The sequence below is a fragment of the Salmo salar genome, chromosome 10, assembly GCF_965601325.2.
Source record: "Salmo salar chromosome 10, fSalSal1, whole genome shotgun sequence".
Taxonomy (NCBI): Eukaryota; Metazoa; Chordata; class Actinopteri; order Salmoniformes; family Salmonidae; genus Salmo; species Salmo salar.
Window position 1 is genome coordinate 90,198,420 of NC_138300.1, and position 102,003 is coordinate 90,300,422.

A 102,003-nucleotide genomic window follows, 5' to 3' on the forward strand; every position below is an offset into this window, starting at 1 on the left:
TTCATCTACTCTGCTTCTCACAAAGACATGGTGGTTGCAACCAAAAATCTCAAATTTGGACTCATCAGACCAAAGAACAGACTTCCACCGGTCTAATGTCCATTGCTCGTGTTTGTTGGCCCAAGCAAGTCTCTTCTTCTTATTGGTGTAGTGGTTTCTTTGCAGCAATTCAATTATAAAGGCCGGATTCACGCAGTCTCCTCTGAACAGTTGTTGATGTGTCTGGTACTTGAACTCTGTGAAGCATTTATTTGGGCTGCAATCTGAGGTGGAGTTAACTCTAATAAACTTATCATCTGCAGCAGAGGTAACTCTGGGTCTTCCTTTGCTGTGGCGGTCCTCATGAGAGCCAGTTTCATCATAGTGCTTGATGGTTTTTGCGACTGCACTTGAAGAAACTCGCAAAGTAATTGAAATGTTCTTGATTGACTGACCATAATTATACTGTGTGTGTGTGTGTGATATATATATATATATATATATATATATATATATATATATATATATAGTACCAATCAAAAGTTTGTACATCTACTCATTACAGGGTGTTTCTTTATTTGTACTTTTTTCTATATTATAGAATAATAGTGAAGACATCAAAACTATAAAATATCACATATGGAATCATGTAGTAACCAAAAAAGTGTTAAACAAATCAAAATATTTTATATTTGAGATTCTTCAAATTAGCCAACCTTTGCCTTAATGACAACTTTGCACACACTTGGCATTCTCTCAACCAGCTTCATGAGGTAGTCACCTGGAATGTTAAAAGTTCATTTGTGGAATTTCTTTCCTTAATGAGTTTGAGCCAATCAGTTGTGTTGTGACAAGGTAGGGGTGGTATACAGAAGACAGCCCTATTTGGTAAAAGTCCAATTTATGGGAAGAACAGCTCAAATAAGCAAAGAGAAACAACAGACCATCATTACTTTTAGACAACAGATGACCTGGCTTCCCCAATCACTCAACCTCAACCCAATTGAGACGGTTTGGGGTGAGTTGGACCGCAAAGTGAAGGAAAAGCAGCCCCACACCATCACACGTCCTCCTCCATGCTTCACGGTGGGAATCACACATGTGAAGATAATCCGTTCACCTACGCTGTCTCTCTCTGTATCTCAGAATATGTGGGAACACCTTCAAGACTGTTTAAAAAGCAATCCAGGTGAAGTTGGTTGAGAGAATGCAAAGATTGTAAAAAGCTGTCATCAAGGTGAAGTGTGGCTACTTTGAAGAATCTCAAATGTAAAATGTATTTTGATTTGTTTACTACATGATTCCATGTGTTATTTCATAGTTTTGATATCTTCACTATTATTCTACAATGTAGAAAATAGTTTAAAAAAATTAAGAAAATCCCTTGAATGAGTTGGTGTGTCCAAACTTTTGACTGGTCCTGTGTGTGTATATATGAACTCAAACACAAAAAAAGAAACATCCCTTTTTCCGGACCATGTCTTTCAAAGATAATTCATAAAAATCCAAGTAATTTCACAGATCTTCATTGTAAAGGGTTTAAACACTGTTTCCCGTGCTTGTTCAATGAACCATAAACAATTCATGTACATGCACCTGTGGAACGGTCATTAAGACACTAACAGCTTTCAGATGGTAGGCTGTTAAGGTCACAGTTATGAAAACTTAGGACACTAAAGAGACCTTTCTACTGACTCTGGAAAAACACCAAAAGAAAGATGCCCAGGGTCCCTGCTCATCTGCGTGAACATGCCTTAGGCATGCTGCAAGGAGGCATGAGGACTGCAGATGTGGCCAGGGCAATAAATTGCAATGTCCGTACTGTGAGACGCCTAAGACAGTGCTACAGGGAGACAAGACGGACAGCTGACCGTCCTCGCAGTGGCAGACCACATGTAACAACACCTACACAGGATCGGTACATCCGAACATCACACCTGCGGGACAGGTACAGGATGGCAACAAGAACTGCCCGAGTTACACCAGGAACCCACAATCCCTCCGTCAGTGCTCAGACTGTCCGCAATAGGCTGAGAGAAGCTGGACTGAGGGCTTGTAGGCCTGTTGTAAGGCAGGTCCTCACCAGACATCAACGGCAACAACGTTGCCTATGGGTACAAACCCACCATCGCTGGACCAGACAGGACTGGCAAAAAGTGCTTTTCACGAGTCGCGGTTTTGTCTCACCAGGGGTGATGGTCGGATTCGCGTTTATCGTCGAAGGAATGAGCATTACACCGAGGCCTGTACTCTGGAGCGGTATCGATTTGGATGTGGAGGGTCCGTCATGGTCTGGGGCGGTGTGTCACATCATCATCGGACTGAGCTTGTTGTCATTGCAGGCAATCTCAACGCTGTGCGTTACAGGGAAGACATCCTCCTCCCTCATGTGGTACCCTTCCTGCCTGCTCATCCTGACATGACCCTCCAGCATGACAATGCCACCAGCCATACTGCTCATTCTGTGCGTGATTTCCTGCAAGACAGGAATGTCAGTGTCCTACCATGGCCAGCGAAGAGCCTGGATCTCAATCCCATTGAGCATGTCTGGGACCTGTTGGATCGGAGGGTGAGGGCTAGGGCCATACCCCCCAGAAATGTCCGGGAACTTGCAGGTGCCTTGGTGGAAGAGTGAGGTAACATCTCACAGCAAGAACTGGCAAATCTGGTGCTGTCCATGAAGAGGTGATGCACTGCAGTACTTAATGCAGCTGGTGGCCACACCAGATACTGACTTACTTTTGATTTTGACCCCCCCTTTGTTCAGGGACACATTATTCAATTTCTGTTAATCACATGTCTGTGGAACATGTTCAGTTTATGTCTCAGTTGTTGAATCTTGTTATGTTCATACAAACATTTACAAATGTTAAGTTTGCTGAAAATAAATACAGTTGACCGTGAGAGGACGTTTCTTTTTTTGCGGTGGTGTGTGTGTGTGTGTGTGTGGTGTGATATATATATATTTATATATATATTATATATATAGGCTCTATATTCCAGCATTTTAGATTTGAAATAGAATGTTTCATATTAGGCGACAGTACAGAATGTCAGCTTTTATTTGAAGATATTGTCATACATGCTGTATCTGTTTTACCATTTAGAAATTAAAACATTATGTGTATATAGTCCCCACATTTGAAGAAGTCAAGTATTTGGACAAATTAACTTATATTAAAGTAGTCAAAAGATTAGTATTTTGTCCCATATTCCTTGCACGCAATCACTAAATCAAGAGTGTGACTACAGACTTGTTGGATGCATTTTGAATGGTGAATAATGTCTTGTGCCATTTTGGAGTCCCTTTTATAGTAAGTAAGAATGGAAGATGTTTCTGAACACTTCTACATTCATGTAGATGCTACCATGATTATGGGTAATCATCAATGAATCATGAATAATGAGTGATAAGGTTACAGAGGCACAAAAGTCATACCCCCAAAAAAATGCTTACTCCCTTGTTATTGGTAATGGTGAGGGTTTAGCATGTTTTGATGTAGCCTCTGAACGGCATCTCGCTCATCATTGTCCCACGATTCACTCATGTTTTTTCTTAAACATGGTATTATCAGGATTAATTTAAAGTTTTCAGAAACATCTTATTTACCCACTTAGAAAGAAAATTACTCCAGTTATCATTCACCATTCAGTTGGGCAAAACATAACACAACCAAAACAAACTGTAAATGCATCCAAAGAGTTCGTAGAGTCATAAGCTTGATGTAGTCATTGAGTGCAAGAAATATGGGACCAAATACTAAACTTTTGACTATTTTAATACTGTATAAGTGAATTTGTCAAAATACTTTACATGTGGGTGACTAGATACATAAAGTCCTTTAATTTAAAACTGTAAAACAGATATGAATGAAAATGCCCTCAAATAAAAGGTGACATTCTGTACTGTCTCCTCATATGAAACATTTGATCTCAAATCCTAGATGGAGTATAGAGCCACTTTTTGTTATTTTAGCTTCAAATACACCAACTACTTTGCAGACAGAGTTCAGTGTGTCAAATCGGAGAGCATGTTGTCCGGACCTCTGGCAGTCTCTATGGGGGTACCACAGGGTTCAATTCTCGGTCCGACTCTTTTCTCTGTATATATCAATGATGTCGCTCTTGCTGCGGGCGATTCCCTGATCCACCTCTACGCAGACGACACCATTCTGTATACTTCTGGCCCTTCCTTGGACACTGTGCTAACTAACCTCCAAACGAGCTTCAATGCCATACAACACTCCTTCCGTGGCCTCCAACTGCTCTTAAACACTAGTAAAACCAAATGCATGCTTTTCAACCGTTCTCTGCCCGCACCCGCCCGCCCGACTAGCATCACCACCCTGGACGGTTCCGACCTAGAATATGTGGACCACTACAAATACCTAGGTGTCTGGTTAGACTGTAAACTCTCCTTCCAGACTCATATTAAACATCTCCAATCCAAAATCAAATCTAGAATCGGCTTTCTATTTCGCAACAAAGCCTCCTTCACTCACGCCGCCAAACTTACCCTAGTAAAACTGACTATCCTACCGATCCTCGACTTCGGCGATGTCGTCTACAAAATAGCTTCCAATACTCTACTCAGCAAACTGGATGCAGTCTATCACAGTGCCATCCGTTTTGTTACCAAATCACCTTATACCACCCACCACTGCGACCTGTATGCTCTAGTCAGCTGGCCCTCACTACATATTCGTCGCCAGACCCACTGGCTCCAGGTCATCTATAAGACTATGCTTGGTAAAGCTCCACCTTATCTCAGTTCACTGGTCACGATAACAACACTCACCCGTAGCACACGTTCCAGCAGGTATATCTCACTCATCATCCCCAAAGCCAACACCTCATTTGGCCGCCTTTCATTCCAGTTCTCTGCTGCCAGTGACTGGAACGAATTGCAAAAATCTCTGAAGTTGGAGACTTTTATTTCCCTCTCTAACTTTAAACATCAGCTATCTGAGCAGCTAACCGATCGCTGCAGCTGTACATAGTCCATCTGTACATTGGGTGGGCAATCTACCTACCTCATCCACTTACTGCTTTTATTTTATTTACTTTTCTGCTCTTTTTGCACACCAGTATCTCTACATGCACATCTTCATATGCTAATTTATCACTCCAGTGTTAATCTGCTAAATTGTAATTATTTGCTCCTACCAGCCTGTCTGTTGGGGTTACTGGTTAAGACATTTTCCTGGTGTCACTGGTTCAATAAAGAAGATTAAAGGCATCTGTCTCTAAGTTCTGCTATTATTCACAGACTTACAAGATATTCTATTCCGGTGGCAGACAGAAATAAAGGACATGAAAAGTATGACCTTTATTGCGTTTATTGGCAACCTTTATTGGCCTTGAGCAAGGTTAAAGAAGGGGTGCATTATGTTTGAGATGGACATGTTATTTGTTTTCTTAGTTGGTCTGACCAATTGGGATCTATGCTTCAAGATTGTTTTGATCACACGGTTTGGGATATGTTCTTGGCTGCCTCTGAGAATAACATTGGCGTATATACTGACTGTTACTGAGTTCATCAGGAAGTGCATAGAGGATGTTGTTCCCACTGCGACAATTAGAACTTATCTAAACCAAAAACCGTGGATAGTTGGCATCATTAGCACAAAACTGAAAGCGCGAACCACCGCATTTCACTGCGGCAAGGTGAATGGGAACATGTACGAGTACAAACAATCCAACCATACCCTCCGTAAGGCAATAAAACAGGCAAAACGTCAGTACAGAGTCAAAGTGGGGTCGCAATTCAATGGCTCAGACATGAGTATGTTGCAGGGACAACAGACAATCACGGATTATAAAGGGAAAACCAGCCATGTCATGGACACCGATGCCAGCTGGCCTGAGTGTTTACAAACATTCAATCTCTCCCTATCCCAGTGTTGTCCCCACTTGCTTCAAGATGTCCACCATTGTTCCTGTATCCAAGAAAGCGAAGGTAGCTAAATGACTATCGCCCCGTAGAACTCACTTCTGTCATGAAGTGCTTTCAGAGGCTTGTTAAGGATCATATCATTCCACCTTACCCACCTCGTCACGCATGTCTCCAACTCAATCATCAAGTTTGCAGACGACAACAGTGGTAGGCCTGATAACCAACAATGACGAGACAGCCTACAGCGAGGAGGTGAGTGCCCTGGTGGAGTGGTGCCAGGAAAATAACCTCAATGTCAACAAAACAAAGGATTGTGGACTTCAGGAGACAGCAGAGGGAGTACGCCCCCATCCACATCGACAGGGCCGCAGTGGAAAGGGTGAAAAGCTTCAAGTTCCTCGGCATGTACATCACTGAGAACCTGAAATGGCCCATCTACACAAATAGTGTGGTGAAGAAGGCGCAACAGCGCCTCTTCAACCTCAGGAGGCTGAAGAAATTCAGCCTGGCCCCTCAGACCCTCACAAATTTCTACAGTTTCACCATTGAGAGCATCCTGTCGGGCTGTATCATCACCTGGTATAGCAACTGCACCGTCCCGCAAACACAGGGCTCTCCAGAGGGTGGTGCGGTAAGCCCAACGCATCACCGGGGGTACACTGCCTGCCCTCCAGGACATCTGCAGCACCCGGTGTCATAGGAAGGCCAGGAGGATCATCAAGGACCTCAGCCACCCGAACCACGGCCTGTTCACCCCGCTACCATCTAGAAGGCGGAGACAGTACAGGTGCATCAAAGCTGGGTCTAAGAGACTGAAAAACAGCCTACATCTCCAGGCCATCAGACTCCACCCAGTACCGTGCCCTGAATTTTGTCACTAGATACCTAACACCCAATACTCAACCCTGCACCTTAGAGACTGCTGCCCTATGCACATAGTCATTGAACACTGGCCAATTTAATAATGTTTACATACTGTTTTACCCACTTCATATGTATATACTGTATTGTAATCAAGACTCATCCTATATAACTACTGCTGTACAAACATTTTCTATTCATATACTGTCCATAATGTCTATACACGCCATCGTATACAGTGCGTTCGAAAAGTATTCTGACCCCTTGACTTTTTCAACATTTTGTTACATTACAGCCTTATTCTAAAATTAATTCAATTGTTTTTTTCCCCCCTCATCAATCTACACACAATACCCCATAATGGCATAAACAGGTTTTGAGAATTTTGACTAATTATTACAAATAAAAAATGTATATCGCATAAGTTTACGTCAGTAGTCAGACCCTTTACTCAGTACTTTGTTGAAGCACCTTAGGCAGCAATTACAGCCTCGAGTCTTCTTGTGTATGACGCTACAAGCTTGGCACACCTGTATTTGGGGAGTTTCTCACATTCTTCTCTGCAGATCCTCTCAAGCTCTGTCAGGTTGGATGGGGAGCGTCGCTGCACAACTATTTTCAGGTCTCTCCAGAGATGTTCAATCAGGTTCAAGTCCGGACTCTGGCTGGGCCACTCAAGGACATTGTAGCTTGTTCCGAAGCCACTCCTGCGTGGTCTTGGCTGTGTGCTTAGGGTCATATCCTGTTCGAAGGTAAACCTTCACCCCAGTCTGAGGTCCTGAGCCCTCTGGAGCAGGTTTTTATCAAGGATCTCTTACTCCATTCATCTTTCCCTCAATCCTGACTAGTCTCGCAGTCCCTGCCACTGAAAAACATATCCACAGCATGATGCTGCCGCCACCATGTTTCACCGTAGGGATGGTGCCAGGTTTCATTCAGAAGTGATGATTGGCATTCAGGCTAAAAAGTTCATTCTTGGTTTCATCAGACCAGTGAATTTTGTTTCTCATGGTCTGAGAGTCCTTTAGGTGCCTTTTGGCAAACTCCAAGCGTGCTGTCATGTGCCTTTTTCTGAGGAGTGGCTTCCATCTGGACACTCTACCATAAAGGCCTGATTGGTGGAGTGCTGCAGAGATGGTTGTCCTTCTGCAATATTCTCCCATCTCCACAGAGGAACTCTAGAGCTCTCTGAGTGACCGTCAGGTTTTTGACACCTCGCTGACCAAGGCCCTTCTCCGCCGATTGCTCAGTTTGGCCGGGCGGCCAACTCTAGGAAGAGTCTTGGTGTTTCCAAACTTCATCTATTTTAGAATGATGGAGGCCGGGGTTCCCTAGTGGCACAGCAGTCTAAGGCACTGCATCGTAGTGCTTGAGGCGTCATTACCGCCCCGGCTTCGATCCCAGGGTGTGTCACAGCTGGCCGTGACGGGGAGACCCATGAGGCGGTGCACTGGCCAGGATTTTATTGTGCCATCGCATTCTAGCGTCTCATTGTGGCGAGCCGGGGGCCAGCAAGCTGACTTCAGTCACCAGTTGGATGGTGTTTCCTCCGACACATAGCTGCGGCTGGCTCCCTGGGTTAAGCAAGCAGTGTGTCAAGAAGCAGTGCAGCTTCGCAGGGTCGTGTTTCGTAGGACGCATGGCTCTCAACCTTTGCTTCTCCTGAGTCCGTAGGGGAGTTGCAGTGACAGGACAAGACTAACTACCAATTGGATATCACAAAATTGGGGAGAAAAAGGCCACTGTGTTCTTGGGGACCTTCCCCAGATCTGTGCCTCGACACAATCCTGTCTCGGAGCTCTACGGACAATGCCTTTGACCACATGGCTTGGTTTTTTCTGTGATGTCACCTGTGGGACCGTATTTTGACAGGTCTGTTCCTTTCCAAATCATGTCCAATCAATTGAATTTATCACAAGTGGACTCCAATCAAGTAGAAACATCATGATCAATGGAAACAGGTTGCACCTGATCTCAATTTCGAGTCTCATAGCAAAGGGTCTGAATACTTATGTAATGAAGTATTTTTATTTGTTATAAATTAGCAAACATTTTGAAAAACCTGTTTTTGTTTTGTCGTTACGGGGTATTGTGTGTAGATTGATGAAGAAATAGTTAATTTAATCTATTTTAGAATAAGGCTGTAACGTAACAAAATGTGGAAAAGGGGAAGGGGTCTGAATACTTTCCTAATGCATTGGAGTCCAGTTGTGGTACATTTTTTACAGTACCAGTCAAAAGTCTGGACACATACTCATTCAAGGGTTTTTCTTTAGTTTTTACTATTTTCTACATTGTAGAATAATAGCGAAGACATCAAAACTATTAAAAATATATATATTTATTTTTATTTCACCTTTATGTAACCAGGTAGGCCAGTTGAGAACAAGTTCTCATTTAAAACTGCAACCTGGCCAAGATAAAGCAAAGCAGTGCGACAAAAACAACAACACAGAGTTACACATAAATAAACGTACAATCAATAACACAATATATATATTTTTTGGAAAAATCAATGTACTGTGTGTGCAAATGTAGAAGAGTAGGGAGGCCATAGAGGCAAAATAATTACAATTTAGCATTAATACTGGAGTGATAGATGTGCAGATGATGATGTGCAAGTAGAGATACTGGGGTGCAAGAGGGTAAGTAATAATATGGGGATGAGGTAGTTGGGTGTGCTATTTACAGATTGGCTGTGTACAGGTACAGGGATCAGTAAGCTGCTCTGACAGCTGATGCTTAAAGTTAGAGAGGACGATATAAGATTCCGGCTTCAGTGATTTTTGCAATTTGTTCCAATCATTGGCAACAGAGAATTGGAAGGAAAGGCAGCCAAAGAAAGTGTTGGCTTTGGGGATGACCAGTGAAATATACCTGCTGGAGAGCGTGCTATGGGTAGGTGTTGCTATGGTGACCAGTGAGCTGAGATAAGGCAGGGTTTTACCTAGCAAAGACTTATAGATGACCTGGAGCCAGTGGGTTTGGCGACGAATATGTAGTGAGGGCCAGCCAACGAGAGCATACAGGTCGCAGTGGTGGGTAGTATATGGGGCTTTGGTGACAAAACAGATGGCACTGTGATAGACTACATCCAGTTTGCTGAGTAGAGTGTTGGGGGCTATTTTGTAAATGACATTGCCGAAGTCAAGGATCGGTAGATAGGATAGTCAGTTTTACGAGGGAATGTTTGGCAGCATGAGTGAAGGAGGCTTTGTTGCGAAGTAGGAAGCCGATTCTAGATATAATTTTGGATTGGAGATGCTTATTGTGAGTCTGGAAGGAGAGTTTAAAGTCTAACCAGACACCTAGGTATTTGTAGTTGTCCACATATTCTAGGTCAGAACCGTCCAGAGTAGTGATGCTAGTCAGGCGGGAGGGTGCGGGCAGAAATCGGTTGAAGAGCATGCATTTAGTTTTACTAGCATTTAAAAGCAGTTGGAGGCCACGGAAGGAGAGTTGTATGGCATTGAAGCTCGTTTGGAGGTTTGTTAGCACAGTGTCCAAAGAAGGGCCAGATCTATATAGAATGGTGTCGTCTGCGTAGAGGTGGATCAGAGAATCACCAGCAGCAAGAGCGGCATCATTGATATATACAGAGAAAAGAGTCGGCCCGAGAATTGAACCCTGTGGCACCCCCATAGAGACTGCCAGAGGTCCGGACAACAGGCCCTCCGATTTGACACACTGAACTCTATCTGAGAAGTAGTTGGTGAACCAAGCGAGGCAGTCATTTGAGAAGCCAAGGCTATTGAGTCTGCCGATAAGAATACGGTGATTGACAGAGTCGAAAGCCTTGGCCAGGTCGATGAAGATGGCTGCACAGTACTGTCTTTTATCGATGGCGGTTATGATATCGTTTAGGATCTTGAGCGTGGCTGAGGTGCACCCATGACCAGCTTGGAAACCAGATTGCATAGTGGAGAAGGTACGGTGGGATTCGAAATGGTCGGTGACCTGTTTGTTAATCTGGCTTTCGAAGATTTTAGAAAGGCAGGGCAGGATGGATATAGGTCTATAATAGTTTGGGTCTAGAGTGTCTCCCCCTTTTGAAGAGGGGGATGACCACGGCAGCGTTCCAATCTTTGGGGATCTCAGACGATACGAAAGAGAGGTTGAATAGGCTAGTAATAGGGGTTGCAACAATTTTGGCTCATCATTTTAGAGAGGGTCCTGATTGTCTAGCCCAGCTGATTTGTAGGGATCCAGATTTTGTAGCTCTTTCGGAACATCAGCTGTCTGTATTTGGGTGAAGGAGAAGCAGGGGGGCTTGGGCAAGTTGCTGCAGGGGGGGCTGAGATGTTGGCCGGGGTAGGGGTAGCTTGGTGGAAAGCATGACCAGCCGTAGAAAAATGCTTATTGAAATGATCAATTATCGTAGATTTATCGGTGGTGACAGTGTTTCCTATCCTCAGTGCAGTGGGCAGCTGGGAGGTGCTCTTATTCTCCATGGACTTTACAGTGTCCCAAAACTTTTTGGAATTAGTGCTACAGGAAGCAAATTTCTGTTTGCAAAAGCTAGCCTTAGCTTTCCTAACTGACTGAGTATATTGGTTCCTGAATTCCCTGAAAAGTTGCATATCGCGAGGACTATTCGATGCTAATGCAGAACGCCACAGGATGTTTTTGTGCTGGTCAAGGGCAGTCAAGTCTGGGGTGAACCAAGGACAATATATGTTCTTAGTTCTACATAGTTCTAAATAACACATATGGAATCATGTAGTAAACAAAAAAGTGTTAAACAAATCAAAAATATGTTATATTTGAGATTCTTCAAAGTAGCCACCCTTTGCCTTGACGACAGCTTTGCACACTCTTGGCAGTCATTTCTATATTCATTTCTATACTTATTCATTCCTTTCTTAATTTTTTTTAGATTTGCATGTATTGTTTTGTATTGTTAGGCACTACTGCACTGTTGGAGCGAGAAACATAAGCATATCGTTACACCCGTGATAACATCTGCAAAATACTGTATGTGTAAGCTACCAATAACATTTCATGCGGTTTTCTGTGTATGGAATGTCATTCCATATGAAATGGAAATATTTTATTAGTGTCATTTAGACACATTTCAGTTGAATGCATTCAGTTAAACTGACTTGGTATCTCCCTTTCCCTTTAATTACACATTGGTTAATTCAGTGTTTGGGCTGATGGAAACATGAAATGCCGGTACAATTTTATAAATGCCGAATGACATTTTGTTCGTTAGACATTATGGGATATTTTTGTGTAGGTAAAATTAATTATGCGAGAAATTGCGTTGGAAAGGCCTTTATCCGCAAAAATTTATATAATATAATAACCATAATTTTGAAGTAAACATGACAATATGTTGTGTGGACCACCAACTATGACTCGGGAAAGCGAGGCTACGGATTAAATACAAGTTATGATGGGGTGGTGAATGTGCAAGGTGATGCTCCATTCGAATAAATATCGATGGTCTTATTCTGGTGACATGATGATCGATGCTTGGCTACCCTTTGACAAATACAAACAATATCGCTCTTATCCATAATAATCTCATAATGTAGGTCAGCGAGCTGTTGGATATAGCGCATGTGCCAAAACCATAACGCAACAGTTGTTGTGACAAAACCATCGGTAGAGTTGAAAATGCAATGGGAACCATTTAACTTGTATTTTTCATTCGGTATATGAGAATTTAACGGCAAAAGTAATTTTTATGTGCACTACGTCATCACGAACAGACTTTTATTCGCATAAAGTCCGTTTGATAGAAACATCTCTTATGGGAAAATGCGCATATTGTTTTATGCAGATTTTTTAATATTCGCATGAAAATCTGTCGCAAATTGGATGGAAACCAAGCTACGGTTGGATAAATATTGTAGATGCCATGCCACAAGTCTTGGTTCCTGACTGTTCAGCTATCATTCCACTCCTGTCATGCTATTTTCTAAACTATCTTTGGCATATGACACGAAGTACTACGAGTGGAACGTTTTCGCTAAACAGACAGACAGGCTGCAAAGCCACCTATGCTGCCACAATTTGGGGTGGAATGTGGAGCAGACAGTATCCTCGGAACTATACAGCGCACTAGCTTTTGCTGGGGAGAGAAATGCATGAACACCCAGCGGAAGTTTAGACGGTTAGTGGCGTTGGGTCAAACGAATTGAACACTGACAGCAAAGAACGAAAATATAAATAATTTTGCTCCCCTCTGACGACCCAGTTTCCCCCCATCCCTTACATATGGCTTCAAATTCAAACATAGATATAGAGGGTGCAACCCAGCATCTTCGTGATATATTAAAGCTGGACCGACCCGGGAATAGCGTTGGTAAGTTTTAACTGGAAGGAAAAGCGCTTTTAGGCCGCATTGCAAGCTAATTCTACTAACTTAGCTACCTAGCTTTGGACAAAGTTCTAGTTAGCTAACGTTAGCTTGCTATCAAAAGTTATGGACGGACGCTGCAAAATGCGAGCTAGCTCAGTATGTTCACATTCGTACCTAGCTAGTTAGCTAATGACTTGTGAACAAGTTTAAGTTAACGTTAGCTAACTAATTTACATTTACGAACATATTAGCTAGCTAAGTTAGTTGACTGCTAGTTAGGCTAGTTAAGCTAACGTTAACTGAATAAGGTTGCTAGCCTATTAGTTAATTTAGCTTACTTGCTACGTTAGTTATCTTAACGACGTTACCCTTGCCAAATGTACGATTACGTTAGCAAGTTGAACCACGGCTAGCTAACGCCTTGATCACACCACTGTATGCAAGCCGAGTCCCCTCTGTACCACAACACGCAGAGTATTGGTGGGACCAATTCTCTAGCGTGACATTGTTTCCTCTAGTACCACCTTTCCAGCTGGAAAAAATCTACGGCCAACAAATGGGTGTTACACACTCTAACACAAGGCTACGCTCTACAATTGTGTTAGCGACTCCCACGCTTAAGGGGTGTCTTGAAAACAACAGCTTGCAAATGCTGATCAGAAATCCCCTTGCTCCTGGAAAAGCAGGGATGTAGGGACAGGGATGGTGAGCGGTCTTGAACCAGTCAGGGTTCCTTGGTGTAATGTCAGCGCCATGGAAATCAGCTCACGTCAACCTACTGGAGCTAAAGGCCTTTAACCTTGCATTCCGGCACTTCCTCCCAGTACTGAGAGGACAACTACTGAAACGGACAGATGACACAAGCGTGGTTGCGTGCCAACTGCCGGGGTGGACTGAGGTCAGTGTCACTACACAAGGAAGCTATTGCTTTGTGCAAACAGACACTGTACATCCTTCAGAGCAATACACCTGCCGGGGGTGGAGAATCAGGCAGCAGACCTCCCCAGAGGAGGCCCTCTTCTTTCAGACTGGAGGATACATCCCACTGTAGTGGAGATGATCTGGTATCGATTTGGAAGGGCCATCGCCAAACTGTTCGCTTTGCATTGTCCTATGTGTTTTTTTTTGTTGTAAAGGGTACAGCAGGCCCACTCAGGGTCAATGCTCTATCGCATGCTGTATGCTTTTCCAGCAATTCACTTGCTCCCTCAGGTCTTGAGGAAGATCAGCCTGGAGTGCGCATTGGTTACCACAAAATTCTAATTAGCATAATAAACAAATACCCATCAAAATCCGTCTGTTTAAGCTGGATGTTTTTTGCTTTGGCTGCGTCTCAATCACTGCATCCGCCGACGTTGCCCTTCCGCATCTGGGGTGGCAGGGCTACAGCGGTGTTTGTCAGACAATGAGAATTTTTTTCCTCACAAACGTCTGTAGCACCCAAACGGTTTGGCCTTCAAAATATTATGAGACTCTCACGAACACCATGGTATTCTCAGTTTTGCTCTACGACCCCCACAAGCGTCACGGGACTCGTCTGAAGTCGGTACTACAGATCTGCCAACTTCCCTCTGTAGAGTCAGAACAGTTTGGGCTACACACAAATATGACCCATCTATGGAAAGGTGAGTCTCCCGAGCGCGTACGTACATGTTGGTTGTTTTGCTCTAGGACGAACAAGCCTTTCAGACTCGTTTGAAGGTACCCCGGTAGAAGTAAAAAACGAATTAATGGAAGTAGTTTAGTGCCTAAAGTAAGGAGTTTTCCCTCAAATATATAGGACAGACACTTCACAACAAATATCTTTGTGATTTCTTTGAGATATTAGCCCATGTTTCTATGGGCAAATAGCAGCAGGGGTGTCACTCATTCCATGGAGGGCATAGTGTCTGCAGGATTGTTTTATAATATTAATATTTACTAAATACAGTTACAAAATAAAAAGTAACAATAGCGAGGCTATAAACAGGGGTACCTTTTTCCTTATAATTAAGTCCTAGACATCCATGTGTGGGGAGTTTCTTACTAATTAGTGGCCTTCGTTCATCAATCAAGTACAAGGGAATAGCGAAAACCTGCAGACACTCTGCCCTCCGTGGAATGAGTTTGACATGTGCTCTAGAGGGTTAATCATTTTACCTGCCTCCCCACTGCTCACAGGAGAGTCATGAGTTGCATACACTTTGCCTGCATGCACACAGTGCCTATCTTGCTGCAACAAGAACTGTTCGTCAAACAGAACAGCTTTTTGTGTGTTATGGGGAGGAGCAGAGACTGGCACATTGGATTATCAATGCCGTGTCAAAATCATACGCTGTAGCAGGTAGACCAACTCCAGATAGCGTGGTAGCACAGTTGTTCACGGGTATGGCCACTTCATGGGTCTTGTTCAGTGGGGCCTCCCTGGACTCTCTGTGCTGCTGCAAGTTGGGCAACGCACATGACTTTCTTGAGGTACTGCAGACTCAATGTTAGGTCCACACCATCACTGGGGTCTGTGGTTCTGGACATGGCATGCTCTCTCAACCCAGATAAGTGAGCGTACTGTCAACCTTGTACGTATATACCTTTCAACCGTCCATGAGATGGCTGTTCTATACAGAGGCCTTCCACTCTTGGTGCTGTTGCACCCAAATGAAGAATCATGTAAGTTATAGCTTTCAGCTTGCTTGTGTGTACAGTTGTATACCACAGTTGAAATTCTATGTTACCTTGTTGGCTAATTATATTCTGTTGCATCCTGTGGTGGATACAGTGATGTCCCAGGGACTCATCTGGACTAAGTTAAATGGTGTTGTCCCAGGGACTCATCTGGACTAAGTTAAATGGTGTTATCCCACTCTTTTGTCTGAACGACCTCTAGGTCGTTTGGCAACCCGTGACGAAAACGGAAGAGAACATGGGGTTATGGATGTAACCTGAGCCGTTACTCTGCTCAGAAGAATAAGATTACATGAATTACCCAACGTTCTGTGTGCTGCATACGTTGGATAAATCCAACATATGCATCATTGTATGCGTAGACTTGACAAATAGTAGCAAAAAGGAATGCACACATATCCAGTACAAATGTTGGATTACATGATGAATGAAGTGTCACTTTAGAATTTATTATGCAGCATTGATGCAATGACTGTCGGTCTGATTGAAGCATAAATTTAGCAGAATGCGCCATCCCTATCATGCAAGTTAACTTCAGCTAAATATTGTTAACTTTTTACTAGCTAGCTAATTGATGTTGTCTAGCTAACTAACATTACTAGACTAGCTACAGGTTAGATGTTTGATAACCTTGCAAACTACCAAGAAAGCAAGCAAACTAGCAGTACATTTACATAGCAAGTTGGGTATAGACGGCGCTAGTTAGGTAAATTGGCTAACGTTACAACTTTAAAGTGCGCAACGGCTACCTAACACATTGGTTTTATTTGATACAAATGAGTAGCTAGCTAGCTAAATAACTAGGCAGCAGGTTGCCAAAAAACTGATTGAAGGTAGGCAGGTGAAACCCTTTTAGGTGATTTGTTGTATATCATAAAAATAAATAAATCGTAGCACGTTTTGGGATAATTTGGCTGTTTTTTTTCCTTCATGGTTAAGCACAATTCCATTGGAAAAATGTTAAGTTCCATTTATATTGCTGAAATATAAGTTTTAAATGATGCTATTGCTTCCTGTACACAAGAAATGTTGATGAATAGCCCAATGTCAACAGTTTTGTCCAACTCAATAACCAATTTACAGAAACAGTACATTTTAGGTTTTCAATATATCAAACTAGCTACACCAGGGGTGTCAAACTCATTCCACGGAGGGCCGAGTGTCTGCGCGTTGTTTTTTCTTTCAATTAAGACCTGGCTTTCCTTACCAGTTAGTGACCTTAATTAATCAAATCACATTTTATTTGTCATATGCGCCGAATACAACAAGTGTTGACTTTACTGTGAAATGCTTACTTACAACTAGAGGTTGACCGATTATGATTTTTCAATACCGATACCGATTATTGGATGACCCCAAAAAAAAAGGCCGCTACCGATTAATCAGCCGATTTATTTATTTTTTACTTTTTTATTTATTTATTTGTAATAATGACAATTACAACAATACTGAATGAACACTTTAACTTAATATGATACTTCAATAAAATACATTTGGCCTCAAATAAATAATGAAACATGTTCAATTTGGTTTAAATATTGCAAAATAAAGTGTTGGAGAAGAAAGTAAAAGTGCAATATGTGCCATGTAAAAAAAGCTAAGGTTTATATTCCTTGCTCAGAACATATGAAAGCTGGTGGTTCCTTTTAACGAGTCTTCAGTATTCCCAGGTACATTTTAGGTTGTAGTTATTATAGGACTATTTCTCTCTATACGATTTGTATTTCATATACCTTTGACTATTGGATGTTCTTATAGGCACTTTAGTATTGCCAGTGTAACAGTATAGCTTCCGTCCCTCTCCTCGCTCCTACCTGGGCTCGAACCAGCAACACATCGACAACAGCCACCCTCAAAGCAGCGTTACCCATGCAGAGCAAGGGGAACAACTACTCCAAGTCTCAGAGCGAGTGACATTTGAAATGCTATTAGCACGCACCCCCGCTAACCATTTCAAATCGGTTACACCAGCCTAATCTTGGGAGTTGATAGGCTTGGGGGGGGGGGGGGGGGGTATAATTTGTGGAACGTTCCAACAGGAATCTGTTCCAAAAAACGTAAAGTAAAAGGTTGCCAACCAACAACGCATACAAAGTAGCAACGCATACAAACCTAGCTAACTAGCTGCCGAATAGGCATCAACTCACCACGTAGCTTATTCTTAATGTTTGTCCATAGGCAACCAGAGTGAGGACAGACATTTTTCGGAATAAACGTGATGAGTGAAAAACGCAGTGAAATAGACCACTCCCTACCCGGTATCTTATTCTGCCGCTATACAACTTTGCATGCGTTGTTTTTTGGAAACCTTGTTATTTACGAAGTTTTTGGAACAGATTCCTGTTGGAATGTTCCACAAATTATACCCACCCGGCTTGAAGTCATAAACAGCTTGAAACACAGCAAAGAGCTGCTGGCAAAACGCACGAAAGTGCTGTCTGAATGAATGCTTACGAGCCTGCTGGTGCCTATCACCGCTTAGAGTGCTCTATCAAATCATAGACTTAATTATAATATAATAAACACACAGAAATGAGCCTTAGGTCAATAATATGGTCGAATCCGGAAACTATAATCTCAAACAAAATGTTTTTTTCTTTCAGTGAAATACGGAACCGTTCCGTATTTTATCTAACGGGTGGCATCCCTAAGTCTAAATATTCCTGTTACATCGCGCAACCTTCAATAATTACGTAAAATTCTGGCAAATTAGTTCGCAACGAGCCAGGCGGCCCAAACTGTTGCATATACCCTGACTCTGCGTGCAATAAACGCTAGAGATGTGACACAATTTCATGTTAGCAGGCAATATTAACTAAATATGCAGGTTTAAAAATATATACTTGTTTATTGATTTTAAAGAAAGGCATTGATGTTTATGGTTAGGTACATTGGTGCAACGACAGTGCTTTTTCCGCAAATGCGCTTGTTAAATCAACACCCGTTTGGTGAAATAAGCTATGATTCAATGATAAATTAACAGGCACCGTATCGATTATATGCAAAGCAGGACACGTTAGATAAACTAGTAATATCATCAACCATGTCTAGTTAACTAGTGATTATGTTAAGATTTGATTTTTTTTTTTATAAGATAAGTTTAATGCTAGCTAGCAACTTGCTGCCCTCGCGTAACAGGTAGTCAGCCTGCCATGCAGGCTCCTCGAGCATTGGATTAGTAACCGGAAGGTTGCAAAAACGAATCCCCTCTGAACAAGGCCCGTTCCTAGGTCGTCATTGAAAATAAGAATGTGTTCTTAATCTGACTTTCCTAGTTTAAAAAAATAATAATAATTTTTAAAAATCGGCAAATCGGTGGCCAAAAATACCGATAACCGATTGTTATGAAAACTTGAAATCGGCCGTAATTAATCGGCCATTCCGATTAATCGGTCGACCTGTATTAGGTACACGTCGCAGCAAAGACAGTCCTTTTTCGCGAATGCGCACCACATCGATTATGTGCAGGTGTGCCAAACTTGTAGCATCATACTCAAGGCTGTGATCACTGCCAAAGGTTCTTCGACGGGGCGCTGAGTGGAGGGTCTGAATACTTATTTAAATGTGATATTTCAGGGTTTTATTTTTACATTTCTAAAAAACAGTTTTTGCTTTGTAATTGTGGGGTATTGTGTGTAGATTGAGGAAAAAACAATTGAATCAATTTTAGAATATAGCTGTAATGTCCGAATGCTCTGTGTATGTATGTGTGTACATACAGTTGCAGTCAAACGTTTGGACACACCAACTCATTCTAGGGTTTCTTTATTTTTCCTATTTTCTGCGTTGTAGAATAATAGTGAAGACATCAACACTGAGGTGGCTCGTATGGAATCATGTAGTAACCAAAAAAGTGTTAAAGCAAATCAAGGTGTAATGTGTTTGGGATTCTTTGAGGTGGCCACCTTTTGCCTTGATGACGGCTTTGCACACTCTTGGCATTCTATCAAGCAGGAATGCATTTCACTTAACAGGCGTGCCTTAAGTTCATTTGAGGAATTTCTTTCCTTAATGCGTTTGAGACAATCAGTTATGACAAGGTAGGTGTGGTATACAGACGATAGCCCTATTTGGTAGAAGACCAAGTCCATCTTATGACAAGAACAGCTCGAATAAGCAAAATAAATGACAGTCCATTGTTCAATCTGGAAAATTTCAAGAACTTTTAAAGTTTCTACAAGTGCAGTCGCAAAAACCATCAAGCGCTATGATGAAACTGGCTCTCATGAGGACCGCCACAGGAAAGGAAGACCCAGAGTTACCTTTGCTGCAGAGGATAAGTTCGTTAGAGTTAGCTGCATCTCAGATTGCAGTCCAAATAAATGCTTAAAAAAGTTCAAGTAACAGACACATCTCAACATCAATTGTTCAGAGGAGACTACGTCTTCATGGTCAAATTGCTTCAAAGAAACCACTACGAAAGACACCAGTAAGAGTGGAGAAATTGAGAAAGAGATGTGTGAAATGTGTGCATTCACTGCTGTGGGTCGCTCTGGATAGGAGCGTCTGCTAAATGACTAAAATGTAAAAAATAAAAAGTAAACATTTTTTCATTTGCATTTTGTTTTTTTGGTGGACGCTCTTGTCTAGAGCGACTTGCGGTGGTGAATACAAACATTTCATACATTTATTTTTCTTCCATACTGGTCAAAAAATGTATGAAATGTATGCATTCACTACTGTAAGTCGCTCTGGATAAGAGCGTCTGCTAAATTACTAAAATGTAAATATGCAACGCAAGACTGGCTAGATATACTAGTAATATCATCAACCATGTGTAGTTAACTAGTGATTTATGATTGATTGTTTTTTATAAGATAAGTTTAATGCTAGCTAACAACTTACCTTGGCTTCTTACTGCATTCGCGTAACAGGCAGGCTCCTCGTGGAGTGCAATGTAAGGCAGGTGGTTAGAGCGTTGGACTAGTTAACCGTAAGGTTGCAAGATTGAATCCCCGAGCTGACAAGGTAAAAATCTGTCGTTCTGCCCCTGAACAAGGCAGTTAACACACCGTTCCTAGGCCGTCATTGAAAATAAGAATGTGTTCTTAACTGACTTGCCTAGTTAAATAAAGGTCTAAAAAAAAAAATGCAGATTGTTATGAAAACTTGAGATCGGCCCTAATTAACTAACTAACCTTTGATCTTCATCAGATGACACTCCTAGGACATTGTTATACAATACATGCATGTTTTGTTCAATCAAGTTCATATTTATATCAAAAAACAGCTTTTTACATTAGCATGTGATGTTCAGAACTAGCATACCCACCACAAACTTCTGGTGAATTTACTAAATTACTCATGATTAACGTTCACAAAATGCATAACAATTATTTTAAGAATTATAGATACAGAACTCCTTTATGCAATCGCAGTGTCAGATTTTAAAATAGCTTTTCGGCAAAAGCACATTTTGCAATATTCTGAGTACATAGCCCGGCCGTCACGGCTAGCTAATTTGACACCCACCAAGTTTGGCCCTCACCAAACTCAGATTTACTATAAGAAAAATTGGATTACCTTTGCGGTTCTTCGTCAGAATGCACTCCCAGGACTTCTACTTCAATAACAAATGTTGTTTTGGTTCCAAATAATCCATAGTTGTATCCAAATAGCTCTGTTTTGTTTGTGCGTTCAAGTCACTATCCGAAGTGTGACGCGCGAGCGCATTTCGTGACAAAAAAAATTCAAAATATTCCATTACCGTACTTCGAAGCATGTCAAACGCTGTTTAAAATCTATTTTTATGCTATTTTTCTCGTAAAATAGCGATAATATTCCAACCAGGCAACATTGTATTCATTCAAAGGCTGAAAGATTTTTTTTTTTTAATTCTCATGAACACGCATCTCCAGTGTCACTGTTCCCAGCCTGACCAGTCACAAATTATTCTGCTGTTCTTCGCCCAGAGACAGGAGAAGCGTCATTCCACTTTCTGGCGCCTTCTGAGAGCCAATGGAAGCCTTAGAAAATGTCACGTTACAGCACAGATGCTGTATTTTCGATAGAGAGGCTACCAAAGGACAATAAATGGTCAGACAGGGCACTTCCTGTATGGAATCTTCTCAGATTTTGGCCTGCCATATGAGTTCTGTTATACTCACAGACAACATTCAAACAGAAACTTTAGTGTTTTCTATCCAAATCTACTAATTATATTCATATTCTCGTTTCTGGGCAAGAGTAGTAACCAGTTTAAATCGGGTACGTTTAAGTAACAGACATCTCAACATCAATTGTTCAGAGGAGACTACGTCTTCATGGTCAAATTGCTTCAAAGAAACCACTACTAAAAGACACCAGTAAGAGTGGAGAAATGGAGAAAGAGATGTGTGAAATGTGTGCATTCACTGCTGTGGGTCGCTCTGGATAGGAGCGTCTGCTAAATGACTAAAATGTAAAAAATAAAAAGTACATTTATTTTGGCTACAGAAGGACAATAAATTGTCAGACAGGGCACTTCCTGTATGGAATCTTCTCAGGTTTTGGCCTGCCATATGAGTTCTGTTATACTCACAGACAACATTCAAACAGTTTTAGAAACTTTAGAGTGTTTTCTATCCAAATCTACTAATTATATGCATATTCTCGTTTCTGGGCAAGAGTAGTAACCAGTTTAAATCGGGTACGTTTTTTTTATCAGGCCCTGCAAATACTGCCCCCTAGCCCCAGCAGGTTAATCGGCCATTCTGATTAATCGGTCGACCTCTACTTACAAGCCCTTAACCGACAATGCAGTTCAAGAAAAAGTAAAGAAAATATTTACTAAATAAACTACAGTTATAAAAAAAAAAAAATAACAATAACGAGGCTATAAACAGGGGTACCTTCTTTTTCCTTATTAAGTCATTGACAACCAGGTGTGGGGAGTTAATTACTAATCAGTGGCCTTCATTCATCACTCAGGTACAAGGTTGGAGTGAAAACCCACCACACTCGGTCGTCTGTGGAATGATTTTGACATGTGATCAACACATACAGTACCAGTCAAAAGTTTGGACAACTACTCATTCAAGAGTTTTAATTTATTTTAACGATTTTCTACATTGTAGAATAATTCTTTTCCAACAGTCTTTGAAGGGGTTTCCACATATACACTACCGTTCAAAAGTTTAGGGTCACTTAGAATTGTCCTTGTTTTTGAAAGACAAGCACATTTTTTTTGTCCATTAAAATAACTTCGCAATGATCAGATGCTACAATGACTATTGTAGCTGGAAACAGCTGAATTTGTATCTACATAGGCGTACAGAGGCCCATTATCAGCAACCATCACTCCGGGGTTCCAATGGCGCGTTGTGTTAGCTAATCCAAGTTTATCATTTTAAAAGGCTAATTGATCTTTAGAAAACCCTTCTGCAATTATATTAGCACAGCTGAAAACTGTTGTTCTGATTAAAGAAGCAATAACTGTCCTCCTTTAGACTAGTTGAGTATCTGGAGCATCAGCATTTGTGGGTTCGATTACAGGCTCAAAATGGCCAGAAACAAAGACCTTTCTTCTGAAACTCGTCAGTCTATTCTTGTTCTGAGAAATGAAGGCTATTCCATGCGAGAAATTGTCAGGAAACTGAAGAACTCGTGCAACGCTGTGTACTACTCCCTTCGCAGAACAGCACAAACTGTCTCTAACCAGAATAGAAAGAGGAGTGGGAGGCCCCGGTGCACAACTGAGCAAGAGGACAAGTACATTAGTGTCTAGTTTGAGAAACAGAAGCCTCACAAGTCCTCAACTGGCAGCTTCATTAAATCGTACCTGCAAAACACCAGTCTCAACATCAACAGTGGAGAGACTACTCTGGGATGCTGGCCTTTTAGGCAGAATTGCAAAGAAAAAGCCATATCTCAGACTGGCCAATTAAAAAAGATTAAGATGGGCAAAAAAGACACTAGACAGAGGGAGATTGGAAAAAAGTGTTATGGACATCTAAGTTTGAGGTGTTCTGATCACAAAGAATAACACTCGTGAAACGCAGAAAAGATGCTGGAGGAGTGCTTGACGCCATCTGTCAAACATGGGAGGCAATGTGATGGTCTGGGGGTGCTTTGGTGGCGGTAAAGTGGGAGATTTGTACAGGGTAAAAGGGATCTTGAAAAAGGAAGGCAATCACTCCATTTTGCAACGCCATGCCGTACCCTGTGGACGTCGCTTAATTGGAGCCAATTTCCTCCTACAACAGGACAATGACCGAAAGCACAGCTCCAAACTATGCAAAAACTATTTAGGGGAGAAGCAGTCAGCTGGTATTCTGTCTATAATGGAGTGGCCAGCACAGTCACCAGATCTCAACCCGATTTGAGCTGTTGTGGGGGCAGCTTGACCGTAATGTAAGTTAGAAGTGCCTATCAAGCCAATCCAACTTGTGGGAGGTGCTTCTGGATGCATGGGGTGAAATCTCTTCAGATTACCTCAACAAATTGACAAGTAGAATGCCAAAGGTCTGCAAGGCTGTAATTGCTGCAAATGGAGGAGGATTTGACGAAAGCAAAGTTTGAACGACACATTTCAATTATAAATCATTATTTATAACCTTGTCAACATCTTGACTATATTTCCTATTCATTTTGCAACTAATTTCATGTCCTTGTTTTCCATGAAAACATACATTTTTAAGTCACTTCACTCTCCGGTCCGACTCATCCCAAACCATCTCAATTTGGTTGAGCTTGGGGGATTGTGGAGGCCAGGTCATCTGATGCAGAACTCCATCACTCTCCTTCTTGGTAAAATAGCCCTTACACAGCCTGGAGGTGTGTTGGGTCATTGTCCTGTTGGAAAACAAATGATAGTCCGACTATGCCCAAACCAGATGTGATGGCGGATCACTGCAGAATGCTGTGGTGGCCATACTGGTGAAGTGTGCCTTGAATTCTAAATAAATCACAGACAGTGTCACCAGCAAAGCACCATCACACCTCTTTCTCCATGCTTCACGGTGGGAACCACACATGCAGAGATCATCCGTTCACCTACTCTGCGTCTCACAAAGACACGGCGGTTGGAACCAAAAATCTCAAATTTGGACTCATCAGACCAAAGGACAGATTTCCACCTGTCTAATGTCCATTGCTTGTGTTTCTTGGTCCAAGCAAGTCTCTTATTCTTATTGGTGCCCTTTAGTAGTGGTTTCTTTGCAGCAATCCGACCATGAAGGCCTGATTTCACGCAGTCTTCTCTGAACAGTTGATGTTTTGATTTCTGTTACTTGAACTTTGAAGCATTTATTTGGGCCTCAATTTCTGAGGCTGGTAACTCCAATGAAATGATCCTCTGCAGCAGAGGTTACTCTGGGTCTTCCTTTCCTGTGGCGGTCCTCATGAGAGCCAGTTTCATCATAGTGCTTGGTTTTGCAACTGCACTTGAAGAAACTTTCAAAGTTCTTAATGTTCTGGATTGACTGACCATCAGGTCTTAAAGTAATGATGGACTGTTGTTACTCTTTGCTTATTTGAGCTGGTCTTGCCCTGACATGGACTTGGTCTTTTACCAAATAGGGCTGTCTTCTGTATACCACCCCTACCTTGTCACAACCCAACTGATTGGCTGAAACGCATTAAGAAGGAAAGAAATTCCACAAATTAACTTTTAACAAGGCACACCTGTTAATTGAAATGCATTCCAGGTGACTACCTCATGAAGCAGGTTGAAAGAATGCGAAGTGTGCCAAGCAGTCATCAAGGCAAAGGGTGGATACTTTGAAGAATCTAAAATATAAATTATATTGTTTTTAACACTTTTTTGCTTATACCTTTTTATTTCATATTCTGCAATGTAGAAAATATTAAAAATAAAAACCCTTGAATGAGTAGTTGTAAAGTTGACTGGCACTATATATCTACATAAATAAGACAGATCCTGCTTCTGTTGCCTGTTTGAGTGTTTGTTTAATAGCTTACCGATTCCGTGAGCACCAAGCCTCACGCAACTGCATAATGTTGGATAAATCAATTTCACAAATTCAGCTGTTTTTAGACTTTGCTATGCTGTAGTAAATGTGTTACAATTTTTTATTTCCTTAGAACAGACTCTGGTATGTATTTAGTGTTTACACTGTTCTAAACGGGTAGAGAAATAATATTGTAATCAACGGCACCTGTTTGTCACATAGTATGCATGCAGCTCTCGCTCTTATACCCTGCTTTTTCTTGACCACCTTATTGTTATATTATTATATTTAGTAATGTCATTATCATTGGTAGGCTTCGTATAGTAGTAGCCTTGTTTAAGCACCATTGAGCTGTAGTCCTAAGAGCGTGTCCTGTTTAGTCTTAATGCTATAACCTACTTAGGCCTATATATCAATTCATAAACTGGGTGGTTCGGGCCCTGAATGCTGATTGGCTGACAGCCGTGGCATATCAGACCCTATACCACAGGTATGACAAAACATGTATTTTTACTGTTCTAATTATGTTGGTAACCACTTTATAATAGCAATATGGCACCTCGGGTTTGTTGTATATGACGAATATACCACGGCTAAGGGCTGATTCCAGGTGCTCCGCTTTGCGTTGTGCTAAAGAACAGCCCTTAGCCGTGATATATTGGCCATATACCACACCCCCTCGGGCCTTGTTACTTATATATATATATAGTCTACTGTATCAATCATTCGTTCATGTCATGACACAGCATATGAGTCATTCGTGCTTGAAATACAATCAAGCATTTGTTTTAAATGAAATAAAGGGAGCTTTGAATAATTAAACAATAAATGAACCACAATTCACGAATGCATGCAACTGTTTTTAGTCTTTATATACAGTATATATATTTCGTTAGAACAGACTCTGGTAGACTTAGTTTACATTTTTTTCTGACCATTTGGAAATGTAAACTCTATCTTCAGCACCTGTTTGTCACACACAGGCCTAATATTCACGCAGCGCTTGCTCCTATACTCTCCTTTTTCTTGATCTCCAGTAGTTTCGACCACCAAGTCAAGTCTTCCACACATCTATCAATTTCCCTTCTGCTTAATCAGTAAACATTCCCCGTTTCGAGTTTATAATTCACGTCCTCTGCACCTATTTTGCTGTCACGAGTTCGGATTTTTTTTTATAATCAATTTATTGTTATAATTATGATAGGCTTTCGGACTGGCCCTATTGGTCAAGTGCATGTGATACATACATGTGTCACGTAAAAGAGCAAGGGTTGAGGGAGTAGGGAAGGTTTTTCTTAAACAAATTGGGGATTTTGATATCAGAACTTTGCCGTCAGAGAAACAATTACACTAAATGTCAGTAATTATGTTGCAGCTTCAGAATGGACAGTGCGGTCAACACTTGCTGTGCTATGGTCGCTGCAGCAGGGAGGAGAGACTACATGCGCCAGTAACACAGCCACTCACTGTCATTTTGTTTTAATACAGCTCCCTCTCGAGTCATTTGTCTGTCTTAATTATTGAATCAAACAGTGCACTTAAACTATGTTAATTTGCGCACAGGTTGAAACACACAAGCATTCATGGACATTGCTAGCTAATTTGTCCTGGGAGATAAAAATTGGGTTATTTTACCTGAAATGCATATGGTCCTTTTATTTTTTTTACCCATTTTTAGTCACACAAAATCATGTGCTCTCTACTCTGACAATTAAGCCACAGATAAAATGGGAAACCTATATAGTTTTTTGTTGTTGTTGTTGATTAATCTCTCCTTGTTCATCCTCTTGTGGATTTCTTATGGTGGTTGGCAACTAATTTTAAGGTGCATTACCGCCACCAACTGGATTGGTATGTGGACAAATTTCACCTTTCAAACACCGTCGTGGTGTTTGCTTGTAAAAACCATGGGAGACGCGGGACTTGCAGAGCATCAAGGTGCCCGGTTATGTCGACGCTCGCGAGCAGTTTGGATGAAATTATTGAATAACGTGTGTAAATGTATTTTACAATACTCGCGCACGTAATGCGGACGGTTTAGTCATCATGTTAGAACGTTCAAATATGTGGGACAGCCCTTTTTGTGAAACCCGTAAAATCGGTTTGTTCATATTTGCTCTTTGCAATGAGTTTTCCTCAACCTATCAGTGTGACATTGTGTTGCTAATAATGAGGGTGTTTGACTGTCATCGGGCGTCTTTTGACTGAAATATAAGGTAAAACATTTTTCCTTGCTTCTGTTATTCATCCGTCCAACCTTTTTATGCGTGTAAAGTACGTCAGATATTGTCATGACAGGCCTGATTGAAACATTTTTTTCCCGGTTAATTAACTTTCCAAATGTCAACAAAACAAAATACGCTAGACAAGGTGGGGTCTTGTCGGTAAAATTAATTATGCGAGGATTGTCGTTGTAAACGCTTTTGTGCGCAAATATTATAATCATAACCGGGTCGAATTAAACTTGGGAGTCACGAGATGACGTGTCGTCCTCCCACTACGATTCGTCGGGAAAGCAAGCAGTTTATTAGGCTACAGATGGATTAAGTTATGATGAACTTATTGTGCAAGTGCAAGGTGATGAGCTTGATGCTCCTTTACAATAAATATCGCGAGGGTCTTATTCTGGTGACATGATAATCGATGCTTGGCTGCCGTTTTGACAAATAAAAATGTTCTCGCGCTTTTGTTCATAATAATTATCTCCATGTAAGCAAATCGCAATACCAGAGTGGTCACAGTCGCTATATAACGCACATGTTTGGTGAGAACCAGAGTTGAAAATGCGATGGAAACCCATTAACTTGTATTTTTTGTGAGGAGGGGATTTAACAGCAAATTAATTTATGTGTACTACGTCATCACTCACAGCCTTATCTGCAACAAGGCAATTGTGTGGGGAAATGTGCATATTGTTTTTAAGCAGTTTTTCAATAGTCACATCTGCGAAAGGCAGCGCTGCGCAGCATTGGCTGTATACGATCAGAATTCAGTGGCTACAGTCCTACAATCGATAAAGACATTGTCTAAATATCAGTGAATTGAAAATGTGTGCCATCTATCTTTCTGTGCAGCTGGCTAGCAGGTGGCTCATTCTCTTCTGTGCTTAAACGAATTATTTGCAGTAGTTTATCCGCCCATCACCAGAGTAACTCATCATGAAAAATAACATGACAATGTAACCCAACTTGGGTGTAGGCTTACCCTTTTTGTTATTAGAGTAGTAGCACTCTGTGCTACAGGTCAGACTTAGTGAGAAGTGTTGGTGGGGGTGCTTTGTGTAGGGCTGTGTATCTAATTTGCATAAAGTTGTATAAAAAGAGGTATGACGATTTCATAAATTGTCACTAGTATGAACACCCTACCTTAAATTATTGGTCTAAATTACTGTAATTATGTATTCCATACGGCCTACTTTGCATAATATAGTATTTCATATAATTTTTACTTTTTATTTACTATCCTATCATGAGATATTTGACAATGTGTTGAATTTAAGAATCCTGACAGGCCACTTAGTGCCATTATTGACTAGGGATTAACATTGACCTGTCCCCAACCTTTTTACGATAACTTGAAAATAATGGTAAATCCTATCCTTGTGAAATAGTGTTCTGTGTTCCTGAGAAGCTTCTCTATAACAAGTAGTACGAAGTATAACTCGAGAACCAAAGTTTCACTTTGTCCCCTAACACCCTGCCTAACATTACTCTTTATAGTCCAGGGACTTTACATGTTCTGTTTAGAGGTGAATTGGCTATGGAAGCCAAAACAGCCAAATACTCCATCTAAACGTGAATCGATTCTCAATTGCAGCACTGTTCTAGAAACATAAATACCTTTACTTTCATATCAGACAGTAATTTCACAAATGCAAAATACCAATTTACTGTTTTAACCGGATTTAACATAGTTGTAGCTGACATTATTTTTCAGTGACAGCACGTTTGTGGTATCAGTCTTCAGTTTACACACAGGTGTTTGGAGACTCACAGCTAATTAGAACAGGTAGTCCACTCTGTCTTCCATCTGGTTTTACTTAAACATTGTAACATGAAAATATGGCCGTGTGCGAACCCTAACCCTATAAAGGTATGTATCAATTTAACCTTTTTTGTTTTTTGAAATTCTTTTCTCTGTGATATGAAAGCCCTCATGCTTCCAAAAGCATACCACAAGCGATGTGTGTTAATGTTCAGACAGGGCGCCGGGGCTCTTAACAAAACTCTCCTGTCCAGAAGACACCTTCGTCCAATGACTTATGTGTGATGTAATGGAACTGAGGGTCATCAAGGTCTAAGCACCAGGTACCAAATCATAAGGCATGAGGTTGCCTGGGTTCTTTGGAGGCGATGAAACATCAGTCCTCGAGGCTCAGTTGAATAATTGGTTTTCTGGTAGCATGTAAAATTACATGAGGGACATTATCAGCCCCTTTCGGCTTTACCCCTGAAAATGTTGCTTGGCAATAGGGTTCGCTACTTATCATTTTTGGCGACATCCAAAGTTAGGGGGACTGAGTTACTCACCGGTGTTTGTTTCCGTAGACGCCTCTCCAAGTGAGAACCAAAGCAAAACATCTTTCAATGGCGAATTGAATGGACTTCTGGGAGCAGAACTTATAGGAGCAGGCGACAGGTCAACCATGGCTGAATCCACAGGCCCTAATTCAGAGAACATGAACACCCAACAGTGTCAGATCATGTAAGTAATAAAGTTACCTCTTATTTATTCTGTTGTACAGTATTTTTCTCTGCCTTAACAGAGATTACATTCAGTATTGTGTGAACCCATGTTCAATCTAGATCTCTTTAGAAGATCAAGTGTCCAGTTAACATTGTATTTGGTTTCTTCACCAGCTGCCTCTCTGGGGATGATGGCTCCACTTGCATTCCCATCACATCCAACTATGTTGAAATTGTGGCCAGTCGAGACTCAAGCATTGACAGCAAGGCACGTGGCAGCAACAAGGTAAGACTTTAAGAATTAAAGGCCCAGTGCAGTCAATTTTATTTTCCAGTGTTTTGTATCATATTTGTACAATAGCTGATATATCGAACAGTGTAAAAGTGTTATTTCCTGATAGAGAATGACCGATTATGGATTTTGTTTCCTGTGTTTTCACTAAGCGCCGGCCGTTGGCCAAATAGCCAGTTAGACTCATTTCCAGCTGGCCACTTTTTCTAAAGTCAGTAGCTCTTTTAAAATATGTGTGCCTGCCTAGTGCATCCTGAGTGCCATATATACACACTGAATATACCTTTAATGTCATGGTTTCACAATTATTATACTAAAAACCGGGTTTCTACCCCAAACCGTTCAAAAGATATGTTCCATTTTACTGGAGTTTTTCTTTTTCTAGCGTTCATTCGCAGGAAACATTTGATTAGTGCAGCGATGTGCACACGGTTGTACACCCAAAGGTAACAAATGCGATTAGCGGGAAAACACTTGTAAAAAGCGCACTGCACATGCAAGTGGCATCATATGACAAAGATGGAAATAGTCATTTGAATTTTAGAAGGAGGGGATATCTAAAGATTCAACAACTGGCATGGGTTGCAAATATGACTAGGATTGTGCCTTTGGCTGCTGGACAACTAAAGAAAGTTGATTTGAAAACCAGTAGAACAGTAGAGAAATGCTGGTTTCAATGGCATATGAGGAAGTGGTTTTAAAAAAAAAAAAAAATGTATCATTCCCTCTGCATATAGTACCAGTCAAAAGTTTGGGCACTCCTACTCATTTAAGGGTTTTTCTTTATTTGTACTATTTTCTACATTGTAGAATAATAGTGAAGACATCAACTATGAAATAACACACATGGATTCATGTAGTAACCAAAAAAGTGTTAAACAAATCAAAATATATTTTAGTTTTTCAAAGTAGCCACCCTTTGCCTTGATTACTTTGCACACTCTTGGCATTCTCTCAACCAGCTTCACCTGGAATGCTTTCCCACAGTCCTGAAGGAGTTCCCACATATCCTGAGCACATGTTGGCTACTTTTCCTTCACTCTGCGGACCAACTCCTCCTTAACCATCTCAATTGGGTTGAGGTCAGGTGATTATGGAGGCCAGGTCATCTGATGCAGCAGTCTTTCACGCTCCTCCTTGGTCAAATAGCCCTTACACAGCCTGGAGGTGTGTTGGGTCATTGTCCTGTTGAAAAACAAATGATAGTCCCACTAAGCGCAAACCAGATGGGGTGGCAAAATGCTGTGGTAGCCATGCTGGTTAAATGTGACTTGAATTCTAAATAAATCACAGACAGTGTCACCAGCAAAGCACCATCACACTTCCTCCTCCATGCTTCACGGTGGGAACCATACATGCAGAGATCATCCTTTCATCTACCCAGGAGATGCTGAATGTGTTTGTTAGTTAACGGTCAATTACTTTGAGACCGGCAGTTATTTGCTTGACAATCACCGGCTGGCTATTTCATGACCTCCATAGCCCTAACCACGGCGGCAAAAGAAAGCGGGGACAAGTACTGATGTTATTATTTTATTTATTCTGCAAAATCAGGGAAATGCGGCAGCTAGTGTGTCAATCAATCACATTTATTTATAAAGCCCTTCTTACATCAGCTTATGTCACAAAGTGCTGTACAGAAACCCAGCCTAAAACCCAAAACAGCAAGCAATGCAGGTGTAGAAGCACAGTAGCTAGGAAAACTCACTAGAAAGGCCGGAACCTAGGAAGAAACCTAGAGGAACCAGGCTATGAGGGGTGGCCAGTCCTCTTCTGGCTGTGCCGGGTGGCGATTATAACAGAACACGGCCAAGATGTTCAAATGTTCATAAATGACCAGCAGGGTCAAATAATAATAATCACAGTGGTTGTCGAGGGTGCAACAGGTCAGCACCTCAGGAGTAAATGTCAGTTGGCTTTTCATGGCCAATCCCGATATGCACGCAAGCAACCGGTATCTTTATTTGTAAAGTACTGTAGCTGTATAGGGACTTTGGCGACCAGTAAATCATTGAATGCATTCAATATGTCTATATGCCTTGTGGCATTTTTCAAGTCTGCTTAAACTTGACTATATGCAGCGTGAGTGGGTAGCTAATAAGATCCATTCCAGCCAGAGGTTTCTCACCGGCTTGTAACAGTATGACACGAGGCAAGTGCTCTTGCCCATTATCTGTCTTCTCAATGAAAACTAGTTAGCATTATCAAACATATTTTATGGAAAAGAGATGTGCGTTTCTGAAAAATGCATCATGCTGCCTTGTTGACAACATGACCGAGCGGCATAGATTACTGTTCGACAGTGGTGTAAAAATACTTTAAAGTACTACTCAAGTAGTTTTGGGGGGCTATCTGTGCTTTTACTTTAATATTTATATATTTTTTTACTTCACTACCTTCCTAAAGAAAATAATCAACTTTTTACTCCATACATTTTCCCTGACACCAAAATGTACTCGTTACATTTTGAATGCTTAGCAGGGCAGGAAAATGGTGAAATTCACGCACTAAACAAGAGAACGTCTCTCCTGCCTCTGATCTGGCAGACTCACTAAACACGAATGCTTTGTTTGTATATTATGTCTGAGTGTTGGAGTGTGCCCCTGGCTATAAGTAAATAAAAAGCAAGAAAATGGAGCCGTTTTAATTTAAGGAATTTTAAATAAATACTTTTACTTTTGATACTTAAGTATATTTAAAACCAAATACTTTTAGACTTCAATAGAATCCCGTCTGTTAATAGTTCCAAACCGCTCTGCCAATAAAAGCTAGTTTTCAGGTTGCATACCCCGCACCACATTCCTAACTGTGGGTTAATGCACTTAGACCACTCCCATACAGTCTAAGCAAAATTCTTGCTTGATACATTTTTTTTGTAAAACTATTTTTGTAGCTTTTTTACCGTAAAAAAAAATGATGGGTAACGATTACAGTATATTTATTAAATGTTACCGAGTAATGATTTAATATTGAGATCAAAACAGCTGCACTGGGCCCTCAACTGTCCCTGAGAACATGAAAAAGGTCACCGGGGTGATTACACCAACGTTCTCAGACAAACGATGTAAAGACAATTATTTTAGGCAAGGGTAGTTGTCTCAAGTCTTGATAGCTAAGCAATTTATTACCGAGCACTGTTTTGAGCTTACTAGCATTATTTGAATACCTGTCCTCATGTTAACACAATATACAATTTTCTTGACTCGGTGTTGCTCTGTTGTCAGTATATGGGTCCTTTGAATTTTGACTCTCTCCTGTTCCGTGCAGGTAAAAATCCAGCCTGTCGCCAAGTACGACTGGGAGCACAAGTATTACTACGGCAACCTCATTGCAGTCTCTAACGCATACCTGGCATATGCCATCCGAGGTGAGTTTGGAACAGTTGTGGCTGGTGCAAGTTTTAAATGTGGAGGAAAGGAATAATAAAATATGGAATGGTCTCAAACTCATCATACACCTGGTTTCCATGTTTGATACCATTTCATTCATTATTATGAGCCATCCTCCCCTCACCAGCCTCCTCTGGTGTGGAACCATGCATTACCATCCCTTGTTGCTTGGTATGATCCGATCATTACGGCTATATACACATATATAGTTGATGTCGGAGGTTTAAATACACCTTAACCAAATACATTTCAACTCAGTTTTTCACAATTCCTGACATTTAATCCTAGTAAAAATTCCCTGTCTTAGGTCAGTTAGGATCACCACTTTTTATTTTAAGAATGTGAAATGTCAGAATAATAGTAGGGAGAATGATTGGTTTATTTCAGCTTTTATTTATTTCATCACATTCCCAGTGGGTCAGAAGTTTACATGCACTCAATTAGTATTTGGTAGCATTGCCTTTAAATTGTTTAACTTGGGTCAAACGTTTCTAGTAGCCTTCCACTAGCTTCCCACAATAAGTTGGGTGAATTTTGGCCCATTCCTCCTGACAGAGTTGGTGTAACTGAGTCAGGTTTTGTAGGCCTCCTTGCTTTCACACGCTTTTTCAGTTCTGCCCACAAATTTTCTATGGGATTGAGGTCAGGGCTTTGTGATGGCTACTCCATTACCTTGACTCTGTTGTCCTTAAGCCATTTTGCCACAACTTTGGAAGTATGCTTGGGGTCATTGTCCATTTGGAAGACCCATTTGCGACCCAAGCTTTAACTTCCTGACTGATGTCTTGAGATGTTGCTTCAATATATCCACATAAATTTCCTCCCTCATGATGCCATCTATTTTGTGATGTGCACCAGGCCCTCCTGCAGAAAAGCACCCTCAGAACATGATGCTGCCACCCCTGTGGTTCATGGTTGGGATGGTGTTCTTTGGCTTGCAAACCTCCCCCCTTTTCCTCCAAACATAACGATGTTCAATATAGCCAAACAGTTCTATTTTTATTTCATCAGACCAGAGGACATTTCTCCAAAAAGTACCATCTTTGTCACCATGTGCAGTTGCAAACCGTTGTCTGGCTTTTTTATGGGGGTTTTGGAGCAGTGGCTTCTTCCTTGCTGAGCGGTCTTTCAGGTTATGTCGATATAGGACTTGTTTTACTGTGGATTTAGATACTTTTGTACTGGTTTCCTCCAGCATCTTCACAAGGTCCTTTGCTGTTGTTCTGGGATTGATTTGCACTTTTCGCACCAAAGTACGTTCATCTCTAGGAGACAGAACGCGTCTCCTTCCTGAGAGATATGATGTCTGCGTGGTCCCATGGTGTTTATACTTGCGTACTATATTGTTTGTACAGATGAACATGGTACCTTCAGGCGTTTGGAAATTGCTCCCAAGGATGAACCAGACTTGTGGAGGTCTCCCATTTTTTTTCTTTCTTTTTATTCTGAGGTCTTGGCTGATTTCTTTAGATTTTCCCATGATGTCAAGCAAAGAGGCACTGAGTTTGAAGGTAGGCCTTGAAATAAATCCACAGGTACACCTCCAATTGACTCAAATTATGTCAATTAGCCTATCAGAAGCTTCTAAAGCAATGACATTTTCTGGAATTTTCCAAGCTGTTTAAAGTCACAGTCAACTTAGTGTATGTAAACTTCTGACCCACTGGAATTGTGACACAGTGAATTATAAGTGAAATAATCTGTCTAAACAATTGTTGGAAAAATGACTTGTCATGCACAAAGTAGAAGTCCTAACCGACTAGCCAAAACTATAGTTTGTTAACAAGACATTTGTGGAGTGGTTGAAAAATGAGTTTTAATGACTCCAACCTAAGTGTATGTAAACTTCTGACTTCAAGTAGGTGTGTGAGAGCTTATGATGATATAGTGCACTCTAGCCTACTATAATAACTCCACACCTTCAAACCACCCAAAAATAGGTCACTATAATTAACACAGCCTATGAAAACCCTATTACCACAGGTAGCCTAGTTGTTAGAGCATTGGGCCAGTAACCAAAATTACCATTACTACTCCCGTCACTACCACTTAAGATTAGGTGGCACACCACATTTACTTCAGTAAATGTCCTTTTCTAGTTTACAATAGATGGCAATATCACAAATTACCTACATAATAAGGTCACCATAGCAGGTCACCATAGCAGCACCCACTCGTAGCACGCACTCCAGCAGGTATTTCTCACTGGTCACCCCCAAAGCCAATTCCTCCTTTGGTCGTCTTTCCTTCCAGTTCTCTGCTGCCATGACTGGAACGAACTGCAAAAATCTCTTAAGCTGGAGACTCATATCTCCCTCACTAGCTTTAAGCACCGGCTGTCAGAGCACCTCACAGTTACTGCACCTGTACATAGCCCATCTGTAAACAGCCCATCTATCTACCTACCTCATCCCCATACTGTATTTATTTATGTATTTATCTTGCTCCTTTGCACCCCAGTATCTCTACTTGCACATTCATCTTCTGCACATCTACCATTCCAGTGTTTAATTGCTATATTGTAATTACTTCGCCACCATGGCCTATTTATTACCTTGTCTTACCTCATTTGCACTCACTGTATATATATACTTTTTGTTTTCTTTTGTTCTACTGTATGTTTTGTTTAGTCCATGTGTAACTCTGTTGTTGTATGTGTCGAATTGCTATGCTTTATCTTGGCCAGGTCGCAGTTGCAAATGAGAACTTGTTCTCAACTAGCCTACCTGGTTAAATAAAGGTGAAATAAAAAATAATATATACAGTTTTATTTAAAATGGATAGCAAAGTCACAGGAATGGTTTCAGATCAAACTCAACATTCAGACGAAAGGCAGCAAGGGTCTTTAAAGATCTGTGTGGCCTCTCATTTTAACAATGGGGGAAACATACTTTTCACATTGTATCACAAACCATTTTTGCTAAGATCATGATGAAACTGGCAATTTTAGGCCTTTTTGGACCTATACATGCCGCCTGTGAACTGTACATGATACAGACAACATCTTGGTGTCGTTATACTCCTAGGTGTGCTCTAACATGGAGTATGTCTAGATTCTGAAATAAAATTGTTCACATACCACTTATTCAACTTATTTATGATTTTCTCAGAACTACCCTTTTTGATTTTGTTCATTTTGACATTGTTTGGAACAGTATACGCTACCACTACATCAGATTTCCAGTGGGCTCTCTGCTAATTCTGAAGTTATGATATGATAAGCACAACCCCCACCTGTGGACGGCGGGCCCTCATACCTCCATCATGGAGTCTGTTTCTGACCCTTTGAGCAGACACATGCACATTTGTGGCCTGCTGGAGGTCATTTTGCAGGGCTCTGGCAGTGCTCCTCCTGCTCCTCCTTGCACAAAGGCGGAGGTAGCGGTCCTGCTGCTGGGTTGTTGCCCTCCTACGGCCTCCTCCACGTCTCCTGATGTATTGTCTCCTGGTAGCGCCTCCATGCTCTGGACACTACGCTGACAGACACAGCAAACCTTCTTGCCACAGCTCGCATTGATGTGCCATCCTGGATGAGCTGCACTACCTGAGCCACTTGTGTGGGTTGTAGACTCCGTCTCATGCTACCACTAGAGTGAAAGCACCGCCAGCATTCAAAAGTGACCAAAACATCAGCCAGGAAGCATAGGAACTGAGACGTGGTCTGTGGTCACCACCTGCAGAACCACTCCTTTATTGGGGGTGTCTTGCTAATTGCCTATAATTTCCACCTGTTGTCTATTACATTTGCACAACAGCATGTGAAATTTATTGTCAATCAGTGTTGCTTCCTAAGTGGACAGTTTGATTTCACAGAAGTGTGATTGACTTGGAGTTACATTGTGTTGTTTAAGTGTTCCCTTTATTTTTTGGAGCAGTGTATTTTATGGGCACCACCAACAGTGTATGGGAAAATGGATTCAAAGGGGTCTCCCTCTGCTGGTGATTTACTGAATGTGCAATCCTAAAGGAGGGCTGTGATTGGTTAATGATATGTCAATTTCTATGTATAGAATGAGTCCAGAAATCCAAATACAGTGCATTCGGAAAGGTTTCAGACCCCTTGACTTTTTCCACATTTTGTTACGTTACAGCCTTATTCTAAAATTGATTTTAATTTTTTTTTTTAAACATCAATCTACACACAGTAGTCCATAATGGCAGAGCGGAAACAGGTTTTTAGAAATGTTTTCAAATGTATAAAAATTCAAAAACAGGAATACCTTATTTACATAAGTATTCGGACCCTTTGCTATGAGACTCGAAATTGAGCTTAGGTGTGTCCTGTTTCCATTGATCATCCTTGAGATGTTTCTACAACTGGGAGTCCACCTGTGGTAAATTCTATTGATTGGACATGATTTGGAAAGGGGCACACCTGTCTATATAAGGTCCCTCAGTTTACAGTGCATGTCAGAGCAAAGACCAAGCCATAAGGTCAAAACAATTGCCCATAGAGCTCAGAGAAAGGATTGTGTTGAGGTGTAAATCAATGACTTTTTTATTTAATCCATTTTAGAATAAGGCTTTAACGTAACAGTGGAAAAAGTCAAGGGGTCTGAATACTTAACGAATGCACTTTAAATTAATTATATTATTCAAATAGTAAAATCATTTTAAATGCCCATTCCTGCTGAAAACACACATTGCCAAGACTGTCATCAGATCTGAAAATGTGCCAGTGCTCGTGAACCATTCCCTTTTTATTTGTTCCAAGCATTTTGAGGTGCGCGTAGTGAGAATAGAATAATGATTATTCTTGTGAGACTGTCCTTTAAAGAGATCACGTCTCAATTTTAGAATTTTTTTGATGTCAGTATTGATCTGACCATTTTGTACCCCTTTCATTGGATTTTCTTTGCATTTCATGTTCTGGAAATAAACATTGCTTACTCTGACCTTACGTACCCATTCAGATTTGTGTTCCTTGGAAACCACAAACACTTTTTTTTTGTTTTTTTTGCTTTCTGTCAGCCCCAAAAATTGCACTTTAGAAACCTGCTCTTGGCATTTTGCAGCGAGAAATGCATGGTGGTGTTGCAAAGGTTAAAGGAAGGTCTATTTGTTTGATAACAGTGGATAAGAAACGCATTTGCTTTTGGCTGTGTGACTGCCAAGACCCCTGTGTTCTATTTCTTTGGCTGGAATCTTGATCTCCCTCTGCCTGTCATCAAATCACTTAACTTTATAGTGATGACAAAATTACAAACGACTGGAGCTTATTGAGAAATCTGTGGTAAAACATACCCTGAACCGATATTGTGTTTTCCCTAAGTACTGCACTATGTCTTGAACCCTTGGCATTCAACTCTGCTTTAGCTATCCATGTAAAACCAAAAAGTCTGGATTGATTCTGAATGTGACAGAAGTTGGCTCGCAAACTCATGCTTTGTACTTGTGTGCAGGAGCAAACAACCAGGCCATGATCCGTGTGTTGAGCTTGGGCTCGGCAGAGCGCACCCTGCTGAAGGGCTTCACTGGTGCAGTCACAGACCTGGCCTTTGCACACCTGGACTCCACCCTGCTGGGATGTGTTGACGAGGCTGGTAACCTGGTCATCTGGCAGCTCACCTGCCATAGCAGCAAGATCCTGTATCCTCCTCATTCTACTCAATAATAGCACTTCCCTTGGTTCTTTCCTACTGTTTCATGTAACAATATACATTTACCTGGTTTTGGCCATTTAAAAGCACATTGTATATGATAGTGTGACGTGTGTACAGCTATGTGTTATGCACTTTAACCCACATGCTTCCCAGGGATCAAGTCATTGTCCATGTCCGGAGGCCTGAGGACACACTTCTGAACTCCAATAGGAGGTTGATCTGGTGTCCCTTCATCCTAGAGGACAATGAAGAGAACCCTGAGGATGCCAGCCAGACCCTGGCCCTACTGCATGAAGACAGAGTATGTACAGTGCCTTCAGAAAGTATTCACACCCATTGACTTTTTCCACATTTTGTTGTTACAGCCTGAATTTAAAAAGGATTAAATGGAAATGTGTCACTGGCCAACACACAATACCCCATAATGTTAGTGGAATTATGTTTTTTTTTTTTTACACATTAATAAGAAAATATATAAAACCTGAAATGTCTTTAGTCAATAAGTATTCAGCCCCTTTGTTATGGCAAGCCTAAATAAGTTCAGCAGTAAAAATGTGCTTAAGTTGCATGCAGTAATAGTGTTTAACATGACTTTTGAATGACTGTCTCATCTCTGTACCCCACACATACAATTATCTGTAAGGTCCCTCAGTCAAGCAGTGAATTTCAAACACAGATTCAACCACAAAGACCAGGGATGTTTTCCAATGCCTCGCAAAGAAGGGCACCTATTGTTACATGGGTAAAAAAATGAAATGAAATAGAATGTCCATTTGAGCATGGTGAAATTATTAATTACACTTTGAATGGTGTATAAATACACCGTCACTATAAAGATTCAGGCGTCCTTCCTAACTCAGTTGCCCGGAGAGGAAGGAAACCCCTCAGGGATTTCATCATGAGGCCAATGGTGACTTTAAAACAGTTGCAGAGTTTAATGGCTGTGATAGAAACATGAGGATGGATAAACAACAGTGCAGTTACTCTACAATACTAACCTAATTGACAGAGTGAAAAGAAGGAAGCCTGTACAGAATAGCAAATATTCTAAAACATGCATCCTGTTTGCAACAAGGCACTAAAGTACGGCAAAAAATTTGGAAAAGAAATGAACTTTTTCCTGAATACAAAGCGTTATGTTTGGGGCAAATCCAATACAACACATTACGGAGTACCACTCTCCATATTTTCAAGCATATAGTGGTTGCTGCATCATGTTACGGGTGTGCTTGTAGTTGTTAAGGCCTGGGGAGTTTTTCAGGTAAAAAAAAACGGAATAGAGCTACACACTGGCAAAATCCTAGACGAAAACCTGGTTGTCTACTTTCCACCAGACTTTGGGAGAGAATCTCCTTTCAGCAGGACATTAACCGAAAACACAAGTTGCTTACCTAGAAGACGGTGAATGTTCCTGATTGGCCGAGTTACAGTTTTGACTTAAATCTGCTTAAAAATATATGGCATGACCTGAAAATGGTTGCCTAGCAATGATCAACAACCAATTTTGAGGTAGAATTTTGAAAAGAATAATGGGCAAATGTTGCACAATCTAGGTGTGCAAAGCTCTTTGTCTTACCCAGAAAGACGCACAGCTGTAATCGCTGCCGAAGGTGATTCTAACGTATTGACTCGGGGTTGAATACTTATCTAATCAAGCTATATTAGTGTCTTATTTTGTTTTACAAATGGTCAAAATGTTCTTCCACAGAGTATTTTGTGTAGATCATTGACAAAAAATGTAAACTATAACAATTTTAATCCCACTTTGTAACACAACAAAATTTGAAAAAAGTACTTCCTGAAGGCACTGTATGCCCTGCTTACACATAACCGGACTATTTACAAATGCCGCCTCCTCCTCCATTTGTACTATTTTCTTTCCTCCCTCTCTTCAGCTGATTGTCCTGTCTTTTCTCCCCAGGCTGAAGTGTGGGATCTGGAGATCCTCCGCAGCAACAACAGCACCTGGCCAGTAGATGCCACTGACCTGAAGGACGGCGTTATAACCATAAAAGGACATACAGATGTAGGGCGTTTAAATAATTCAGTAATCACGTGGTCTGTTTCCAGTATGGAAAGCACTTATTTACAGGCTGGTTTTTAGTGTAGAAATTGAGTTTGGGGTGTTTCTGTTTTTCTCCAGCGCATCAGTGAAGGTGCCCTGTCTCCGGATGGCACAGTCTTGGCCACAGCCAGTCATGATGGATATGTAAAGTTCTGGCAAATCTACATTGAAGGACAGGACCAGCCAAGGTAGACCTTTTTACTCACTTATTAAATTTTATACTATTCAATTATATTCTTGAACATTCCAGCTGTTTCTTGCCATTACTTTCCATCTGTTTCTCTATGGTTACTTTGACTTTCCTTTGTGAAGTCCTCTCCCCGGCTTCTTCCACAGATGTCTACACGAGTGGCAGCCCCACAACGGGAACCCCCTTTCCTGCCTGCTGTTCTGTGACAACCACAAGAAACAGGACCCAGAGTAAGTAACTACTGTTCCCTACTGCTGCTTTACTTTTTATCTTAACAGGCGTTGGGAGGATTTAGGGTATGAGACTTTGTTTTGGGTGGGGGGGAGCGTTGTATTTATTACTGATTTTAAAATGTAGTGTGCATGTTCATTTTGAGTTCTACAGGGTTAGGTAGACATGTGTAGGTACCATCTTTTTCAGCGTTACCCAATGTAATCAGTCATTTTCTCTTAAGCACCCATGAGAGATTAATAAATGTTCTTCCCCTTTTGCCTTTCTAGTGTTCCGTTCTGGCGCTTTCTGATTACTGGAGCTGATCAGAACCAGGAGTTGAAGATGTGGTGCACAGTGTCATGGACCTGCCTGCAGACCATCAGGTCTGACGGTTTTACTTGTGTTTCGCTGCACTTTCATGCTTGCAAGTTGTCTGTTACTGGACCTGTTTTAACAAGAGTCTATGTACATGTCCTCTAGGTTCTCACCAGACCCGTTCAACTCCTCAGTCCTGCCCTGTCTGAAGGCCAGTCTGGACCTGTCTGCAGAATGCCTCATCCTCAGTGACGTACAGAGAAAGGTCAAATAACATTTATGTCCTGCTGTGTCACTGTGATCTATCGACTGTAATCCTGTTGGATTTTAGTATAATGAGTAATTGACCCTGGCTTGTGTTGTCCCTCTAGGTGTTGTATGTGATGGAGTTGTTGCAGGACCAGGAAAAAGGCAGAGCCAGCTTCACAGCCGTGTCAGAGTTCTTGCTCACACACCCTGTGCTTAGCTTCGGTGTTCAGGATGTCAGCCACAGCCGCCTGTGCCACACGGAGGTCCTCCCGCCAGACGAGGAGAGCGAGAGTATGACTGCAGGTGGGCTTCACCTTTTATACCCGTTACCACTATTACCTGATCAAACGATGGGCTGGTCTAACTCTGAATTATCATGGGTCAAATTTTTGCTTATGTTTTATTAAGACTTGTTCTTCCCTTTATCTCTAGATGGTAACCAGGGACCAATGGAATCCAAAGCTGGGATCCAAATCAAGCTATATTGTGTCCACACAAAGTGAGAGTCCTCATTCAGGGTCATTATTACCATATTTACTAAGACTACATAATTTAAATGCAGAATCTCATTTCATACACCCATATGGGTGTTGATGTATTCTTCTGCCCACAGGTCCCTTCAAGATGTGCAGATCTGGTTCCAGCCAAACCTTGGCTCTGGCTCCTTGTTCCTGCCTCACTCGAACTCAAATAATGGCTTTGGTGAGTTAGGAAAACTGTTAGTCTTCATAAACAAAAACTATCTTCTTTGCATTGTAAGTGAGATTTTATAAATGTTATCCCAATTTTTCATTGATAAAAATCCATCTTTGTACTTTCCTAGGTTTTTCAGATCACTTGACAGACATGAGTGTGGAAGGTTTGAGCTCTGATAAGGAGTCTGGATGCGGCTCCGAAAATGATCTCTGCAAGATTCCCGCTCTTGCTGACTTCCTGTCCCCTTCCGGCACTGCTGCTATGCCCAAGCTCATGACCCCTGACGCCTTCATGACCCCCAGTGCTTCGGTATGTCCTGTTCCAAATTCTCTCTATTCTATCAAAATTACAGCGAATATCCAAGGAAGGATGATTACTCCTGGATCTTGATCCTGCTCTTCATTTTGTTTCTGCCCTTCTCCCCCAGGTCCCAGCCTCCCCAGGCAGCAGTGCCAGCAGCCTGACCATAGTAACAGCCATGAGCAGCAACTCTGACAGTGGCGCCAGGTAGGTCAACTCGAAGAGTCTATAAGAGGGGAGGAATTCATAATTGACTAGAATGAGCAGGCAAAACGATTGTGGTTTGACGTCCCTGACTCCAGTGATGGTAATGTCTGCAGGGGAGGAGAGGAGCTGACCCAGAGCCCTAAGATGTCTGTGGAGAGCAACTCCATCCTCATCTCAGGCTTAGGGGACAACATGCCGGTAGGCTATACATGCACGAGCAAACACATATGGGGCGGCAGGGTAGCTTAGTGGTTAGAGCATTGGGCTAGTAACCGAAAGGTTGCAAGTTCGAATCCCCGAGCTGACAAGGTACAAATCTGTCGTTCTACCCCTGAACAAGGCAGTTTAACCCACTGTTCCTTGGCCGTCATTGAAAATAAGAATTTGTTCTTAACTGACTTGTCTAGTTTAAGGTAAAATAAAAATACACACTTACAGCATGATGCCTTCATTACACACAGTTAGAAAGCAGGATGTGTGCCACACAATTGGAGAGTCTGAGGGGCTAAAGTAACGTGTTCATGTCAACTTACAAGACCTTTCGTCCCTCTCCATTGTATGTGACATTATCCTTACTCCTTGTTCCATTTTGGTCTTCCCGGCTGTCTCATAAAGATGTACCATCTTCCACAAGAGACCACTCCTCATACGCTCATGTTCCCCCTCACCTACCCCCTCCGCCCTCTACAGGGGCTTCCCTCTCCAAACCCGCCCCTCTCGCTGGACCCGCAGGTCATTGAGCCTATGCTGATTCAGCAGGCCTCTCCTACCCGGGCCCGCTCTCCGGATGTCATCTCATCTGCCTCCACGGCCATGTCTCAGGACATTCCTGAGATCGCCTCTGAGACGCTGCAGCGAGGCCTGGGGGGGGTGTCTGGAGCTGAATCTCGAGAACCTCTCCCAGCCCTCCACACAGACAGCATGGCTTCTGCAGCCTCAGCTCTTCACCTCCTCTCTCCACGAAACCGGAACAGCTCTGACCATGGCCACCTGCCCCTGGAGCTGGGTGCTGTAGTAGGAGCAGTGGAGGTGGAACAGAGGCTCAGTAACACCCCCTCACTACTGGAGAACGCCCTGTCACAGGAGAATGCTGCTGCCGCTGCCTCCTGCTCAGACAACAATGTGAACCACCCGTGGCCTGCAGCTCCTGACATCACACGGGAAACACGCAACAGCCTGCGGGACAATGGCCTGGGACACTGGTAAGATCACACACACTAACATAAGCACAATGCCTTTACTAATGCAAGGATCCCCAGAGCATACACGGGTCTCTTTGTTTCTCTTAGCTCGAGGGAGGAAATTAAGGACAGACACATGTCCTCTCCATACCACAGACGCACCTACCACTTAACCCAGAATGACAGTCAGGACGCCAGTGCAGAACAGAGGTAAGATAGACATCTCTGGAACTCCCCTTCAGTTCTCAATTACCCTGGAAGGCTGCGGTATTTGCTGTTTTTTGGAGGTCAGTGCTTGATTTGAAGTTTGCTTGTAAAGGTAAACTTGATTCTGATTTAAAGCTGCTACACGTAGGATGTTTTTGCATTGTAATTTCAGAAAATGTCCATAATATCTGCCGCTAATAGTGCAATGATGGTGTTTCACAGTATTACTTACGCACCAGTGTTGTGATTGGCTGTGATATTCGCCTATAGATTTTCCTGGCGGAACGGCATCTGTTGTCAAACTGGGAAAGCTGTTCTGACTGTGGATGTGTTATCTAGTAGAAATCACTAATTTCTTGGTTGCTAAAATTCAAACTGTTTGCTCAATTTCAGTTTGTGAGTGAACTAGCACTGAATAGCATAGTCATTTTACCATCTAAATCCCTGTGAAAAATGTTTTCAATAAATAAAAAATATTGTTTTTACTGCTGTTGGAAATAGGGCTGTCCCCGGCTAAAAAAAATCTTGGTCAACCAAGATTCGTCTGTTCTTTTGACCAATTGATTGGTCAAAATTGGTTTACATATTTTTCCATATAGATACATCCAACAGTGCATTTGGAAAGTATTCAGACCCCTTGACTTTTCCAACTTTTTGTTAAGTTACAGCTTAATTCAAAAATGTATTTTATAAAAAAAAAAAACATTATCTCATCAATGAGTAAAACATTTAAACGTGTTAACCCTCGCAAGGCTGCTGGCCCAGACGGCATCCCTAGCCACGTCCTCAGAGCATGTGCAGACCAGCTGGCTGGTGTGTTTACGGACATATTCAATCAATCCCTATCCCAGTCTGCTGTTCCCACATGCTTCAAGATGTCCACCATTGTTCCTGTACCCAAGAAAGCAAAGGTAACTGAGCTAAATGACTATCGCCCCGTAGCACTCACTTCCGTCATCATGAAGTGCTTTGAGAGACTAGTCAATGACCATATCAACTCCACCCTACCCGACACCCAAGACCCACTACAATTTGCTTACCGCCCCAATAGGTCCACAGACGACGCAACTGCAATCACACTGCACACAGCCCTAACCCATCTGGACAAGAGGAATACCTATGTAAGAATGCTGTTCATCGATTAAAGCTCCGCATTTAACACCATAGTACCCTCCAAACTCGTCATTAAGCTCGAGACCCTGGGTCTCAACCCCGCCCTGTGCAACTGGGTCCTGGACTTTCTGACGGGCCGCCCCCAGGTGGTGAAGGTAGGAAACATCTCCATCCCGCTGATCCTCAACACTGGGGCCCCACAAGGGTGCGTTCTCAGCCCTCTCCTGTACTCCCTGTTCACCGATGTTTGCGTGGCCATGCACGCCTCCAACTCAATCATCAAGTTTGCAGACAACTCTAGTGGCAGGCTTGATTACCAACAACGACGAGACTGCCTACAGGGAGGAGTGAGGGCCCTTGCAGAGAGGTGCCAGGAAAATAACCTCACACTGAATAAAACAAAGGAGATGATCGTGGACTAAAGGAAGGAGCAGAAGGAGCACCCCCCTATCCACATCAACGGGACAGTAATGGAGAAGGTGGAAAGTTTTTAGTTCCTCGGCGTACACATCACGGACACACTGAAATGGTCCACCCACACAGACAGTGTGGTGAAGAAGGCGCAACAGCACCTCTTCAACCTCAGGTGGCTGGGAAAATTTGTCTTGTCACCAAAAACACCAACTTTTTCAAGATGCACAATCGAGAGCATTCTGTCGGGCTGTGTCACCGCCTGGTATAGCAACTGCTCCGCCCACCACCGTAAGGCTCTCCAGAGGGTAGTGAGGTCTGCACAACGCATCACCGGGGGCAAACTACCTGCCCTCCAGGACACCTACAACACCCGATGTCACAGGAAGGCCAAAAAGATCATCAAGGACAACAACCACCCGAGCCACTGTCTTTTCACCCCGCTATCATCCAGAAGGCGAGGTCAGTACAGGTGCATTAAAGCTTGGACCGAGAGACTATGTAAAATTGGATTTTATAAATGTATCACTAGTCACTTTAAACAATGCCACTTTATATAATATTTACATTCCCTACATTACTCATCTCATGTGTATATACTGTACTCTATACCATCTACTGCATCTTGCCTATGCCCACGGCCATCGCTCATCCATATATGTATATGAACATATTCTTATTCATTCTTTACACTGTGTATATGGTAGTTGTGAAATTGTTAGATTACTTGTTAGCTATTACTGCACGGTCAGAACTAGAAGCACAAGCATTTCGCTACACTCGCATTAACATCTGCTAACCATGTGTATTTGACAAATAAAATGTGATTTGATTCTCATAGCAAATGGTCTGAATACTTATGTACCGTAAATTATGGACTATAAGCCGCAACTTTTTTCCCAGGCTTTGAACCTCACGGCTTAAACAATGACGCGGCTAATATATGGATTTTTCCTGCTTTCAATTTTTTTTTCTCAAAAAAACACATTCTGTAACGTGCGCAGTTTTTTGGCGGCATGAAGCTTTCATTAGACCAATGAAATTGCCGAACGGGTTAAGGTGAAACAACTTTTTTGTTTACTGTTTAGATTAAATCAAGCGCTCTCAAACTTCCCATCATTCTGATTACGGTAGTCATTTTGTCACCCTCATCATGGCAAAGACACGGAGAAATGCATATGATGCAGCTTTCAAGTTGAAGGCGATTGACCTGGCTGTTGGAAAAGGAAATAGAGCTGCTGCACGGGAGCTTGGTCTTAATGAGTCGATGATAAGACGTTGGAAACAGCAGCGTGAGGAATTGACTCAGTGCAAAAAGACAAAGCTTACTGCTATTTTTTGATTTTTTGTTTCAAGCCGTGTTTCGTTAAAGCCTATTTATTTTTGTTACAAGCCGTGTTTTGTTAAAGCCTGTGTAAAGTTAATTTGTTTCAATGTACCGGTAGGCACCTGCGGCTTATAGACATGTGCGGCTTATTTATGTTCAAAATAAAAAAAATGTTAATTCAGTGGGTGCGGCTTATATTCAGGTGCGCTTAATAGTCCGGAAATTACGGTAGTTAAGGTATTTCTGTTTTTTTATTGTTAAAACCTCTTCTGGATAGGACCCTTCATCTCAATTTCTGCCTAAAATGACATACCCAAATCTAACTACCTGTTACTCAGGACCTGAAGCAAGGATATGCATATTCTTGATACTAATTGAAAGTAAACACTTTGAAGTTTGTGGAGATGTGAAATCAATGTAGGACAATATAACACCACAGATCTGGTCAAATTTAAACAAACAAAGAAACTGTGTTTTATTTTTGTGTCTTTGAAATGTAAAAGAAAGGTCATACATTGAGATAGAAATCTGGGGATAATTTAGATGTTGTCCACAACAGGGCAACCGTGTGTGAGCTACATAATATTTGGTATGAAGTCTCACAGGTGTCCCTCACAAGTTTGCACAAATGTACCCAAGTGGCCGAATTGGTTAATTGATACATAACTATAGAGAGCATACAAAAATGCTATGATAATACATTTTTTTTTGTTTACTCACAAAGATGAAGGGGGCTGTACTTTCCAGTTGTACAGTTGAGGCCCTGGCCACCTTTTAGGTTGAAATGTTGGTGGGAGTGGCTCCACATCATCCTATAGCACAGTGTTCCAACGGTCCTCTCCCTCTGTGTTAGTTGCTGCTGGTGCACTGGCCGCCCTCCGCTTCTGGGCTGGCCTCTTCACACCTCTAGATGGCCGGCCGGGCGGGGGTAGGTTTGGAGTCAGAGACAGTGGAGCCAGAGACAGCAGCAGGGGTCAGACTGGAGTAACTATTTCCTACATTTGAATGAGTGGGGGATGGAGGACTTGAATGTGGTCTCTTTGGAGTTGGCTCCTAGAGGTCATCTCAACCACTATTGAGGATTGTTTAAAAAAAATTCAGTTGGAACTCAGGCTTACATATTTTATTTAACCTTAATTTTAGCAGGGGGTGAACCCTGAATAAATACTTTTACAGATGAGCCCTTCATCAAATACACAACACATGTGTATAGAGTATAGAACACAATCGCTATAATGAAATAAACTCAGCAAAAAAAGAAACGTCTGTTTTTCAGGACCCTGTCTTTCAAAGATAATTCAAATAACTTAACAGATCTTCTTTGTAAAGAGTTTAAACACTGTTTCCCATGCTTGTTCAATGAACCGTAAACAATTAATGAACATGCACCTGTGGAACGGTCGTTAAGACACTAACAGCTTACAGACGGTAGGCAATTAAGGTCACAGTTATGAAAACGTAGGACACTAAAGAGGCCTTACTACTGACTCTGAAAAACACCAAAAGGAAGATGCCCAGGGTCCCTGCTCATCTGCGTGAACGTACATTAGGCATGCTGCAAGGAGGCATGAGGACTGCAGGTGTGGCCAGGGCAATAAATTGCAATGTCCGTACTGTGAGACGCCTATGACAGCGCTACAGGGAGACAGGACGGACAGCTGATCGTTCTCGCAGTGGCAGAACACATGTAACAACACCTGCACAGGATTGGTACATCCGAACATCACACCTGCGGGACAGGTACAGGATGGCAACAACAACTGCCCGAGTTACACCAGGAATGCACAATCCCTCCATCAGTGCTCAGACTGTCCGCAATAGGCTGAGAGAAGTTGGACTGAGGGCTTGTAGGCCTGTTGTAAGGCAGGTCCTCACCAGACATCACCGGCAACAACGTTGCCTAAGGGCACAAACCCACCGTCGCTGGACCAGAGAGGACTGGCAAAAGTGCTCTTCACTGACGAGTCGCAGTTCTGTCTCACCAGGGGTGATGGTCAGATTTGCGTTTATCGTCGAAGGAAGGAGCATTACACCGAGGCCTGTACTCTGGAGTGGGATTGATTTGGAGGTGGAGGGTCCGTCATGGTCTGGGGTGGTGTGTCGGGGTCAGACAGCATCGTCGGACGAGCTTGTTGTCATTGCAGGCAATCTCAATGCTGTGCGTTACAGGGAAGACATCCTCCTCCCTCATGTGGTACCCTTCCTGCCTGCTCATCCTGACATGACGCTCAAGCATGACAATGCCACCAGCCATACTGCTCATTCTGTGTGTGATTACCTGCAAGACGGGAATATCAGTGTTCTGCCATGGCCAGCGACGAGCCAGGATCTCAATCCCATTGAGCACGTCTGGGACCTGTTGGATCGGAGGTTGGGGGCTAGGGTCATTCCCCCCAGAAATGTCAGGGAACTTGCAGGTGCCTTGGTGGAAGAGTGAGGTAACATCTCACAGCAAGAACTGGCAAATCTGGTGCAGTCCATGAGGAGGAGATGCACTGCAGTACTTAATGCAGCTGGTGGCCACACCAGATACTGGCTGTTACTTTTGATTTTGACCCCCCCCCCCCCTTTTTCAGGGACACATTATTCAATTTCTGTTAGTCACGTCTGCGGAACTTGTTCAGTTTATGTCTCAGTTGTTGAATCTTTTTATGTTCATACAAATATTTACACGTTAAGTTTGCTGAAAATAAACAGTTGACAGTGAGAGGATGTTTATTTTTTTGCTGAGTTTGTGGACCAATAGGCAGTAATACACTCAAATCACAGCCACAGCATGTATTAGGTATGCACAATATATCGGTGAACATATCGGAATCGGCCCGACATTTGCCAAAAATGCCAACATTGGTATTGGTCCGATGTCTGTCTAGTTTAATGCCGATGTGCAAAACTGATTTCAAAGCTGACGTGCATACCTATATAATGTAGGTACACGACGTAATGATGTACATTTTGCACTACACGTGCAACACAGTTTTCCTAACCTAGGCCACAATGTCTGCTGTGTGGACTGAGCAGTAATCAAGTGTAGCAGTCATTTGAAAGAGTAAGAACATTTCAGCGAGACAACTCAAAGGCGAAATCAATTAATGCCAAGATAATGTAATTAATTTCCCTTGACAATCAACCATTCTCTGTCGTGGGTGGTGTCTTTCGCTGACTGGTCAAGCACCGGTACACATGTTACCCTACCGGAGTTACAGTGATGCGTCACGACATATACTATGGAACACAGTTTGGTTATTTGCGTGTCAAAGAAGATACGTCAAACAACACAGTTCTATTATAGATTGTTGTGTGTTCTGAATTTGCACGTGCAAGCCAAGCGCCACCACTACTATCAGTAGCACTGTCAAAGCTGTACAAAAAAGTCTGCAAACACCGGCCACGAACGATGTGTTTACTATACCGCGTTGGTAATAAAGCATTATTTGTTCGACCGCAACTTCTGGGGTAGCTAGCTAGCTTTAGCTTGGTACCTAGATGGCACCAATACAACCAGCCTGAAAACAATGACCAGTAGAAACTGCAGTCATTTTCACTATTCTTTGCAATGATTTAGGAATCCTTGTAAGTATTAGCTAGGTAGCCACTTCGCCTATTGAAATTGAACTTCAGTTCATGAAAATAATAAGCTAGCCAGCTACTTAACCCTGTTGCCTAAAGCTAACGTTATAAGCAGCCAGCTAGCTTCATCTGGCTAGTGAGTGAGGCTCGACCAGACCGGGTTATGTGTTGTGAAGCTAGCCACAATAATAATTAGGCACAATAGTGGAATTTGCAGTTTGCCTTCAAAATAAAAGTAACTCTTTGAAAGTGATGCAGAAGGTTACAATTGGTGGAATCATGCCATATTTAGACTAGATAATGCTAAAGGTTGCTGGATCTGGGATTCGATCCAGCAACCTTTCGGTTACTGTAGAATGATTTAAACAAGTTTGATTGCCTACTAGAGTGTCTGAGGATTGCACAGAAACCGAACTTGACCGGGTTAAACAACGTTTTGCAGATTTTTGAAAATGTAATAAATTGTTTTGTTGAAAGAGAATTCATGCAAAGCGCTGTATACAACAGATTGGGTTAGGATATAAAAATGGATTTTATCAAACAAAACTATGGTACATTTTATCTCTGGGACCCTCAGGATGACAAATCAGAGCAAGATTACTGAATGTAAGTGTATTATTTACCGTCAGAGGTGAATGTATCAAACCAGTTGCCTTGATAAGTGTTGTGTTGTTGTGCACTCAAACAATATCATCCTCAAACAATAGCATGATAATTTTTCACTGTGATAGCTACTGTAAATTGGATACTTCAGTTAGATTAACAATCATTTAAGCTTTCTGACGATATAAGACATGTCTATGTCCCAGAAGGTTGGCTGTTTACACCGCCATTCTAGTCACATATATTATATTGAACAGCAACTGTCCCGATTTTGGGACACTGATCCTGTATATTTAAAAAATATATATGCATGTTTTCACTTTGTCATTATGGGGTGTTGTGTGTAGATTGATTGAGGAACATGTTATTTAATTCACAAAATGTGGAAAAGGGGAAGGGGTCTGAATACTTTCCGACTGCACTGTATGTGTTTTAATCAAATCCACTATATGCTGAACTTGTCTGATGCTTTAAGCGAACTGTTTGAGGAAATAATTAAGACACACAAATGACTGGAGGGAGTCCGACCGCAATTGATTTGATTGTGCCGGGCCTGACTCGGACTTGCTGTGTTAAAAAAACAAACGGCGAGTGACTTTGACTAGCACCCGTTGTCTCTCTTCTCCCAGCTGCAATGACCACCATAGAACATCAACAGTGTGTATTGCGCTGTCTGTGTTGCTGAAACTGAAACATAATGGCAGCCATTTCTGACTGAAAAGTTATGTTACCGAAATCCCTCATTTGTTTAGGAATAACATTCCCTATTCCATCAACCCTTGCTGTCTTTACTTGACACATGCACGTGACCAATAGGGCCTGCTCTATAGCTTATCATAGTCACACCAATAAATTGGTTATAACAGGCTCTGAACACCGTAACTCATCTGACCGCAAAATGGATGTAGAGGACGTGACAAACTCGAAACATGGGAATGTTTACTTGTTGCTCAGGAGGTAAAGATGTCACGTGTGGAATACATTTGACTAGTTGTTGAAAATACTGGAGATCAATAAAAATAATTATTGATACAGTATTTCAATACTTATATTAGGCTATAGGCCTAAGTAATTTACGATTTTAAGATTAAACAGGATGCGCTCTTCAGCCTACAGCTCGATGGTGGCTATACTAAGCCTGCTAATGATATTGACATTACTTATTTATTATTATTATTATGATCATCATAATAGTAATAACACTAAGGAGATTAAATAAAATATTTCAGACAATTTGTAACCGTGTTAAAAAAAAAAAATCTGAAATAATACCAGAGATGCTGGTCTAACGGGGGAAAAAAAGTGTAAAGCCTGTATTACAGCATAGCGAAGATTAAAAACAGACGAATTTGTGTAATTGTTTGTCCGACATGTTGTGGTTGCCTGAGGCTTGGTGCTCACGGAATCAGTAGGCCACTAAACAAACACTCAAACATTCAGAAGAAGCATGATCTGTCTTATTTCTGTAGATATCACATCTTATTTGTCACATGCGCAGAATACAACCGGTGTAGACTTTACAGTGAAATGTTTACTTGCAAGCCCTAACCAGCAATGCAGTTTTTAAATATATAAGAGGAACAAATAATGAGAACAGAGATCTATATGGATGATTTATAAAGCCAGGCACGTTTAACAGGCTATTGATTATAGACCTAATTAAGTTGGGTTTCCTCTCTCCTCACTTTTCTTAGACAATTAAGGTAAGTGTTGTTTTCTCATCTCCTAATTCCGCCGCATTGTTCTCAACACCAATATGCTGGTCAACTTTGCTATTATGCCCATAGCAACATGATCTTGGAAAAAGTGTCCATTCAACAGCGCACTGATGAGTTTCAGAACCGTGGACAACGAGCACTATCTAATGTGGGAGAAAGCACATTTGTTATAAAATATTATTTTTGTTCTGCACCATTGTTCTTACATAATATAACTATATACAATTTCTGTAGCAAATGTCTTAGACTGATGGACTGTGCCAGGCTCATGGCCTCAACAATGGATCATTCCACTCGGACTCAGAAAGGCACGATTCAGACAGGTGTCTTGTACACCATGATTTTTTTTATTTGCTACTGCTCAACTAAATCTCGATCGACCAACAGCCTTTCGACCAAACAATAGACCAGTCGACTAAATGGGGTCAGCCCTAATTTGAAGCTGGTGGACCAATATCCCTGTTTGAAGTTTTGATTAGCTTCAAAATGTTGTAAAAACTATATTTTTCTTATTGAAGCTATATTTCACAGCGATTTAGATGGTACAATGATTGACTACACTGCTTGTTTTCTCACAAACTGAAATTGAGCGAACAGTGTAGAATTTTTGCAACCAGGAAATGAGCCATTTCCACTAGATAACACAGCCACAAAATCAGAACAGCTTTCCCAGTTTGACAACAGATGCCACTCCGGCAGGAAAAATCAATAGGTGAATATTACAGCCAATCACAACACTGGCGAGTAAGTAATACTGTGAAACACCATCATTCGACTATTAGTGCAATATATATTATGGGTTTTGTCTGAAATTACAATGCAAAATTTCAACACCAAAAAAAATCCTATGTGTAGCACCTTCAATGTTCATCCCAAACCTGTAGGGTTTTTTGTACCCATGCCTTAGTATTGCTTATCACCAACTGTGGGCACTTATCCTGTACCTCTTGTTTTGCTTTTCTGTAACAGTGACCATGACGATGAGGTGGCCAGTCTAGAGTCGTCTTCAGGGAACTGTGGAGCCAGGTCGTCTCAAAGATTGCCAGTGAAGGAGTGGAAGAGCTCTCCCAGAGGCTCCCCTAAACTAAAGAGGAAGAGTAAAAAAGACGACGGGTGGGTGATAGCAGTCATGGTAAACATTTTCTGTTATTTTACTTCAATGTCTAATGGCCTCTCTGCCTTCTCTCTTTTCAGGGATGCATCTCATGCCTCTCAGTCCAGGCAGCCTGAGCAGCATCATCAGGTAAGTGATCATGGTTGTTTGAGTTGTGATTTTGACGCTGGCACCAGGATGTACACCCATTGTGTATTTTCAGCAATACCATTTGTCATTTAGCAGACGCACTTATCCAGAGTGACAGTGAGTGCATACATTTGAATGATTTGAATGATTTTTCACACTGGTCCCCCGTGGGAATCGAACCCACAACTCTGGCGTTGCAAACGCATGCTCTATCAACTGATCCACATGGGATAAGTAGATTATACAGTATACCTGGTTTGCTTAGACGTCATGGTCTTCTGAACTTTTGAAGTTCTCTGCTGCCAATGACTGGAACAAACTGCAAAAATCACTGAAGCTGGAGACTTATATTTCCGTCACAAACTTTAAGCATCAGCTGTCAGAGCAGCTTACCGATCATTGCACCTGTACATAGCCCATCTGTAAATAGCCCACCCAACTACCACATCCCCATATTATTAATTTTTTTGCTCCTTTGCACCCCAGTATCTCTACTTGCACATTCATCTTCTACAAATCTATCACTCCAGTGTTTAATTGCTAAATTGTAATTCTTTTGCCACTATGGCCTATTTATTGCCTTACCTCCTTAATCTCACCTCATTTGCACACACTGTATATAGACTTTTCTATTGTATTATTGACTCTACGTTTGTTAATCCCATGTGTAACTCTGTTGTTTGTGTCGCACTGCTTTGCTTTACGTTGGCCAGGTATCAGTTGTAAATGAGAACTTGTTCTCAACTGGCCCACCTGGTTAAATACAGGTGAAATAAATACACTTTCCTCTCTGTCATCTGATGTGACCTGTAGCAGATGAACCCAGAGGTGCTGGAAGAGCTCCTGATTTTGCTCCGTAACCAGCAGAGGGAGATAGCGGAGCTCCATCAGAGTCAGCTGGAGCTGCTTCAGAGAGTGACAGGACACATGGACGCCGTGCAGAGCTCTGTCATAGCCCACGTAGAGCACGTCATGGTCAGCCAGCAGGAGCACGAACGTATCCTTACAACTGGGATATGTTACAAATTCCAATAACTCCTAGACCTCCCTTTTTCTGGTACCATCAAATTATAAATGATATAAGCCGTTCCCCAAAGCAGCTGCTTTGTTTACAAAGAGCACACGACAAGGAGCAAAAGGAAGCTTTCGTGACGATCTACTGTTCTGCAGCTCAAGAGGGGTGATCAAGTCACACTTGAAATTCATTACTGCCAGCTAAATATTTTAGAACTATAAGTGTAACTATCTAATACATTATTTCCAGCTCTAGGCTCCAGTTATGCATTTGTTGGCTAACTTGCTAGCTTGTAAGATCAAGCTTCTTGGTTACAGCAGACACACTCAATCCCCTCCTGGATCAAGATCCTTGTGGTCTAATATTTGTTTTGTGCTTTGCAGCAAACCTTTTGAGATAGTTGTGCGACTTTGAGCTGGAGGGTCTGTTCTTGCAATCTGTTTTATTTTTGATCACGCTTGTTAGCATTTATCTAGCGTCCGCTATAGGAATTCTCTAGTACTTTGTTAGCATAACTGTTTATATATATTTATTTATTTTTTGCCGGAAATACTGTATACCCCGGTATGGTACAGGAACGGTAGGAAGGTATTAAAATCTGGACACCGTCCAACCATGATCACTGCAATATATAGGGCCGTGTTATGAATGCAAATATTGTAGTTTAAACGGATTTAAATTCAAATGAACCAAGAACCTTATGTCTTCTAGAAAGGTGCGTAATTAAGACCATTATTTTGTTGCATCAACCCAGCACACAAGTTCCTCTTGTGTCTGATCCTTGACCCGGCGTTGATTCTCAGAGAGGAGAATGGAGAGAATCCTAGCAGAGGGACACAACCGTAACCAGCAGCTCCAGGAGCATCTCTCGCAGCAGCTGGGTCAAACTCTCAGTAACACCCTTTGTAATCGGCTGGACAAGACTCTCCGAGAGGAGATGAAGAAGACTGTTCCTCCCAGTTAGTACACTTCCTTCATTTTTCCTATAACATATTCTGTTTTTTTAACAAATAAGTGTTTCACTATGTAAAATCACTGAGAGGTAACTGTTTGGACTTACTTCACAGCTATCACCAAGAGCCTGGAGCCTGTCACTGCCCAGATGAGTAACACCATTGCTGCTAAGCTGACAGCTGTGGAGGCAGCACTGAAGGAGAATGTTAGCAAAGTCGTGAAGTCAAAGGTTAGTGGCAACTTTCAGATCATCATGGTCTCTAGAGCAGCATTTCCCAAGCTTGGGGTTGAAAATGGGATTGCGAGATAAATACATTATAATATACCGCTTAGTTCATAGAACCGCGGTCATGTGAGTAACCTTCGATATCTGCTATTAGGGGTTCTGTTTTTTTTCCCTAGACATTTGGTTAACTTTTGAACGGTTGAGGCTGTAAGCTGTAAAGACACAATTTTCTGAAAGCTAAGACTCTCAGAAACACATGTCTTTCCTTCCACGGCTCTCGCATATTAAAATGGGGTCGTGGGATAAAAAAGTTTGGTAACCTCTGCTCTAGAGCCTAGGTTGGTCATTGGATCAAGGAATGTAAAGTTGTCATAGCTCACTTATTCAGTACTCTCTTATTCAGTCTTCAGTCAAAATGCACACATAAAAATTACCTGAAGCATTCATCTTTATCCCTTTATCCCTTCCTGTGCAGAACACCACAGATGCTATTGGCCGGGCAGCTGCCGAGGCAATGCAGGGGCCTATCCAGGCTGCCTACAAAGATGCTTTCCAGGGCATTGTGCTGCCTGTGTTTGAGAGGGGCTGCCAGTCTATGTTCCAGCAGATCAATGAGAGCTTCAAGCAGGGCACCCATGAGTGTAAGACAATCCTATTACCAACTGTTAACCCTCAGCATTTCTAATCCAGGCTGTTTCTTAGCTTTATGCAGTACCACGAGAGCAAGGTCAAGAACTTCGCATTTATCATATGTTTATTTCAAGAAGAGCTGTGGGCTTTGTATGCATTGTAAATATTTGCTATATTTGTTTATTCAGCTGATTTTATATTACGCTAACAGCACATCTGAATATGCCTGACAGATCTTTGTGTCGTACTGAGGATGTTTGTTTTCCTCTGTAGATATCCAGCAACTGGAGACCCATGTGAAGAACAAGAAGCAGCATGAGCAGGAAGCACGGGATCCTATGATTGGCCAGCTGCAACAGATGATTGACACGTTCCAGAACTCAACGGATCAGCTGGCCACCACCATCACAGCAAGTGTCCGCTCTGAGGTCCAGCATCAGCTCCACATGACGGTGGGAAAGTAAGTCTAACCAACACCCAACAGAAAGCTCTTCTTCTTTTTTTTTGTATTAGTGATTGGTAAAGCAACTAGAGATTGATCAGACATCCCAAACAGATGCCTTAGCAAGCAGTTTGGGTTGCCATATTGAGTGGCTGTGTAATGGATTTGTTGAGCAGAAACAAACACCTTAATCCTGGCTTAATTTCAGTACATAAATTCGATTGAACCACAGTTTGCGACGCAATTAATTTCATGGCACTTGAGTTTATAGATTTTTAAGTTGGACTGAATAACTTTATAAAGTGTTTAAAAAATGTCTGTTTAGGAATTTACACATTTTCGACCATTTCAATATTTTGATAGTGTACCTTGGGTATATAACGGTGCCGGTTCGGTCTTGTATCCAGCTTGCAGGACTCGATCCTGACCCAGGTGCAGCGCATTGTGAAGGGTGAGGTGAGTATGGCCATGAAGGAGCAGCAGGCAGCTGTGAACTCCAGCATCATGCAGGCCATGCGCTCTGCTGCAGGCACGCCTGTCCCCACTGCTCACCTGGACTACCAGGCCCAGCAAGCCAGCATCCTGCAGCTGCTGCAGCAGGGACAGCTCAACCAGGCCTTCCAACAGGTGAGAGTCCTGCTCCCCTCTGCCTCCCTGATACACCTCCACCCATCACATCACAGGCTCACAGCCTCTCCTGTCCAATGCGTGGTGGATGTCAGAGGGCATCATTTAAAGATACCTGTGGCGTCTGAGCTGTCTCTTCTCCTCCGACCACCCTCCTCTATAGGCCCTGTCAGCCTCTGACCTGAACCTGGTTCTGTATGTGTGCGAGACCATCGACTCCCAGCAGGTGTTTGGACAGCATCCCTGCCCCCTCATCCAGCCAGTGCTGCTGTCCCTCATACAGCAGCTGTCCACTAACCTGGCCACACGCTCTGAGCTCAAGATCAGGTACGCATGCGCCCCCACAGGAGCATGTTATAAGTTGGCTGGAAACATAGGAAACTGTTGATCGTGAAAAACCCAGCAGCGTTCTAGACGCAAACTGGTGCACCTGGCACCTACTACCATACCCTGTTCAAAGGCACTTAAATCTTTTGTCTTGCCCATTTACCCTCTGAATGGCACACATACACAACACATGTCTCAATTCTCTCAAGGCTTAAATATCCTTTAACCTCTTACATTAGATGTGCCGCTAGCGGAACGCCTCGCCAATATCCAATGATAGAGCGTGGCGCGAATTACGAACACCTCAGAAATCCCAAAACTTCAATTTTTCAAACATATGACTATTTTACACCATTTTAAAGACAAGACTCTCCTTTATCTAACCACATTGTCCGATTTCAAAAAGGCTTTACAACGAAAGCAAAACATTGGATTATTTCAGGAGAGTACCCAGCCAGAAATAATCACACACCCATTTTTCAAGCTAGCATATGTCACAAAAACCAAAACCACAGCTAAATGCAGCACTAACCTTTGATGATCTTTATCAGATGACACTCCTAGGACATTATGTTATACAATACATGCATGTTTTGTTCAATCAAGTTCATATTTATATCAAAAACCAGCTTTTTACATTAGCATGTGACGTTCAGAACTAGCATACCCACCAAAAACTTCCAGTGAATTTACTAAATGACTCACGATAAACGTTCACAAAAAACATAACAATTATTTAAAGAATTATAGATGCAGAACTCCTTTATGCAATCGCGGTGTCCGATTTTAAAATAGCTTTTCGGTGAAAGCACATTTTGCAATATTCTGAGTAGATAGCCCGGCCATCATGGCTAGCTATTTTGACACCCAAGTTTGGCACTCGCCAAACTCAGATTTACTATAAGAAAAATTGGATTACCTTTGCTGTTCTTCGTCAGAATGCACTCCCAGGACTTCTACTTCAACACCCAATGTTGTTTTTGTTCCAAATAATCCATAGTTATATCCAAATAGCTGCGTTTTGTTCTTGCGTTCAAGACACTATCCGAAGGGTGACGCTCCGGCGCGTATCGTGACAAAACATTTCAAAATATTCCATTACCGTACTTCGAAGCATGTCAAACGCTGTTTAAAATAAATTTTTATGCGATTTTTCTCGTAAAATAGCGATAATATTCCAACCGGGAGACCTTGTTTTCGTTCAAACACTGAAAATAGAAAATGGAGTCTTCACATGCACGCGCGCACCCATGTCATTGTTCTCAGAACGACCACTTTCCAAAAGCCCTACTGTTTTTCGCCCAGGGACTGCAGAGTCATCATTCCCCGTTCTGGCGCCTTCTGAGAGCCTATGGGAGCCTTAGAAAATGTCACGTTACAGCAGAGATCCTCTATTTTCGATAAAGAGGCTATATAGAAGGACAAGAAATGGTCAGACAGGGCACTTCCTGTATGGAATCTTCTCAGGTTTTGGCCTGCCATATGAGTTCTGTTATACTCACAGACACCATTCAAACAGTTTTAAAAACTTTAGGGTGTTTTCTATCCAAATCAAATAATTATATGCATATTCTAGTTTCTGGGCAGGAGTAATAACCAGATTAAATCGGGTACGTTTTTTATCCGGCCGTGAAAATACTGCCCCCTATCCTAAACAGGTTAACCTGTCTCCTCCCCTTCATCTACACTGATTGAAGTGGATTTAACAAATTACATCAATAAGGGATCATAGTTTTCAGCTTGAGATTTAAATATTTTGTTTGTGCTCTCTTTTACAAGCCTCCCTCAAGCAACATACTGACTGACAAACCTTAGTCACATTTCCTCCATGTTGAGCTGTGTCAAACTGCAGCTCGAATGCTTTTTACGCGTTTAGACCACAGTAAGAAATGTGTGTAGTAGGAACATGACAGGCCTATGAATATGAAAACATGTCCAGACAATGCGCTGCCAAGTCCCTTTTTACTGCTCTTTAAGAGCTCAAATGATCAGTCTTAATCCAGTTTGAATGGCACCCTAAACTATCAGCCTGATACTGGCCAGTTGTTGAGACTTCTACACCATCTGTGGGACTGAATCTGTAGCTGAGGCTGTACATATGAAGGGCCTTTTTCAAACACTCCATTGCCTTTTTTAATGCATGGTACGAAATATCTGTTGTATAAACTTATTTTGACCTCAAAATTTAAGGACTGTCACAGTGTAACTTTGAGCAAGGGCATATCGGTCTCAGTAGAGAAGAGACCTGATTGGGCTGTTGTCCAAGGTATGTGATATATATAAATGTAGGGCTTTGCTGAAATTAGAGGGAAATTGGTCCCTTTGAGCGTTGGGAGGTTAATGGCTCTTAAGCCCCAAGATTACCATTGAGAGAACTGTGCTTAGAGGTTTTAAATGCTTTGGATTGGGTCTGCAGCTGTAAAATTGGAACAATCTGATGCGACGCATTTGGGTTGAGCCACTGGATTGGGTAACAGGACAGTGCTGCTGGGCGATCAGGGTCACTCCACTGCATTTACTGTTTTAATCAAGCCATTCAAATCTTTGCCATCGGCTGCAAGGTAATTAGGGCAACTTTGTCGGGACATGCAAGCCAATAACACTATTGGCTTAAATGGTACAATCCGAGTCTTCTAAAAGCCCACGGTAATCTTCTCTCTGTCTGTATCAGTTACTTGGAGGATGCTGTGATGAACCTGGACCATGGGGATCCGGTGACGAGGGACCACATGAGTGCGGTGCTGTCCCAGGTCCGACAGAAGCTGTTCCAGTTCCTGCAGCAGGACCCACACAGTCCTCTCAGCAAGAGAGCCCGGCGCCTGGTGATGATGCTTCAGGGCCTGGTCAATCACTAGTTCTGTGGTTGGCGCCTAATGATATTTAGCCCCTTCACTTCCCTGTTCTGCTCCCACACAGTTAGAACAAAGTGCAGTGAGTTTCATTGAAGTGCTGAGGGGAGCAGAGCTGTCGTTAAAGAGATGTGAGCATGATCTACAGTGCCATTGGAAAGTATTCAGACCCCTTGACTTTTTCCACATTTTGTTAGGTTACAGCCTTATTATAAAATTGATTACATAGTTTTTTTCCCCTCATCAATCTACACAGATTACCCAATAATGACAAAGCAAAGATGTTTGCTAATTTATGAAAAATGTAAATATTACATTTACAAAGTTTTCAGACCCTCTTCTTGGGTATGATGCTACAAGCTTGGCACACTTATATTTGGGGGGTTTCTCTGCAGATCCTATCAAGCTCTGTCAGGTTGGATGGGGAGTGTCACTGCACAGCTCTTTTCAGGTCTCTCCAGAGATGTTTGATCAGGTTCAAGTCCGGGCTCTGGCTGGGCCACTCAAGGACATTCAGAGACTTTTCCCGAAGCCACTCCTGCGTTGTCTTGGTTTTGTGCTTAGGGTCGTTGTCCTGTTGGAAGGTGAACCTTCGCCTCAGTCTTAAGTCCTGATCGCTCTGGAGTAGGTTTTCATCAAGGATCTCTCTGTACTTTGCTCTATTTCATCTTTGCCTCGATCCTGACTGGTATACCAGTCACTGCCGCTGAAAAACATCCCACAGCATGCTGCCGCCACCACCATGCTTCGCCGTAGGGATGGTGCCAGGTTTCCTCCAGACGTGATGCTTGGCATTCAGGACAAAGAGTTCAATCTTGGTTTCATCAGAGCAGAGAATCTTGTTTCTCATGGTCTGAGAGTCCTTAAGGTGCCTTTTGGCAAACTCCAAGCAGGCTATCGTGTGCCTTTTACTGAGTGGCGGCTTCCGTCTGGCCAGTCTACCATAAAGGCCTGATTTGGTTGAGTGCTGCAGAGACGGTTGTCCATCTGGAAGGTTCTCCCATCTCCACAGAGGAACTCTGGGGCTCTGTCAGTGACCATCGGTTTCTTGGTCACCTCCCTGACCAAGGCCCTTCTCCCCAGATTGCTCAGTTTGGTCAGGTGGCCAGCTCTAGGAAGAGTATTGGTAGTTCCAAATTTCTTCCATTTAAGGTGTTCTTGGGACCCTTCAATGCTGCAGACATTTTTGTTGGTACCCTTCCCCAGATCTTTGCCTCGACACAATCCTGCCTCGGAGCTCTATGGACAATTTCTTCGACCTCATGGCTTTGTTTTTGCTCGGACATGCACTGTCAACTGTGCGACCTTTATATAGACAGGTGTGTACCTTTCTAAATCTTGTCCAATAAATTGAATTTACCACAGGTGGACTCCAATCAAGTTGTAGAACCATCTCAAGGATGATCAATGGAAACAAGATGCACCTGAGCTCAATTTCGAGTCTCATAGCAAAGGGTCTGAATACTTATGTAAATAAGGTCATTTCTGTTTTTTATTTTTAATACATTTGAAAAATGTCTAAAAAGCTGTTTTTGCCTTGTCATTATTGGTTATTGTGTGTAGATTGCTGAGGACATTTATTTAATCAACTTTAGAATAAGGCTATAACGTAATAAAATGTGGGAAAAGTCAAGGGGTCTGAACACTTTCCGATGGCTCTGCACTTTCTGTACCCTCGACACTTTTTGATGCATTGTACATCGTAATGGAACATTTTGTTTTATCTTTAATTTTTACGTGTAGAAATGGCAAGAACAGACTGGGTTTGCCCTTTTTGGACTTGTGTAGATTGAAGGATTTTTTTCAGTGGGAAACCCGCTGTTCATGAGTACTACGAACCTTGCCATTACCTTCTATTTGTCTTTTCCCTGTCATATCCACAAGAGACTGTTTGAGAAATACCTATCCTAAATGTAGACAGTCGTTACAGATGGATGGGCCTTTTATGTTGTATTATGTTTTCTGTATATTCAACCATTCTGTTAAATCCAGTGTTCTGACTTTAGTTCAGAATGCTATTTCGCTTTGAGGGACTTCTACAGTAGGCTTTCAATCTACACCGTTAGTATTTCCTTTCTCTGATATTTCCGTGTTACTATGTGCATAGGACAGGAGTATGCTTGTGGAGTCTTAGAAACGGCCTTCCACCTGTATAGCTTTATAAAGTCAACTCTTTTGATGGCACCTCAACGAAATTCACTCATGTCCATGAAAAATGTTTTTCTTTCTTTGCCCAGGGTGTTTTTTTTTTATATACCAACAATCCTTAACATTTCTAAGACTTGTATGATTTCATGAACTTGCTTGAAGACTTATTGAATTAGTTATAATCCATAGAAAATGCTTCTAACAAATTGTTACTTATACTGGCCTCGTTTTTGCATCAAGATATCCAAGTTATGTTTGTAAACCTGATGTACTTCTCCTGTTCTTTAGAGGGCAGCCCTTTGTTTGAATGCAATCACATTAATAATTTTTAGCATGGTTTCTTTTAGGCTACTTGCAAAGTCTAGTTGGAAAGTTTAACAAAACTGGGAGCATGGCTTAATGTATTAAAACGTATTTGTCTTCTAAACAAGTTAAAATGGTCTAATTATCTAGGGACAGACCTGTGAAACTCCACAATGTTGGGTTGCATTATGAATGTCAACTCCACAATGTTGGGTTGCATTATGAATGTCAACTGCACAATGTTGGGTTGCATTATGAATGTCAACTCCACAATGTTGGGTTGCATTATGAATGTCAACTCCACAATGTTGGGTTGCATTATGAATGTCAACTCCACAATGTTGGGTTGCATTATGAATGTCAACTGCACAATGTTGGGTTGCATTATGAATGTCAACTCCACAATGTTGGGTTGCATTATGAATGTCAACTCCACAATGTTGGGTTGCATTATGAATGTCAACTGCACAATGTTGGGTTGCATTATGAATGTCAACTCCACAATGTTGGGTTGCATTATGAATGTCAACTCCACAATGTTGGGTTGCATTATGAATGTCAACTCCACAATGTTGGGTTGCATTATGAATGTCAACTGCACAATGTTGGGTTGCATTATGAATGTCAACTCCACAATGTTGGGTTGCATTATGAATGTCAACTGCACAATGCCTACTATGCCGCTGGTCAGTTGATTGTCATGCAAATAAGACGTGTTGGTTTTCCCTCTCAAACCTTTCATGTGCAGGAACAAAACATTTATAGTAAGTGCCTTATTGTACTTCACTGATGGGGATTTGGCCTCCACTACCTTTTAGATGTTATGCCATTTGAAACGATTGTGTAAATGAACCGTATTTGCCTGACTGTAAAAGAGTGCGTTACTGTGTTTTCACGCACACTTATTAATGACTTCTTTTGCAAACAAGGTTTCAAATGGCACAGGAAGAACATCTTTGCATTAGGTATACAAACATGATTTGACGATAGAGAGGCTAGCTAGAATAGGTCTCATCAATTATTGCTTATGTAATTCCACTTTACTGTAGGAGAGATGGGAAATGTTTAAACCATGCTCATCTTGTCTTGCCAATTCCAAAATGTCAATCTCTGCTATTGATGTCTTGTCATCTAATTTCAAGGACAGTTACTTGTTATTAACGTTCTGGTGTCATCGTTTAACATTCCTTTCTTAGAAATAAAGTGGAATGAGGGGGACATAGGGAAGTGTGAGCTAAGCTTGGAGGTGGTTTTTGCCAGACTCTCTTATTCTTTTATTCCGGTTGTGGCCTGATGGATTGTTCAAATGGCTTGTAAAATCAAATCTGGTTGGAATAGCACCCTCTTTCAAGGATGTTCTTAAAGTGCTGGCAAGAAACACCTCCATTGTTTAAAATTTAGGAAGAAAAAAATTCCTGACGTTTGGCACAATTCGTGCTTCAGAGGAAAATAGACAGAAAATGAGACATGCTTATTTTACCAGGTCAGAATTATGTTTGACCATAGTAGTGGTTGGTTTGATAAGCACTTTTTGGTGTTCCAATTTATTTAACAGGACTTGTTGAAAGTTGATTCTCAACTCCCAGTTTTTCTTTGCTTCAATTATTTGAGTTTCATCAGTGAACACTATATAGTTGCTCGGTCATCTTCAGCTGCTGATTGATTGACAAAACGCTAGGTATGCCTGTATGCTCAGGAGAACCATGCATAAAAATCAAACTACTATATTCAAGGTTATAAGCCATCTGTATTACCAAGCCACAAAGCTGTGTAAAGCAGACAGTAATGTCTGTATTTTCTCCAAGGTTGGGAGTGAGGACGAATCTGTCCTTGGTGGAGGAGGTTGATGATCCATCTTTTATTGTATTAAGTTACATGTCTGGTAACTGGAATAGCAGTTGTTTGACCTGAAGTGTAAAGGCGGGATGGTTTCGAAGCTCTTAGTTTTACTTATGTTTCATATTGATCAGGGTTAAGCAACAAGAATCAGACATGAATGTTGATAATAGTAAGCTTGTACATAAACGCTATACAATCTAAATATTTTTTCCTAGTTTGCAAAAACAATGAAATCATGTTTTGTGTATTACTCATTTTGATCGTTTGTAATTTCCATCGTGCTTTGTTCCCTGTGCTTGGATTGTTGTATATTTTTACTCGTTTCTTTTACCCTAAACGTTTTTGGAATAAAAAAAGAACATGGTTAATGCATTGCATAGTGCCCTTTATTTCACATGTAGCCTATTCGACACCACGTTTACGTTTTTACATTTTGTGGTAAAGATAATAGCCGAATCCCCCTTCTATATAGGAGTTATTTGAAGCGGGTGCATAAACGCGCGCGTCAAACTAAAGATATAAGCATGTTTTTTTCCCATGAGGATGAACATGGGTTAATTGCCACATTGGGGTTAAAATATCACTTTTCTCCCCTACATATCGGTATCCATCTAATGGGTCATGATAGGTGGAGACGAGATTTTGAGTCTGCCCTACTCCGCGCAAATTCGCCCTCCCTCACGCACACTAGATACACCATAGAGGCATACATAAGAGTAGGCGCTCTTCTCATGAACATGATACTGAGCAACGCTCTCACCTATGTAGCAAAGTAGCTGTGCTCAGCAAACGGATTGTAACACTTTGACGCGGATTTTTACTTGTTTCAGACGCGTCTTTTTCATGAATTGAGTGGCTCCTGAGCAGAATGGTATCCCTCGTGAATTACGCGTGTATTTTCTTGCCTCTTGCTCTCCATCTGAGTAAGTGTTCACTTAGAAATAATATTTGTTTTTCTATAGAAATAACAGTAATGTTTAATTTGTTCGTACTATGTGGGGGTTCTTGGGTGGGATTTATTAAATACACCTCTAAATTATAGGGGAACGAGTCGCGCTAAAGTGGACACCAGAAAATATTTCACATTTTATCAGTGCCTAGGTACAAAATTCGTCAGTTCAAAATGTTTTATTATATAAATGTTTGAATGGATAATTAACAGATTTGCTGACGTAAAACTAGGTTACAGACTAAAATGAGTTAAATGATTGCAAAGAGATGAGGCAAGTAAACAGTTGATAACATTTTTTTAGTCGTTTTACCATATTTGGTCGTATTGTTTAGTAGGTCCTATTATATAGTATTATATTAGTCGTCTACCATTGTAGTAGATTTGAATTCACATGCGCTTTGTTCTTGGGTAGCCTATTACACTACATTCCCAAGCGCAGTCGAAGCGTCAGCGTGTGTGGCGTCAGTGAATACAAAATCTAGAAGAACAAATTTGCACTGTCTAGTTATTATAATAGCCTAAGCATTATATTGTCTGCATTCTGAAATAGTTGTATGCTCTCTCGGGACAACTGAACCCGTCACCTCGATTCCCTCCGCGTATTCCTCACAAAGGAGGGGCTGACGTAATAGCCTACTATCCATTGGGGAATTGAATGCGAAAAGATGCCAATGGAAATGAATAATGAATGAATCGCATTTGCCTTCCCCTGATAGACTCCATAAAGTAGCACAGGTATCTCATCTGAACCTGTGTGGCTCGCAAGCAGAATAGCCCTCCTTTCGATCAGTGCGGATCATAGCCATCCCTCAACCTTAACTTATTTTCGTGTGAAACATATTGGTAAAAAAAAAAAGCACACACACCACACAACCTTTAGAAGGATTATCCCAGGAGGTTATCATGTTATGCTACTTTTCCCTGGCGCTCAGTATTGGCAGCCTTCATTCTGCATAATATTAGAGAGAAAGTATTATCTGTCCGGTGAGTAGTCGACCTTTATAGTCATACAGCGTCGAATGTGCATCGCCCATACATACTATAGGCCAGGGATCGACTAGATTCAGGTGCAGGACACATTTTAGTTGAGTGGATGGTCAGGGGTCCAGAACACAAGACGCTTAAACAGATGTTATCATATACAAACATAAGAAAGGTTAGAATTTTTTTTGTCAAATAATATATCTGTTGGGGCTTTTTATGGTCACTTTTCCAGTCTACAAATGATTTGTAATGATGTCTCTCTATTATGCATGGGAAAACTTTCGATCAGATTTGGGGAACCCCGCTATATATGTTAGACCAGCCATTGAGAGAAAAATGAAAGATATAACAGGATTCTCTCTCAATTTATGCCTCTGTGGTTTGAGAGTGTTCTAAAGGCATTTTACTGCAGTACACAGGCATATGAAGCAGATATTACTTCCTCATTAAATCAGGTTCATGCTCTCTAGTAGAATTGCATCCACTTTCCTCTCTCTTCGTGACTATTCATTACTGATCTTCATTTCCCCATGATAATTCATGGTTCACACCCATATCACACATTTTCACACCAACCATGTCCTCCTCATTTTTATTCAGCCTTTGCATATAATATCTATCAGATCACCGGTCTGGTACATCTACCATCCCAGTCCTCGCTGTACTTCAATGGATAATCTGCAACTTTGTAGTCATCTCATCAACATAGCTCCAACACCTCACAATTAAGGCAATATAAAGTGCCTCTCCTGAATCCTTTGTTTATAAATTAATCTTCTGATTCGGTTGCTGGAGAGTTTAGTAATTAAGGAGCATACGGGGAGGCATGGAGAGGAATTTAATTTCTCCACCTGAATTGTGCATGTGATTAATCAGACACAGCCCCTCTAAGCTTTCCACAACTTCACATCAGCCCTGTCCCAATAATTACCTCCTCCCCTCACCCTCTCCCTGTCTCCTCTCTCCAGCACAGACTTAAGAGTGGCGTGGAGTCCCTAAACAAACGCTGTGAAATGAAACAGCAGCCGTGCATGACACTCCGTGACACTCCACCCTCAGCCAAGGCTGAGAATTAATATTCATAGGTAGACCGACTTTTATACTTCTGTTTTGAGGAGTTACAGGAACTTGTTTCCTCTAGCACTAATGAGTCGTGTGTGATTCAGCTGTGACGTTGTGTCAGTGACTTGATGTGTTGTGTGCTTGGAGGGCTATTGAGGAAGAACAGAACTCCATTGGCTCCCAATGTGCCCAAGGTTGCTGCAACTTATGTCCCTGGTGCTTTGTTCTGTGTAGGCAGCAGATGCTCTCATGGGCGGGGGGTTGCGTACCGTAACTCTGAGGTATGGGCGTAGAAAGTCAGGTATCTCTTCCCATCTGTTTTCAAAGCAATGCTATACGTTTGGCTGAGATGAACAGTTCTAGGGTAGCTTCAGAGGTCAGGTCATAGAGAAGAGAACAAGGAGTAAAGGCCGAGAAAAGGTCAGATAGAGTGTGTGCAGTGGACACTAGGGCTGGACAGTGATGTAATTCCCGTCTGTTGTTGAGTGGAGTGAGCATGGAGCTTCAGCTCTGTGGAAGCCTGTGCTAACCCTGATAAGTTACAACTGGAAACTCAGGTGTTCTAGTCAATAAAAACAAATTAACTCCCAGAGTGGGTCAGTGCAGTTGTGTCCATTACAATGAGCCTCTCACTTACTCTCCATATGAGTGGGAGAGGGATCAATGTGCACAGGAAGCTCATTTATTAGTCAGATGGAGAATAGCCTACCATGGTCCTGGACCAGTACTAAGAACACAGAAACACAGAGGGAGAGAGGGATGCTGATGCTCAGTAGTCATAGAATGAACCGCATGGAGAAAGGCTCTTATCGGTGTGTCAGAGTGTTCTGTCACTGTCTCACTGAGTGCTTTGCTTTGTGTCAAAACTTCCATTCTGTCAACATGTGCTTAACAACTTCCAGGAAGTCAGTTCATTTTTACTCTAAATATCTGCATGAAGACTCCATCTGCGAATAGCATTTTTATTGAAATGTATTAGATTTCCCCGTACAATCTTCTGCAGTTCAAGACTAAGTAAGTAAGTAAGTAAGTCGCTCTGGATAAGAGCGTCTGCTAAATGACTTAAATGTAAATGTAAATGTGAAGACTACTCTAAACAGCGAGAGTTAGACGCATGAACACAACAGAACCCTGTGCTTCATGAACACAGCACAGGGAGTAAGGAGATGAAAACTGTTGCAGGGATTCCCTGCCCCATAGACCTGGGCTGGCATAATTAGCCAGGTTGTTGGTATTACCTCTGTGTGCTCTGGAGCCTCCACTTGTCACAGTGCCTCTGAGCTGGGGTGGCTAGCCTGGCACACTGTGGATGGGAGGTCTTGGCAAACCCAGCCAGAACGTTCAATCTTAGGGGCACTAGACATGTTAGCTGCTCAGGTAAACAGTTTTCCGATATTCATCTTTAATTCAAGCTCCGTTGTGAATTCTCTTAACAAGCCTTTAAGTTAAATGATGTAAAGATGAGGGGCGGCTGGCTAACTCCATGTAGAATCAACTCATCACTCTTGTTCAGAGATAATCTCTCTGGCCCCTTCATTTGTCTCAGTTTCAACAGTATGGGATACAGGAAACAAGGAATGCTGGCAGTGTACTCACAGAGGATATGTAACTGTTTGTAACCATCTCTTTAGCCATGTGGATCAAAGCAATGTGCCTGCAGCCTTTGATTCCAGCCAGGTCACCCTTGATACAAGTCATTATTCGACATCCACCCATGTCTGAGGACGTCGGAAGACGATGTGTTAACTGTCCACTAGGGGCAACAGTGAGCGCTGTTACCTTCAAGTAGGAATTTGCCTCTGATTCCATTGGTTGCAAGTTTGAATCCAGCAATATTATTTTTTAGATTTTTGTTTTAAGCCTATCCCAAACCTTAACCCTTAATGCCTAACCTTAAGATTTCTGAGTTAATGCCTAAACTTAACCTTAAACACTTCAAAATTTGACGTTTGCAACAACTTCAAAATGTAATGTTTGAGAAACCAGTGGTGGAAAGTACTTAAGTAAAAATACTTTAAAGTACTACTTGAGTAGTTTTTGGGGTATCTGTACTTTACTTTACTACTTATATTGTTGGCAATTTTTACTTGACCACATTCCTAAAGAAAATAATGTACTTTTTTCTCCTTACATTTTCCCTGACACCCAAAAGTACAAGTTACATTTTGAATGCTTAGCAGGACAGGAAAATGGTCTAATTCACACACTTATCAAGAGAACATCCCTGGTCATCCCTAATGCCTCTGATTTGGCAGACTCACTGAACACAAATGCTTAGTTTGTAAATGATGTCTGAGTGTTGAAGTGTGCCCCTGGCTATACGTAAATAAAAAAGAAAAGAAAATCATGCCGTCGGGTTTGCTTAATATAAGGAATTTTAAATGATATATACTTGTACTTTTACTTTTGATACTTAAGTATATTTTAGCGATTACATTTACTTTTGATACTTAAGTAAATTTTAAACCAAATACTTTTAGACTTTTACTCAAGTAGTATTTTACTGGGTGACTTTCACTTTTGCTTTAGTCATTTTCTATTAAGGTATCTTTACTTTTACTCAAGTATAACAATTGGGTACTTTTTCCACCACTGTGAGAAACATGGATGAACGTCTAATTCTGACATGAGACAGAGCTAGTTGCAGCTTCATGGGTTTTTTCTTTTTGTGGATCCATCCACTCATGTTCTTGTTTCCAATATTTATTTTAGGTAATCTTTTACAGTAAGTTGCTCTTACCTGTGTACTTACTTATACCTCTTGACCCCCTTGGGAGAATAGGGAGTCCACCATGGAACTCTCTTACCTGTGTAGTAACACTGCATGTAACAACACTAATATTAAAATGTTGTTACAGTACTTTAGCAATTGCAAAACAATATATTTGAGAGCAGATTTGTAATTACAGAAGTAGAATAGGTACTTTTAATATGCCTACACTACCGTTCAAAAGTTTGGGGTCACTTAGAAATGTCCTTGTTTTTGAAAGAAAAGCTCATTTTCTGTCTATTAAAATAACATCAAATTGATCAGAAATACAGTGTAGACATTGTTAATGTTGTAAATGAAACTACAGATTTTTTTATGGAATATCTAAATATTCATACAGAGGCCCATTATCAGCAACCATCACTCGTGTGTTCCAATGCATATTGTGTTAGCTAATCTAAGTTTATAATTTTAAAAGGCTAATTGATCATTAGAAAACTCTTTTGCAATTATGTTAGCACAGCTGAAAACTGTTGTTCTGATTAAAGAAGCAATAAAACTGTCCTTCTTTAGACAAGTTGAGTATCTGGAGCATCAGCATTTGTGGGTTCGATTACAGGCTCAAAATGGCCAGAAACAAAGACCTTTCTTCTGAAACTCGTCAGTCTATTCTTGTTCTGAGAAATTAAGGCTATTCCATGTGAGAAATTGCTAAGAAACTGAAGATCTCGTACAACACTGTGTACTATTCCCTTCACAGAACAGAGCAAACTGTCTCTAACCAGAATAGAAAGAGGAGTGGGAGGCCCTGGTGCACAACTGAGCAAGAGGACAAGTACATTAGTGTCTAGTTTGAGAAACAGACGCCTCACAAGTCAAACAGACGCCTTACAAGTCCTCAGTTGGCAGCTTCATTAAATAGTACCTGCAAAACACCAGTCTCAACGTCAACAGTGAAGGGGCGACTCCGGGCTGCTGACCTTCTAGGAAGAGTTGCAAAGAAAAAGCCATATCTCAGACTGGCCCATAAAGATTAAGATGGGCAAAACAGACACTAGACAGAGGGAGATTGGAAAAAAGTGTTATGGACAGATGAATCTAAGTTTGAGGTGTTCGGATCACAAAGAAGAACATTCGTGAAACGCAGAAAAAATGGAAAGATGCTGGAGGAGTGCTTGACGCCATCTGTCAAGCATGGTGGAAGCAATGTGATGGTCTGGGGGTGCTTTGGTGGTGGTAAAGTGGGAGATTTGTACAGGGTAAAAGGGATCTTGAAGAAGGAAGGCTATCACTCCATTTTGCAACGCCATGCCATACCCTGTGGACCACGCTTAAATGGAGCCAATTTCCTCCTACAACAGGACAATGACCCAAAGCACAGCTCCAAACTATGTATAAACTATTTAGGGAAGAAGCAGTCAGCTGGTATTCTGTCTATAATGGAGTGGCCAGCACAGTCACCGGATCTCAACCCTATTGAGCTGTTGTGGGAGCAGCTTGACCGTATGGTACATAAGAAGTGCCCATCAAGCTAATCCAACTTGTGGGAGGTGCTTCAGGAATTGACAACTAGAATGCCAAAGGTCTGCAAGGCGGTAATTGCTGCAAATGGAGGATTCTTTGATGAAAGCAAAGTTTGAAGGACACAATTATTATTTAAATAAAAAATAATTATTTATAACCTTGTCAACGGCTTGACTATATTTCCTATTCATTTTGCAGCTCATTTCATGTATGTTTTCATGGAAAACAAGGACATTTTGAAGTGACCCCAAACTTTTGAACGGTAGTGTAGGTATAAGAGCAACTTAGGTCTTCTTCATACCATTTTAATTAGTGCACCTGTCCCATAAGTAATCTTGATTATTCCATTGTGCCCCAACCATAAGCTATGGCCTAGGTGAACACATACATTACACACACATGTATTATGCAGTTTAAGTGATCCATGGTAAGGATGGTAGGTGAATGTAATGAGAGACTAGGAAACCATTCAGTATAAGTGCATTGACATCGAAAGCACTTTGGAAATCCCTTGGCAGTTATTATGTAATATATTTTGTGTACAATCACACAATGTTAAAGCATCTGCGTACAGTATCTGCTTAACTCTGTATGATTACTATCTTACATAATGTTTTCATATAAATTCAAATGATTATTTTTGGAGGAGGATATTTGCATATTCTGCAGTTGTAAAAATATAAAATCCAGCCAATTATTTCTAGATTTGAAAGAACAGACCACAAATACTAAATTAGCATGATCTTTCAGAGATACTTGGAAAAATATTGGGTTCTTCATGTTTTTTAATGCTGCATCCCAAGGAAAAATGCAGCTGCGTGCGGCAGTCCTGAATGATTTAAGCAGTTTCACCACTTTTCCATCTTGCTTTTTTATGTTAGTCACACGTAGGATTCCTGGTTATATCTCATCATGATGTCCTTAAATTCCTTAAATGTATCTAACATTGATTAAATGTATTTAATATAAATAATGGCCCATTAGATCTGATGTTAAAGCATGAAGCAGTTGGCCTGAAGAATCATCCTGAATTTCATTCCATTGGCCTGATGAATCATCCTGAATTTCATTCCATTGGCCTGATGAATCATCCTGAATTTCATTCCATTGGCCTGATGAATCATCCTGAATTTCATTCCATTGGCCTGATGAATCATCCTGAATTTCATTCCATTGGCCTGATGAATCATCCTGAATTTCATTCCATTGGCCTGATGAATCATCCTGAATTTCATTCCATTGGCCTGATGAATCATCCTGAATTTCATTCCATTGCTCAGTTTTAAGGAGGATAGTAGGGGACATATCACACTTTAAAAGTCCCATACTGAGTGTAGAATGTGTCCCATTTAGCCTACTTACATCCCACCCCTTCAACCACACACAAGATCCAGAGATAAACAGAGATAGCTTTTAATTACTCCTGATTTCTCCATAGGGATGAAACTCTTCTATTGCAACATATTGATCATATTGAGCTCCCTCCACCGTCCACCTATGCAGAGGACCAACCAACATTTCTTTCTGATGCATAATTTTCCTGATGCAAATTATGGGGCTGTGGAAGGAATAATGCTCTTGGCACAGCTGAATTGAGGTAGCCTGACTGTTTCTGCACTCAACAACACTACATCATTGCGCAGCCAAACTAGTCAGTGATAGAGTTTTTCAAAGTAGACAGATAGGCACTCAACCATCAGAGGTAAAGATGTACGTTTTTTTTTTAGTAATGTCCCAATGATGTTATAGGAATGTTCTCAGGTTGCTGGGTCAGGGCTCAGCCGTGTGATGCTATGTTTATATTAAAATTATTTGACTCTTTCAGAAAAAGTAGATATTGGTGTTTGTAGAGCAGAAGGTGTAACAGGGAAAGGAAAAGGGAGGCCTAGGAGGAAAGGAGAGCGAATCATGAGTTAACTTTATCCTTCAAACTGTTTTCTTTGAGGGCACATGCCCTTATGTAACCTAATCGACCAAGTTGAAATGAAGTGCAAGAGATGCATACTCACCAAAGGATAATGTTATCAATTTGTGTCAAGCCAGAAGGCGGTTGCCACACAAGTTTCCATTATTAACACCTTTTCTATCACAGATAGAAATCATCTTTTAACTTCAACACTTCTTTTGAGTCTAGTTTTGCTCTTACATAGGGCTTCACATACTCTATTTTACTGTTATGAATCTGACCATGTACTGTATGACATCTGTTAATTTGATACAACTCTGTGGTCTATCAACTTCAGTTATGACACACTGTATGACAGATGGGATTCTCGTGCCTCTTTCACAGACTATTTTCAGACCTTTTTGTGTGTAGCTGAGTAGTTTTTCTTTTTGTCAGACTGAATGATTCAGCCCTTATATCTTAACCGTCTCACGTTGGACACCACACTGATTGTATTCAAAAGGCAGTCCCATCTCATTGGCTTCTATATCTTCTTCTTGTCTGTTTTAGTGAGGGTTATTAGAGCAGCTATGTCTCATCTGCCTGTTATCAAAGGTAGCGCTCAGCTCAGCGCTCAGACTCTGCTGAGGGGAAGGGACGGGAGAAGAGGGGGATGCAGCGAGCCACAGCTCCCTCCACCTCCACAGGCAACAACACTCCCATGGCGCATGGACTTGGAGGAGATATAGAGTGAGTGTGTGTGGTGTTTCTGTGTGTCCATGTGTTGTGTTCATTTTCTTAAAGTGTGTGTGTGTACGTATTTGGGTGTTTGAGTGTGTGTCTGTGTTTATTAAACGGCGTGCTAAAGAAGGAATATGAAAGAAGCTTGCACATTAAAGATCTTTTCTCTCTTCGTCAGTGCCCTTCAAGCAATTTGTGTATCCTTTTAGCTCTTCTGAGCCAAAGAAATAGTTACTTGGCAAGTATTTTTTCCTACAGATTTATCAGATCTTTAGAGAGAGAGAGGGAAAGGCAGGAAGAGCGTTCAAGAGACAGAAAGGCTTAAGGAGCTGGACTGGATTTAATGTCTGAGAAGGCTTTTTCCTTACATTGATGTGAATGGTTGCTCTCTGAGTAAAGCCTATTTCTCATACTCTCTCTTCCTCCCTCTCTCTCCCTCCGTTTCACTCTCTATCTGTACTAACCAACAGGCAGATAATTTGCCTCATGCAGTCTTCCTAGGTCTGCATTTTGTCCAATTATTTTCATACACCTACAGGACAACTTGCACAGCAGCGCTGGTGGTCCTAATGAACATGATTGTCGGCAGTAGCAGCACTAATCCACTCATTTCAGTGTGACCTGCTTGGCTTCAACCCTCATTAGAACAGATTACAGTTGAACCAAGACTACACCAAGTTGCTCCACCTCTCCTTTCTCATAATGCTTCAGAATAGACAAATTATGTTACCAAACCTTTGTCTTTCTGGAGCACAGTATTTATGTAATCTCTATCTCTTCACATTTCCGTCTCACTCCTTTCTGCATCACTATTGTCCTCTATGGGAAAATATATTTTCTGTGGTTGTAGGATTTTTATTATTTTCCCTCCTCTCCCCTGTGATGGGAACTGAGGTCCAAATGGAAAAATCTGAGAGGTTAATCATTCATTTGGAAACGGGAGTTAGTCCAGTAGAGCTAATTATCAGGGGTTGTTCTTTATGCCGATCCTATGCATAGCCTACTCTCCCTCTCTCTCTCTCTCTCTCTCTCTCCCTCCCTCTCTCGCTCATGCTCTCTCTCTCTATTTCTCTCTCTCGCTCTCTTTCTTATTATGCCCAGCATGGAGGTTGCAGTGGGAATTCAGTCCCTCTATTCCTCTCGCACGCAATGCTGTCACCAGCAGGTTCATTAGCCTGGCTGTTGCCCTTAATGATGGAGTTACCATAGTAAACCTCCCCAGCATTCCACCTACTCAGTGTCAGAGAGTGCAACAGCAGTTACCTGGTCAGACAAAAATCTTTGGCTTTGCTGCTCAGAGAGTGACATGCTGAATATTCGCTCAGACAAAAAAACACGGAGCTACTACTAATCAGAGACACAATGGAGTCTGTGTAGACAGTGAACCACAGACCTCTGAGTGCCACCCACAGATGAAGAATGAGGACTTCTGTTCAAATTCTAGTCCCTGTGAGGGTGGTACTAATGATGTGGTGGATATATCAGCCTAATAACTTGGCTAATGGTTCCTGTCTCTAGAGCACCTTGTATTGGATGGAGTTGTCTTCCCAGTGAATGTGTGTGGAGCAGACGTTAGAAAACGCCCGGGCCAGTGTAATGTACATCTCACTCTGAATTAAATAGTCAGGTCTGTAATTATTGGCACCCTCAATAAAGATTAGTAAAAAATAATGTATAAAATAAGTAATACAAATCCTGAGCTATATTGTATGCTCCAAAAATGGAGATTGGAGAACACGTTGGGAGGGTTCTTACACTATTCCTCCATTCAGAATGTTTACGGATCCTTGATGTCCTTCGTCTGCTCTTATAGACTGCCCTCTGCAATTCAAACCACAGGTTTTCAATGGGGTTCATTTTGTGGTAAATGAACCATTTCTTTGTGGATTTTGATGTGTGCTTGGGCTTATTGTCCTCGACATTGCCCTCGACACCATATGTGAATTGATTGCCCCCCATCTATCTTCTGAGCTCGTGCTACTAGGTGACCTAAACTGGGACATGCTTAACACCCGGCCATCCTACAATCTAAGCTTGATGCCCTCAATCTCACACAAATTATCAATGAACCTACCAGGTACAACCCCACATCCGTAAACATGGGCACCCTCATAGATGTTATCCTAACTAACTCCCCCTCCAAATATACCTCTGCTGTTTTCAATCAAGATCTCAGCGATCACTGCCTCATTGCTTGCATCCGTAATGGGTCTGCGACCAAACGACCACCCCTCATCACTGTCAAACGCTCCCTAAAACACTTCTGTGAGCAGGCCTTTCTAATCGACCTGGCCGGGGTATCCTGGAATGACATTGACCTCATCCCGTCAGTAGATGATGCCTGGTTATTCTTTAAAAGTGCCTTCCTCACCATCTTAAATAAGCATGCCCCTTTCAAAATATTTTGAGCTAGGAATAGATATAGTCCTTGGTTCACTCCAGACCCGTCTGCAGTTGACCAGCACAAAAACATCCTGTGGCGTTCTGCATTAGCATCGAATAGCCCCCGTGATATGCAATTTTTCAGGGAAGTTAGGAACAAATATACACAGGCAGTTAGGAAAGCTAAGGCTAGCTTTTTCAAACAGAAATTTGCATCCTGTAGTACAAACTCAAAAAAGTTCTGGGACACTGTAAAGTCAATGGAGAATAAGAGCACCTCCTCCCAGCTGCCCACTGCTCTGAGGCTAGGAAACACTGTTACCACCGATAAATCCACTATAATTGAGAATTTCAATAAGCATTTCTCTACGGCTGGCCATGCTTTCCACCTGGCTACCCCTACCCCGGTCAACTGCCCGGCACCCTCCACAGCAACCCGCCAAAGCCCCCACCATATCTCCTTCACCGAAAACCAGGTAGCTGATGTTCTTAAAGAGCTGCAAAATCTGGACCCCTACAAATCAGCCGGGCTAGGCAATCTGGACCCTCTCTAAAATTATCTGCCGAAATTGTTGCTACCCCTATTACTAGCCTGTTCAACCTCTCTTTCGTATCGTCTGAGATTCCCAAAGATTGTAAAGCTGCCGCAGTCATCCCCCTCTTCAAAGGGGGTGACACTCTAGACTCAAACTGCTACAGACCTATATCTATCCTACCCTGTCTTTCTAAGGTCTTCGAAAGCCAAGTTAACAAATAGATTACCGACCATTTCGAATCCCACCGTACCTTCTCCGCTAAGCAATCTAGTTTCAGAGCTGGTCATGGGTGCACCTCAGCCACGCTCAAGGTCCTAAACGACATCATAACCGCCATCGATGAGAGACATTACTATGCAGCCGTATTCATCGACCTGGCCAAGGCTTTCGACTCTGTCAATCACCACATTCTTATTGGCAGACTCGACAGCCTTGGTTTCTCAAATGATTGCCTCGCCTGGTTTACCAACCACTTCTCTGATAGAGTTCAGTGTGTCAAATCGGAGGACCTGTTGTCTGGACCTCTGGCAGTCTCTATGGGGGTGCCACAGGGTTCAATTCTCGGGACGACTCTCTTCTCTGTATACATCAATGATGTCGCTCTTGCTGCTGGTGATTTTATGATCCACCTCTACGCAGACGACACCATTCTGTATACTTCTGGCCCCTCTTTGGACACTGTGTTAACTAACCTCCAGACGAGCTTCAATGCCATACAACTCTCCTTCCATGGCCTCCAACTGCTCTTAAATGCAAGTAAAACTAAATGCATGCTCTTCAACCGATCACTGCCCGCACCTGCTCGCCCATCCAGCATCACTACTCTGGACGGCTCTGACTTAGAATACGTGGACAACTACAAATACCTAGGTGTCTGGTTAGACTGTAAACTGTCCTTCCAGACTCACATTAAGCATCTCCAATCCAAAATTAAATCTAGAATAGGCTTCCTATATCGCAACAAAGCATCCTTCACTCATGCTGCCAAACATACCCTCGTAAAACTGACCATCCTACCAATCCTCGACTTTGGCGATGTCATCTATAAAATAGCCTCCAACACTCTACTCAACAAATTGGATGCAGTCTATCACAGTGCCATCCATTTTGTCACCAAAGCCCCATACACTACCCACCACTACGACCTGTACGCTCTCGTTGGTTGGCCCTCGCTTCATACTCGTCGCCAAACCCACTGGCTACAGGTTATATACAAGTCTCTGCTAGGTAAAGGCCCGCCTTATCTCAGATCACTGGTCACCATAGCAGCACCCACTCGTAGTACGCACTCCAGCAGGTATATCTCACTGGTCACCCCCAAAGCCAATTCCCCCTTTGGTCGCCTTTCCTTCCAGTTCTTTGCTGCCAATGACTGGAACGAACTGCAAAAATCTCTGAAGCTGGAGACTCATATCTCCCTCACTAGCTTTAAGCACCAGCTGTCAGAGCAGCTCAGATCACTGCACCTGTACATAGCCCATCTGTAAACAGCCCATCTATATACCTCATCCCCATAATGTATTTATTTATCTTGCTCCTTTGCACCCCAGTATCTCTAATTGCACATTCATCTTCTGCACATCTACCATTCCAGTGTTTAATTGCTATATTGTAATTACTTCGCCACCATAGCCTATTTATTGCCTTAACTCCCTTATCTTACCTCATTTGCACTCACTGTATATATACTTTTTTCCCCTTTTTTTCTACTGTATTATTGACTGTATGTTTTGTTTATTCCATGTGTAACTCTGTGTTGTTGTATGAGTCAAATTGCTATGCTTTATCTTGGCCAGGTCGCAGTTGCAAATGAGAACTTGTTCTCAACTAGCCTACCTGGTTAAATAAAGTTGAAATAAAAAATCTAATAAAAATTGTCTTGCTGGAAGATCCACTTGTGGCCAAGTGTCAGTTTCCTGGCAGAGGCAACCAAATGTTTGGCTAAAATGTCCTGGTACTTGATAAAGTTCAGGATGCCATTGACCTTAAAGGCCACAGGACCAGTGGAAGCAAAATAGCCCAATATGAATGGAGGAATGGTCTAAGATCCCTCCTAATATGTTCTCCAATCTCATAAAACATTTTAGAAAAAGGTTAAAAGCACATACCTTTACATTTGGTAGGCCATACCCTATCCCTTGCCCACACCACAACAAACATGGCGTCAAAGCCGCTTCTCGCAACAGCCATAAACGCTTCCCTCGAATACAGCATCGAGCACATCACTGCAACACTAACCTAACGTAGCAGGTGTAAAAGAAACACCTGAAACTATATCCTCTACATACTGGTCTTGGCGATAAGAAAACAACCCTTCTGCACTGTTAAACCAATCCAGTAAATGTGGAGGAGGAGTTAGCAATATGGAGTGTCGCCTTGTTAACGTCCAAAAGCGGAAGTCGCTTCACAGGCTCTTTCCATTTCCCCTGAATACCGGAACATCCAGTTGTTGGGGACTTGACAGAGGCTACTTCAACACAAATCATTGTTTTTGAGGGCTGTCGTTTACTTGAGTAAGCAACGTGGTAAAGTATTCACAGAAAAATAAACAAAAGTAAGCTGACCAAAAGTTTGACAGACTTTCGTGAGAGGGAATATGCATTGTTCCCTGTACTCTGGGTGGAACAGACACTGCTACTGGAGAGTTCCACCTTCGATATTTATTTACTTGCTCACCTTGTCTCATACCAGCTAGGTGCCACGGGCTACACACTGATACTAGATTATACTCGATTTTGATTGGTATCTAATTTGTTTTAGTTTCATAATGACAATTACTTAAGCATTATGTAAGTTCCAGCTGTAATGTCAGTGTTACTACACAGGTATAAGAAAAACTTATTGTTAAGGGTTACTCCACTGATTCTCCAGTATACAATGTCACTGGCAGAGCAAGAGCCCTAACAGATGAACAAAAAAGTCTGTGGAGAGTATTTTTTTTAACTACAGTTGAAGTCGGAAGTTTGCATACACTTAGGTTGGAGTCATTAAAACTATTTGTTTAACCACTCCACAAATTTCTTGTTAACAAACTATTGTTTTGGCAAGTCGGTTAGGACATCTATTTTGTGCATGACGCAAGTAATTTTTCCAACAATTGTTTACAGACAGATTATTTCACTTATAATTCACTGTATCACAAATCCAGTGGGTCAGAAGTTTACATACACATGTCATGGCTTTAGAAGCTTCTGATAAGCTAATTGACATCATTTGAGTCAATTGGAGGTGTACCTGTGGATGTATTTCAAGGCCTACCTTCAAACTCAGTGCCTCTTTGCTTGACATCATGGGAAAATCAAAAAGAAATCATCCAAACACCTGAAGGTACCACGTTCATCTATACAAACAATAGTACGCAAGTATAAACACCATGGGACCACACAGCCGTCATACCGCTCAGGAAGGAGAAGCGTTCTGTCTCCTAGAGATGAATGTACTTAGGTGCGAAAAGTGCAAATCAATCCCAGAACAACAGCAAAAGAGATGCTGGAGGAAACGGGTACAAAAGTATCTATATCCACAGTAAAACGAGTCCTATATCGACCTATATAACCCGAATGGCCGCTCTGCACGGAAGAAGCCACTGTTTCAAAACCGCCATAAAAAAACAGACTACGGATTGCAACTGCACATGGGGACAAAGATCATACTTTTTGGAGAAAGGCCGTCTGGTCTGATGAAACAAAAATAGAACTGTTTAGCCATAATGACCATCGTTATGTTTGGAGGAAAAAGGGGGAGGCTTGCAAGCCGAAGAACAGCATCCCAACCGTGAAGCACGGGGGTGGCAGCATCATGTTGTGGGGGTGCTTTGCTACAGGAGGGACTCGTGCACTTCACAAAATAGATGGCATCATGAGGAAGGAAAATTATGTGAATATATTGAACAACATCTCAAGACATCAGTCAGGAAGTTAAAGCTTGGTCGCAAATGGGTCTTCCAAATGGACAGTGACCCCAAGCATATTTCCAAAGTTGTGGCAAAATGGCTTAAGGACAACAAAGACAAGGTATTGGAGTGGCCATCACAAAGCCCTGACCTCAATCCTATAGAAAACTTGTGGGCAGAACTGAAAAAGCGTGTGTGAGCAAGGAGGCCTACAAACCTGACTCAGTTACACCAGCTCTGTCAGGAGGAATGGACCAAAATTCACCCAATTTATTTAATGTGGGAAGCTTGTGGAAGGCTACCTGAAACGTTTGACCCAAGTTAAACAATTTAAAGGCAATGCTACCAAATACTAATTGATTGTATGTAAACTTCTGACCCACTGGGAATGTGATGAAAGAAATAAAAGCTGAAATAAATCATTCTCTCTACTTTTATTCTGACATTTCACATTCTTAAAATAAAGTGGTGATCCTAACTGACCTAAGACAGGGAATTTTTACTGGGATTAAATGTCAGGTATTGTGAAAAACTGAGTTGAAATGTATTTGGCTAAGGTGTGTGTAAACTTCTGACTTCAACTGTATTTCATACAATATATGAGGGTATACACAAGGTAGTTTGATTAAACACCTGGAGATAATCATTTTGGGGGGAAGCTAAAAGAAACAACAACCTGCAACGACGAAGAGGCCACAGATTCGTAGTGCTTTCTTCAGGCATTTCCTCACTTTCTACATGAACACAGTAAACAACCAGCTGTAGGAAGTAAAGTGAAATGAGATCATAATGTACATCTAAATGGTCCTCTGAACTCAAAGTTCTGTTTTCTTTTTAGAGGTGTCAAAACATTTTGTTTATGGGATCATCAGAAGGGTGTGCATCATTCAGAAATTGACACATGAGAAAGAATGGTCTGCAGCACTTGTGCAGCAGACATTAGCACCAATTCAGCTAGTTCAGCACTGCGCCTGGCAACAGCTGCATATTCACGAATAGAGATGTACATGCATGTGCCGAGAAAGACTCAGCCCGTCAGTCTGCCAGGTGGGTCGCCTAGACCAGTGGTTCGCAAACTTTTTATAGTCCCGTACCCCTTCAAACATTCAACCACCAGCTGCGTACCCCCTCCAGCACTCTCAAATATTGTTTTTGCCATCACTGTAAGCCTGCCACACACACACACACTATACAATACATTTATTAAACATAGAAATGAGTGTGAGATTTTGTCACAACCCGGCTCGTGGGAAGTGACAAAGAGCTCTTATAGGACCAGGGCACAAATAATAATATAATAATAATCAATAATTTTGCTCTTGATTTTGTTATCTTACATATAAAACCTTATTTGTTCATCGAAAATTGTGAATAACTCAGCACAGGTTAATGAGAAGGGGGTGCTTGAAAGGATGCACATAACTCTGCAATGTTGGGTTGTATTGGAGAGAGTCTCAGTCTTAAATCATTTTCAACACACAGCCTATGCTTGTATTTAGTTTTCATGCTAGTGAGGTCCAAGAATCCACGCTCACATAGGTACATGGTTGCAAAGGGCATCAGTGTCTTAACAGCACAATTTGCCAAGGGAGGATACTCTGAGCACAGCCTAATCCAGAAATGTGGCAGTAGCTTCTGATTAAATAACATTTTCACAGAACCACTTATTGCAATTTTGATGAGGCTCTCTTGTTCAGATATCAGTAAGTGGACTGGAGGCAGGGCATGAAAGGGATAACGAATCCAGTTGTTTGTGTCGTCCGTTTCGGGAAAGTATCCGCGTAATTGTGCACCCAGCTCACTCAGGTGCTTCGCTATATCACGTTTGACATTGTCCGTAAGCTTGCGTTCATTTGCACACAAAAATCATACAATGATGGAAAGACCTGTGTGTTGTCCTTGTTAATGCAGACAGAGAAGAGCTCCAACTCTTGAATATAGTTGAGGAGAGTCCCTGTAATCCTAGATTCTGATCATTCAGGCGAGAAAAAACATTACCCAGACTGGCTAGTCGTGTGAGAAACTCATCATCATGCAAGCGGTCAGACAAGTGAAAATTATGGTCAGTAAAGAAAACTTTAGGCTCGTCTCTCAATTAAAAAAAACATGTCAATACTTAGGCCCTTGATAACCAGCCCACTTCTGTATGTTGTAAAAGCGTTACATGGTCGCTGCCCATATCATTGCATAATGCAGAAAATACACGAGAGTTCAGGGGCCTTGCTTTAACATTTTCGCTGTAGTGTCTAAAACGTCTTTCAAGCTGTCAGGCATTCCCTTGGCAGCAAGAGCCTCTCTGTGTATGCTGCAGTGTACCCAAGTAGCGTCGGGAGTAACTGCTTGCACAAACGTTAACACTCCACTATGTCTCCCTGTCATGGCTTTTGGGCCATGAGTACAGATACTAATACATGTTGACCACCAAAGTCCATTTAATGTCACAAAGCTGTCCAGTACTTTAAAAATATCCTCTCCTGTTGTCCTGGTTTCCAGTGGTTTGCAGAAGAGGATGTCTTCCTTAATTGACCCCCCATAAACGTAACGGACATATACCAGGAGCTGTGCCAGGCCCGCCACGTCTGTTGACTCATCCAGCTGTAACGCATGGAATTCACTGGCTTGTATGTGAAGCAGTAATTGTTTCAAAACATCTCCTGCCATGTCATTGATGCGTCATGAAACGGTGTTGTTTGATGGATGCATTGTCTGTATAGTTTCTTTGCCATTTTCCCCCAGCATTGTCCCGGCCATATCCACAGCAGCAGGAAGAATTAAGTCCTCCACAATAGTATGGGGCTAGCCTGTCCTAGCCATTCGGTAGCTCACCATAAGACGTTTCTAGCCCCTTCTTATTAATGGTATCTGTTGCTTTTATACATGACTTACTACTCGAAAGTCGTCTTAATTAAACCATCTAATGTGATTGGATGTTAATTATTTGACTAGGCTACCTGTATTTGACATTGTGTTGTTATTTCGCTGAACACTAGATAGTTTAACTTTATTTTTGGCAGTGAAACGAGGCTACTCAGGAGAGAAAGAAACCTCACCCAAATGTATAGCCGCGTTGGAAAATATAAATGGACTGTTTGAAAATGTGAAGAAAAAAAATCTAGCACATTTTTGTTTGGCGTACCCCCAACGGCTGGGGTACCTAGTCTAGACCCACTTATTACAGAGCACTGTTTATTTTTCTCTTGTCTATTCTGTTTTTATGTGTTCAGAGGTTAATGATATATGGAGCGATGCAGAATGGACCTTTATAAATACAACTTTATTCTGTTTTTCATGTGTGTATTTCCTCCAAACTTCAAAACATCTCCTGCTACATTGATGTTTTAAGGGAGCACATGTTAGACAACATATACAAAACATTATGTTGGTACAGTATAGTTCAACTCATTATGCTGTTCTGTTTCATTTTTACTCTGTATTATATAGCAGGACAGATTATAGATATTGTGTTTCCAGAAAGTCTTACAAACTCTCCCGGGACCATAAGTTCTCTCATTTGGGTAGTGACCAGCAATTATGTGAGGATTATCAGGAGCAGTAATACGAATAAGCAGCAGTGTTTTAAGCAGCTCTGACTGGTGAGTCTTTTGCTGAATCCTTCCAACTGCTCCCCTTGATCTCTGTGCTCCACTCTCATAGCACGCAGCTACAATGACTGGCGAAGGCCGTCATTGTAAATAACAATTTGTTCTTAACTGGCTTGCCTAGTTAAATAACGGTTAAAAAAGAAGAAGCTATTTACCCTGGTTTACAGGCCAGTTCATTACTGAGGCTTCCAGTGGAAGAGGAAGGTCAATACAGTGAAGCAAAGCCTCCACTGTGGTAGTTCTGATGTGCAGTAGCACTCTGAGTCAAAGAAACTCCAGTAACAAGCCCCCTGGAACATTGCTGTAATGACAGGAAAACTAAATGAAACAGTGCCTTTGGCATCCAGTTGTCTATACTGTACGTAGTGCTAGAGACAGTATGGCTGTGATGCCTGACATATAGAAACTCTTCCCTCTATCCTTTTAATATCGATATCTGCACTTTAATTCTGTTTTTTTCTCATGACGCCAATACTCTTCAAGGAAAAGATCTGCACAGAAAAATCACTAGATTCCTAACCTTCAACGAACGCGTCTTCATCAATCTTTATTGATGGAGAGGGGGGAGTTTGGTAAATTATCAATGCAAAACCAGTGTGATGAAAATACACCAGAATGGATAGAAAAGTAATGTCATTTTCTTTTAGGCCTAACTACATCAGTTAGGTCTGTGGTTTCTTCATCAGTCATGTCTGCCTGACTTGAGACTGCCTGCTTTTTTATAGGAATACTCTATGGATTCCCCCAGGCTCTGTCATGCTATCAAATATTTACATTTATGCTCAAAAGCAGCTTACAGTATCTGCTGCCCTGTATAGGATGCATATTGAACCAGACCTGGCTGGGACATGGGATGGTGCGTGGCGTGGTGTGCATGGCGCTGGGATATAGCATAATGCTGGAGTTCAATTAAGACACATTTCTATTGGGGAAAGTAGCAACGTGCTTATATGAGGAACCACTGGGCTGGACAACCGTGGTCTTTTTCAGCCAACATATACCTTTTTTTTTTTTTTTTACTTCTCAATAGACAGTGCATTTGTTAATTTCCTCTTCCCTCCTGTTCCTTATACTGTCCCTATCTCTCTTGGCTCAATTCAATAATTTGTCTATCTCTCTGCTCTTTCTAGGTCTTCATAAAATTCTGATGAGGATGAGTGAAACCAATAATCTTTAGACCCCCACTGCCAAACATTGGCCGAAATCAACAGGAAAAAAAGGAGGCGGGAAAAGTCATAATTAATCAATATTAATCATGTTCTTCCCAGGGTACCAGAAGAGAATTCTGGGCCCGTGTCTACAAAGCCTCTCAGAGTAGGAGTGCTGATCTAAGATCAGTTTAACCTTTTAGATCATAATGAATAAGATTATATAGACAGGTTGGGACTTGATCCTAGATCAGCACTTCTACTCTGAGACGCTTTTTATATTATGCTATATTCCAGGCCCCGGTGATCTGCTGTCTGACCCAATTACCATCCTCAGTTTTACCTCACTTAGTCCCGTTAGCTTTTTTGAGGGTTCGCCTTTAAAATGGTTGGATTACCGTGGGAGGGAGTAGCAGGGGAGGAGAGAGGGGATGAAGAGATAGAGGTCTGTAAGGGAGAAGTTTGGGGTTATTGAGTGGGTTCATGACTCACTTGAAAAAAAAATGTATATTCACACGGCTTACAGGCACTATTTGCTTCACATTAAAATTATTCCTATGTAGCCTAAATGCAATCTTGAAATTAAGTTGTATCTGGGTCACTCACACAACAGCCTGTACCCCTCTGACATGCTTCAGCTAAAACATCCTTCAGGGCCACTTTCCTTCCAAACTTATTTTTCACACATGGACTTTCTGGAGTGTGCACCTTCAAGGTTAGTTGTTGGTACAGTGCATCATGCTGTTCAGATTCAATTAGTTTGGATTGTGTAAAACCATGCTGATTTCAAGGACTTAAGTACTCTATCTGAAATAGTCTGACAAAGGAACATAACCATGTCTCTCAATGTCAGAAGAGCTGAAGATGTACAGCTATAGATACACTATATATTCAAAAGCATGTGGACACTCCTTCAAATTAGTGGATTCGGCTATTTCAGCCACACCCGTTGCTGACAGATTTATAAATCGAGCACACAGCCATGCAATCTCCATAGACAAACATTGGCAGTAGAATAGCCTCACTGAAGAGCTCAGTGACTTCCAATGTGGCAACAAGTCAGTTTGTCAAATTTCTGCCCTGCTAGAGCTGCCCCGGTCAACTGTAAGTGCTAATATTGTGAAGTGGAAACGTCTTGGAGCAACAATGGCTCAGCCGTGAAGTGGTAGGCCACAAGCTCACAGAACGGGACCACCGAGTGCTGACGTGCGTAGCGCGTAAAAATCATCTGTCTTTGTTTGCAACACACTACCGAGTTCCAAACTGCCTCTGGAAGCAATGTCAGCACAATAACTGTTCGTTGGGAGCTTAATGAAAGGGGTTTCCAATGGCCTAGCAGCCACACACAAGCCTAAGCCTCTGGCCTGCACAAAGCCCTGACCTTAACCCCATCGAACACCTTTGGGATGAATTGGAACGCCGACTGCGAGTCATGCCTAATCGCCCAACATCAGTGCCCGACCTCACTAATACTCTTGTGGCTGAATGGAAGTAAGTCCCCGCAATGTTCCAACATCTAGTGGAAAGCCTTCCCAGAAGAGTGGAAACTTATAGCAGCAAAGGGGGGACCAACTCCATATTAATGCCCATGATTTTGTAATGAGATGTTCGACGAGCAGGTGTCCACATACTTTTGGTCATGTAATGTACATATGGAGGATCCAGCTATAGAGGATCCAAGGTTTGTCAAGCCTTGTATAAGACAGAGCTTTGTGCCACTTGTTTAAAGTAACCAAACACGTTTACAAAAACCACTCAGAAGTCCTGTGCTTGGCAATATTGAACTCTCCTGATGCTCATTTCTCCCCACTGTGAGCCAGGGATACAGAGAGTGCTGATGGTATACTGTATGTCTCTGTGTCTCCGTCCAGTCGTCGGCCCCTGTCCCAGCTCTGCCTCCTCCACCAGGAGGTGTCACTCCATCTATAAGGGCTTCGCTCAGTGTCTGATGGCTCTGGGAGACAGCCTGACCGACAGTGCCCAGAAAGATGAGGACACACAGGAGATACACACCATCTGCAAGTAAGCACCCCCCCCCCCCCCCCCCCCCCCCCCCACACACACACATTATGGCCCTATAGTCACTGACAGATGAACCAAGACCAATGATTATGAACTTACAGTAGATACAAATCCCCTCATCTATATGTTATTTATAGACACACACACACACTCTGAAATGTGTATATTGACATAACACTGTGACCCATAACTGAATTACCATTGAACGATGGGCTTCAACAGATCTTTACCTCTATTTCAATATCTCCATCGCGCTCTCTTTCTTCTCCATGGTTATGCCCCAGCTCTCTCTTTCTTCTCCATGGTTATGCCCCAGCTCTCTCTTTCTTCTCCATGGTTATGCCCCAGCTCTCTCTTTCTTCTCCATGGTTATGCCCCAGCTCTCTCTTTCTTCTCCATGGTTATGCCCCAGCTCTCTCTAACATCCTGACAGCACTTCCCATTTTCTGGAGGCATATTGGAGTGCCTAATTAAATATTGAGGGTCTCTCTTTATCCATCTCTGTCTTCCATTCTATTTATACATGCGTCTGTAATCCATCTTAACATTATGTCAAGGAATTTTTTATAAAAATCAAAACTCATTTACTCAATTTCTACACATTTAAAAACTCTAAAATGCAATTTGGAGAATATCAAAAACAAGCAACATTTTACTCCAGACATGATCAACTTGTTGCTGTAGCTTCATTCACCTCAGTCAATAAGGGACTTAACATTCTACAAACACATTAGCTGCTACGCACTAGTTCAGCACCGAGGTTACACTCTTGTTCAGTTTCATATCAAGTCAAACAGCAGTTACCTAGCCAAAGTATCTTTACCTCAGCACTGTTTCGAGAAGAAGTCGCTCTGTTCCCTACAGCTGCATCGATAAGCTCTCCATAAAGCCAGCTAGCCATAAACAGCCTTCCCTCCCGCTCCCAGGCGTCCGCATGGTCCTAAAGTCCTGAGGGTTCTAAACTGCATTTGCCTTTTAGTCTGGATTTGAATAATTGTAGTAGCCATTTTTAATTGTTGTTGTTGAGCTAGGGTATGACCCCCCTGGAAGATGCATCACCCCATCAAGATCAACCCATTCCCAGAAAATATTGTTGCATCAATGTAGGAAGGTCCTGTCGGGAGTTGTTGTTCAGTATTGCGGAGCTGGAGACACACTTGTTATCTTAAGGTATATAGTGGTCATTACAATTATGTTATTATTTTGGTCATATTCCTTAAGGTACCAATTAAGGTACTAATCCTGCCATTCAGTAAACTTACTCTTACGTGCGTGTGTATACATACGTCTGCACACACACACACACACACACACACACACACACACACACACACACACACACACACACACACACACACACACACACACACACACACACACACACACACACACACACACACACACACACACACACACACACACACACACTTCCTAGGAATGTGGGCAAATCTGTTAGGGAAAGGCAGTTTTTTCCCTACTGGATTAAAGTCTCAGATTTGCATCTAGGCCAAGGCTGCACCACTGTCAGTATTCTCTATGGAATGATAGGAGAGTTTACCTTGAGTATAGAATAAAAATTAAGGAAAATCTGTCGTTAGTAGAACAGGTAATGTCCTTGTTTCCCGGGCCGGGAGCTTGGTTTGTTTATGCATTAGCATGCAGTGTATGTTTCAGATCAAGTGTTTAATCTAACACCTCAGCAATCCTTTATTATTTTAATCAGAAAATAGACTGCAGGCAGATATTGCTAACAAGCTGCCCTTCACCTGCTGTTACTCTGCTGTTTTCTACTGCACATGTGACTCTGGGACTTTGCAAGGCTGGATTTTGCTTCCTCTTTGTTTCACCCATTCCCCTCAAGGTCTCTTGTGTGTACAATAAACAGATGCCCTAAGCCCCCAACAGATGTGCTGTTTAAGGGTTGAGTTAAGACCATGGGCCAATATCCAAATACAGTGCAAGTTTAGCCTTTCTGAACTTGTACACGGGGAATGTGAATCTAAGATGTTTATGAGTGGTGTTAACTCTTCCCGTCCACACACAATACCCCATAATGACAAAGAAAAAACAGGTTTTTAGAAATGAGAAAGAAAGGATATATCACATTTACATAAGTATTCAGACCCTTTATTCAGTACCTTGTTGAAGCACCTTTGGCGCGATTACAGCCTCGAGGCCCTTGGCACACCTGTATTTGGGAAGTTTGTCCTATTCTTCTCTGCCAATCCTCTCAAGTTCTGTCAGGCTGGATGGGGAGCATTGCTGCACAGTTATTTTCAGGTCTCTTCACAGATGTTTGATCAGGTTCAAGTCCAGGCTCTGGTTGGGCCGCTCAAGGACATTCAGAGACTTGTCCCGAAGCCACTCCTGCGTTATCTTGGCTGTGTGCTTAGGGTCGTTGTCCAGTTGGAAGGTGAACCTTCGCCCCAGTCTGAGGTCCTGTGCACACTGGAGCAGGTTTTCATCAAGGATCTTTCTGTACTTTGCTCCGTTCATCTTTCCCTCGATCTTGACTAGTCTCTCAGTCCCTGCCGATGAAAAACATCCCCACAGCATGATACTGCCACCACCATGCTTCACCGTAGGGATGGTGCCAGGTTTCCTCTAGAAGTGACACTTGGCATTCAGGCCAAAGAGTTCAATCTTGGTTTCACTAGACCAGAGAATCTTGTTCCTCACGGTCTGCAAGTCTTTAGGCGCCTTTTGGCAAACCCTAAGAGGGCTGTCATGTGCCTTTTACTGAGGAGTGGTTTCCGTCTGGCCACTCTACCATAAAGGCCTGATTGGTGGAGTGCTATAGAGATGGTTGTCCTTCTGGAAGGTTCTCCCATCTCCACAGAGGAACTGTGCCACGACACAATACTCTCAGAGCTCTACGGACAATTCCATCGATCTCAGGGCTTGGCTTTTGCTCTGACATGCACTGTCAACTATGGGACCATATATAGTCAGGTGTGTACCTTCCAAATCATGTCCAATCAATTGAATTTACCACAGGTAGACTCAATCCGGGCGCCCAAGACGTGGATGTTGAATACGTGGATGTCGCACCTCTCTGATTCCAAGGGGTTGGGTTAAATGCGGAAGACACATTTCAGTTGAAGGCATTCAGTTGTACAGCTGACTAGGTATACCCCTTTCTCTTTCCCTAATCAAGTTGTAGAAACATCTCAAGGATGATCAATGGAAACAGGATGCACCTGAGCTCAATTTCGAGTCTCATCGCAAAGGGTCTGAATACTTATGTAAATAAGGTATTGATGTTTGTTTTGTTTTTTTGATGAGGAAATTTGTTTATTTAATACATTTTAGAATAAGGCTGTAAAAAAGTCAAGGAGACTGAATACTTTCCGAATGCACTGTATGTGACCATCTCTGTTCCACCCCCTACAGGTCCTGGGATGAGTTTCATGACTGTGCAAACGTGGCGATGGCCTGGTGTCCGGATGAGGCTTCTGCTGTCTGGGAGTCTTTGCGACAGGAGTCCAAGAAGATGCAGTTTTCTGGAAACCTGTATTACATGTGCTCCAGTCGTAACCAACCAGCTGCCAACGCTGATGCCCTGAGCCCGTCCAACCAGGAAGAGATTAACCAGGAGTCTCTTAAAGCACACGCCCACTGTCCAGGTCCTGCCTCCTTCTTCTTGCTCCCCTCATGTCTGTCTTTTCTGCTGCTGTTGCCTAGCCTATAGACACGACCAGGGTGAAGGGCAGGGAGGAACTCATAGAGGACATGTACAAACAGACAGTATCATGAAGTCACTCATATTTCTTTCTGTACTAAAAAGGAGTTGCATATATTTCTAGCTGCACGTTCAGATTGGCAGTTCCTCATCTGTAGTGTATTCATTTCGTACACACATATCATCTCTATGGATAACTTTATATGTCTGTACAATACTACTGTCCTCAGATTTTTTATTCATAGATTTTAGATGTGTATTACAATTGGTTTTGTTGCAAAATGCTATATACTGTGCCATGCAAAAGTATTCACCCCCCTTGGCATTTTGTTGCATTACAACCTGTAATTTAAATAGATTTTTATTTGGATTTCATGTAATGGACATACACAAAATAGTCCAAATTGGTGAAGTGAAATGAAAAAAATTACAAATGGAAAGTGGTGCGTGCATATGTATTCACCCCCTTTGCTATGAAGCCCTTAAATAAGATCTGGTGCAACCAATTATCTTCAGAAGTTACATAATTAGTTAAATAAAGTGCACCTGTGTGCAATCTAAGTGTCACATGATCTGTCACATGATATCAGTGTTCTGAAAGGCCCCAGAGTCTGCAACACCACTAAGCAAGGAGCACCACTAAGCAAGTGGCACCATGAAGACCAAGGAGCTCTCCAAACAGGTCAGGGACAAAGTTGTGGAGAAGTACAGATCATCGTTGGGTTATAAAAAAATATCTTTAACTTTGAACATCCCACAGAGCACCATTAAATCTATTATTAAAAAATGGAAAGAATATGGCACCACAACAAACCTGCCAAGAGAGGGCTGCCCACCAAAACTCACGGACCAGGCAAGGAGGGCATTAATCAGAGAGGCAACAAAGAGACCAAAGATAATACTGAAGGAGTTGCAAAGCTCCACAGAGGAGATTGGAGTATCTGTCCATAGGACCACTTTAAGCCGTACACTCCACAAAGCTGGGCTTTACGGAAGAGTGGCCAGAAAAAAGCCATTGCTTAAAGAAAAAAATAAGCAAACATGTTTGGTGTTCACAAAAAGGCATGTGGGAGACTCCCCAATCATATGGAAGAAGGTACTCTGGTTAGATGAGACTAAAATGGAGCTTTTTGGCCATCAAGGAAAACGCTATGTGTGGCGCAAACCCAACCTCTCATCACCCCGAGAACACTATCCCCACAATGAAGCATGGTGGTGGCAGCATCATGCTGTGGGTGTGTTTTTCATTGGCAGGGACTGGGAAACTGGTCAGAATTGAAGGAATGATGGATGGCGCTAAATACAGGTAAATTCTTGAGGGAAACTGTAACGGTCATCGTAGGCAGTGGACCAAGGCGCAGCAGGTTGAGTGCTCATTTTTAACATTTATTGAACACTTAAACAAAACAAGACAACGAACGGACGACAAACAGTAATGCAGGCTAACACACAGCAATGCAAAATCAACCTCCCACAATTCCCATAACAAACACACCCCTAATTATAGGACCTTCAATCAGAGGCAACGAGAAACAGCTGCCTCCAATTGAAGGCCCCAATCCCAATTAACTAAACATAGAACTAAACACCCTAGATCAGATATAGAAATACACAACATAGAACATAGACCAAAACCCTGGAAACTCTAAACAAACACCCCTCTACATAAACACACACCCCGAACCACATAAAACAAATACCCCCCTGCCACGTCATGACCAAACTACAATAACAAATGACCCCTTTACTGGTCAGAACGTGACAGAAACCTGTTTCAGTCTTCAAGCGATTTCAGACTGAGATGGAGGTTTACCTTCCAGCAGGACAATGACCCTAAGCATACTGCTAAAGCAACACTTGAGTGGTTTAAGGGGAAACATTTAAATGTCTTGGAATGGCCTAGTCCAAGCCCAGACCTCAATTCAATTGAGAATCTGTGGTATGACTTAAAGATTGCTGTACACCAGCGGAACCCATCCGACTTGAAGGAGCTGGAGCAGTTTAGCCTTGAAGAATGGGCAAAAATCCCAGTGGCTAGATGTGCCAAGCTTACCCCAAGAGCTAGATGTGCCAAGCATACACCAAGAGACTTGCAGCTGTAATTGCTGCAAAAGGTACAGTGAGGGAAAAAAGTATTTGATCCCCTGCTGATTTTGTACGTTTGCCCACTGACAAAGAAATGATCAGTCTATAATTTTAATGGTAGGTTTATTTGAACAGTGAGAGACAAAATAACAACATAAAAATCCAGAAAAACGCATGTCAAAAATGTTATAAATTGATTTGCATTTTAATGAGGGAAATAAGTATTTGACCCCTCTGCAAAACATGACTTAGTACTTGGTGGCAAAATCCTTGTTGGCAATCACAGAAGTCAGATGTTTCTTGTAGTTGGCCACCAGGTTTGCACACATCTCAGGAGGGATTTTGTCCCACTCCTCTTTGCAGATCTTCTCCAAGTCATTATGGTTTCGAGGCTGACGTTTGGCAACTCGAACCTTCATCTCCCTCCACAGATTTTCTATGGGATTAAGGTCTGGAGACTGGCTAGGCCACTCCAGGACCTTAATGTGCTTCTTCTTGAGCCACTCCTTTGTTGCCTTGGCCATGTGTTTTGGGTTATTGTCATGCTGGAATACCCATCCACGACCCATTTTCAATGCCCTGGCTGAGGGAAGGAGGTTCTCTCCCAAGATCTGATGATACATGTCCCCGTCCATTGTCCCTTTGATGCGGTGAAGTTGTCCTGTCCCCTTAGCAGAAAAACAGCCCCAAAGCATAATGTTTCCACCTCCATGTTTGACGGTGGGGATGGTGTTCTTGGGGTCATAGGCAGCATTCCTCCTCCTCCAAACACGGGCGAGTTGAGTTGATGCCAAAGAGCTCCATTTTGGTCTCATCTGACCACAACACTTTCACCCAGTTGTCCTCTGAATCATTCAGATGTTCACTGGCAAACTTCAGACGGGCATGTATATGTGCTTTCTTGAGCAGGGGGACCTTTTCAGTCCTTCACGGCGTAGTGTGTTACCAATTGTTTTCTTGGTGACTATGGTTCCAGCTGCCTTGAGATCATTGACAAGATCCTCCCGTGTAGTTCTGGGCTGATTCCTCACCGTTCTCATGATCATTGCAACTCCATGAGGTGAGATCTTGCATGGAACCCCAGGCCGAGGGAGATTGACAGTTCTTTTGTGTTTCTTCCATTTGCGAATAATCGCACCAACTGTTGTTACCTTCTCACCAAGCTGCTTGGCGATGGTCTTGTAGCCCATTCCAGCCTTGTGTAGGTCCACAATCTTGTCCCTGACATCCTTGGGAGCTCTTTGGTCTTGGCTATGGTGGAGAGTTTGTAATCTGATAGATTGATTGCTTCTGTGGACAGGTGTCTTTTATACAGGTGTCGTGTCTTTGGGGTACCATTAAACTGAAGACATGTTTATCAAATAACTCCCTGTAATTATTATCACGCGATTAAACTGATTAATCGTTTAATTGTAATTAACTAGGAGATCGGGGCACCAAGGAAAATATTCAGATTACAAAGTTATAATTTTCCTAATATAACTTTCCTATATTATATTATATTATATTATATTATAGTATAGGCCAATTATCTTCTGGTTTAAATGGTGTATTTTACCTCGCGTCCAGTCTCATTCCAAACGTCGTAAATTGTTGTATCTGCACGAATCCAGCCTTTACTAAAGTCATCCATACATCAATTGTCTTAAAGTCATTTATTTACTAAACTAAGTAATTCACAGAAAGCATACAAACAGTAATTATCGTCACAAAGAATTGGTAGAGTAATGTGCCCTATTGGACTAAACAGGCATGGCTGGTGTCTTGTTAAACAAAGGGTCATAAAGGGCACTTGAGAAGGCACACAGAGTTCATTAATATTAACAATTGATATGCTAAGCCTTTGCACATGAACGCTCACTCATTCGGGAACAATTGCAATCAATATAAATTTACGCTCAGTGTGTCGTCGGGATCCTTGTTGGAGAGTCGTTCTGTTGGAGAGTTCTCTCTCTCTCTCTCTCTCTCTCTCTCTCTCTCTCTCTCTCTCTCTCTCTCGCTCTCTCTCTCGGTTAGAATGGATCTTTCAAAGCGACATTCATTAATGTCGTTTTAGAATGGATGTTTCGTTGGTCTTCGCGTTCAATGATATAATTTACTTAGCTGCAGACTAATAATTAATATCAAAGACTTGTTCTTATTCTGTCGGTCTCGATAGTCTAAAAGGGGGGTCAAACCTTGGCTCTCTCTTCTGAGGTAAGCTGGTCTCGCTCTCTCTTCTGAGGTAAGCTGGTCTAAAGAAAGTAAATCAGGGTGGGGTTTTATACTTGAACATAGAACAGGCTTGTCACATGACGCCTGGTCCTGTCTGTGTCCCTGGGGGCGTGCCGATGACTGATTTAATCTTTGAACATAAATACATTCTATCACATTAACATCAGTACATAGCATCTCAATGTATTACAAATAGCTTTATCCTTATTAATACATTGTATACAACCATTTGGATGCAAGTCCCATAGCTGAGGCTATTATATAAACAGTTTTATGGTAATATGGCTATATTGTCTCTTCTGAGTATCACAAAATTGTACCAAGCGGACCAGTTCGTAGCTGGATTCTTCACCAATCTTTTATACCTTCTCCAGAACATAAATGTTGTTCGGTTCACCAATTCTGTGAGTTGGAATAATTTCCTGTGTCTCTCTATGGGCCATGTGGCAGGAGATTCTCCTCTTAGAATTTTACTACCCCTTCACACAGGGCCTGGGTGGGGGGAGGTAGGTTGGGGGATGGTGCAAGGGGGAGGGGGTCAACTGTCCTCCCTGTACTCAAAGAGGGCAACGTCATGACACAGGTAACAAACTGAGATTAGGAGCACTCCCTTTAAGAGTGTGCTCCTAATCTCAGCTCGTTACCTGTATAAAAGACACCTGGGAGGCAGAAATCTTTCTGATTGAGAGGGGGTCAAATACTTATTTCCCTCATTAAAATGCAAATCAATTTATAACATTTTTGTCATGCGTATTTCTGGATTTTTTTTGTTGTTATTCTGTCTCTCACTGTTCAAATAAACCTATCCTTAAAATTATAGTCTGATCATTTCTTTGTCAGTGGGCAAACATACAAAATCAGCAGGGGATCAAATACTTGTATTCTTCACTGTAGCTCTACAAAGTACTGACTTTGGGGGGGGGGGGGGGGGGGTTGAATAGTTAAGCAAACTCAAGTTTTCTGTTTTTTTTTGTCTTATTTCTTGTTTGTTTCACAAGAAAACTTATTTTGCATCTTCAAAGTGGTAGGCATGTTGTGTAAATGTAATGATACAACCCCCCCAAAAATCAATTTTAATTCCAGGTTGTAAGGCAACAAAATAGGAAAAATGCCAAGGGGGGTGAATAGTCGCAAGCCACTGTATCCATTGTTTAGCTGGAATGGAATGTTCGTATCCTGTATATTTAACATATGAATTCAACACATAATAAATAACCTCATGCTATAGTACTTGGTTAGAGTTAGGGCTCATCCCAAATGGTACCCTATTCCTTATATAGTGCACTAATTTTAACCAGAGCCTAGATCTCATATTACGGTATTGATAAATGTTTTAATATATATATATTTTAAATATTAATGTCCCAAATGTATCATTTCTACAGTTCTTTAATAAAAATGTAATTATATGTCACATTTGACTGTGTAAAACCTTGCAGTACTACTCTTTTTCTCAGAGAGGGAGGTGGATACAATGTGATCTGAAATTATTGAGAGCCTTGATAAAGTAAATAATGAATGTGTAAAATAAATAATTATAAATTATATTATTTTATACTAACACAATTGCTCAGAGAAAGAGATTGTGTTTAATAAGTATACCTTTTTTTCTCAAAAAGGTGGGGGTCAAAATGATTGAAATCCCTAAAGATTCTTATAAATAAAGTACCGTAAATTCCGGACTATAAGCCACAACTTTTTTCCCACGCTTTGAACATCGCGGCTTAAACAATGACGCGGCTAATATATGGATTTTTCCCACTTCAATTTTTTTTCTTCCAAAAAAACATTCTGTGACGTGCTCAGTTTTTTGGCGGCATGAAGCTTTCATTAGACCAATGAAATTGCCGAACGGGTTAAGGTCAAATAACTTTTTTGTTTACTGTTTAGATTAAATCGAGCGCTCTCAAACTTCCCATCATTCTGATTATGGTAGTCATTTTGTCACCCTCATCATGGCAAAGACACGGAGAAATGCATATGATGCAGCTTTCAAGTTGAAGGCGATTGATCTGGCTGTTGGAAAAGGAAATAGAGCTCCTGCACGGGAGCTTGGTCTTAATGAGTCGATGACAAGACGTTGGAAACAGCAGCATGAGGAATTGACTCAGTGCAAAAGACAACTAAAGCTTACTGCTAATTTTTTGTTACAAGCCGTGTTTCGTTAAAGCCTATTTATTTTTGTTACAAGCCGTGTTTCGTTAAAGCCTATTTCTTTTTGTTACAAGCCGTGTTTTACATTTATGTTTTAGTCATTTAGCAGACGCTCTTATCCAGAGCGACTTACAGTAGTAAATACATACATTTCATTTCATGCCTTTTTTTTTTTTGTACACAGCAAATCGGCCAGTGTTGCCTAGTGTTGATTTTTTTGTTGTTGTGTGTAACATTTCTAGTATTTGAAGGAGTTAAGGCTAACCCACGAACCCACAACCCTGGCATTGCACACACCATGCTCTACCAACTGAGCCACAGGGAAGGCTGTTTCGTTAAAGCCTGTGTAAAGTTCATTTGTTTCAATGTACCGGTAGGCACCTGCGGCTTATAGACATGTGCGGCTTATTTATGTTCAAAATATATATATTTTTTTAATTCAGTGGGTGCGGCTTATATTCAGGTGTGCTTAATAGTCCGGAAATTATGGGTAGTCAAAAGTTTAGTATTTGTTCCCATATTCCTAGCATGCAATGGCTACATCAGGCTTGTGACTACAAACTTGTTGGATGCATTTGCAGTTAGTTTTGGTTGTGTTTTAGATTATTTTGTGCCCAATAGAAATGAATAGTAAATAATGTATTGTGTCATTTCAAGTCACTTTTATTGTAAATAAGAATAGAATATGTTTCTCAACACTTACTATGATTACGGATAATCCTTAATGAATCGTGATTAATGATGATTGAGAAAGTTACAGAGAGTCAAAGATCATACCTCCAAGACATGCTAACCTCTCACCTTTACCAATAACAGGGGAGGTTAGCATGTCTCATTGCTCATCTTTATCAAGGGTGTCAATTATTTCGGGCCCCACTGTATATCTCATTTCGCAACCAAAATGTATTATTTGTCTCTCTGAAATAAAACCATCTAGTGATAAATTTCAAACAAACACATTTCTGTAATTTAACAACCCCATTTCATGATAAGATGAGGAAGAAACACACCACTCTTTCATAAGTTCTTGAAAAGAAAAAAGCTAATTTACAAACATTTCTGAAAATGGATATACAGTGTTTTGGAATTAAACTGTTCAGTTGAATAGTATGGTTCCAGGGGATGCTGTCTGGGAGAGCTGAGGTTAGAATGTAAATGAGCACATAAACCTCAAACATCTGGAACCCAAGACAGAGTCTTCAAGCCTTACCAGGCAAGGCTTAACAGCAACGTCTCAAACACTGCATCCTAAGTTTGTCAGGTTGCTATTCAATCAGAGAGCACTGTGGGATGTTTTGTAGCATTGAAGTCTAGTTTTTTAAATTTTGTTTGGGACTCACTGATGATTACTGAGAGGATTACTTAGAGTAAAACCTCTAAAACAATTGAGCTCACCTGCAGGCAAGCATAATGAAGTATACCCAGCTCTAGGCAGTTCGCTGCCACTGATCAACTGTGCAGTCATCCCGTGTGTTTAATACAGTGTTTATGAACAGATAAACCACTTAACTTACATTCAACATCACTTCTTATTGTCTGTTGTCTAGCTCAAGTCTAGACTAACCTAGAATTATATTTAGTGTTTGTGTTGAAGAAATATGGATGAACATGTACATAATGTATTTTATTAATATTCATATTTATGTACATATCAAGCAGAGACCCTGGGGGAATAGGAACGGTATAGAAAAAAGATAGGTTTTACTCTAAAGGACTTTTGTATGATAATACTAAACACCATAAGGATAACCCCTGTTTGACTCCATGACATGAAAAATTAGCTGCGTTTAAAACCTAGTACTAATTGAATGTATGTCTGAGATAAACTACCATGTTGGAAATGTTACTGTACCTTTTAAAAAGTTCATGTTTTCTACTTGCTCTGCCCTACTCA

The 102,003-nt window shown here is 41.7% G+C and overlaps 2 protein-coding genes across 8 annotated transcripts; both read left to right on the top strand.

Moving 5' to 3' along the window:
• Positions 1-12,825: 12,825 nt before the first annotated feature.
• LOC106560824 (enhancer of mRNA-decapping protein 4) lies at positions 12,826-66,902 on the top strand. 7 transcript variants are annotated; one of them, XM_045688197.2, is made up of 29 exons: positions 12,827-13,049; positions 30,145-30,301; positions 30,457-30,568; positions 33,842-33,941; positions 39,366-39,552; positions 39,720-39,867; positions 41,488-41,592; positions 41,710-41,819; positions 41,944-42,051; positions 42,322-42,417; positions 42,515-42,614; positions 42,721-42,901; positions 43,031-43,097; positions 43,212-43,300; positions 43,422-43,603; positions 43,722-43,801; positions 43,897-43,999; positions 44,417-45,003; positions 45,091-45,192; positions 54,901-55,044; positions 55,126-55,174; positions 55,988-56,171; positions 56,993-57,148; positions 57,257-57,372; positions 57,845-58,010; positions 58,273-58,459; positions 58,849-59,068; positions 59,232-59,395; positions 62,067-66,902. In XM_045688197.2, exons 1-29 carry the CDS (start codon positions 12,962-12,964, stop codon positions 62,248-62,250), a joined length of 4,272 nt encoding a protein of 1,423 aa, XP_045544153.1. In that variant the 5' UTR covers positions 12,827-12,961; the 3' UTR covers positions 62,251-66,902. The 7 variants fall into 7 exon arrangements, with proteins under 7 accessions (XP_045544157.1, XP_045544153.1, XP_013979634.1 ...); XM_014124159.3 differs by having other exon boundaries at positions 43,915-43,999; XM_045688198.2 differs by having other exon boundaries at positions 41,968-42,051.
• A 335-nt stretch (positions 66,903-67,237) lies between these two features.
• Positions 67,238-95,844, top strand: LOC106560823 (neuritin). The gene is made up of 3 exons (XM_014124157.3): positions 67,238-67,457; positions 89,824-89,974; positions 93,368-95,844. Exons 1-3 carry the CDS (start codon positions 67,403-67,405, stop codon positions 93,663-93,665), a joined length of 504 nt encoding a protein of 167 aa, XP_013979632.1. The 5' UTR covers positions 67,238-67,402; the 3' UTR covers positions 93,666-95,844.
• Positions 95,845-102,003: the final 6,159 nt, after the last annotated feature.

Coding starts and splice junctions, on each gene's coding strand:
- LOC106560823 (XM_014124157.3), top strand. CDS start 67,403: ATGGTATCCCTCGTGAATTACGCGTGTATTTTCTTGCCTCTTGCTCTC. Junction 67,458..89,823: donor GCCTCTTGCTCTCCATCTGA/GTAAGTGTTCAC, acceptor GTCTCCGTCCAG/TCGTCGGCCCCTGTCCCAGC. Junction 89,975..93,367: donor GAGATACACACCATCTGCAA/GTAAGCACCCCC, acceptor CACCCCCTACAG/GTCCTGGGATGAGTTTCATG.
- LOC106560824 (XM_045688197.2), top strand. CDS start 12,962: ATGGCTTCAAATTCAAACATAGATATAGAGGGTGCAACCCAGCATCTT. Junction 44,000..44,416: donor GCTTAGGGGACAACATGCCG/GTAGGCTATACA, acceptor TGTCTCATAAAG/ATGTACCATCTTCCACAAGA. Junction 58,011..58,272: donor CAAGCAGGGCACCCATGAGT/GTAAGACAATCC, acceptor TTTCCTCTGTAG/ATATCCAGCAACTGGAGACC.